At 38.1% G+C, this 135,965-nt stretch overlaps 10 protein-coding genes across 20 annotated transcripts; 4 read left to right on the top strand and 6 right to left on the bottom strand.

Annotated features, from left to right (window-relative positions):
• Window positions 1-31,026: 31,026 nt before the first annotated feature.
• Window positions 31,027-41,558, bottom strand: ptenb (phosphatase and tensin homolog B). Of its 2 annotated transcripts, XM_057358558.1 has the most exons (10): window positions 40,794-41,558; window positions 35,803-35,887; window positions 35,458-35,502; window positions 35,160-35,203; window positions 34,817-35,055; window positions 34,355-34,496; window positions 32,913-32,981; window positions 32,394-32,560; window positions 32,029-32,250; window positions 31,027-31,926 (listed from the first exon to the last, which is right to left on the bottom strand). In XM_057358558.1, exons 1-10 carry the CDS (start codon window positions 40,870-40,872, stop codon window positions 31,750-31,752), a joined length of 1,269 nt encoding a protein of 422 aa, XP_057214541.1. In that variant the 5' UTR covers window positions 40,873-41,558; the 3' UTR covers window positions 31,027-31,749. The 2 variants fall into 2 exon arrangements, with proteins under 2 accessions (XP_057214541.1, XP_057214542.1); XM_057358559.1 differs by lacking the exon at window positions 32,913-32,981.
• A 1,136-nt stretch (window positions 41,559-42,694) lies between these two features.
• On the top strand, window positions 42,695-47,365 carry atad1b (ATPase family AAA domain containing 1b). The gene is made up of 10 exons (XM_057358562.1): window positions 42,695-42,822; window positions 43,174-43,361; window positions 43,456-43,554; window positions 43,643-43,763; window positions 43,851-44,051; window positions 44,129-44,235; window positions 44,339-44,428; window positions 44,520-44,570; window positions 45,320-45,450; window positions 47,245-47,365. Exons 2-10 carry the CDS (start codon window positions 43,188-43,190, stop codon window positions 47,363-47,365), a joined length of 1,095 nt encoding a protein of 364 aa, XP_057214545.1. The 5' UTR covers window positions 42,695-42,822; window positions 43,174-43,187.
• Window positions 47,366-48,919: 1,554 nt separating this feature from the next.
• On the bottom strand, window positions 48,920-56,574 carry papss2b (3'-phosphoadenosine 5'-phosphosulfate synthase 2b). The gene is made up of 12 exons (XM_057358555.1): window positions 56,426-56,574; window positions 54,553-54,667; window positions 54,223-54,458; window positions 53,979-54,117; window positions 53,424-53,542; window positions 53,218-53,331; window positions 52,156-52,267; window positions 51,835-52,040; window positions 51,590-51,725; window positions 51,120-51,388; window positions 50,645-50,874; window positions 48,920-49,075 (listed from the first exon to the last, which is right to left on the bottom strand). Exons 1-12 carry the CDS (start codon window positions 56,450-56,452, stop codon window positions 48,934-48,936), a joined length of 1,845 nt encoding a protein of 614 aa, XP_057214538.1. The 5' UTR covers window positions 56,453-56,574; the 3' UTR covers window positions 48,920-48,933.
• A 647-nt stretch (window positions 56,575-57,221) lies between these two features.
• minpp1b (multiple inositol-polyphosphate phosphatase 1b) lies at window positions 57,222-62,307 on the bottom strand. 2 transcript variants are annotated; one of them, XM_057358556.1, is made up of 5 exons: window positions 61,597-62,307; window positions 60,841-61,035; window positions 60,652-60,749; window positions 58,263-58,393; window positions 57,222-57,962 (listed from the first exon to the last, which is right to left on the bottom strand). In XM_057358556.1, exons 1-5 carry the CDS (start codon window positions 62,174-62,176, stop codon window positions 57,584-57,586), a joined length of 1,383 nt encoding a protein of 460 aa, XP_057214539.1. In that variant the 5' UTR covers window positions 62,177-62,307; the 3' UTR covers window positions 57,222-57,583. The 2 variants fall into 2 exon arrangements, with proteins under 2 accessions (XP_057214539.1, XP_057214540.1); XM_057358557.1 differs by having other exon boundaries at window positions 60,841-60,962; window positions 61,656-62,307.
• A 1,081-nt stretch (window positions 62,308-63,388) lies between these two features.
• cyth3a (cytohesin 3a) lies at window positions 63,389-84,579 on the top strand. 3 transcript variants are annotated; one of them, XM_057358365.1, is made up of 13 exons: window positions 63,389-63,478; window positions 71,386-71,468; window positions 72,256-72,320; window positions 72,506-72,572; window positions 72,761-72,879; window positions 73,365-73,445; window positions 73,754-73,866; window positions 76,317-76,465; window positions 76,564-76,675; window positions 77,971-78,047; window positions 78,773-78,844; window positions 79,786-79,940; window positions 81,807-84,579. In XM_057358365.1, the coding sequence occupies exons 3-13, from the start codon at window positions 72,283-72,285 to the stop codon at window positions 81,877-81,879; spliced, it is 1,056 nt and encodes a 351-aa protein (XP_057214348.1). In that variant the 5' UTR covers window positions 63,389-63,478; window positions 71,386-71,468; window positions 72,256-72,282; the 3' UTR covers window positions 81,880-84,579. The 3 variants fall into 3 exon arrangements, with proteins under 3 accessions (XP_057214348.1, XP_057214346.1, XP_057214347.1); XM_057358363.1 differs by lacking the exon at window positions 63,389-63,478 and adding an exon at window positions 63,701-63,830; XM_057358364.1 differs by lacking the exon at window positions 63,389-63,478 and adding an exon at window positions 64,280-64,644.
• A 118-nt stretch (window positions 84,580-84,697) lies between these two features.
• usp42 (ubiquitin specific peptidase 42) lies at window positions 84,698-105,405 on the bottom strand. Of its 3 annotated transcripts, XM_057358350.1 has the most exons (19): window positions 105,299-105,405; window positions 102,674-102,924; window positions 98,231-98,440; window positions 98,031-98,141; window positions 97,645-97,744; window positions 97,432-97,499; window positions 97,099-97,169; window positions 96,890-96,972; window positions 96,538-96,649; window positions 96,094-96,234; window positions 95,839-95,939; window positions 95,584-95,737; window positions 94,827-95,498; window positions 94,641-94,720; window positions 93,533-94,519; window positions 91,148-91,404; window positions 90,547-90,713; window positions 85,837-85,887; window positions 84,698-85,743 (listed from the first exon to the last, which is right to left on the bottom strand). In XM_057358350.1, exons 2-17 carry the CDS (start codon window positions 102,912-102,914, stop codon window positions 90,547-90,549), a joined length of 3,555 nt encoding a protein of 1,184 aa, XP_057214333.1. In that variant the 5' UTR covers window positions 102,915-102,924; window positions 105,299-105,405; the 3' UTR covers window positions 84,698-85,743; window positions 85,837-85,887. The 3 variants fall into 3 exon arrangements, with proteins under 3 accessions (XP_057214333.1, XP_057214334.1, XP_057214335.1); XM_057358351.1 differs by lacking the exon at window positions 105,299-105,405 and having other exon boundaries at window positions 102,674-103,807; XM_057358352.1 differs by lacking the exons at window positions 102,674-102,924; window positions 105,299-105,405 and adding an exon at window positions 100,668-101,540.
• A 599-nt stretch (window positions 105,406-106,004) lies between these two features.
• On the bottom strand, window positions 106,005-111,618 carry eif2ak1 (eukaryotic translation initiation factor 2-alpha kinase 1). 2 transcript variants are annotated; one of them, XM_057358361.1, is made up of 15 exons: window positions 111,313-111,618; window positions 110,409-110,576; window positions 109,852-109,988; window positions 109,697-109,734; window positions 109,518-109,617; window positions 109,339-109,419; window positions 109,138-109,234; window positions 108,913-108,973; window positions 108,473-108,839; window positions 108,178-108,289; window positions 107,810-107,916; window positions 107,031-107,160; window positions 106,781-106,872; window positions 106,401-106,634; window positions 106,005-106,281 (listed from the first exon to the last, which is right to left on the bottom strand). In XM_057358361.1, exons 1-15 carry the CDS (start codon window positions 111,482-111,484, stop codon window positions 106,162-106,164), a joined length of 2,016 nt encoding a protein of 671 aa, XP_057214344.1. In that variant the 5' UTR covers window positions 111,485-111,618; the 3' UTR covers window positions 106,005-106,161. The 2 variants fall into 2 exon arrangements, with proteins under 2 accessions (XP_057214344.1, XP_057214345.1); XM_057358362.1 differs by having other exon boundaries at window positions 106,781-106,860.
• A 550-nt stretch (window positions 111,619-112,168) lies between these two features.
• Window positions 112,169-117,965, top strand: pms2 (PMS1 homolog 2, mismatch repair system component). Its single transcript, XM_057358355.1, has 15 exons — window positions 112,169-112,439; window positions 112,549-112,688; window positions 112,775-112,861; window positions 112,949-113,051; window positions 113,140-113,323; window positions 113,398-113,565; window positions 113,791-113,888; window positions 114,536-114,635; window positions 114,739-114,823; window positions 114,944-115,096; window positions 115,197-116,010; window positions 116,331-116,498; window positions 116,578-116,678; window positions 116,753-116,922; window positions 117,712-117,965. The coding sequence occupies exons 1-15, from the start codon at window positions 112,426-112,428 to the stop codon at window positions 117,853-117,855; spliced, it is 2,529 nt and encodes an 842-aa protein (XP_057214338.1). The 5' UTR covers window positions 112,169-112,425; the 3' UTR covers window positions 117,856-117,965.
• Window positions 117,966-118,100: 135 nt separating this feature from the next.
• On the top strand, window positions 118,101-123,928 carry rsph10b (radial spoke head 10 homolog B). 3 transcript variants are annotated; one of them, XM_057358357.1, is made up of 18 exons: window positions 118,101-118,419; window positions 118,498-118,573; window positions 118,654-118,722; window positions 119,513-119,686; window positions 119,768-119,853; window positions 119,973-120,093; window positions 120,168-120,344; window positions 120,420-120,543; window positions 121,078-121,205; window positions 121,289-121,478; window positions 121,561-121,663; window positions 121,741-121,820; window positions 121,968-122,104; window positions 122,702-122,809; window positions 122,887-122,994; window positions 123,184-123,265; window positions 123,504-123,684; window positions 123,757-123,928. In XM_057358357.1, exons 1-18 carry the CDS (start codon window positions 118,205-118,207, stop codon window positions 123,926-123,928), a joined length of 2,331 nt encoding a protein of 776 aa, XP_057214340.1. In that variant the 5' UTR covers window positions 118,101-118,204. The 3 variants fall into 3 exon arrangements, with proteins under 3 accessions (XP_057214340.1, XP_057214341.1, XP_057214342.1); XM_057358358.1 differs by having other exon boundaries at window positions 118,304-118,419; window positions 118,659-118,722; XM_057358359.1 differs by having other exon boundaries at window positions 118,304-118,573; window positions 118,659-118,722.
• A 227-nt stretch (window positions 123,929-124,155) lies between these two features.
• Window positions 124,156-133,435, bottom strand: dlgap5 (discs, large (Drosophila) homolog-associated protein 5). Of its 2 annotated transcripts, XM_057358353.1 has the most exons (20): window positions 132,938-133,434; window positions 132,118-132,338; window positions 131,862-132,028; window positions 131,697-131,756; window positions 131,491-131,524; window positions 130,921-131,001; window positions 130,712-130,786; window positions 130,223-130,300; window positions 130,096-130,136; window positions 129,832-130,007; window positions 129,121-129,354; window positions 128,593-128,681; window positions 128,341-128,501; window positions 127,700-127,798; window positions 127,104-127,350; window positions 125,619-126,291; window positions 125,487-125,535; window positions 125,202-125,376; window positions 125,052-125,089; window positions 124,156-124,267 (listed from the first exon to the last, which is right to left on the bottom strand). In XM_057358353.1, exons 2-20 carry the CDS (start codon window positions 132,335-132,337, stop codon window positions 124,163-124,165), a joined length of 2,802 nt encoding a protein of 933 aa, XP_057214336.1. In that variant the 5' UTR covers window position 132,338; window positions 132,938-133,434; the 3' UTR covers window positions 124,156-124,162. The 2 variants fall into 2 exon arrangements, with proteins under 2 accessions (XP_057214336.1, XP_057214337.1); XM_057358354.1 differs by lacking the exon at window positions 125,052-125,089 and having other exon boundaries at window positions 124,159-124,267; window positions 132,938-133,435.
• Between the last annotated feature and the right edge of the window lie 2,530 nt (window positions 133,436-135,965).

Below are 135,965 nucleotides of genomic sequence, written 5' to 3'. Positions count from 1 at the left end.
TATATTTTTATTTTATTTTAATCAGGTTGATTTAAAGAGATAAATGACCAGTCATAGAATATAAATAATTTTTAAATACATTTTATTTTATTTAGGTTGATTAAAAACGTTTATGGGTATGTTATAGTCCCCATTTACACTTGATATAATTACTGCACATGTGTTTTTGATTGCACAGCTCACAAGAGCTCAGAGATTATGTGTGCAAATCAGATCCATCTTGCATTTGGTTGTTTAGCGCAGGAGTGGGGGCGAAAGTTGGCCCAGCTCGGCTGCCACCCCCCACTGCTCCGGGTGTGCTATAATTCTGCTTAGAGGAGAGTGAGCAGCCATTGACCGAATTGTGCATTTTAGTGGCGCTGCATATGGGCCATAATCTGGGACAAAATGTTTGGCAGTCAGTCTGGAAGGAGAGTTTATGATAATCTAGTCATAATTATGGGCGGGTGGGCCTTGAGCACACTGTACAGCTGGGTCTGCCTCTCTGTCTGCCTTGACCTCACCCTTTCTCTCTTTATCAGTTACTTCATCTCCCCCACTTTAAACTCCCCTCCCCACTACTAATATTAGCCTGTGTGCCTTTACCAGGATTATATTACACTTTCAGTGGGATACACTGAACTACATCATCAATAAAGAGTCAAACATCTTGTGTATATGTTTGCAAGATGGATGGGCTCTCATACAGCCATTGAGCCATGAGGGTTTTTTTCAGCTATACAAACCAGACAATAATTGATAGCATTTATCCCTGTGCATTAAATCCAATAAACTATGTACACTACTTTATAAAAGTTTGATGTCATTTGACATGTTTCTCATGATCTTAAAAACCATTTGAGCTGAAGACAAAAGTCCAACACAATAGTAAAGCAATTCATATTTTACAAGGTGGCTAATCGGATCTTGTTTAGTTCTATGAATCCTATACGTTAAGTCAGATTTGTTTTCTGCTCCAGTGGTGGTTATGTTTTTTTATGTTTATGTTTTCCATTAAAAAACTGAAATTTTCTGGCAGCTGGGGCACCAGAAATAAACCGTAAAATAACAGTTTTTCCCCTGTAAAATTACAATTTTCCCCACTGTTTTTCTTGTAAAGTTTTTATTTTTCTGTAATTTTACGTTTTTTAATCGTATTTTACAAAATATGTGAAAAATCTGTAAAAAAAAAACAACTGTACCAAGTTTTTTTGACATTATACATGGATAAACTGTAAAAAAAAAAAACTTTTTTTCGATTAACATTTGTACGAAATCATATCAATTAGCCACCTTGTAATACTAATTTCCTTTTTTACAACAAAAAAAAATGTGCGTAGATTTGAATGAGCAGCCATTAAAAACCCATAGAAGGGAATCCTTCAATAATGTTTAAAAACATATCAGTGTATGACCTCAAGAAGCTGAATGATGAAATTCCAAAAGAACATTTTAATAGGTAATACGTGACTAATTTGAACATGCTAAAATGCAACATAGTTTTGATTTATTTTGGATGTTTTTAGTAGCAGCACAATTTAGTTGCAAGACCCCGGACGGTCGCGCCACTGCTGCAACCTCTCCCCAACAGACGGGCTGCCGCTCCCCATCCCCCGGACAAATGTTGTGTGAAAATAATATATTGAATTTTCTAACACTTTACTACAGCATGCACTCAAACTAGCGTAGACTCCACAAGTTTGTCCACATGTTGTCTTAGTAAGATTTGAGACCGTTCCAAAGAGTCTCATGTGTACGCGTCAATGGAAGCAAGGAAATTGACCTTTTGTGCAGAGAAGTTAACATGCTCAATGTCACAAATAATTGAATTTGTGTGATGTCAGACTTTTGGGCATCATCGTATAGGCAGCAGTATGCATATACATTCACACACATGCACACACTTGGACATCCATATTTTTGTATTCTTCGTATGTATGTATCTGGTTGTATGTATCTTCGTATGTATGTATAAAGGTTGACTTCTTGCTTCGGCAATTGTTCAATATAAAACAATCACCCATGTCTTCCATGTTAAACAGCCCGAGCAAGACTTCATCCACCACACTTTAAATATTTTGTTGCTCTGCATAGATTCTTTCCTAAAAACATCACGTTATAAATCCAAGTGATCGCAGCTTGTTTTGATTTTAAGGAACCAAAAAGCAAAGGTTAAACAGATAGTCATCCTGATATGTATCCATTACAATTGAGCTGTATCATTCAGAGTAAAAGCGTATGAACAAAAGGTTGCATGTGTCTTTCTCTGGCTGCGCAGAGACCGCTAAATCTGATCGCTAAAAAGAAGGAGCAAGGGTTTACTCTATTGGATACATTATTCATACGAGTCATCCTGCGAGGAATTGAGCTTAGCTGCCTGGGTTGCAGAAGCCTTGCCACAACGTTGCATCAGCCGCCTCGCTTTCATTAATACGCACATTACCGACTGGGGTCTTTGATCTTTTTTTAGCAGTCTATAAAAAAGAATGAGCCGTGGCTGAACGCTACATTGCTGGGTTGAAACGGTCTGTGATTTGATTTAGGTTGTTGATGGCCTGATGGATGGCCATCAGGGGATGTCTGTGAGCGCAGATGAGACGGTGAATATTGTATCTTAATTGTATGTTACATCCAGTGGGTCGAAGCCTTGCGCAAACCTGTGCCCCATCCCTGTGTGTGTTTGGTGGATGACAGTCAACCCGAGCCTTTGTTCTCCTGCCATGGCTCGTTTCAAATGTTCCCCTGACTCCTTATGCTTTTATCTTCTCTGTGTGAAATAATCTCGCTCTCTTTATTTTATCCTTTTTTGCTCATCCCTCGTGACGCTTCGCATGCACACGAGGGTCCCTCCAGACCGCCTCTCTTCGCCTCCCCCCCCCCAGATCGCTTGCCGCTACCCCGTTTTCTAAACGCACGCGCTGTAATAGAGTGTGTTGGGGATCGGATCTCCACTGACCTATTTTTCTGATGGAGTGCGGCTCCGGCTGCAGTGCATTCTGGGTATCTGATTTGCATTTTTGCAAAGTCACTGGCAGATGGCACCAGAGGTTGAGGAGATAGCGGTAGACTAATCCCGATAGACACATGCATACAATGCTTCTCAACATCATACACAATCCCCTCCCCCACTCAGTCGTATGTGGGGGGAGTACAACCGTGGGTAGAAATTGGACCCCCCCTCGCCCCTCAGAGTTGGATGAAGAGCCTTGGCATCATATCATAAGTGCTTAGGCCCGCTCACATTGAGAAGGCATTTGTAGCTGGATTCAAGGGCATCACTAATACGATTTTTTTTCTCCTTCATATTTTGTTAGAGGGAGAGATGTTTTCTAGGAGGAAATGAAAGGATATAGTGCCTGGGTTTGGGGATGTGTGTGTGAGAGAACGAGGCAGACAGGAGATTGGGATGTTTAGACTCTTCTCCCTCTCAGATCTCTGGGGAGCTTAGGCTTGTTTAATTAGAGGGGTGGTGCCATGGGTAATGGGCTCTGACGTCATTGGCCCTCTATCTTTCTCTCTCTTTTTCCTCTCACAGACTCTACGGCATGACATTCTCAGCTGTCAATATTCAAAAGCTCTATTGATCTGGGAGGGACGACTTTACCCACATGGCAGCAAACTATTGGTAGCACAACTTTAGCTGTAGGGCTCAACCTCTTATCCACAGTTACGGACAGCATCAATTCTTTTTCAGGGGCATCTGTGGTAATCCTTGCTCACTAACAATTAACAATTGTAGTCTTGTAATGTAGTTTTTAAGAGAACCAGGATTCAAAGTTGTCACATTTTTGTAAAACGTGGAAAACTGAAAAACCTGTCATCCTTGCTCTGTGTATATTTGCTTTAAAATTGACTCTTTGTTTTTAAATAGTAACATGAGAATGGGTAAATGGTGACAAAAATGGATTTTAAAGCCAATTAACTTCAAATGTTGACAGTCAGTCTCACTAGGGATACCACAATATCAGATTTTCACTTTTGTGGCCGAAAGAATTTACGGTATTACCACAATATTTAAGTGTTTTTTTATGTGAGGGATAATGTACAGGCAGCCGGTGGTTATAGCAAGAATAAACCCCGACAGTGTGATTAGGACTGACGCGAAGCATCAAATATTGATTTGAAATATTTGATTAGCTCATTTTTAACGAATGCAGACCTTCGGCAAGGAAAACCCATTTACTTTCGGTTTAAAGGTAAGATACGACGTTCAGATGCCACGAATATGCCATTTGGTTTAATCACTTGTAAATATGTCATGTATGTTATTAAAATAAATATTTATATTCAATTTATGTTTAGAAAGACCTTGGAATGTTGCGATGGGCCAATCAGAATCAAGTATTCTAGAGCGCCATAATAATAATGCTATCAGACAAATTGCACACTTAAAATTCGGGTGTTAAGATTATAGAGAGAGTTTGTAACCATTGTGGTTCTTAAGGCAATCGCTCTTAAATTTAGAGCGATTGAGAGTGTTTTTTGGAAATTGCACAAATACAATTAGCTCAAAAATGGGGGCACATGACGTAGTCTTTAAGGCCTTTTAAAGGTCATTATTACATTGTGCTCTGGAATACTTGATTCTGATTGGCTAGTCGCTACATTCCAATGTACGTTTTTCACAGAAAACTTGTCTTAAAACCAAAATAATTGTTTTTTCTTGTGGAAGGTCTGCATTTGTTACAAATGAGCTAATACATTTTTATATTGTTTTTCTGCTGTCCTTAAGAAACCTCATATCTCTATTTTTCGTGGGGTTTTTTGCCATAATTCATTATTATTAGTGACACTTTATGTTTGTCAATGGGTTATGCAAATATTTAACCAATAAAAGGTCATCAAAAAGTGCTTGTCAACTTTGCAGCTTACAGTGTAAAGTTTTTCCATTTCCTGAAAGCATGGACATCCGAGTTTTCTGAAGGTCAGCGACGATATCCAACAATTTACTCATTATAATACACATGATAATGTACAGCCAGCTAGTTATTGCAAAATAAACCCCATCAGTATGTACATTATCCCTTACATGAAGAAATTACAAATAAGTACCAGCCAATCTAGTTCCAGCAGATCCACATAAAACTGTCATTTCTGTCTTCTGTTCCAAACCCCAGAAAGCATCCAGACATCAAGGGGACTTGAGCACAAGCCGTCCAGCTAGTGCAAGCCTCCTGCCTGAGCTCTTCTCAGGGATTGTTTTGAGAGTGCAGAGAGTCATTAACGGGCCTTATGCTTTACGCAATGCCAGCAGGATCCATGCCATCTGTAGCTTGTGAAATGGTGCCACACCACAAAGTTGGCCCTGCCTGAGAAATATATGTCCCCATAGAAGAGAAAAATCACAAATGAGATCTCTAATCTCTCAATTGTTTGTTCTAGACAAGAATTAGATGAGAGATCAAATGAAGAAGTCTCTCACTTCTCGGCTGTTTCTACTGAGATCAAACCAGTATTCAGTGTTCTCTGGAGTTTGAGAATTAGATTTTGAAGTCTGCAATGAAACGTATCATAAAATCCTTTGGAAATCACATTTATTAAAGAGCTTTATTCTTGCTGTATGTCATTGACTGTTTTATAGGGATACATGTATGTTACCATATTTAATGCATATTTAACTTCATGTTGTTCAAAACATGTATGCCTTTCTTTGTTCTGTGAAACACAAATGAAGATATTTTGAGAAATGGTTTTGTGTCCATACCATTGAAGTCAGTGGGGGGGTGGATGTTGTTTGGTTAACAACATTCTTTAAAATATCTTCTTTTGTGTTCTGCAGAAGACAGAAAGTCATACAGGTTTGGAATGACATGAGCCTGAGCAATTGATCAAATAATTTTTGGGTGAATTTTTGAGCCAAAATGGAAAAAAATGAATTATAATGTTTTCATTATTTTGCCAAATATGATTTATTAACCTTTTTTTCTATTCACAATTTTTGTAAAAAGAAACAATGCAGAATGTTTCCTGACCTTTACGCAAGTCGTATCTGCACATACAGGAAGCGTTTGATGAAGGTTATTGCTACCCAAAGAGGGCCATTTGTGGCTTGTTCAAGCTGTGTTTACAATGAAAATGTATTGTTTGGATGTTATTTAAGCAGACTGTATTTGTCTACTGTGATCATATTTTAGACCAGTTAAAGTTCCATGAAAAACTGCTCTACAAAGCGTGTTTTGTAAATAGTTTATCTCCTTCAACAAAGAAGTGAATGTGACAACATCTTAGTTCTGTGCAGCCACCATAGTGTTTCGAAACGGAGGGGTGAAGTGAGCCATTGGTTGCAATTCGCAATCTCACCACTAGATGCCGCTAAAATATGGTTGTACACATTGCTCCATTAATGCAGAAAACCAGGTAAATCTAAAAGGTTTGCATACCTCAAAATCCCTTACTATTGTACTCATTTTTTTTTTTAAATTTTATTTTAGCATCAGATTTCATTTCTGTAGTACACGATTCTGGTTCTTACAGAGGCTGAGGATGTAAGTCCTGGAAACAGAACCACATCTTCTAGCATAGACGTTGAATCAGTGGTTCATATGAAACCTTTATCAAGTTAAAGATGGTTTGCAGTTACAATAAAGTGTATGTGCTGGATGTAGAGAGTATATGTGCATATAAATTGATCTCGGACGTTATATAAGAGCACATATGTGTCTGATATGAACCCAGAGACAGTTTAAGTGCATGATAAACGTCCGAATCTCTCGTGAGAGGAGAATTGAGATGGTTGGTTGTACATGCGCTATGGCAGTGGCACACCCTAACCCTTAACTTCTAGGGGAAGTGTGCACGCTCATTCTCTCAAGGGAGTGGAGACGCGCACACACACACACCTATTAATGTGTGTGTAAGCCTGTAACACCACATACCTCTCTCTCCGACTTCACCCAGACAGATTTACTCATTCAAGTTGCTTTACGCTTTCATTTCTAGGGTTTCTGAGCAGCCCCTGTGCAGAATACAGTCTTGACCCACTTCAACTCCTTAAAAGTTTAAAGAAGTTGGCCTGCCATGCTGTCTGATTGCTATCTGCTCATTTTATAGTCCTTCTCTCATTAATCAGCTTTATAAAGGGCTCGTGTATAAAAGGAAGAGTGCATTACTTGGACAGAACCACGAGCAGGACAATCTAACTCTGCCAAAGCCTTTTCAACTCAGATTAGACCAGCGCTCTGTATTATACACAATAGCCCTCCCCTAGTTGTAAATCTGTTACAGCTTTGGACTTTAGACTGCAGAAAAGAGGGCAGAAATCTGGTAGAGCTGGCGTGAGCACTTCTGTCTCATTTCGGGGCTGAGTGGGGGAAGGGAGCGAGCCGGAGAGGCACAGCCAATCAGATGTGAGGGCACGTCTGTTACTTTGTTTTGACTGGTTACATACATTTCCCATCATTTCCTTATTTTCACTACCACCAAACACTTCATATGCTCGGCCGGGTCTCATATGCTGTGTATTATTCATTTAGATGTTCAAAAGTATATTAGCTTCAATAAAACAGAGCATGTATATTGCATTTCAGACAGCCTTGAGTGTATTAAACAGTCAGACGGAGGCTTGGTGGAGAATTCAATCACCTCGGTTCATTCTTAGTCCGCTTGTAAAGTTGTCTGAGACAGCCTACGCTGACATAAAGCCCACTGGAGTCCCGATGTGTTTGTTCGGATGAGTTTTTGATGAGACCATTAACTTCAGTCTGAAAATGAAACGCATTCTTCAAGTACACATCTGATTATGGAGCTGTTCCCTTTAAAGGAAATTAATATATTCAAACTGGTTTAAAGCTTAAAGATTACGGAGTTTGTGTAATTAGTCTTCGAAAGTTACTACTATATATAAATGCCAAGCATTATATAACAAAAACCTGGATCGATCTCTCTTTTGTACAAGTAGTGCTTTTCCTTAAAGGTCCAATGTTTGAAATTTAGCGGCATTTAGTTGTGAGGTTGCGAATTGCAACCAGCGGCTCGTTCCACCCCCTCCCCATTCCTTTCGAAGCACTACGGTGGCTGATGTCATTTTTTGCCGAAGGAGATAACGTTTTTACGAAACACGTTCTGTCGAGCAGTTTGTCCGTTCAGGGCTACTGTAGAAACAACATGGCGAATTCAATGCAAGGGGACCCGTGGTGTATGTAGATAGAAATAGCTCATTCTGAGGTAATATAAACATAACGCTTCATTATGTAAGGTCTTCATACACCTTTGAACACATACTTATGTATGTTATATTGCATTTCTGTCACTAGATCCTCCAAAGAATTACACACTGCACCTTTAAGATGATGCTGTAATAGGAAATACAATGTGTCATATTGAAGGCTTGGCGTTAACCACAGAGTGTTTCTATGTGAGAGGGTAAAATAAGATTGTATATAAACATTAGAACAGAATCAAAACTGGCACATTTAGGCCACTGTATGTCGAGCTCAAAATATGCTTTTTTGCTCAAGCTTTGTTTACTGTTTGTTTGTTTTCTTACTCTTTTCAACAGTGAGGGTGTCATAGTCACCAAGGTTTGGACAACTCATCATGGGTTTTTGGTCATCAAGAACATTCCTTTAGCTTCTGTGGCTTTTTGAATTTGCAGGAATTGAACTGATGGGGATCTCACAGTGTACTGTACCAATTGTGTAGCCATTGCTTTTAAGTTAAATAACTTCAGAATCATACACTTGATCAAATACTTTGTTAAAACATGCATACTTGTCTCCAGCATACTGCACCATACTGTTCTTCCAGATGCTAATATCAGTACCAAGAGCATTGGATTTATTGCTTTCTTTACGCTGCTGAGTGACTGATTCTCATACACGGGTGACCAAAATACGACCCAAAACTTTCCTCAAACAATTACAACTTTTTTGCTGCCTTGCAAGCACTGGAATTTTCTTCAACAAACGCAAATGCTGTAGACGTCTGCCCTTTTTGGTCCATTTTGAGTTTTTGTTGCCATTAGCAAATTCACAGACGTATAATTGGAGAACATATTTCAAAAGTCAGGCTGTAAAGAAAGTTACATTATTGTCATGGAGATCAAGTAATTAGGACATGTGGGAGGATAAAGGAGGAAAGAATGTGACAGCATGAGCGAAAGAGACAGAGAGAGAGAGGCTGTATGATAGTTTACCCGCTGCAGTGGTAGGCTGTGGCCTGCAGACACTTGGGCTTTTATGGTTGTGGGAAAGGCCAGGGGTCACCCAAATTTCGTCAGACATTTTTTTTAGAGAAAGCAATTTCAGCATCATTTTTCCCTCCACATGCTGTGTTTACTTTCATCCACTTCCCACTGTGTGGCTCCAGTGCAGTCTGGGGAATATGTGTTCTCCGCTTGAACACCCCTTCCCTGCCTTTGCCTTTGGCTGGAGTGGGACACAATCCGATCAGCTTGGTCGGGAACGGCATGCATCTGTTTTGTTTGGAGGGGGCACCAGTCACCTAGTGTCCTAGGCCAGATAACACATAACCGAAGGAAGAAAAAACTTTAAGCATGAGACATGTTAGTTTAGTGGTGTAGCTCATGTTTAGTATGCAAGGAACGGGGTTCAAGTCCTGACTTGGTATATAATTATTTTTAAATAAAACAAGAGAAATCACCAGTGATCCGTGCCATGTATGTGGTCCGGAAGAAAGCATCTTTGACATTTGCTAATGAGACCATTGCATTTCTGTAGCTCGACTGTGGATCGTTGCACTAGCAACACCAAGGTCATGGGTTCAAGTCCCAGTAAATTCTTGACCTGATAAAATGTAAGCCGCTTTAGATAAAATGTGCGCCGAATGTATGTACAGAAAAATGTGCCACTTGGTAAAGCTTTCTCAATTTACCATGATGAGCATAATTATTGCCAGTAACCTATGCCTTTTCCACTTTTCAACCTAAATTAATTCTGTAAGTTAGTTATCAAAGTTACTTTTTTGTATCCAAAATCCACCTGGCTCCAAACTAAGGGTGCATATTTTCTTTTGAGTAGAAATTATGCCTTAAAGCACGCTACTACATAAATATATAGATACTGCCAAGTTCTATTATTCAATTTAATTCAATTCACTTGTTTTTTAAAATAATTATACACTACGTTAGGAATTAAACCCTGGTCCCCTTGCAAGCTAAACAAGAGCTAGAGAATATTCTCTTACACTGTTAAAAAATATTTTTTTGTCTAAATGGTTCCATAAAGAACATTTAACATCCGAAGAACCTTTCTTTTTTAACAAAAGGTTGTTTGTGGCGAAAAAAAGGTTCTTCAAATGATAAAAAGGTTTAATTTCAAAAATCTGTTTTTTTATTGTGCATACCAATTAATTTCAATCAAACTACAGTTTTTTTTATTTATTTAAGCCATAATAACTCAAAAAATACAGCTAACTAACACAATAAAACAAAATTAAAACATGATAGCATAATAAAAAACATGATTTTTGAACCAAACTCTTCATTTGTATAGGCCTAAAGTTTGTTTATTTACAAGTATACTTTTATGAAATTGACCAATTTAGTCCCAAGTAGTACTAAAACTACACTAACATAAGTGTATATTTATATTTGTGTACAACCCGATTCCAAAAAAGTTGGGACACTGTACAAATTGTGAATAAAAACAGAATGCAATGATGTGGAAGTTTCAAATTTCAATATTTTATTCAGAATACAACATAGATGACATATCAAATGTTTAAACTGAGAGAATGTATCATTTTAAGGGAAAAATAAGTTGATTTTAAATTTCATGGCATCAACACATCTCAAAAAAGTTGGGACAAGGCCATGTTTACCACTGTGTGGCATCCCCTCTTCTTTTTATAACAGTCTGCAAACGTCTGGGGACTGAGGAGACAAGTTGCTCAAGTTTAGGAATAGGAATGTTGTCCCATTCTTGTCTAATACAGGCTTCTAGTTGCTCGACTGTCTTAGGTCTTCTTTGTCGCATCTTCCTCTTTATGATGCGCCAAATGTTTTCTATGGGTGAAAGATCTGGACTGCAGGCTGGCCATTTCAGTACCCGGATCCTTCTTCTACGCAGCCATGATGTTGTAATTGATGCAGTATGTGGTCTGGCATTGTCATGTTGGAAAATGCAAGGTCTTCCCTGAAAGAGACGACGTCTGGATGGGAGCATATGTTGTTCTAGAACTTGGATATACCTTTCAGCATTGATGGTGCCTTTCCAGATGTGTAAGCTGCCCATGCCACACGCACTCATGCAACCCCATACCATCAGAGATGCAGGCTTCTGAACTGAGCGCTGATAACAACTTGGGTTGTCCTTGTCCTCTTTAGTCCGGATGACATGGCGTCCCAGTTTTCCAAAAAGAACTTCAAATTTTGATTCGTCTGACCACAGAACAGTTTTCCACTTTGCCACAGTCCATTTTAAATGAGCCTTGGCCCAGAGAAAACGCCTGCGCTTCTGGATCATGTTTAGATATGGCTTCTTTTTTGACCTATAGAGTTTTAGCCGGCAACGGCGAATGGCACGGTGGATTGTGTTCACCGACAATGTTTTCTGGAAGTATTCCTGAGCCCATGTTGTGATTTCCATTACAGTAGCATTCCTGTATGTGATGCAGTGCCGTCTAAGGGCCCGAAGATCACGGGCATCCAGTATGGTTTTCCGGCCTTGACCCTTACGCACAGAGATTGTTCCAGATTCTCTGAATCTTTGGATGATATTATGCACTGTAGATGATGATAACTTCAAACTCTTTGCAATTTTTCTCTGAGAAACTCCTTTCTGATATTGCTCCACTATTTTTCGCCGCAGCATTGGGGGAATTGGTGATCCTCTGCCCATCTTGACTTCTGAGAGACACTGCCACTCTGAGAGGCTCTTTTTATACCCAATCATGTTGCCAATTGACCTAATAAGTTGCAAATTGGTCCTCCAGCTGTTCCTTATATGTACATTTAACTTTTCCGGCCTCTTATTGCTACCTGTCCCAACTTTTTTGGAATGTGTAGCTCTCATGAAATCCAAAATGAGCCAATATTTGGCATGACATTTCAAAATGTCTCACTTTCAACATTTGATATGTTATCTATATTCTATTGTGAATAAAATATAAGTTTATGAGATTCGTAAATTATTGCATTCCTTTTTTATTCACAATTTGTACAGTGTCCCAACTTTTTTGGAATCGGGTTTGTACTTACTACATAAAGTGTGCCTAAAGGTTTACTTAAGTATAGCCTACTTAATAAAATTAATTTGAAGGATACTTATTTTTCGTGACGGTTACTATCCATGCGTCCCAATTTGCATACTCTCTATCCTAAAAAGTATTCGAGATTAAAATTGGTATGTCCCAAATAATAGTATGTTGAAATGAGTATTCAGAAGGAACACGAATGAGTTAAAGTCGAAGTGTGGATCTACATGATGCTTCATTAGATTTACAAATTTAATTATACAGTAAACATTACTGTACAAATAATGAATGAAGAAATGCAAAGAGCACTTTGAAGCATGTGCATACGGTGGGGGCAGACGCCGACGTTCTGACTGACAACCCGGAAGCGCAACTCTGTGTTTACAAGCAGACGCACGCTGTATGTAAGTTGATCTTCGCAAAATGTCTGATGATTTCGATATTGAGGAAGACTTGCACTTTTTTGCTCAACCGTACAATATAAAGTATTCTCGTCACTTCAAAAAATTTCAGTTGAGCCACTATGAGCGGATGGACCAATTTAACAATGTCTTTAGTACTTTTCTGGACCTTGACAACAACTGTAACCATGATGTCTATGAGGAGGCCTGGAAATCTCTTGGATGTCACCTAAATATCTCTATTTGTGTTCTGAAGATGCCGGGAGGTCTTAAAACATGTTGAATGTCATGTGGGTGAGTAAAAAACAACACAATTTTGATTTGAGATTAATTTTTCCTTTAAGAAACTAAATTTAATGTACTTTGGGTCAAACAATTTATGAAATGGATGAACACAACCATTGGGTTATAAATTAACCTTTCGGATAGTTTTAACCCATTGTTTTCTGGGTTTAATTTAACCCAGTGGTTGGCCTCATCCCTTTTTGACCCAGCTTTGGGTTGAAAATAACCATTTTTTTTGAGTTTATTAGTTGGTTGGAATTTTTTTTGTGACTTCAGCAAAAGATTTTAGAGATATCATTCTTACCCCATTCAAGCAGATGACTTGTTCTTGTATGACTGAAACAGCTGCCTGGAGGCATTGCGAATGGAGACTTTCCTTAAAGGGACCTTGACGGTACCGCCCGTTATACACCTGATGCCATGTGCTGCACATTCAGCAACAAAGGATTTCTGGTTAAAATCTCTCAACGCTGGCATGGGAGGATGGAATATAGACATAGCGCTTACAGAGTCCTCTATTTTGGGGGAAGCGAAGAAGAGGTCTTGAGTTTCATAAAATGGGACAAGAAAAACATGGCTTCAACTTGACTGGAAATCTCATTAGCAAACAACTCAGGAATAACAAAGTGGTCGCTGGACTGTAAAACTCAGGAGAGAATCAAAGAGATTCTTCTCACTCTGCAGGCCAGACCCTCTGATCATAGCGGCGTAGCAGAGTAATGTTTTTGATTCCTCGTCCCCCCGTGGACATTAATATTAAAACAACCTTCCTCTCTGAGAAGCGACATTAATGACTGGTGAAGTAATTATCCTTGCGACAAACTGCAATCGAAACTTTCTTGGTTCGTGTGAGGAAAGGGGAGTCGAAGAGGGACCATGCAACCCGGATTCTAGATAGGCTTAGACAGAACTGTGCGCTGCTTTGATCAGTATCTGCTTCTCATGGTGATGAATCTCTCATCTCTCGCTCTTGTCCTGCGTCAAGGCCTGGATGGAAGTCTTTAGGGGCGTAAGACAAACAGCGGTCCGAGTAGCAGTGGGGGGTGGTATAGAGGCCCTGGTTTAGCCTCGCTGTGCGCAGCCGCTTGGGAGTGAGTGAGAATCTCGGTGGCTATTCTGATCGCTTACACAGATGTTTGTCATCCCTAAAGAGTAAAGGCTAGTCTAAGGCCCAATCCCAATTCTACCCCTTTTCCCTACACTTTCTCTCAATTCTCTTTTGGTTGGAGGGGTAGGGGTAAGGGGAAGGGCCAGATAGCCCTTCAAACGAAGATTTTTCGGGACCTCACTTCAAACGAAGGGCTAAGAGAAATTTCCAACATGGCTGCTCACTCGAGCAAGCAGACCCAAATGTAAGTAGTTTTTGCCATTAATAAGGATTTTTATGACAATTTTTCATTTTATGTATGTTACATTCAATCTTGTGTTTGTATTTATGGTGATGTTCTTTTAATGTTTGCAAAAAAAATCGCTAAAGTTTGCTAGCGGACTGCACTGATTGCACGATATTAGAAAATATATTTTTATGTCATATACCCGGTGCATCGGCGCATGTCCTCTGACGTAACGTTAGGAGCTAGCAACGACGTATGATGACGTATACCAGTGTAGTAGTGGTGTACCATTTCTTAGCGGAAAATTTGTAACCCTTCCCCTTGCCACTTTGTTTCAAGGGGCAAGGGGAAGGGGCGAGGGGTAGGCGAAGGGGTAGAAAATAGAATTGGGATTGGGCCTAAATCTTTGCCATTGGGCTGTGGATGTAAACTATGTTCCAGTTAATCATTTTAGTATTTGTAACATTTTCTTTTTTAATATTGCTGCTTGTAATTAATAAAAGCAAAAATGCCAATCTGCAATGTGTTAGAGTGATTATATCGATGCTAAAGGATTTAATATAGTAAGTATACAATAATAAAGGTACTAGTCACTCTGAAAAATGCTGGGTTATTTTCAACCAAGCCTTGGGTCAAAAAGGGACAAATCCAGCGATGTGGTTGTAAATTAACCTATGCTTGATTGTTTTAACCCAAAATCATGGTTTATTGTAATATTTTTGAGGGTCAAATATGAACATTTTCTGGGTCAATTTAACCCAACGGCTGGGTTTGTCCCTTTTTGACCTGACACTGGGTTGAAAATAACCCAACATTTTCAATTTTTTGTTTAGTTTATAAAATGTACTTTTAAGTGTACTTTAACTGTGCCTGTACCAGTAGTGAACTTTTGATTACAACTATGTTTTGTTTGTACTGCAGAAGGAAAAATTACAATGGTGGTCAAAAGTGCACCAGAAGTGTTTGCTTTCCTACATTCTTCAAAATATCTTCTTGTGTCCAACAGAACAAGGAAATGTATAAAGCTATTTTTCTTACTGTGGTAGTCAATGGTGGCAAATAACTGTTATGTTACAAGCATTCTTCCAAATATCTTTCTCTGTATTCATCAAAACAAAGACATCTATATAGATTTGGAACAACTGAGGGTGAGTAAATGAAGACAGAATTTTCATTTTTGGGTGAAGTATTCTTTAACACATACTGTAAATACATAACTAGCTGAAGTTCAATACTTGTAGCACATTTTTTAAGTTTTTTTTTATTACACTTTGAAGTATACTTACAGTAAACTATTTTAGTAGGTCAAAAGTTTTAGAACACTTGAGCAAAATGTTTGTTATTATCTTATCTTAAAATTTGTTTAGTAGACAAAAATATTGTTGTGCAAATATGAACTCTTTTTCATAACAAACTAACATTATGTAATAAAAATGTTTTTGAAATGGACTGAACAATGGAAAAAAGCAGCTAGTAAGTTCAGAACAGATGGGAACTGCTATAATGTTGTTTAAAAAGCATCTCATGGTGAAAACTGCTTGATAAAATGACAAGAGAACATTTTTGCAAGTTATAGAAAAAAGGTGACTACATTGAAGATGCAAAATGTTTTCTTTTTGGTTAGATTTTGTATTGGCAACATAATTCTCATAGTTCTATTTGTGTCATTCCACAGTTTTAATGAACTTCCTATTTTTCAAAAATGTAGAAAAAAAATAAGCTAACCTAAAGTTTTCTAAAACTGTATAGGCCAAATTTAGACGTTTCTGTCAGAATACAGAAATCTATTACTATGTCAAGTTTTTTTTAAATATGAGAAGTACATAAAAAAGTCGACTCAAAGTATTATTCCGAACATGTTTTATCAGATAAAAACATCAGATGCAAAAATGGAAGCATTTTGAGATTAGGAAAACCGGAGACGTGATATAAAATGTTAATAAGATAATTCGACATCCTCTGGCTTAACCTAAGAATGTGTGTTCAGTGCATTCCTCCCTCTGTTCGTTTGCAGTGTTTGCTTTGGCCGGCTGTCACTGAAGGGAAAGGATCTTTTCTCCCCACATGGCTGGAGGAGGTCTGTATACTTGTGTGCTCCTCTGCTTAACCCAGTGAGATGTTGGCCAACACTGGCTCTCTTGTTCTCTGCCTATGTGTTACCAGAGGTCATGGGATGAGTCACATATCCGTAAAGGCAACACAGCAGACTTTAACAGCCTCTGCAGGTGGACAAATACGACAGGGAAGGGATGGTGAGGAGATGTGTGTGTTGTTTGTAGTGGTTTGCTTCATGTAGAGGGTTTAACCGTCACAGTGATGTACAGAAGCATGTGTTGTTTCAGTTAATTTTTCATGAAATAGAAAAATTCAAAAGCTGTAAATGACTCTTTCTAATGTGGAAACACAAAAGAAGATATTTTGAGAAATGTCCCTGTGGTTTTGTGTCTATACAATGGAAGTCAGTGGAGGCCTACACTGTAAATCTTTGCTGTAGTTTTGCAGCAGGTTTGCCAGTAACTTACTTTAGATTGAATCACTACTTAATACTCTCCTATTAGTACTGTTTTCAATTTGAGATAGACTTTACTTTAATCAAAATTAAAACACTTTGACTTTTGAGCTTCAAAACGAGTTAGAAGAGACTGGTCTCATTACTGGCGTTAGCACAGCAACACTGCAAAAAATGACATTCTTCCTAAGCATTTTTGTTTGTGTTCTAGTAAAAATATTTAAAGCTTCTTAAATTATGATACATTTACATAACAAGAAAAGTGACCTAAAATATTTAGTCTTGTTTTATGAATGAAAATATAAGAACTAGATAAGATTATGTTTAAAGGGGTCATATGGCACGAATACATGTTTATCTGTGTCTTTGGTGTGTTAGAAGTCGCCCATGCATGTATTAGACACGTAAAATTGCAAAAATTAAAGTGTCGGAACAAAAGATGCATTCTATCTACAAGCGAAAGCTCACCCAGACCTGCCTGAAAAGCCTCGTGTAACCACACCCCCACAAATCTACGTCAGTTCATGGCATGATTTGACTAAGACCGCCCAAATGTATACGCAAGTAAGGTGGGCGTACCTGTCAGTACAATTGCTATGGAGCCTGATGTTCCAAATATGGTAAGAGGCGTTACTTTTCCGTCACACGCTTGCAGTATTCGACCAATCACTACGCACTGGTTAACTGGCCAATCATAGCACACCTCGCTTTTCAGAGCGATGAGATTTGAAAAAAATCTGCGTGTTTCAGAGAGGCGGGGCAAAGAGGAGATACAAACATGCACGGTATGTGGAAAATACAGCATTTTTGAACCTTAAATCCTGTATACACAATACATTACATCTAAAACAAACGATAATATGTCATATGACCCCTTTAAAACAAAATTGTAAATTAAATCTACAGTAAGTTACCGGTAAACCTGCTGCAAAACTACAGCAAAGATTTACAGTGTATGTTGTTCTTCAAAATATCTTCTTTTGTGTTCTGCTGAAGAAAGAAAGTCAATACTGGTTTGTCATGATGACATGAGAGTGCATAAATGATGAAGAATTTTCATTTCATGGTGAACTAAGGGTTCTTGGAAAGATTTAGACTGTAAAATTATTTGTGTAGATACGTGCTACGTGGTGACTCTGTTTTTGCACACAGTATTATTTAATATGATATAAAATGAGCTAAACAACTCCTTCTTTTTCCTTTGTGTGTAAGAGAGAAATAAGAGTCTGACTCTGAGGCCAAGTGTGAGGTCATTGGGGGTACGGGGCATTGGTAGAGGTTAACGAGGATGTCAAAGGGGGTTGAACAAACATACGTCAGTGTGTGAAAGGGTTAAAGAGGGTTTAGCCAGAATGGAAAAGCCCAGATTAAATGGACACTGCAACAATACATCGGATTTAGTTCAGATAACCCACATTAACAACCAGCGAGATGGAACCTTTTAGCCCTGAAACCAAATAATAAGTATCTTTACAACCAGCCTATTAACTGCCATCTGTTGGGTGGGTGACCAGACCCTCTGGCTGCAGAGAGCGTGGCGTTTAGAATGAGAGGACGAGGGGGAAACCGAGATTGGGAAATAAAAAACAGTCAATCTGTTTTACAAAAGTGATTTATTAATGTAATTTATGAAAAACCGCTCAATATTAATTGTTAATGTAAGTATTTTGCAGCAAGCTGAAATCCTGTGGTGATCAAGGCTTCTAACTTAAATTACCTGTCTAGTCATTCTCATAGGGGCCATTTTAACAAAGAGTTTTTATATAAATTATATTTAACTATATACAGTTATTGATGCTTTCAGACTTGAAAATCTCACGCTCGTATATTGTATGGTTATAAATTATATTGTATTCATTTTCCCTTCAGAGATTTGACAGGTTGCAGCAACATATCTAATGCCCGAATCATCATATAATCATAATATTGTATTCCTTGAGAACAGACCTTTTCTATTTTCGAGACCGACAGGTCACAGCATCGAGAGAGCAGAAATACCATGATCTGGCTTGGATGTAATGGAATAGAACATCAAACAAACACCAACAAACTCCAACACCAACAAACAGCAACATTCTGAATTCTTACTGACATTGATCCAACAAACTCCAACGGAGGTTTCACTGTGTTTGTTTGTTTGTTTGTTAGAGTTTGTTGGGTCGGTGTGAAACAGCCTTTACATTTCCTGAAATGAAACCTAAACCTCAAAGTGATTCAAGTCATTCTTCTGCCTTTTATAAATTCTGTTGATGTTCAATTTAGATATCCACCCACGCTACAGGTTTCTTCATCCTTGATAACTTACATGACCAATGTTGTTACACCCCCCCCCTTCCCCCTGTTCTTGTTTAATTTCCACTTCCTGCTTTATTCTTGGCCTAATCCAAACGAAAGACAGCTGTGCGCCAGAGCGAGGGGGCGGGTTATTCGAGAGAGGGAGCAAGAGAGAAAGTGACCTCTTCAACTGTTTTAACAGATTGTGGGAACCAGCGAGCGCAATGGTGTGGAGCATTACCAACGCAAGGCAGCGGGGCATGGCCATGTTTCCAGCCTTCTGTGTATGATTTCTGGCCAGACTGAAAGCTCCAGACCACATTAACAAGTGTTTGCCTTTTTTGTGCGGCCTTCTTGTATCTTACCCTTTTGCATTTGCACAATTGGCAGATACTTTTATCCGAAAGCTTAAAGGAGCATTCAAGGTATATCAAACCAAAACCTTTGTATTAAAATGATCATTAAACCTTTTTAAGGCTTAATGATCATAAATGGGGGAAACGTTTTTCAAAACATAAAATCGGCACATCAGCGCAACTTATAAAGACATCTGACTCATTGAGTGCTCTGTGAACTACATATTTAACATATGAACCCTTTGTTTCTTTTTCTTGCACATACGGAGTTTTTGATGAAATCCTCGTCTAAGGTCATTCCTTGAAAAAAGAGTTTTGTTGTGTTGAGAGAGTGTAGTGTACTCTTGCAGAGAACTTAAAAGGATTTGGTAGGACTCCCCAGGGCAGCTTCGACTCCGTGTCTGGTCTCCTCTGGACTTGTTCTGGCTTCATAAGGGGAGGTGGGGAAAACACATCTGTACCGTGTCCCTTCTGCTCGGCAAGGTCACTGGGATCAAGGCACAGAGTAAGTCCTACACAGACTGGCCCAGACAGGACATCTCTCTCTCCACAGCAAGCCTCTGGAGACAACAGAGACCATCTCCCAGATGGGCTTCAGAAGAATCCACTCCCATAGCAGATGTTACAGTACTAAAGCTGTGGACATCAAGGATGTTGTGTTGTAAGATAACATAGAGTGAATGAAACTCACCACGTGTAATATTCTAAAAACATTTTTTTATGTAAAGCTGTCAAATTTACAAATTCAAATTTACCAAACGACGCTACCCATTGACTTGCGTTGGTTTGTGTCCATACAATAGGAGTGAATAGAAGACTATTACCAATGTTCTTCAAAATATCTTCTTTTGTGTTCGGCAGAAGGAAGAAAGTCTCACAGGTTTGAAATGACAAGAGGGTGAGCAAACGATGACAGAATTGTCATTTTAGGCTGAACTATCCCTTTAATGCCATTATATGACAGCAATTAAACAAATCTAATAAAATTAAATTGAAACTGTGTTGGTCAACTTTGGGACACCACACAGCCTTAGCCGTAAGCAAACGTTAATTTTCTTTTTTTGCCAATAGCACCAGACTAGCTGTTTATTTTATAGATCAAACCAAAACAATGCAGTCTGAATAGGATTTGATGGATTACAGATGGACACAATCATGTGTTTGGGGACACGTCACCCAGTCAAACCAAAATTCGAGACACAGAAGCGGACAAGATACAATGTGAATTGAAATAAACTATTTAGGCAACGGAATTCAGTCAGTGGAAATGTTAATGCAACACTAAACAGGACAAGAATGAACCTGTCCTATTCCACAATATATAAAAAGAATTAATGCAACTGTATTTAAAACATCATGTCTATACGTTCAATTCTCATTACTAACAGTTTACTATATTAATTATGTACTATAGTAAAATGTGTAATAAATAATCAAATAGATGTAGTACAATACTACTATGATTTATAAATACTTTACCATTTGAAAAAACATATGTAAATAACACATATAAATATATGTATTAAAACATATAATAGCTTTGCAGTAATGACATTTTTTTATTATAGTTATTAATAAGATTTGGGGATATGTTGAATGTGCATCTGCCTGAAAGCAGGGCTGTAGTCAAGTCCACCTTTGTCGAGTCAAAGACAAGTCCAAGACCAGGACTAGTTGAGACTGAGTCAAGACCGAGTCTAAAGAGGTTCAAGTCCAAAGAGGTTCGAGTCCAAATCAAGACCGAGTCCAAATGAGACAGAAAAAAAATCCTCTTCAAAAATCAAGACCACATATTTTATTTGTAATGATCAAAAAGCAGATCAAATTAGGTCATTTTATATACTTTAGGTATGGAAATTTCACCAAAGTCACATAAAGCCGAAGCGCAACTTCAGATTTTCTGTCTTTTTATTGTAGTGTAACAATCACATTCTGGGCTTCCAATGGAAAATGTTCCCATTCTCAGCTTGTTGACTTGTGTTAACTGCATTGAATCAACATCACTTTTGCCACCGCAATTAATGTTGAAAAAATGTAGAAGTTTCAACAAACATCATTATTGCGATCAGTATTTTCTTTAGTTGGGTTTTTGATTCCTGTGTTTTAACGCTTTCATTGTCTGTCATAACAGTGTGCTAAAATACAATTATTGAGGCACAGTATCACAGTAACAGTTTAATTTGGCACAGTATCTTAGCGTTGTGAACCAGAACACTCAAATCAGTTATTTAGTATCATTTCATTTAGTATTATTTATCATCTTTTTTACAGCTTGACACCCATCACAAAAAGTAATCTACTCCAAGAGGAAAGAGAATTAACTTAATGAAAGCCAAGAGTCCAACTAAAGCAAACATAAATGCTACGTCAGTGGTTTTGTTTGGAAGGAGAAAATATCATTGGACCAACTAGAACATTGGGCGAGTCCAATGACCGAGTCCGAGACAAGTCCGAGTGCAGATACCAACAAGTCCAAGACTACAGAAAAATGTCTCGAGTCTGGACTCAAGTACTACAGCACTGCCTGAAAGTAATGCCACAATATATGTTCATAACATAACCGAAAACAATATTCTCAAGGCAAAATATATAAACTTGCGTCTTTTTTTCTTTGAGCTGTTGTATATAACCAGCATGTGTTCTTGTCAGATTTCATGAGGGTAACGGAATAATTCCTCTTCTTTTGAGGCCACAATAAAAATTCATGGCATACGGAAGGAAAGAATATCTCATTCAACAATGATGCCAACGCTAAATAATTCCTCTCTGGTTCGCCTATGGTAACGCACGTCCAACTTAATCATTCCCATAGTGCAGGCATCTGTCATGAACAGCATGAGCAGAAGATGATTCTGCATATCCTACAGTGTACATGCCGCTGTGATCAATAATGCAATATCAGTGACATTGTGAACTTTGCAAATGTCACATGTCTTATTTCTGCTCGCATTTTCTATGCATGTGATTCGATGGGCTGCAATAATTATTCAGATTGACTGGCCTCGAGTGCTCTGGTGAATCACACTTGCCCTCTGCTTGAGATGAGTAAGTTCCTCATCCACCGCAGTCAGATGAGTTACATTCACAGGCATGCTGGGAGATGTCCCAGTCCTGCTGCTGTGAAGTGTTTTGACTTCAGGTTAAGTCTGGTATAGTTACCACTTATTACAATTGTGTAGTATAATAAAATATGTATGAAAATAATATGTAATAAATAAGTAAAATAATATGTTATATGAGCCTTTGCGTGCAGTGTAATGTATGAGTTTTCCTATTGGCTTTAATAGGAGTTTTTATTCAAGTGCCTTTTTCTTGTTATTTGTAGATTTGTAAAAAAGGAGAGGAAAACAGTTTTGAGAGAGGTGTAATCGTCAAAACATGACACAGGCCGATTCAAGCTCTTGAATGTCATGAAGATTAGCACAACCCACTATGCAAGATTTCATAACTTTAAATTTAGTGTTCGAATAACTGTCTTAAAACAAACTAAAGATAACCAAATTGTAAAAGATGTTGGCTGAACCTATGACAAGCTATCACACTTTAAGAAAAATATTTTTGCTTAAAGCAAAAAAAAAGTGATATATGCTGAGACCACAAACTTATATACTTGAATTTCAAGCATGCAATGCATCATGAGCAAAAATAGTTATTTTATGGCATTGCTGTTAAAGGGATAGTTCACCCAAAAAATGTCAATTCTGTCATAATTTACTTGCAGTCTTGTCATTTAAAACCTGAATGACTTTATTCCTACCACAGAACACAAAATAAGATATTTTGAAGAAAGTTGGTAACAGAACAGCGCCAGAACCCATTTATTTACTATTTACTATTGTGTGGACACAAAACCAATCCAAGTGAATGAATGCCGGTACAACATTCTTCAAAATATATTATTTTGTGTTGTGTGAAGAAAGTCTTACAGGTTTGAAATGACAAGAGGGTGAGTAAATGATTTTTATCACTTTAAGAACCTTCTGTGGCACCTTTAATTTTAAGAGTATACAGTCCATCTCACTGACAAATTTTAAGGCAGCACAGACATCTACTGTTTTCAATGAAACACGTTTTTTACCCGTACAGCTATTCACACTATCTACTGATGTTACAGATTACTGCTTGCATTACCCATAACCCTTTGTAATGTTAGAGGTGCCAGGCAGACTGAGAAGTCTCCATTTTCTGTCTCTATGAGCTTAGCCATGTTGGCAGTGGAACTGCTGATGACTACGCAAAGTCTTTTCTGCAGATGGAGAAGAACAAGGCCCACCTGTCTGTCTGTCAGCAGACCCTTGACTCCAGCCATCTATCCAGCCGAGACACACTCCATTACACTCGGCCCAGAGGTCTCTACCTATCCTCCCTTTCTCATCGCTGTATACAGAGGCCGGACGCTGCAAGGTTTATTGTAAACAAACGAACTTGAGGATGTGCTTTGTAAACACACATCCTTGTGTAACGTTTTTATTGACCTCTTTTTCCATTCCTCCACTTGAAATTATGTACAGTTTTACTGCGGTAGTCAGAATGGCTGGGGTGTGTGTTGGTATGTTACAGTTTATCGTGTATCTGAGACCAAACCACAGCTCCTGCTTATTAAGTATACACACAGCCTTATGATGAAGTAATGAGAGTTCATAAGAGACTGTCCAGGAGCACATGTCTAGCAATGAAATGCTTGAGATAGGCTGGAAACAGTAAAGTCTTTTTCATCCTGTGATAAGACTGTTCTTTGCTACATTCTTGTAAGTGTGACAGAAATGGCCTGTTATATGGTGGGTGGGAAAGGGGTCATGTGTTGCTGTCCCCACCACTCTTCTTATATGTCTAAGCTATGTGTCTGTGCTGGTCTATAATGTCTAAACTATATGTCTATGCTGGTTTGTATGTCTAAGCTAGTTGTATGTCTGTGTTGGTCAATATGTCTAAATTATATGTCTGTGCTGATATACAGTATATGTCTAAGGTATATGTCTGTGCTGGTCTATATGTCTAAGCTATATGTCCATTATGGTATTTATGTTTAATTTATGGTTAATTTACGTTTTTATACATGTCTGACTCTGTATGTTTTATGTCTAAATTATATGTCTGTGCTGGTCTATATGTCTAATCAATATGCCCATTATGGTATTTATGTTTAATTTATGGTTATTTATGTTTTTATACATGTCTGTACTCAATATATTATATGTCTAAATTATATGTCTCTGCTGATCTATATGTCTAAACTATATGTCTGTGCTGGTCTATATGTATAAGCTATATGTCCATTATGGTATTAACGTTTAATTTATGTGTATTTTTATTTCTGTATGTCTGAGCTATAGTGTATATCTGTGCCAGTCTATAATGTCTAAACTATATGTCTATGCTGGTTTATATGTCTAAGCTAGCTGTATGTCTGTGCTGGTCAATATGTATAAATTATACATCTGTGCTGATCTATATGTATAAGCTATATGTCCATTATGGTATTAACGTTTAATTTATGTGTATTTTTATTTCTGTATGTCTGAGCTATAGTGCATATCTGTGCCAGTCTATAATGTCTAAACTATATGTCTATGCTGATTTATACGTCTAAGCTAGCTGTATGTCTGTGCTGGTCAATATGTCTAAATTATACATCTGTGCTGATCTATATGTCTAAGCTATATGTCCATTATGGTATTTACGTTTAATTTATGTTTATTTATGTCTGTATTTCTGAGCTATAGTGTATATCTGTGCTAGTCTATAATGTCTAAACTGTATGTCTAAGCTATCTGTCTATTCTGGCCCGTATGTTTAAGATATATGTCTAAGCTGTCTGTATGTTTGAGCTATATGTCTGTGCTGTCCTATAATGTCTAAACAATATGTCTATGCTGACTATGTCTATGCTGATCTATATATTTAAGCTCTATGTCTGTGCTGGTCTATATGTCTAAGCTATATGTCCATTCTGCTATGTTTAAGCCATATTTCTAAGCTGTCTTTATGTCTAAACTGTATGTCAGTGCTGGTCTATAATGTCTATGCTTGTCTATATGTCTAACCAAGCTGTATGTCTGATCTATACGTCTAAGCTATATGCTGATGTGTATGTCCAAGCTGTTTGTCTATTTTGGTCTGTATGTCTAAGATGTATGTCTATTCTGGTCTATAAGTCTAAGCTATATACCTATTTTAATCTTAAACTGTATGTATACGCTTCTGTATGAGTTTATGCTAGTCTATACGTCTAAGCTATGTCTATGCTCACTTTGTCTATGATTTATGTCTATGCCAGGGGCGCAGCTAAGGTTTCTGGGACCCCTGTTTAAATTGTACTCTGGGCCACTCTGTCTTTTCGCAGTCGAGTGCGTGGGCCTTTAGTATCGCCCTAACCTTATGGCACCCCTGGTTTATGCTGGTCTATATGTCTAAACCATATTTATGTGTCTAAACTATATGTCTATTCTGGTCTATATGTCTACACTTATGTGTATTCTGGTCTATACGTTTAAGCTGTATGTCTATTCTGGTCTTTATGTCTACACTTATGTCTATGCTGGTCTGTACGTTTAAACTGTATGTCTATTCTGGTCTATGTCTAAATTATGTCTATGCTGGTCTATGTTTCTAGGATATTTGTCTATGCTGCTCCACATATCAAAGCTGTATGTCTATGCTAATATACAGGTCAACGTATAGTATACTGTATGTCTAGGATGGGTTTACATGTGAATTCACTCAATAGGTCATAGGGGTCTTTTCTCGTAGGGAAAAGGCAAGTGTTTTGCATTGGATTTTTCTCCTATAAACAGCCAGATTTTTCAGTTTGAGAGGAGGTAACCCACCCCTTTTGAGTAAACTGTTCTTAGCTCCCAAAAGAGCAGGATTTTTTCCCTCTGCTAAGAGTAGCAGCTGAGGGTTGAGGCAAGTGTATATTCAGAGTGTGGGAGGTGGTTATGTCATCTTTCTCTTGGGGAGTTACCATGCTGCTGAAGTGTTGTTAGGTAACTGCGGCATACAGCCCTTAGTGTCAGCCAACCTGAGTGAGACCAAACTTCAGATCCATCTGTTACATCAGATCAACAGGCGAGAAGCAGGACCTGCAGTGCAGGGATGAGCCCTGGCGTCAGATCTGCCTGTTTATCTCACTTACCACAAGCACCAGTCAGTCTGCTGTAGGCTAGCTGAACCCAAGAGAACCACAGAGCCAATACTTTAGCAAAGTCATTTCTCCTGCTTTATTTCGCAGCTTCATGAAGACCTTTAAGATTGTCCAGTGGACTGTCTCCAAGTCTACAGATGGAGATAGTTGAGAATTGCTGGCACAACGTGAAACAAAGAAATGAGAAATGTACTTGCTCCTGGCAAATCATCCGAAATGGAAGTCGATTGTGGCCTTCTCACACACGTGTCCGTGAAGTCAACGAGACCGCAGGGCATCCCATTGATCATTTTAAGTTCCAGATGGGTGCGCAGGAACCCTCTCTTTAGCTACCGCAAGGCTCCAGCGAGGCATCTTTTTGCTGAGGGCGCACTAATGCAGACTTCACAGCCAACTATTACCCACCAGTTCATATGACAAAGTGCCTTCCGAACACCTTACTGCAGCTTTGACGTGGTGTTCTAGTTGTAGCACATTGTCATCTTTTGCATTGTTTGAACTTTATTTCTTGTCATTACAACTCTCTGCCTCACAGTTGTCACTTTATTTCTCATATATGCGACGCGATTGGCTGTTTGAAAGAGGAAAATTTGGCAAAAGGGAGAAATAAAAGTGAAAGCGGCAGATGCTGATTCATCACGAGGTTGTGAGGTCAGGCCTGGTGAAGGCTGTACATCATGACATGATCACAATGGTGAATGTGGAAAGGGGGGAGGAGGGTGTTGAAACTTCTGCTTTTGATTTCTGTCCTGTTCTGAGCATGTCCTGGGTCAATTCAAACAGGGACGCATTATGCGCTTCTGAGAACATCAGTCACGCTATACACAAGCATGTTGGATTCTGTGTGTAGTTTTTGTGCATCTCAGATAAAACGACAGAGAAAATTATTCTTTTAATTGCATTAGCATGGATTGAAAGTTATGTCTGTGTAACAGCTTTGGGTTTCTCTATTAAATTAACGTATTTAACTTTGTACCATGCATGATTAAAAATACACAGTACTGGAGACAAATGTAGATTTTAACGTTAAATAAAAAGAAACTAAACTCAAATTACTCGGAAGGGTTTGCAACCTATTTCTAACTTTGGACATAATGATAACAGAGATCAGATAAGTTCATCAGTCTGCAGTAAACCAGTTTTCCTTGGAAATTAGTGGGATACATGCATGCAGATTATGTAAGCAAACTCTCTACGGCTCCTCTGGGTCCAACCAAGATGCCATTATTTATAGATAACAGAGACGGAGGGTAAATCGCAGGTCATTAACATGAACAGATCTCAGGTCAGCTTCTAGACACAAAGTGTGGTTTGGGGTTTTTACTCGGACCACTTTGAAACCTAATGGAGATATATTTAAAACGTAAAGATTATTTTCTGGGCACAAAGATGTATCCCATAAAGCAGTTTATTTACACAAGCATATAAATATTTCTTCGTTCTGCTGAAAAATCTAAATAGTCCCCAAGGGTAATTTTAGAGAAGTCGAGAGGCAAAAACAGAACTATATATTCATTTTGCAGAATTTATCCTCAGCTGACATGAAAAGCACCTTCTGCATGAGATCTCGAGTCATGAGTTCATTCAGTAGTAGAGCTGTAATAGGTATGAAGCAACAGAAAAGAAACGGTAATGCGTGCTTCAATAAAATAGACTTTATAAAGCATTGGAACAGAACCCAATATTGGAGCTGTATTGAAAATACAATATTGTATGTTTGAATTACTTTCCTATTTAATTGATGGAATATTGAATTATACTTTAAACAAAGGCTCCTTAAAGGGACAGTTCACCGAAAAATGTAAAGTCTTCCGCTTTACCCTCATGTCATTCCAAACCTATATGACTTGCTTCTGCAAAGCACAAAAGCAGATATTTTGAAGAATGTTGGTAACCAAACAACACTGGCTCCCATTGACTTCCATTGTATGGACACAACATCACAAAGATATTTCTTAAAATACCTTCCTTTGTGTTCCATAAAGGAGTCTCATATAGGTTTTGAATGACATGAGGCTGAATAAATGACAGACTTTTTATTTTTGGGTGAACTATCCCTTTAAGACAAAAAGACAGCTGCTTTTATGCAATGCAAATTGTACTGAATAGCCAAAAATGTTAGTGTGCAGGCAATCCTTTCTTACCATGGTTATTATCTATACATTGTGACACCCCCAATTCAGATTTACACACAAAACTACAAACTGACAAGAGAATGAGATTTTATTGGATTTATGTGGAGTTTATAACACTAAGATAAAGGGCAGTTTACACATACACTTACAAACAAACATGTGATGTGTATGAGCAACATGATTACCTGTACAATATTTCATATATGGTTGTTTCGTGTACTCAGTGCATAGGCAATCACACATAGAGCAACTGTTGCACAGCACAATAGTATCTGAACAGGCTTGAAACGGAGTAAGGCTGTTTTCTTAAAGACCCAAAATATACCGAGATTACACGATGAACGTAAAAACCCTCTGGGGGAGAGAATGGTTTCAAATGAAGCGTGACCGAAGTCCAAAGGGCCCCCTGCTGCAGGTCTAGCTGGACGATTTAGTGCACAGTACCACCCCATCCATCCGCATGCACGACGTTATGTTCTACAACAGTTTTTAAAGCAAGCACTTTTTTCTTCAGCTGTAAACAAGAGGCACTTTGTGGCAACCACAGGCATCATAACATATTGCATGAATCCGCTAAGAGTGACATGAAACATACACTGGCACCTTTAAAGACTTCTTGTTTTTCATTAAAGCTTTTAAGTTAATTTTCGATGCTGCCTGTGAGCTCCACGCGCCCGTGCCACGTAAGGGACGTCCGAGGTTTTGCACGTTAAGGTACTGCGGCTAAATTGTCTAAATGAAACGGGGGTTTGTGTGACAGAAAAGGACTGGATGTTATGTGATGTCATACATTAAAGCGCCAAACATCTGAAGTTTGCACACTTTAAGGACGACTGTAAAATAACGGAAAACCTGCAGAGGGTCTCCGTCAGAACGTGAATGAATACTTTCATAAATAATTGATTCTTTTTTCTCTTTTATGCTTTCTTAAAAAAACATTTCAGTCAATAACATTTGATTCTATGTTGATGCGCAGCGACAAAAATGCATGGACATTTGAATCCCTCCTCTGCTCTCGTATGTTTGATTGCTGCGAGCATTTCCATAGAAAAATAAAACTGACAAACTAACAAAAAATAATTAAAAAAAATACTGTGGACCGCTGACTGAAACCCTGCAAGAACCTGTAACAGTGCACATGTCTAGTACAATATGTTGCTCTCGTATAGTAGCTTTAAATAAAAGTCAGTGCTTGGGCAGAATGGTAGGTATTGAAGCAGTAGAAGAGTAAGCATTGTCAACTTCAAGTAAAGCAAAGAATACCTCCCGTGGGCCCCGCCTCCACAAAAAAAGATCAAGCTTAATTTTGGCATGTTTTCAGTGATCTGAAATGTAAACAAAAGAGAGAATCCTTAAAAGGTTAGTTTTCTTATCCTGGTTTGGTTGGTGTACAATCACATGAAGGAAGGCAGAGTTTCCTCCTCATGTCTGGGACGTGTATTCTTTAAGGAAGGCGAGATGTACAACGTGTGCGGTGGGCTGGTGACGAGTGTGAAGCCTGAATGTTAACAGTACAGGGAAAAGGCAGCTTACTCACTACCCTCAGTGAAGATTCTTGCCCAAGAGACTGAGAACGTTTTTGTCTTTTAGTTTGTTTTCCGACTTAATCAGCCAGATGTGCTAAAAAAAAGTTGGCATGCTTAAAAAGAATCATACATTAAAATATTCTCATATATAGGGCTTTATTATTTCTGAAGCAAGCACAGGACTGTGTAAAATCTGTAGCTGCACTAGCTGGACTAATAGTCCAAACTGGAACGAGGCCTGTTCAAGGAGAGGTAAAACTGAAACCATGTCAACTCTAAGCTAGGGACATCAGAACGGTGGAGACTATCGGACGGTTACGCACATCGAAAGTGCAGCTAACAGTTATGACGCACTGCAGCACGTTTGAATGCACCATGAGATTTGCTCCGAAATGACTATACATTGTGAGTCTGCAGTTTGTAAGCACCATTGCTGGATAAAAGGCTGATCCAGATTTCATTAGATCATGCACCATTAGGCTACAGACAGAGAGCCAGAGCTCTGATTTCTGACAGCCTGGAGAAAGTTTGTGAATGCTGTCGAACCAGAACTTGCATCCAAGGTTGATACATTCAGAAGGGCTTCTCATGCAATAAGCCGTAACTTTGCCCAAGTTGGCATGACTTACAGAAGAGCTAATGCATTCACTTCTAGCGGATTTGGAGATGTTTGCCGCTGTAGTGAACTGGGGACAGCGGAGCCCTAGCACAAGTTTGACTCAACATGTTTAAAGAACAGCCTAATGACTTTAAGCTCAGATCATAGACCGTTACGAACTGAAAACGAAACAAGTGCCAGTTGAAAATGGGGAACTTGCGAGTTATAGAATGAAGTACAGTTAAGAGACCGTTTACAGATTAAAATCTCATGGTGGGATGGAAAAGACTTCCTTTAAAATACAATCACGTTTTAAATGACTTTTAGAAACCTTTTAGAAAAACATTGTATAGCGTTTATTTGACAATATGGATTCCAATAACATGCACACCTTCTTGGATGAGCTATAGTGTTAACATTTTTGCAACACTGGTCTCCCTGTTGTTTGTGTAGATTTGCATTAAAAAGAAAGGAAAAGGATAATACACGGTGGTGCTATTTGCAGTGTTTTCTGCCAAAAATGTCATGTAGCTCTGAAAAACCATTACAACCACAGCTGTAGTAGTAATAATGATGAATCCAGAGCGAAAAATGGTTTCCACTGAACAACAGAACCTAAATGACACATGCCGGCGTTCCAACAGCATAAGAGCTTCACAGTAGGTAGGAAAGAAGAGTAAAATGATGAAGATTTAAGCACTGGCCTTATTTCAACAGGTGACGGAGCAGCACATTTAGATCTCCATTGGATTCTCCCACAAACCATCTCCCATCCTAAATGGGTTTCCTTTTTCCTTACGGCATGAAAATGTATTTACATAACATATACTGTCACATTTGTATCCACGGAACATCAGTGTTGATACTTCATGGAGAAGGGTAAACTTAAAAAAAAAAAAAAATTGGTCAGCATTTATGTCCCTAAAAACTGATGGCGTTTTAACGTGACGTGTCCTACTTCTGTTTGGAAAAAAATGTACTTGCTTTCAGTTCATATTCAAGTTTTCTCCTTTAAACAATTCTATTAGGTTTGTTTTTCTTCCCATAAAAATATTTCAAACTTTTGTAATCTGCTCATCGTCAAACTGTTCATTTTCTGGGTCAGAGTCCGTTGTGTCAGAATATCTATAATGGTCCGGTTCATTATCGCTAACATCCGGGGTTACAGATGTGTAAGTGCTGGACTCAGAGTTGGATGGCTCCTCCACTGGTTTCGTGAAGTAAAGTTTCACCTAGAGAAAAAGGAAGACCACACATTTATCACAGACTATGAATCTACAGATTCAACATTAAATGAGGCTATCCCGCTGATTTTGTAGCATCGCTTAACACACCTTGAAGTTTGGAGAGAAGTATCTGTTGGCTTTATCCTTATTGGCCTTATCCAAGTCATTCTTGGTTAAGGTCAGGATTTGATAATCCTTTTTATTCTCTCCTCGTTCTGTGGTCTGGATCCCATCCAGTTCCTTCACTAAACCTCCGTTTTCCACCTTCTCCGAGCTCTCCTCTGGTCCAGGGATGAAGAAGGTGTTCACCCAAAAGTGAAACATCTTGTCCTGATTGAGCAAACGTGAAAAAAAGTGAAATGGACGTACACAAAAACTGCATCTCCTAACCAGGCCAATGCAACTATTTCAGTGACAAGCAATTTTTGGGTCTGATGCAGCAAAAGACACCAATCCAAGAGAAATGATCGTACCTTTTTCAGCATCTTGTTCTGCTTGTGGAAGAACTCTACCTTGATATCTCCACACACAGGCAGCGGCTGTGGAAACTCAAAGAACATGTATTTCTCTTCTCTCTTGGTGTGTGTCGGGTTGGAAGTGTGGATCTTCACCTTCAGCTGGTACACCACAAACTGAGGATCTGTTAGAAAGAGCACTGTAACTGTCATTCCAGCTCTGCGTGTGAAGATTCTCAGTTACAGAGACAAAAAGGTGAGTCAATTCATATTAGAAATTTGAAAGAGAAGCATACAGGAAAGAGCACACAGCTGCTGACAGTAATTATACAAGAAAATACAAATTAAGAGTGGCATTTTAAGGGCCCTATTCTGCGAACATCTGACCAAGACCACGCTCCCATACGCCCCGTTCTGGGCTTTACAAAAGACCACCCGAGAGTGGCTTCTGAATAGCAAGAACATTTTACACAGTAACATGCCTAGGCTAACAAAACTGAAAAAAATGACAAACATTTTAGAAAAAGCTGATGTTACCCCAATGCCAATTGGTTTTTCTGAACCCATGTGGAATCTGCTCGCTCTTGCTTTTTACAGCAGTATCCCCTTGGAGAAAAAGAAGGAGATTAAAAACTGTCCGGCAGTCTGGTCAGAGCAAGAGAAAGGGCACTATGAAGGGGAAGAGAAATGTTTCAACAGAGCTCAACACACACACACACACACACACACACAGACAGACAAGCACGCACGCACGCACACACACGCACGCACACACACGCACGCACACACACACACGTTAAGTCTTAAGCGAGACTGAAATAGGTAAGCCTGTCAAAGACAGGAAAGTCACATATTACAAAGACATACAACTAATAAATAGAGGCTGAATGAATAAATGAATGATCCAGTTCTGTAGCTGTATCTTTTTAGTCCTTCTGTCTGGAGCTATTTGAGCAAGAGCCTTGAAACCTGAAGACCGTGTACAACAGGCTCAGTCAGTATCATCACCAATAACATGTTCAGAATAGGGCCAAGGGGAGGTATACAGGAGTCACAGACAAAGAAACATGGATGCAGTGCTACAGAATCAGCCTGGAAAATCTTTACACGTGTCCTGTCATACCTGCCACCTTTCAAGAACATTCTTTGAAAAGCCAAAGACTAAAGCACACAATAATCTGCTCATAGAGGTCTATTAGGACAAAGGCTAGACATTCACTTTAACATTAATTTGGATGGGAAAAGTGAAAATGAGAATTTGAAGGTCATAATTTGAAACGGGTGAAAAAGAAAAGGGTAGAGAGTTTCGGAGCAGTCATTTACACCTGGTATTACAAACTGTTTCGGGCAATCAGAGCAGAAGTGGATTACACTAATTGCAAGTGTGAACCGGATCCAAACTGGATTTGTTTGTTTTTTTGCTGTTTAAGTACTAACCCTGATGCAACCTGTCAAAAAAAGACTAAAAAGACTAAGTTCATTTAAGAGCTCAAAGGGCCAAAGAATAATTTACAGAAGATTAAAACTGAATTCTATTCAAGTAGCTGTGGTTTTTTAGATTTTGGAAAAAAAACAACATAGAGCTACACAGCGATGTAATTAGCAGTCTATACATTCACAAAACCAGACTCTGACCCCCCCCCGAAACCCCATAACAAACTGTCACAGGAGACGCACCTGAGACGCATGCTAATACCAGGTGTAAGCAGCAATCTGTCTCACCTGACCACTTGTGAACAGACCACCAGAGATGGATGGTAATACCAGGTGTAAACAGAACCCAGACCCAAACATTGAGAGAGAGAGAGAGAGAGAGAGAGAGAGAGAGAGAGAGAGAGAGAGAGAGAGAGAGAGAGAGAGAGAACGAGAGAAGAAAAGGTGAAGAAACTACGGAAGAAACTGACGCAGGTCTTCTACGTACGAGACGGCCGGAGATGATTAGGAGAGCAAGAAGAGAGAGAGAGAGAGAGAAAACTTACTGCAGGTTCCTCCACTGAACATAGGCACAGTCTCAAACACCATCTTGTGAAAGAGCAAGGCAACGGGTTTGTACTCCAACTTATTTCTCAGAAGGTAGCTGTAGTAGTACACATATCGCCTCTGACTGGGAATAGTCACTCCCTGTGAAACAGCAAACCCGGACCATTAAAATAAAGATCTCCTCTGGGGTTTGACAAACACGTTGTAGCAATTTAAACCCAAATTCATGTGACAGGACCCGTCAGTGTGTGAGTGGATTGACACACCAAGTTATAATAAAACATTCAAAATATTTAATACTATAATATTTGACCATGCCAATGCAACATTGGTTACACAGCATAAAAGTTGTTTGCAAGGCAGAATTTTATGATTGATTACAAAACAATTCAACACTATAACAAACAATATAAAAAACAGTTCTATCAGATTAAATTAACTAACAGAGAAATACCCAATACCTTCTTATCTCTAGTCCTAACTTCACCGTAGAAGTCCAGAGCTTCTTGTGCTTTTTTGAATTTGCCTCGGTGTAACAAGTACGCACAAATCATGACACCTGTACGTCCCTTTCCAGCTTTACAATGAATGGCAGCCACGTGATTGTCGTTTTCACCGAGCCACTTATCCAAATCTTCACAAAAAGGTTTGATGAGCTCTAGCTGGGGAGGATTGTGGTCCTCGAAAGGATACTGTGCAACTGCAGGGGACAAATCGACAGACCGCTGACACACCTTCAACATTACCAGACACAAACTGACATCATGTTTCGCAGATCTCATTTCTGCAATTCATGCATCTTACCTCTGCAATTAAATTTGGCAGCGTCATAATTTCTTTCCGCACATCTAAAAATAAAAAGATGGAAAATGAGTGCTTCAACACAATGTTTCAATGCTCAACGTAACGATTTTCTGCTGTAGAACTTTGCATAACTCCCATACTCAACAGAACAATGCAATCCATTCAAAATCATTTAGTTGATTATTTTTATAACTTGATTTGAACATGATTGCAGCGGTTGTGTTACGCAACAGCAAAAAAAATCTTTATAAAATGTCAGCACATACCAGAGAACTGAAGTCAATGAAAATAAACTTACAGATTATATATCTTGTAATGATTTTTATGCTTTGAATCGAGGAACCTGCAGAAAGAAAACAATGATATCAACAATGTCGACGTTGGTTAAATTGTACAAACAGCAGCACCCTACACTACTCTCTTTGTCTGGTTGTTCACAATCACTAATCTTTACAATTCCAGGGAATTACAGCATGAAGCCTTAGAGATAATGTCACTGGGCAACTGGGACAAGCTTAAGTCCAACATGTTGGCAAAGATCAAAGCAGTTGCGCCTTTTTGGACCACTAAAATATTGTTAAAATTTTAGACTTGGAAAGATTAAAGCTTTGCTGTCCATTACATATCAGAATGAAATACTTACCGCACTACATCGTCTATGTTGTTTCTGTAGACACCCTCGAGTCTCTCAGCAGGAAACCCCATAGCAATTATATTAGGATAAATATCTAAAAAACTCCGTCAAGGAAATCTAGAGATGTCTTTCTAGGAGAAATGATAAGGGTTTAAAAAGCAACAACAAAAATGTACAACTATCTGAACCCACATAAAAAAGATAAACAAAAAATAATCTTGTGTCATGATTTACAAACCCTTGTTCCAAAACCTGTACAATATAATTTGTCAAACACAATCGAAGTACACTTTAAATACTCTAGCAACTCTTTCCCATGTACCAAGAGTCATCATTTCATACAACTCAGGAGCCTTCCTAGACTTCTGAAACAGTGTTCACTAGAAATATTCTGCTGTAACTATCAAATGAAATAAAGGATCATCACTTTTATCATGACACATACAGGAACCAATAGGTTTTTTTTGTATGAAAAATGAATTCTGTAGTTCATTTGAGACTGAGAGCCTTGTTGATCATCACACAAAGCTATCAGAAGACTTTGAACTTAGTGCATGAGTATTATGGACCATTTTAGTAATCCTTTTATACGACTTTGCCATTTGAAATATGACAGTTCCAGTCCCCATTCATTTTCATCCACAAAAATGTTCCTTTGTGTTCCAGAGACCCTTAAAATAGGTTTACCATAAGAATGAGAAACTATTAAGACTCAATTTTAGACTACATATCTCAGGAACTCATTTTTATGAACCGATATGCATTGCAAAATATCAAGGTGAGGGTGGGACACAATGCAAAGCACTACGATAAAGCAACAAACAATGCCGGTTCAGTACCAAACTTCAGCATTTCCACTAAAGCAGCGTTTTACTCTTAGTTGTGCAATGAGAGCTCAGATAACAGGATACTGGGTAATATAGAACAGATGGTCCTCGCCGTAAGAGACCAATGCATAGACCTCTAACCCAGAGGGCCACACAGGGGCACTAAATAAATCACACTGTGCCTCAAACCAGCCTGGAATCACTTTCCTTCCTCACCTTTCTGAGAGTGCATCACTGAGCCTGACCTACACATGCCTATCTGTATTATCAAACACAATAAAAACAACCCAGCTATAGCAAACATACTCACTGACACGCATAAGATCAGAATTGATGGGCAGACACAGACAGAATTTGAACCTTTTTTTCCATTCTTCCTGCTCTGATGTGTGCAAATAAATAATTTTGTGGAATATATTTAAATATGGTCAAATGTATTCAATCACAGGTGATCCAATTCTGTGAAAATCTGTGCCGATCTGAATAAACAAACCTTTGAGTCATTCCCCTCTGTAACAAAACTTTTCTAGTAATAACTTGAAACTTCAAACGGACCTCAAACACACCATGCCTGGAACAAAGAAATGAAGTACCATTTTGCCTGGATGATGGTTATCAAGTGACATCTTCCTGTGCCTATGATTGGTGGACTGGTGTAGACAGAGGTTCACACGGCAAATCTGGTAAACTGTTCAAGGGATACTTCACCCAAAAATGAAAATTCTGTCATCATTTACTCACCTTCGAGTTGTTCCAAATCTGTATAAATGTCTTTGATCTGATGAACACAGAGAAAGATATTTGGAAGAATGCTTATAATCAAACAGATCGATGTTCTGTTGAACACGAAAGAAGACATTTTGAAGAATGTAGAACAGTAAACACTTCTGGGGCACTTTTGACTACCATTGTATTTTTTCCTACTATGGAATGGTTATAAGCATTCTTCCAAATATCTTTCTCTGTGTTCATCAGAACAAAGAAATTTATACACATTTGGAGCAACTCGAAGGTGAGTAAATGATGACAGAATTTTCATTGTTGGGTGAAGTATCCCTCTAACACTTCCGCCACTAAAAAAAAAAAACACTGACAGCTATTCTCATAAGCCATGCACAGGTCTTCCAAGTACAACATCTGATAAAGCTGTGATCCAAAAACAGTTCCACACTACCAACACGATGATGAGCAATACAATAAAATCCTGGATAAGTGAATGTTTCAAGACAATACGACAGTGGCCCCTCTTGTCATCTGTTCGAGTTGTTTACAGTTCAAACGCATGTTAACATATAAAACGTCTTTTGTTAAGAATCCAGATTTTTGATCTCAGCCAGAGTAGTTAAATTTCAGAGGTCATAAAGAATGCTTTGATCAAGTCTAGAAACGCTAAACAGAAAACCATATACTTTCAACACATCCTAGCAATTAATTTGGTAAATGCAATTCAGATCTTGTCATACAATAATAATCAATAAATAATGTGAAACTCATGCATAATGTTATCCAAATAACAGACATCTTTAGTTATAGTGACTAAAGCTGTAACGGATATGATAAATATCACTTAATGCAGTAAATAATCAGCTACAAAACAGATGCCAGTATACTAACTGGTCACTCTTTGTTATGTTGTGGCGTACTTTGCATAGAAATTGAAACTATAATCTGCAGTGACCATAACGCTATTGTTTTAACCTGCAAAAGAAAATGCTTCGTTCTAATCTTACCTGCATTTTTTACAAACATAACATATATAAACGGTAATGAAAAATCTGTCTCTTTGAGTCTAGTAAACATACTTATTAGGGCTGTGTATTGACAAGTGCCTTCCGATACGATGCATATCACGATAGATGGGTCACGATACTATATATTGCTATGTGTTTCGATATGATACACATTTGCAATTTATTGCAATACTTTAAATATAAAATGTAAAAAGTAGAGCTAGAAATACAACATGCACCACCAGGGGTTTTCTGTAAGGATAAGTGTAAAAACATCCCTTACCTCTGCAGAGTGGCCATGATGTGTGATGCATGGACCTTTAGATCAGAGGTTTGGGTTCTCAAACTGTGGATTGTGCCCCTCAAGCGGGTAACACAGGGGAATAAGGTGGCTCACGCAAGTCACTTGGCTGTTGTGGTGGATTACAGTTAAAACAATGAACATGGGCAGTATAAAACCCCTGCTTCATCTGTGCTGTAAATGTGCTGGTGTCACATCCGTGAAAGCACAATAAATGCCATTGTTACTTTTCTCTAATAAACTTAATAAAGTCTAATGCACTGCAGTAGCCAAGTGACTTGTGTCATGACTTGCGAAGCTTACAAACAGCATTATTTTATATAACTCATTACTCCATGACTTATTTTGAAAACCAGAGCACACCCACACATCAGCTCTGAGAGCTCCAAGCCTTCTTATATTTTTCGCCATGCTCGCTTCCACTTACTTTTGGCCATATGTATATGACATGATTTAAAAAAAATTATCGATAGTAGAGGTATCACTATTGATACACTATTGAAAAAAACAATATTGCGATATCGATACATGTAACTATTTTTGCACAGCCCTAATACTTATACCCATGTATGCTATCAAACAAGTTGCATTTTATCAATTAACAATTTCTGTCGCTAACCAACTCCTTAGTGTTTATCTGCATCGTAAGAAACAATGATGTCAGAAGAATGACATCATTATATTTAGGTATTTTATACATAGGTATAGTCTCTGTGCAAGGATTCCTGCACACCACTTTATCAACCAACAGCATGCATTTAAAATGCGATGAGGGCATAGCATGATACAATCACTTCCAATGTGTCAATTTATTGAGCCCACACACCATCTCAGCATGCAAGAGAAAATCAATGCCTGGCCGTGTGCAATCCATTCATTCATATGCAACTCCTATAATATGAGTCTTAAAACAAAAGTGCAAATACTTTAAAATGTACTGCTTTGACCTTGATGCTGATTTGTAAATTAAGATTTACTTGGCTTTTGTTATACTGCCATGTAGAGAAAGAACAGCACCTAGTCAGTGATTTTATCATGTCCTCTATCTGTCCTTTCAGCCTTGTTTCTTGTACATTTAAAATCCTGCTTATTTGAGGTTTGTTGTAAACCTGACTTAATGTATATTCTAAGGTTATGTTGAGTAACTATGGACAGCGCCAATGGTGTTTCTTTGACTATACTGAATCCTGTAATTTAAACAGCAAGCCGTCAGGGACGTTTAGATCATGATTTACGATTACTCTACAACGCACCTGACCAGTCGTCATCAAAAATATTTTGCCATTACAAATAACGTTGACATATGGCTCATATACTGAGCAAGGATAAATGACGCTTCTAAAATAAAACCCAAAGGCCACCTAAAGGATCCAACCGAGAGACCCTTTAACAGGACTGTATGGCTCCATTGCTTACCAAAAATACATTTATTACTGTTTTTCTTTTTGTTTGCAAGCTTGTCGGCAGACTTAATTTTGCTCCATACCAAATTAAGATCCATTTTCTGCACGCATCTGATGCAACGGCTCTTTGTGTGACACTGCCAGTGCATTTCATCTAATCCATCGCATATAGGCCAGTGATGGATCTTTTGTTTAAAACCCCCGAACTGCGTTTTTCGTGCGAGGAGCCTTGAAATGAATGTCTAGGATTACAGATTAGCCCTCAATCGATATATCAGATTACATAAGAATAGAAAAATGACATTTTTTCAATCTTGCTGACCCTGCTGGTTAGCACAGACTGATGGACGAAATGGATGGATGTTGAGTTGCAAACGAGCCTGGGACGGGACAAATCCAATGACTGCGCGTGCCCTGTGTTGATTTTCTGTCTGCTCGGTAACATGGTCAAATTGACAACTGACACATGAAATTAAACAGCGCAGACGTTGATTTGACCCGACTAACGTTACAGAAAGCAATCGATCTAGATTCTAGATCAAGTCAAGCTCCAGTCGGTGACTAAGTGCTAATGCCAATAGTTTCTGTAAAAACACAAATCTAACTTAAAATGAATAAACGCGGTTATACCGCAAAGATGCGTTGGTTCGGAACAAGACGCAAGCCATTACCTTCATTGCAGACACGGAATTCTACACAACAAATAAAACAGGAAGATTTGATTGATCAATAAGGATACAGGTCAAGTCCAAGTCGAAGCCATCTGCCTGGTATCTCCTTTTGTTGCGGCTGACAAATTCCTTTATGATCCCAGCCATGGTTGTGACAGGAGTCCTTAACGTATTTAGTGTGAGAGAGGGTACTGTTGCTTTTTGCGCGGTCGGTCGTCTGGTCTGCTCGTTTTGCAGTCCTTTGCTAGCTCACCTGATAACGTTAACTAAAATAGAGTCTCTTCTCTCATCAAGGGCCTCGCTCCAAACCACCACAGGCCCGGCTTCCAAAATGCCCTCCTCTGCTCAGACGAGCCCCGGGTGAAGAGACAAGTAACTCCACACGTCACGAAATGCGATATTTCTAATTCACGGCAAGTCTCTGGTCTCACCGTGGCCGCCGTGATGGAGAGAAAAGGCGGAGAGACAATCCTCTCCGGGCGCTTGCACTTCAAGAAGGGTTTGACAGAGCCCAGCTCGCGCTCAACTCGCGCTCCGTCTGTAAGGTTCTCCGACTAACGTTAGCCGCTAGCTCCCACGGCTAGCACGCTAGCTCGTCTACACGTCCTTAAAAAAATAAAAGCCATCGAAAATTTCAACCGTCAAGCGATGCTCGGTTTCCAACACATTAAATGAAAAGTGACAGCCTCCACCAAGAAAGGTAAAACTCGTTATTTAAATGTCACGTAGGAGCAATTCCGTACGCTCTTCAATCAGGTCCGCTTCCTCCGCTTCTCCTCTACCCTGTTAAACTCTCAAACTTCCATCATGGCTTCCCGTTGAAAAAAGGTGACGTTCGGGTAACATGTCCTTCCGCTGTTCCAAATAGTTCCACGAATGCGTTATTTTACGAACATGGTCTAGCATTTTGGAATTGGATTTCAGACCATAAAGAGAAAAAAATGCACATACTGTATTCTCATTACCTCGAACTAATAATTGTATGTACTATTTACGTTTTGTTTCGGCAAGCGGAGGAACATGGACAGAGCACACACGAACTACTTTTTGTTCCAGGGTCACGTGTCTACAGAAATGAAGGAAGTTTCTAATATTTTATATCAGGTTTCAAGCAATGTAGATATTACGTAATCCTCGGTTGCTTTCAGAGAGATTGTAGTTGGTTTTACCCAGCCTGACGAGAGAGTGATAACCGCTAATATATACTTTCTACTGCATTAAATGAATACGTAGAGAAAGCAAAGTAAACCCCTAACCAATGCGTCTCGACTATCTTGCAATAGAAGGCAGGAAACTACTAAAATGCTTACACAAGCAGAAAAGTTAGTGCATAAAGACACAAGTATATCATTTAACAATTATAATTGAACAAATAGGAAATATATGCGATATACGTTAACGATTAGCCAAATCACTCATTATTATGGCTGTAAGGAGGAACTGCTAACGACAAATTGTGTTCTTTATCATTTGCTCGTATGTGCATTTTGCCCCCAAGGGCAGAACGAAGGTAGAACGTTCTAGCCGCCTTTCAGACGGAACATCTTTATTGTACAGCGCCACCTGCCAGAATAATCGGGAATATACACACTAGATGCGAACAGCATCTTTGACACATTTCCCCGTAAATGTTTTCGCTGGATGTACGGTTTTTTATTTCAAACGAAAGTTTAATCAACCATAAATGTAGCTCAAAGCAACGACCTTTTATGCCCTTGCAGGCAGGCTTTTTCTACATGGAGTCACAATAAAAAAGTCGGTAAATAGGTACATTTCGCAGAAAAGTTATGTCATTTCATTTTTTACATATGTATATCATATGTTAAACGATTTTTATATTCTATTTATTGGCATATCGTTCCCTTCAGTGACAGTCTCAAGTGCAGTGAGTGGCCTCTCTTCAGTCTTTTCTGTTGTACTTCCGGTCCGGTGGAGGGCAGTAGTGTGCAGAATGCGACACTTCACTGGAGACGAGAAAGTAATTGCGGAGGTGAGTGTGTCATGCAAGTCTGATCGCTTGAAGTAAATGAGGCAACTGATTAAAATTAACTGCATTTTAAACATCACTTCCGAGTCTCTATAATAACGACACTTTTGGTAAGTACCCAGTTTGATATTGAGTCTCGCTTCTACTGTTTTGTTTGCGATAATGCATTTACACCAAGAAGGTCATAGCCAAGTAAGCAACCAACCTCCCAGTTTAGCAAAATCTGCGCTCTCCAGTGAAAATGAAAGCAAACTACGCCGGGTACTTTACCTGATTATTACATTAGGAAGCATTTCAGCGAGGTGGCCGAAAATTACAGCAAACAGCAGCGCTAAGCAGTAATGTTACCTGTAATGTTAATGTCTCTAGTATTTGATCTGAATAATTTCTTTGATTGTAAACCTGGTTTCTGTAAAGATCTGTTAACACCCATAGACTTATAGGCTTTTTTCTTTCTATAGGTGAATGTGAGAGGATGGTATTGAAAGAGATTCCAACTGACAATATCACCCGCCCTTTGGGCAGGAATGAGGTTATAGGTTTACTCTTCCGCCTTACTATATTTGGTGCCGTCACCTATTTTACAATAAAGTGGATGGTGGATGCTATTGATCCAACAAGAAAACAAAAGGTCGAGGCACAAAAACAGGTATGCCATATACATGTAGTTTAGAAAGGTAAGCATTAGGTTTTACGAAACATGGCATCAAATATAAAAACCATGTTTTGTTGCACTTTCACAGGCAGAGAAACTAATGCGACAGATAGGAGTGCAGAATGTCAAGCTTTCTGAATATGAGATGAGCATCGCAGCTCATCTTGTGGATCCATTGACTATGCATGTGAGTAATTTAGTCTCCATCTGGCAGCTTGATGTTATTTACCTGTAGCTATTTGCAAGTTATACAAATCATTCACATCCACCCACAGATTTCATGGCGTGATATCGCTGGCTTGGATGAAGTCATAACGGAACTGAAAGACACAGTTATACTTCCAGTCCAGAAGAGATATTTGTTTGAAGGATCCAGACTTCTTCAGCCACCTAAAGGTAGGAAGTGGAAATGATTCCATAAAGTGTCTACCATCTTCACTACATACAGTTCATTTTGAGGTGGGTTTCATCTCTTTTTTTCAGGAGTGTTGCTGTATGGGCCTCCAGGATGTGGGAAAACTCTAATCGCCAAAGCTACTGCCAAAGAGGCTGGATTCCGCTTCATTAATTTACAGCCTTCCACTCTCACTGACAAATGGTACGGAGAATCCCAGAAACTAGCTGCAGCCGTGTTCTCTCTGGCCATCAAACTACAGCCTTCTATTATCTTCATTGACGAGATTGGTAAAGGCATGCTTTGATTTTTATTCAGTATTCAGGGTTTTGGCAGTTAAGTGTAATGTCTAATGCACTTGTCTTAGATTCCTTTTTGAGGAGTCGTTCGAGTTCAGATCATGAGGCCACGGCCATGATGAAGGCTCAGTTCATGAGCTTATGGGATGGACTGGAAACTGACTTCAACTGCCAGGTAGAATGAAGCATTTGTTCTTCTTTGATTAGTTAGTGACAGTCCCATTTTCTATCTAGCTGGTAAAAAATAAGCAAGTATTGTGATTGTTTTCCTAACAAAGGTCATAATCATGGGAGCCACCAATCGGCCACAAGATCTTGATTCTGCTATACTGCGAAGAATGCCAACACGGTTCCACATCAATCAGCCAGTAAGATTTATGTGATATTACATAAATATTTGTAGTACTTATGTGAAACTGTGTAGAGCTTCTTATACATTGTCATTTGTTATTTATTTAGAGTCTCAATCAGAGAAGAGATATATTGAAACTGATCCTGGAAAATGAGAAAGTAAGTATGTTTTTAAAGCAGGTTCATTCCGTGTCAACTCAACCAAAGGTCCCCGGCTCGAATTTTTTATTTTTTGTCCTGTTTTTACAGAAGCAAGAGCAACATCAGTAGTGATGAAAGCCAAAATATTAAATGCCGCAGATGAATAGTTATTAAGTAATCAATTTGTAGAGGGAGGTAATAAAGACCATTTTCACCTGAAATTTGGAGCCATTTTAGAGGGGGTAAAAATGACACGAGAAATATGCCAGCATCATAATTTTATTTTTACACAGAGGTCGGTATATCTGTTGGTAAAATCTGTTAACTTTAGCAATCCTTGATGCATTTTATGCAAGTGGTGACCGCTCAAAAAGGAAGAAAGGGCATTTTTTGTGTTCTTTTTATAAAATTTGCATGCCTGTAACTCCAGAACCGTTAGAGATACCTTAATCTGTAATAAACATAACAAAATGTGAATAAAATGAAGGGGAGTAAATACTTTTGCAAGGCACTGTACCTCCCTCTACAAATTAATTGATTACTTAATGACTGTTCATCTATGGCATTTAATATGTTGGCTTTCATCATTACCGATGTTGCTCTTGCTTCTGTAAAAATAGAAAAAAAAATCAAAAATTCGCACCAGGGATATATTCAAAGTTTGGTTGATTTGACACGGAATGACCCAGTAGTGTACTGGCATCTCATAGACCTTCAGGTTGTTAAACGTTACAAGTGCCTAAAGAGTAATTTTTTTTAATATAAAGGTGGAGTCCGCTGTGGACCTCAGTGAAGTTGCAAAAGACACCGAAGGGTTTTCAGGAAGTGATCTCAAGGAGACGTGCAGAGATGCCGCACTGCTCTGTGTGCGTGATTTTGTACACAACAATGATGAAAGGTAATTTTTTTAAATTAGTTTATTGTTTTTTTTCTACTACATATGTCTCTTACACGAATACAGAACATGAAGCATAATGGTAGCAGGGATATTAATCTAAAAACATAAAATATTTTTTTCCATACATTTTGAGGCATTGAAGTAAAGCATACAGGTGCTGGTCATATAATTAGAATATCATCAAAAAGTTGATTTATTTCACTAATTCCATTCAAAAAGTGAAACTTGTATATTATATTCATTCATTACACACAGACTGATATATTTCAAATGTTAATTTCTTTTAATTTGATGATTATAACTGACAACTAATGAAAATCCCAAATTCAGTATCAGAAAATTACAATATTACTTAAGACCAATACAAAGAAAGGATTTTTAGAAATCTTGGCCAACTGAAAAGTATGAACATGAAAAGTATGAGCATGTACAGCACTCAATACTTAGTTGGGGCTCCTTTTGCCTGAATTACTGCAGCAATGCGGCGTGGCATGGAGTCGATCAGTCTGTGGCACTGCTCAGGTGTTATGAGAGCCCAGGTTGCTCTGATAGTGGCCTTCAGCTCTTCCGCATTGTTGGGTCTGGCATATCGCATCTTCCTCTTCACAATACCCCATAGATTTTCTATGGGGTTAAGGTCAGGCGAGTTTACTGGCCAATTAAGAACAGGGATACCATGGTCCTTAAACCAGGTACTGGTAGCTTTGGCACTGTGTGCAGGTGCCAAGTCCTGTTGGAAAATGAAATCTGCATCTCCATAAAGTTGGTCAGCAGCAGGAAGCATGAAGTGCTCTAAAACTTCCTGGTATACGGCTGCGTTGACCTTGGACCTCAGAAAACACAGTGGACCAACACCAGCAGATGACATGGCACCCTAAACCATCACTGACTGTGGAAACTTTACACTGGACCTCAAGCAACGTGGATTCTGTGCCTCTCCTCTCTTCCTCCAGACTCTGGGACCCTGATTTCCAAAGGAAATGCAAAATTTACTTTCATCAGAGAACATAACTTTGGACCACTCAGCAGCAGTCCAGTCCTTTTTGTCTTTAGCCCAGGCGAGACGCTTCTGATGCTTCCTGCTGCTGACCAACTTTATGGAGATGCAGATTTCATTTTCCAACAGGACTTGGCACCTGCACACAGTGCCAAAGCTACCAGTACCTGGTTTAAGGACCATGGTATCCCTGTTCTTAATTGGCCAGCAAACTCGCCTGACCTTAACCCCATAGAAAATCTATGGGGTATTGTGAAGAGGAAGATGCGATATGCCAGACCCAACAATGCAGAAGAGCTGAAGGCCACTATCAGAGCAACCTGGGCTCTCATAACACCTGAGCAGTGCCACAGACTGATCGACTCCATGCCACGCCGCATTGCTGCAGTAATTCAGGCAAAAGGAGCCCCAACTAAGTATTGAGTGCTGTACATGCTCATACTTTTCATGTTCATACTTTTCAGTTGGCCAAGATTTCTAAAAATCCTTTCTTTGTATTGGTCTTAAGTAATATTCTAATTTTCTGAGATACTGAATTTGTGATTTTCATTAGTGGTCAGTTATAATCATCAAATTAAAAGAAATAAACATTTGAAATATATCAGTCTGTGTGTAATGAATGAATATAATGTACAAGTTTCACTTTTTGAATGGAATTAGTGAAATAAATCAACTTTTTGATGATATTCTAATTATATGACCAGCACCTGTACATATTATCTTCTCATTTAAACTGGTATAACATTAGGCATTATTGCAGTTTTGCCTTGTTAATCTCCCTCTATCCCATATAACAGCGCAGAGGAAGATTGCATCCGTCCTATCAGGCAAGACGACTTGCAAAAGGCAATCCTCAAGATGAAGAAGTCCAGATCCGCAGGAGTGCATGAGGCATTTAAGCATGTACCACTGGACTGAATGTGTTGCTGCTGCTGTTTAAAAAAATACATGAACTTGGACCTAATTTGTTTTTTCTCATCTGTGACATAAGGATGTGTCATGTTTGCAAAAGAGGGAACTCAGGATCTGTAAATGGATTTTTTGCCATTTCTCTGATCATCTCTTCCTGCACTGTCATTTACTTGCTCTGTTGTTTTGCCACCCACCCAAATGAATCTCTGAATGTGGATTTCTTCATGCATTTTGTTGTGTGGTTTTGTTTGCTCCATGAAAAGTCATCCAATAATGTGGTTCATGAAGATGAGCAACAGTATAGTAAACTATTCCCAGTTACATAAACATTTAGAATCAAAAAGTGATTTTAGATCACTAAGTTTATGTAACACAAATATGACTGATTTGTGAGCACAGATGTGTTGAAATTCATTAACACAATTTTAACTTAAGCTAAACTCTTAAAAAAAAACAATTTCGGCCTAGGGAGTAAGTCATTTAAGATGTGTTTACAGGTAAATCTTAAACTTAGTCCAGAACAGAGGGGACATGACGGACATATTGTGTAAATATTTATTTGCAAAACTCAAAATATGGTTGCACTAAACTATTTGATTTGTATTGAATGCATAAGCCTTTGTTTCAGATATGGAGCCAGTGCCAAGCCACTGCTGTTACTCGTCAGTCTGGTATTATTCAGGAGGTTTGAGGGTGTGACTTATGTAAGTGAAAGAATGAATGCATTTCTAGTTTAAGTTTTTCTTTTTGGCGTCAAGTTTGCAAGGTCTGCAACTGGTTATTTCAGTTAAAATCAGATCAGAAGTCAGAATATAATACAACTTGTCAATGTTTTGTTTACCTTGTAAAATAACTGAATGGTCATGGGTTTGTCTTAATGGATTTTATTGTAAATACTGCTGAATGCACATTTCACCAAATATTGTATGAAAGTGTAAATCTCAAAAGTTTGTACAAAAGGTAGCATTAATTAAATACATTTGCTGTGAGATCATATCTTTAGGTTGGTCCCTTAAGAAAATGGTAAGGCAATAAATACTCTCTTGTTCCTTCATATTGGAATTGTCAAGCATTTACTGTTTATGCGCTCAGCACACATTCTTTTCACATTTACATATGAGATCGAACCGTAAATCGTTCATTTGGGAATGTTCAAAAATCTAACATCAGTGCCAAATTTACATTAATACATGAATGTACACTGTAAAAAAAGACTAGGGAATTCACAGCTGTGAATTGTATACTGTCAATATCAAGAAATACTTATGATCAAATACAGTTGAGGTATTTAGGTTTGCTTGACTGGGCACAAGTCTATAATAAAGGCAGAAATTCTAATGTGAATGGAATTTTGGATCCCAAGGGGATATTGGGAACAAAAGTACCATATGATACTACTAGGTCATTTCAAAAGATAAATATACATAAAATGTTGTACATGAGTAATAAAGATGTTATACAGTCTTTACACTGCAGGTTTGTAGTATATATGATGTATTGCTCTATAAACCTATTTCTATAACTAAATCCTACAGAAATAGATGATATAGATCTTGTGTAATTCACACTACTGTTCACTGGTCCTTTTTCAAAGAGCCATAATACTCAGCAAGGACTTTCCATGCTTTGAGAGCCATGAAACCATCTGGGGGGTTCTCATCGCTGCGGGCGAGGCTCCGCATCTTGGTTCCTGAGATGAACTCAAATTCATTGTGTCTAAAAAAAAAAAACACTCACCGAGTTGCTTTTTTCTCAAAGAACATTAAAATATTAGATATACAATAAATAAATATACAGTTAGGGCCATAAATATTTGGACAGAAGCACATTTTTTGTTGTTTTAACTGTGTATGAAAGTGTATTCGAGTTACAGTTTTATAATAGATATTGTCTTAAAGTGCACACTCTCAGCTTTATTTAGAGTGTATTCACATCCAGATTAACTGAAGGATTTAGGAATTACAGCTCTTTAATATGAAGCGCCCCCCTTCTTCAAGGGACCAAAAGTAATTGGACAGTTGAATAAAAAGCTGTTTTATTCACATGTATGGGCTTTTCCTTAAATAATTTCTTCATAAATGAAGCATGTTAAAGGTCTGGAGTTGATTCTACATGTGGTGTTTGCATTTGGAAGCTGTTGCTGTGAACCCACATCATGGGGTTCAGGGAGATCACCATGCAAGTGAAACAGACCATAGTTAGATTTTAAAAACACTACACATCCGTCAGAAAGATGCCAGGAACATTAAGAGCGGCCAAATCAACAATCTGGAACATTTTGGGGGAAAAAAACACACCACTGAGCTCAGTAACAAAACAATCCTAGGCGTCCATATGAGAAAGTGGTGGATGATGACATTATCCTCTCCATGATAAAGAAAAACATCTTCACAACTTCCAGACAAGTGAAGAATTAATACGGATGCGTCTGTCTTCTGTTACATCACCAAAAAAACACCAGTGACCCAGTGCCTGAGGACGTCATGCATGGAAATGGAATCACACTGCCTGAACACTATTTTACTGAAGATGTTGTATGCTCATATCATGAGATATTCCAAGCCTTCTCCATATCTTTTATTCTTTTTAGTCTTATGCAGGCTGAAATTAATTTGATCTCTCCAAAAAAATGCTTTCTAGAGCTTGTTCGGCTATTTCAGAAGTCTAATCTACCCATCCTATTCTTGAGGCTTTTGCACCTTGTTGTGAACCCTCTCTATTTTTTCCTTGTATTCTCTTTATTGTTTTGATTGACAAACATTGACATATTTACCTCTTGGAGAGTGTTCTTCACTTGTCTGGACGTTGTGAATGTGTTTTTCTTTATCATGGAGAGGATAATGTCATCATCCACCACTTTTATCTCATATGAACGCCCACAATTGTTTTGTTACTGAGCTCAGCGGTGTGTTGTTATTTTCTTAGAATGTACCAAATTGTTGATTTGGCCGCTATTAAATGCTTCATTTATGACAAAATTATTTAAGGAAAAGCCCATACCTGTGAATAAAACAGCTTTTTATTCAACTGTCCAATTACTTTTGGTCCCTTGAAAAAGGGGGAGCTTCATATTAAAGAGCTGTAATTCCTAAATCCTTCAGCTAATCTGGATGTGAATACACTCTAAATAAAGCTGAAAGTGTGCACTTTAAGACAATATCTATTATAAAACTGTAACTCGAAAACATATTCATACACAGCTAAAATAACAAAAAATGTGCCTCTGTCCAAATATTTATGGCCCTAACTGTATTTGAATTAGTGCCTACTAAAATATAGTCACACCTTTCCTTGTCGTAGAAGTCCATGGCCTTCTTAACTTTACTGTATACGGCAACTCTGAAGGGAATGATCTCCAGAGAAGTGAGGCCAGGTGCCATGGTCAGCACTTTTCCACCGTGTGTGGGCTCATACAAGTCCTGCTTTTTCTCTGGATGAGGCATACCTGCTGGGTCACGTCCTACGATGTAAAAGTTAGCCCCAGCAATCATACGAGCCCTGCAATGCCATTGTACCTGTAAAGACATGCAATACTTAATAAAAATCACAAAAGACAGAATATACGATCATCACAAAAGAAAATTGTTCGCAAAAAAAACACTCATGAATTATTCCTTTTTCACAAGATATAATGCATAGCCTTCGGGGGCCTCTGCTTAGTTGCAAAAGCAGAAGCACTTCCCCTTTAAGAACACATTTCCTTTACTACATGGTCCTTCATTTGTTTCGTTCAGTGTAACATGTTAAGAAAGAGTCTGACCTCTGTAGGCCCCGCGTACATCATAGGTGAGGGGAAAATGGCCACAATGGTGTTTGCTGAATCCAGAACCCCTTCCTCCAGCACAGCAGCGTGCTGCCTCATGCGCCAGTCCAGAGGTACATCATCCTCTTTGGTCCAGCCGCCCAGAGGATGTAGCAACAGCACGGGCTTCTTATACCCTCGTGCTAGCAGACGTCGCTTTGTGTCTTGCATCAGGAGCGCGTGGCCGTTGTGAACAGGATTGCGGAGCTGGAAGGCGAAGACTGCATCTGCAGGAAAGGGACATATATGTATTATGTCCGCTACAACTAAAAGGCTTAAACAAGAATTGTAAAATAACTTACAGTTAACCTAAACCTAAACATGTAAATGACAAAAAATAAGATAAAATGTTTCGAACTACTCTCATTATGACGTTATATTAGCTCTTCTCCATGTTTAAAGTTATAGCTCAATATTTTATTTTTTACCTGCTCTCATTTCTTTACATTTCTGTCGTAGCTCTCGCGGAGTGAGACGGTAATGGTCGAGACCATCATTCCACCTAATTCGCTCAAACACCTCCAAATCTCCACCGGCCAGCCAATCACCACTCTCCATTACCATCTACACAAATCAGATAAAATATCATGTAATAATAATCTAATTGAGTCTAGCATGTAAAACATAAAAAAGACGTGTATTAATAAAAGCACACAGAGAGATGCGCACTTACCTTAATGTAGGGATGTTTGGGGCATGTCGTCCCCCACTGCCTGGCGCATCTCTCTTCCTTGCGGTGCTCATAAAACTCAGGGTTGCGCATGATCGCGACTTTACGACCTTTGAACTCCAAGGCAAAAGCAGCAGAGCCGTCCAATCTCTCCTTGTCGTCCTTGGATACGGGCAGCACGATGGGCACGGACATATTTATGGTCCCACCTAAACACAGTTATTCCTTAAGCTGAAGCTACAACTTCTGAAATGGATAAATGTAAAGAGGACTTCATGCCGAGAAATTCTGTTATGGTGGCTGGTAGTTTGGAAGTGTCCTTACCATCAAGCAAAGTTCCAAAGTGTAAGACTTGAAGATATTCTCTCTCTCTCATGAAACCTCTCAGTGGAGTCGCCCATCCCTCAGATAGAACCTGCACCCACTGCAAATCCAGCTACAGGACCACAAACAGAGCTTGATGTTAATGGAATAATTCACCCCGAAAAACTAAAGATTCTCTCATAATTTATTCATCATCATGTCACCTCAGATGCTTCTTCAAAATGCTGTCATTTTATCTTCTTATACAGTACTGTACTTAACATGCTCCAAAGAGCACATACATCTATCACCAAAGTAATCCAAATGAATCTATTGAGTTCTTTATTTATTTACAGTGTGTATTCATTTATTACATACATTGAGGGAACTTAGGGCAATTTAAGCATCTCAAGTTCCATCCAGTGAATATGTTCTGAGGCGAAACAATAGGTGAGAGAAAACATTTATTATTTTGAAACCAAAACAAGAACCTTCGAGCACTACATTTAAATATGGTGACAAGGTTATAATTTCAAATTTCATTGGTGCTTGTGCGTCTCATCCCTAGCTTTCATAGGATACAGTATTTTGCGAAGAGACATTTACATTTAGTCATATAGCAGACGCTTTATCCAAAGCGACTTACAAATGAGGTAAACATGCAATGAGACATATGCAATGATATATCAAATTATCCACATTAGAATTTAGTGGTTATTTTGGTTTGGAGTTTGGATTACTTATGATTGATATATGTGCTTTTTGGAGGATTTTGAGTCCTGCTTGATAAGATGAAATGACAGCATTTTATGGTATATGGATAAGCAAATGTGAAAGAATATTCATTATTGCATAAACGGTTACTTTAATGATAAAAATATGACGGAAAAGAATAACTTGGATTTCAATAGTCTGAACAATTGTTATTGTTTTTTTAACATAACTGCAGGAATGTAAACTATGCAGTTGATTTCTGCCTCTTAAAATGAAGTAACCATGCAAAGCTTTCAGTTAACTGAACTGTGATGAAACGTTTGTGGTGTAACGTGCAGACGGTTGATTTCCACATCAGTACTGCATTACCTCTGTGATGGTTACAGTGGGGAGTATGTTGGCATCACTCAGTACCAAGTCCAGCTTGTTTTCAGGAACAAAGAGCTCATTCACCTCCTCATTCACACTGGTGGGCACAATACCCTGTAAGAAGAGAGTCATCTGGTCAGAACTGGTCATTTCACAAATTTGGAGTCTTTCTGGCACGATCGTATAGAAATGAAACACCGGCCCACCTGTTCCTTCAAGAGATCTACTAACTGCTGAATACAGTCATTAACAGTGATCTCTCCTGTTTTCAACACGAGCTCTGAAGATTCGGGTTTCTCATAGTCAGAGTCTATTCCTGTAAAACCTGTGTGATATAAAACACAGCAGTTAAAATGCTTCTAGAATTTTCTAGTTTTCATGATACTCACTTTAAATGATTATAGTTATAAATCATAAACTCTAACTGTCTACGTGTTTATGTAAATCACATTGCTGCAAATGATTATGACTGCACTGAATCTAACAATACTTACAGGGACAGTTCACCCCCCCCAAAAAATAATCATTTACGCACTCTCGTGTTATTCTAAACCTGTATGACTTTCTTCTGCAGAACACAAAAGAAGATATTTTGAAGAATGTTGGGAACCAAACAACACTGACCCCCATTGACTTCCATTGAATGGACATAAAACCACAGAGAAATGTTTTCAAAATATTTTCTTTTGTGTTTCATATACAGTCATACGCACTGCAAATCTTTGACAAATTAAGTCCCACTGGTCCCATATAAAAATTACCTTTAATTTCTCCAGCACGGGCCTTTTTATAAAGTCCTTTCACATCTCTGCTCTCACACACCTCCAGCGGGGCATTTATAAACACCTCAAAGAAAGGCAGACCTGCACTCTCATGGATCTTCCTGGCTTCGTTTCGATCCTATTGTAAGTACGAATGCACACGTAAAACCATCATCTCAGCACATCCGGTTTCAGATGACCTTGGAAAATTCAGAAATGTCTGACATCTACAATGTCCTCATACCTTAGTAAACGGCGAAATGAAACTAGTGATGCAAACCAAACCAGCATCCGCAAACAGTTTAGCCACCTCTGCGATACGTCTGACATTCTCTTCCCTGTCTGCTGCTGTGAAGCCCAAGTTCTTATTTAAGCCGTGACGAATGTTGTCGCCATCGAGCGAATAGCAAGGAATAGCATGAGAAACCAGATATTCCTCCAAAGCGAATCCAATAGTAGTCTTTCCTGCACCAGACAGTCCTGTAGGCCAGCAGCATCATTATAAACTACAATGAATTTACCAAATGTTTTTATGTCATTTGCTTATAAAAGACTGACTGCAAGAAATTCTCACCCGTAAGCCAAACAGTACAGCCACGGAAACCACCTCTGGTCCCGACCACTTGGCCACGCTTGCTTCTGCTAACATGGTGAGCCTGGTACACAACATTGGTCGCTCTCTGCAGGTCCTACAAACAAAGGAAAAATGTGTACAAACAAAAAATACGTGATAAGAAGAAAGCAAGCATGCGCAGAAGAACAAGTTGTGCAATCAGAGCCTATAGGTACGCCATATTCTTATCAGTCAAGGTTAAAATAACAAGAGATAAGGACATAATACATCAAATATCACATATAAGGGTCTTATGGGGACTTCAGGGGAATCACTTCAATGTTTTGACTGTGTAATGCAGTCCACAAGTAAAAACTGGAATTCATTGTTTTAAATAAAGCTTTAAAGTGTCAAACTCTATTTGATGAGTTGTGCTGTCTTCAGGGGTAGTTCACCCCAAAACAAAAAATCTGTCATCATTTAAATCTGTATGACCTTCTTTCTTCTGCAAAACAAAAAAGAAGATATTTTGAAGAATGTTGGTAACAAAAAATTGTTGGTCCCCATTGACTTCTATTGTATGGACACAAAACCAATGTAAGTCAATGGGGGGGGGCAATGGTTTTCATTTACCAACATTTTTCAATCTTCTTTTGTGTTCTGCAGAACAAAGAAAGTCAATGACAAGAGGGCGAGTACATTTTTGACAAAATATTCACTTTTATAATGTTGATAATTACATCAAATATTTTGTGTCAATTCAATCATTGTTGGTAGTTTTGTTTAACTAATGTCCCCAATTGAATCAAAATAAAAAATAATGTGAAAAAGCTAGTTGGAACAACTTACTTTTCCATTTCATTATGATTATATGTCATCAACAATATTGGTGCAAATAATTATTTTTGATGATAATGTTTTGTTGTTGTTGTGTCTCTACAACATTGTTAAAGTGTAAGTCTCTTTGGATAAAAGTGTCAGCTCAATGCTTAAAATGTAATTTCACGGGGACAATGAGTCTGACTCAGAATTTTATTTCATGAAAAAGCCTCTCAGAGCTGCATTCGAGAGATGACTCGAAAGGGATGTTACCAAATAACACACAAAACCTCCTTTTCTTTGGAATGGTTCGATTTGCACAATTCTCTTCTTGTGTATTATATTCCCGTGTATCTGGCCCTGTCATCAGTGTTGAGGAGGGATCAGCTTTTAAGTGAGGACTGCTGAAACAAACACAGCCATTCATAAAGGCCCATGGAGAGGTGGCCAGCTGAAGCTGGAACAGGGCCATTCAGCTCTCACACTGCTCCCTTCTCAGCAGCCCCAGACACACAGGAAATCCCAGCTTGGTTTACTTAACCTAGGGTTTTTTTGTCGAAATTAGAAAATGCTGCCTTCATAAGCAACTAAACTGCATATGGCAATCTTAAATTGCATTTATGTGTGCACAAATGATCAGAAAACAGATTCAAATAGTTAGCAACTGTTTTAAACACCAGCCATACATTGGACGTTGAGTCTAGACAAGGTGATGACAAGGGTAAACCTGAATCACACATCCTCCCATCACTTAAGCATCATTGTTTTAATTCAGTTAGCTTTCAAAAACATAAATCGAACCGCATAAACACTTTCTTATTTACGGTACAGTCGCTTCATATTTACTCTGCTAACTTTGATTTGTTGATTTACTGCACTGACTTCTTTAGCTACTGTTGAATGGAAAGCTTGCGCAAAATTTAAAGAGAAGTGCGTGATCTACATGCCCATTCTGACATTACTTCTAACAAACGATTGTTACAATTCGTTAAAGCCCAGTGACATTTCGTGGAAACATTTAAAAGTTAAGCGAGAAGAAAACCAAGCAAGATAATGTCGATCTGCGCAAACGTACCGTTTTCTGCTTTTTCAACTCCGCCATACTGCCTCACAGCAACTCTTTCCAACGATCCAATCCTTTGGAGATTTACACAGATTAAAAGTTAGTAAAGTTTGTGTTCGTTCCGTTAAACTGGACACGTAGCACTCAGCGCTCTTCCTGAAATCCTCCTCCTCCCCCAGAAATCACGTCACCAATCACGACACCCACCTCACTCTCTCGACTTTTGGTTCAAGTTGAATGTGATGGGTATAGTATTTCTTTCTAAAAAGGAGACATATACCATAATAAACAAAGTATACCTATTAGCATACAAGTCAGATATATGCAAATATGGGAAAAACAGTACGTTCGATGCTCTATTTTCGTTCCTACTTCAATGTATTAATATATATGATATAGTTACCTTGTCATTTGTGTGGACATTTTATGAGACATTTTTAATCCATAGCACAAAATATAATCTTTTTAAGCCGAGGAACCTCCCTCAGACTCCAGAGACCCAAAGATAAGACTGTTTTGTTGTTGGCACTGTATAAAATGCTAGGTTTTGTTGTATAATAACTTTTAATAATATCATTCATATTAATGACATAAAAGATAAATCAAATGTTCAATACGTTTCAATAACATTGACCCACTGACTCCCTGCAGTAATTTCTCGGACCCCGTTTACTGTCCATAGCACATTAATGAACCTCCATTGAAAATCCTCCGCATTCTGGTCTAGATCTGTCTAGATTGTAAACAACTTTGAAATATAATATAATAAATAATGATTTAATAAAAAACATAGAATACCTTTTGGTTGCAGAAAAAAAGTTTATTTGGATAATGCGCAGATGTATAGAAATAATGTTTTTATTAATAAAAATTAACATATTTGGTACCTTAAAACCCCATTTCTCTTTGGCAAATAAACATAACATAATAAAGTAACAAAACCTATAACAATTTTCAAAGCACAAATATTAAAAATATCCCATTCACCACAAAGACATTTGGTAACCTGTAAAATAAATTACATCTAGAATTTTAAATCACGGTGTGAAAAACAATATTTCTGAAGAAAAACAAAGTGACAATTTAAATATAAAGTCGTCCAAAAAACACCCCACATATTTTACATACTATATTGCAAGATCCCTTAAATTCACTATTTTATAACCTGACTTACAGTTCAGTGTTCCTGAGGTTTTTCTGAGGCATGTCACATTCTTTTTTAAAATCACAACCTTGAAGGAGCTTTGAGTAATGCTTTCTGACCATTTCAAACATTGGAGCAAACTGGTTCATGTTGGGAAATGGAACGGGCTTCTCATTATGAAATAACTGCACTCTGAGTCCATCGCTGCATTCATACAGGACAAAGACTAAGTTTGCTGCGTAAGGTACAATCTGACCGGTGCGAAATTTGCGGTTGTGCTGCTGTGAGAAGTTCTCTGCTGTCAATGGCTTTTCATCCTTGAAGAAGCCCATTAGAGAGAGAAGAGGAAGCAGAGTCTCGCCATGGCCGACCTGGATTGTGGCAGTTTTTACTACTTCCCCAAATCTGGCAGAATACAGAAGACATTACAAAAAATATGTGAATATAATTTAATCACGTTGCATGTATAGACCAAAACCAAAAGTAGAAAAGTAAAAAAAACGCCAATGTGTAATCTTTAATGCACTGAGGAAATATTTATGCATGCTGAATGGATACAAAATCACTGTCAGAGAAATTCAGAGTAAAAGCATACTGTATCATTAAATACTTAAGCACCTTTTGCATTTCTTTTTTAAGAAAGAAATACACATTGAAACGTATTTCTGTAAACAAAGGAATCCAACCACTTCTCAGTCTTCTAACCTGTAGTCATAAGCAGCTTTATTAAGACGCTTGAAAATATCATGAAACAGAGGGCAGCTGGATTTACGGTTGATGTCATGTCCATATCCCCTCTTCCAGTACTGTTTCAATTCGCTTTTATACTCCAGGACCTAAGAGAAAAAGTGTTACTCATTTTCACTGTTAAGTCCAATTATGAATCTCAGGAGAAACTCAATATTTACACCACGCTCAATATATAACACTATCATGCAGAAGTGTTAAACTCATTATAAACTAATCTCAAATTTTCTTTGTTCTCAACAATGCACTGGTTGTGTAATTGCTGCAATAGCAAAGAGGTAATGAATGCAGCATTGTATGTCAGTTATAGAGGACTAAACCTGCAAAAATTATAAATAAATAAATGTATAAATAAATAAATATATAAACGAATAAATGTAATAATATGAAAATAAATAAAGGAATGAATGGTTTGATAAAACAAAATAATTCGTTTTTAGCTATTATTGATCTTAGCTTTAACTTTTCTTTTCATTTTTTAAATTGATTTATTATTTTTTGTGTCCATTTTTAATTATTTTTAATTATTATTTTTTTTATTTTTAGATTATTTTATTTATCATTTCCTTTTATTTTTACATTTATTTATTTATACGTTTATTTATTTTTATATTTATTTATTATCGCATGTATTTATTTCCACTTTTATTTATTTATTCTTGAATTTATTCTTACTTTTCTGTGTCTTGTATGATAATTAGATGGGTTGGTCTTGACTACTATTGGTTCAGCGTAGATTGAAGCGTTTGATCGATTACTCTTGACTTGTTTTGGACTAACGTCACGTCACTCACTGATCGTTTGCTTCGTGTATAACGTTAAGTAACTATGGCGGGCGCACAATTAGCTAGAGAGTTACAGCATTTAGCCAATGAAGTCAATAACCATGCATCAAATGACTGTGTGTCATTTAGATTAGGTGCGCTTATTGATGTTTTATTACAGATTGACGGCGAGATAAATGACACATAGTCATTTGATGCATGGTTATCGACTTCATTGGCTAAATGCTGTAACTCTCTAGCTAATTGTGCGCCCGCCATAGTTACTTAACGTTATACACGAAGCAAACGATCAGTGAGTGACGTGACGTTAGTCCAAAACAAATCAAGAGTAATCGATCAAACGCTTCAATCTACGCTGAACCAATAGTAGGCAAGACCAACCCATCTAATTATCATACAAGACACAGAAAAGTAAGAATAAATTCAAGAATAAATAAATAAAAGTGGAAATAAATACATGCGATAATAAATAAATATAAAAATAAATAAACTTATAAATAAATAAATGTAAAAATAAAAGGAAATTATAAATAAAATAATCTAAAAATAAATAATAATTAAAAATAATTAAAAAATGGACACAAAAATAATAAATCAATTTAAAAAATGAAAAGAAAAGTTAAAGCTAAGATCAATAATAGCTAAAACGAATTATTTTGTTTTATCAAACCATTCATTCCTTTATTTATTTTCATATTATTACATTTATTCGTTTATATATTTATTTATTTATACATTAATTTATTTATAATTTTTGCAGGTTTAGTCCTCCATAGTTATATGCAATGGAACCAACTAGGGATGGGAATCGCAGGGTACCTCCCGATACGATTCAATACGCGATACAGGGCTCACGATACCGATAATATCACAATGCACCGATTCTGCGATAATCGATATATCTCTTGGCGATTCTATAAAAATACACCACGACATCTGTAAATGAAGGGAAAAAGGGATCTATTAGATGAGCATTTTTAGTGTGTTGCGACTCTCTGTCTTTAGGTTTGTTTATTCTAGCGTCACCCCTGCACGAGCACTGCTGGTGAGAGAGAAAGCGCCGGACTGGAGCAAATCACGAAACTACAGACTGAAAGAAGGTGAAAAGAGTATTCCCAACCTGCAGAGCGCAGAGTTAACCCACGTATACTTATTTACATTCACTACGAAATCCAAAGTGCGCCCAAACTTTTGATTTAAAACACTCTGGCGCATCTCTAATTTGTTGTTGGTCAGCGATTATGCTCGTATTTCTTCTCCACTGTGAATTACAATTTCCGTTCATCTGACCATCCGTAATCTGGGAGCGTCACCACAAGAAGTATGTGGGTACTGCCGTTCTGGTAAACACAGTATGAATTTAGATATTTTATATTTGAAAAAATACTTTGTGCCAGAGTATTGATAACGTCTCGCGGGCTGAAATGTCGCGATAAATCGCCATATCCATTTTTTCCCTCACCCCTAGAACCAACCTATTGAAATATCTTTTAAATTCCACATATAATGAATTGCTGGAATCCACTAAAACAAGCAATTGCCCATTTAAAACGAACACGTACTTGAGCATCTGACTCATCCAACAGATTACACCAGGGGGAGATCTCAGACTTGATGGCAAACTCATAGGAGCACAAAAAGTAAGCAGCCTCTGCCATATCTTGCAATTAAACAAAAACAAAATTAGAAAAAAGAATTGATATTTACTATTATGAACAGTCATTTTAAACTGTTAACTATAAAAAAATTACCAGGGGTGAACTGATTATATGGAATCTGAAGCCGGTTGGCAATCTTCCTCCGCACTGCATCCATCTCTCTTGAGGACTTAAAACGATGAACCTCATTCAAAGCTGTTTTGTTGTTCTCAACACTGTTAACAAATCGCTCACAATGATCAAAGAATCTCATGAGTGAGTCATCCACATAATGTTTGTAATCCATATCTAGAAAGACAGGAATTAAAGTGAGATTACAAGACATTTCCCAAAGGCTAATAAGGTTAAACCACTGAATTTCACAGAGTGGGTGTGGAGTAAGAAGTTATGGCAGATTTGCCAAAAGAGACACAAATAATTATATCACACCACAACTCTCATTTTATTGTATACTGATTGTCAGGGGAGAATAAAGAAAAGAGGGAACGGGATGTTACCCTGACTGATAAGGGAATCTTGTGTTTGGTGGCTTGAAGGCTCAACATGGGGGATTTGTTTAGGTTAATGTAGACCGAGCGATAAGGGACCTCAATGCAACTTAGGCAGGTAAGAAGTGATAATAGGGATGGATAGTTGGGAATCCAAAGATATTTAAACCAAAATAAAAAAAACTTAGCCTAATATGCTTGTAACTCAACACATCTGTGTTGCATCTGTAAGATCTCTTACTAAAAATGAGATTTTGTGAGGTATCCAAAAGTATTGACAAATTTTATACCCATGCCATGGGCAGTCTAACTAATAAATAATTATATCATGTATAAATAAAAATGACACTATTGTCCCTACCCTGCACATCCCAGAGTTTGTGCAGACCCTCCTGGAAAGCTTTGATACTGTCAACACACCGGTGTTTGGAGCTGGTGATAAAGTCAATGCGGTTGCCACTGAGACTTTCCTCTGAAATCAAAGTCGGGAATGACTTCGCCAATCGCATGGCCAAATGCCTGTGGTCATCCCGACCTTTCTCCACCAGCTTGCCGTCCATGTCTTCAGTGTACCACATCTTCCATTTGTTTTTAATGTCATTGAGCCACGGCGCTGACCCCGACGCCTCGGATACCACCAGATCAAACAGGCGCGCGAGCTTCTTCACGTTTTTGGTCGTCGGATAACGTGTTCCATGTCGTATCACGCACACCAGATGAATAGCATTACAGCTTGGAGACGGTGGGGCAACCATTGAGGTGTTTACAAACAAAATGTCATTTAAAAGATGTGGATTTACTTCCTCGTATCTGCCTTTTGTCCCGAAGTAATGTGCAATTGCCGGCATCGATGGTCGCGCGAGTATAGAGAAAGACAAACGAACCATAGTGATGCTTAGAAAAACGACAGTAAAGTTTACGAGAAAGCAATCGGATTTCATTTCGTTTAGCCCTTTGTTGGGCTGTGCAATACCCGTTTTATCGAAAATACCTGCGCTAAGTTGTTCAACTGCGTGCGTTGTTCAACATGATTTGCGTACAAGCACGCCTCAAAACAGAAAACCTTCCGGGTCAAAATATGACTGGCAGGCTGGTCCAGATACGTCACGAAATCTTATGCTATTCCGAATACATATGCTTATTGTTTAATTTAAGTAGCAAATGTGGTGAAGCACAATACAACATTCATCCGTAAAACTATAACCTAAAACTCAATGGCAAAATAATAATTTTCTTATTTAGCGCCTCAGTCCTCTAGATGGCAGTGGTGCGCATCATTTTACAGCAATTTACACGTATTCTCAAGTTTAAAGGGACAGTTCACCCAACAATAAAAACTGTTTTCATTTACTCACCCGCAAATTGTTCCAAATCTGTATAAACGTCTTTGTTCTGATGAACACAGAGAAAAATATTTGGAAGAATGCTTGTAACCAAACAGTCACCTTTGACTACCATAGTAGGAATTGCTTTGTTCGGTTGACACAAAAGAAGATATTTTGAAGAATGTAGGAAAGCAAACAATTCTGGGGCATTTTTGACTACCATTGTAATTGTTCAATGATGGCACATCTGTACTGGGTGTATGTAAATGTTTAAGAGGATTATATTGATTCTGTGATGTGAATTTGTAGCTCCAGCTGAAATGTGACACTAAGAGATGTCATTGTCATTCCCAGTCTTACACTTCTGTTCTTAAATAAAAGTTGAATGTGAGGCTATAGTAGGCTAAACATAAAAAATAAGAAGAAAAGAAAAGAAACCAAACATTTTTTTATATAAAACCAAAACATCTAAAAAATGGCAAAAATTGTTCATGACATATTTCTTTTCATTTACTTTCAAGTGTTTAATGTAGTTCATAGACAGGCAGACAGATAGATTAGCAATTATTATTAATCCCAAATAATTTTCATCTTCATTTGGTTTTAAAATGATGTTTCGAGGGCGGTTGGTGAGGATTTTTTTCTTCCTCGTCTTTTAAAAAAGGAAAAGTGGAAAGAACATTCTCTTCCTGAGCTTTAGCGGATATCTGTTTCCCACACAGGATGTCATTCCCACCCTGAAGCCCCTGTTTTCCCTGAACCTAATTCAAACTCTTCCACTCACGCACAGGGTTTGGCTATGTTATGTGGTCATCAGCATTATCTCATAGTTGTACCTTACATTTCCCCATGGACCATTTAATTAAGAGAGCACAACTTGTATAAGCATTGAAAGAATATGGATAAGTTGAAGTGAATGTGAGTATACGTTTTACCCATGTAAATTACAAAAGTACGAGCATTTAACTTAAGGCAACAGACTTTGCTGAGAAAAAGTCAAATTCAATTATTGAGTTATATGTTTGGGGGTAGTTGGGGGTGTGGCGTGATTTTTGTACAACTACACAAAGCTTTAGAACAGTATTCCTGACACAAAATGAAAATTTAGAGAGATGATGACATAAGCTTAGCTGGGAAATTGTGTGACTAATAATGGCTGTCCGGAAAGCCGGTCGGTTCCTAGTTATTGCAAGGATTTGGGTTTCTCCACCTCATGCTGACATCACTCTACATGTAAAGTTCAAGATGTTGCATACTACACCAATATTAGGTAGGTCTTTTTGAGCTCTCTTAAATTAAGTTAATCCTTTTAAAAGGCAAATATATGAAGAGTTTGGTTCCAAAATGAGATAACTCCGTTTTTAAATTCTTCAAAAATCATGTTTTTTATTATGTTACCATGTTTTGATTGTGTTTTATTGATATTAATTGGATTTTTTAAAAAGTTTTTTTAAGAGTTATCTCATTTTGCAACCAAACTCTTCATATACACTTCCATCGAAGAACATTCTGAATTTTACCTACATTAAAATCCAAGAGCTCTATCGCGAGTTTTCTCAGCCTTTGTTGCCTTTCAGGAAGAAATGTTGCATTTATTTTGATCTGCTCGTTTTTTAGCTTTGGTTTTTCACGACAAAGCTTGTGTTGTGTAGGCTATATAAAACACGAAATGGTAACCAAAATGACTACTTTTTAAAATCAGTCATACATTGATGGATTATAGTGGGCGGAGCCTCTGTTGGCTGGCTAAATGAAGCGACCTTTTCACACTCAGTCCTCTCTATGGACGAATGCGAGTACGAGCGGACGTGGAGCAAGCAGTCTCGAGCACCTTCTCAGCAGTCTGCATATTCATTTATTTACACCAGGATTTATGTCCATCTCTCCAGAAATATATGGATTATGCGAATGACGCTCAGAACAGCCCACAACATCTAAACCGGGTTACGATGATCTCAGTTTTTATCGTTATGTGATTGAATTTGCTTCACAAAACAGCGTTATATTTTCATTGGCGAATAACACAAACAAATTTATTTGCATCGCGACCCTTCAGAGCACGAACATGGATGAAGATAATCGAGGTAGGATTTTGCGCGTGTTTTTTTCGTAAGCATAAACAGCTGTCAATCTCTGTCTGTGCCTCAAAACGCAGTGTGCTGCCTAGATAGACAGCATTTTTAAATTTTGTTTGCGCGTGCAAACGACTCGTAAAATAAAGACTAAGTTCACAGGCAGCTCACTTGGTTTCGAGATACATGACAATCTTGTTTAATTCTTCTACACTATTGTAAATAACTGGATCTTTTTCTTCATTTACAAAAAAGTTGTTGCATGTTTATGGATATGTTTATTTTATTACATGCAGATTTGAGAGTGGAATGACATACAAGTCATATTATGGTACATATGACGTGCTGTCATTGTAGGATTTGTACTGCATTCATTCTCGTTTTGCAATGTAGGTCGTGAGTTTGTTTGATGTGGAGATGCTTTGAAGTAGCTCAAGATGTTTATTGGTACAGTGGTGGTGCCAGGAGGAATCATGAGGCATTTAATTACTCCAGAGCTCGTGCTATGGACCAATGTATAATTTAACAATTTGTTAATTAAAAATGCTATATTTTAGGTCCAAGAGCTTGAGTGTGCTCCATAATGATAAACAAACGTACCTATTGCTATTACAGTCAGTGTTTTTAATAGTAACTTGGTGAGTAGATCAGAAAGAGAGTAAATCAATAAGAGAGGAAGATGTCTAACAGGCTTTTTGAAGCAGAATACCAAAGCAGACACCAACATAATGTGTTCTGGTTTTCGAATAGTTGTAAATTGATTAGTAGTAAAAAATATTATATTTAAATTTGAAATAACATTTAAGTAAAAAGCTAAAGAATCTGTAGGCTTTTTTGTGTATGTTGTCTTAGATGCTGAATGTAACACACTTACTACACATGTGATTTACCCCCATTTTGGTGATCACAAGACTTAAATGGATAGTTCATCCAAAAAATTATTTATTCACCCTCATGTCATTCTAAACCTGTATAGGATTCTTTCTTCTGTGGAACACAAAAGAAGATATTTTGAGAAATGTCTTTGTGGTTACCATACAATGGAAATCAATGAGGGCCAATGTTGTTTGGTTACCGACGTTATTCAAAATATCTTCTTTTGTATTCTGCAGTATAAAAAAATCGTACAGGTTTAGAATGTCATGATGGTGAATAAATGACGAGAGAATTTTCATTTTTGGGTGAGCTATCCCTTGAAATGTATGACCATCAAAAGCCATCTGGGTCAATTGGATATTATAAGTGACCGTAGTAGGAAGATATCAAACTTGGTTTTGTGTATTAGATTTATTAAATGTACATGCACCAATGGGCGTCAAGATGATTTAAATGAGTTTGCACTGATTCTGTATCCAGTTACTTTGGGATCAATGGGATAGACAGTGGAGACAGTGATTTAGATATTTATTACTATGCGAGGGCTGTTTTGGAGCACCACCAGGGTTTAAAAAAAACAGACCCAGGAACCGGATCAAAAAACCCGACACTGGTTGATTTACAACCGTAATCACTTTATCTGACCGAGACTATTGTAAATGTCTACAAGGACAAGAGAGCAAGAAGATGTAGAGGTACCATTAAGCTCAATACGTCTTCCCGGTTCCTCTTGTATCGTGATCCAGACAACTTCAAAGCCTTGGACTCGGCGGCTAGTTAGTCTTATCTGACCATGGGAAAAACCAAATGGAAAACTACTTTCCCTCCTTTTTCTGTGCAGATGGTTGACTGAAAAGAAAGGCCCTTAGTATGTCAAGGACTTTGTGTCTTTATCAGAATGGCAAAAATGCCCGTTTTACAACTGCTTCGTCCTAAGCTACAGATCAACAAAGAGCAGGACCTTCTCGAACTGATTAAAGTGAGATAGTAGTGAGTCCTGGCACTCATACATGTGGTCTGTGTTTGATTCCACGGGTGTCTGGTCCAGGCCCTACGAGGTGCCGTCTGGCACCATGACACAGGCAGTGGTCAAAACCTCATCAGTGGTGTGACTTCCCCAGCTGAGATCTGAAGGACGCTGGGCCTGGAAAAACTGCCTAAGGTCTAGACGATATAAACTCATGTAGTTATTGCTCTAGATAAGGTACAATATGGTGCTAAAAACACCAAGATCATGGGTTTGATTACCAGGGAACATGCAACTGATAACACCGAATAGGCTGTAAGTCGCTGTAAGATAAGAATTCCTAAGAATTAGATGGCCATATGCCTATGAGGGCACTTGAGCTGAAGAGCCCCCAAAATAAAAATCATCTCTTTTTTCAGTGTAAGGGATGTAGGTATGAAGGAGTGTGTTTCGCATATATTGTACTTGAACCAACATACTGGTGACTTGACAATGAAAACATGGTGAATGTAGTATTTCCAGAAGCATGTATACTGCACCCACACATATACAGCCGCTGAAAAAATTCCAAATTGTTATTTATTCTGCATTTTTAGATGTTTCGTGTGGTCATTCCAGTCCAGTGTCTGTTGAATTTCAACACAATTAAACCTCAGAAGTGACATAAAGTCATCCAACAGCAATGTGAAAGACTGACAGCATGAAAGGACACATGAAAACTGTGAGATAATATCGAGGGTTATCACATAAAAAATACATGTACAAATATATGAACGTGTTTTCTTTGCTGTATTTGAGGTGTGAACAAATCCAGCGCATCTCTTCTGTTATTTTGACCTGTTTCTCCAGTTTTCATTTTCTGCAAATAAATGCAAATAGAAACAATATTTTTATTTGAAATTCGGGAGAAATATTGTTAGTAGTTCACAGAACGAAACAAAAAGGATCATTTGATCTAAACACATAAATAATCGAATCAGAAAAACGGAAAATAATTTTGAAACTGTGGATGATGCAGAACTGCCTATGTTGAAGCGTCCAGTCGTAGTTTCATGAGATGAGCGCATGAGAGAGAGCGTTCAGTGCGTTTGTTGTGGCGTAAGTGCCACATATGGAATTGATTTTTAGCAAAGTCTGGAATGGTTTCCAAGATGTTTAATTAGTCATGGCAACAGTTAAACCATTTGGAATGGAAAATTAATATTTTTAGTTTTGAATCGAAAAAGTTAAAGGGGAAAGTAAAAACCTAAATAGCTATTTGATGTTAAAACCTTTTGTCTCGGCATGAGATAAAAAGACAAATAGTACAAAGAATCCTTGTCCAATGTTCCACCCACCGAGTCAAGACTGTCCCTGAGCCCCGTCTCTTTTATGCCAGGAATGCAAGAGTCGACAGCCTTGCATACTTGGGCATTACTGCTTTATCCTTTACAGGTTTTCTAAATGCATGAAGGTAATTGAAGGAGATGTGGGTTTTTTACTGAAGACATCACACATACAGTAGTTTGAAAGATTGGGTCACAAATATATTACTTGAATCATGGCAATAATACCAATAATAACATACCATGGGGGAATTTTATTGTCTTTCAATAAGGTAATATCAAAAGGAAACAGTCTACTAGCAATATTAGCATATATTTCAATTCTTGTTTTAAAATAAAAAATAATTACGCCTTTTTTATAACGTTAATCTTTTAACAGAACATCAAATGCTGATATGATGCTGTATTATTAGACTAGTATCTTTTTGAATATACCATATAGCAATATACCTACTTGTCTATATTTGTTTAATTGCACATTAGTCTAATCATATCTTAAAGGGATAGTTCACCCAAAATGAAAATTCTGTCATCATTTATTCACCCTCTTGTCATTTCAAACCTGTATGACTTTCTTTCTTCTACAGAACATAGAAGAAGAGGTTTTGAAGAATGTTGGTAACCAAACAACAACGGTAACAGAACAACGGCGGTACCCATTCACTTGCATTGGTTTTGTGTCCATACAATAGAAGTGAATGGGTACCAACATTCTTCAAAATATCTTCTTTTGCGCTTTGTAGAATTTTCATTTTCGGGTAAACTATCACGTTTATATAGAGCAAAATGTTGTTTGATGTTCGGGTATATACACAGTTAGTTCTTTACCTCTTTTTGCTAATATTATTGTAAATGCCCGGCAACAAAACAAATCTGCGAGACTTTAAGAGGATAAAGAGAAACACACACTGAGAAGGAAGTAGAAACTCTTTTCCTTTTGGTCTGAGATAAGCTGTCAGTTTTTTCCATCTGCTCCACAGAAATGCAAATATCTTTCCTTTTTCTGTATTGAGTGTTATGTATGCATCATCTCTGAAGCTACTAAATCATTTAGATTTGACCCAATAGAAGTCCTTCAAGTATTGCATCATCTATATTACAGGACCATATTCATTACTATGATTGACAGATGCATTAAGATGCATGATAGACCCCACATAAAGTAAATGTGATCGAGACACATCCATGTGTACAGTAAATGTCCTGTACTGTAACTCCCCGTGCAGACAGCAATATGTGTTTGTGTGAATAATATCAGTGGGTAAGGGATGAGGATTTCGAGCAGCTGGCATCATGTGCTGCTATTGAGAATAGGGTGAGATACAGTTAGAGGGATTGAGGCCAGTGTGTAGATTAAAGAAGCTTGTTGCAAAACCCTTAATATCCAAATTCACGCCCCGGATCATCAGCGTGGGCTGAAATACAACGTTTTCTCCTCATCTGTGCTTTTCAGTACTGTCAGCAGTGCTTTCTGTTTCACGAGCATAATGATTTACTGGCATACTCATGGAACGAAGCCTTAAATTGACATTTTGCATATCTCAACGTTCCTGGTTTTTCCACAGCTCAAGATGCAAAGTGGTGAAATGAATCATCACAAGCTGCTGATTATTTAGTCTTGACATTCCTCTATTTACATATATCTTAGTTTTTAAGTAGCACTTTTTCAATGTTGACGTTTAGCACTTTTAAATAATCCTGTAAAAAGTAGGCACTTTCTTGCTGCTGGGGCGCCTGAAATATTTTTTTCTTCGCAAAATTAAGTTTTCCTGTTTTTCTTGTAAATTTCGATTTTTCTGTAATTGGACATATTTCAAAAATACAGGAACAATCTGTTAAGAAAACAGTAAAATTTCATAAAATTAGTTTTTGGACATTATACGTGAAAAATATGTGAAAAGGGTGTACCAAAGTCTGTTTTGTACATAGTCTGCCAATATTTTGGGGGTTTTAAAGACTAACAGATTTTTACTGTCAGCCTCAGGCCAATGTTTGCCTGCGGTCTAATACTGTGTCCTTATTTCTAACAATTTTCCACCCTCCCACAAAATTTCAAGATTTTTGCCAATTCCACAGGCGAGTTAGAGTTCATAATTTAAAAGCAATATTCTGTTTTTACCCCAACACTTTTACTTCCATAATAGTAATAGTAATAGTATGTGTGACCATACCTAGACCCTGTTGCGTAATGAACAAATGGTTCCTCATTAAGATTTAGTAGGGTCTTTATAAAATAATAAAACAATGAGAAATGCCATTGCGCTGAATTTAAAAGCTCTGGTGATGGCAGTGAATCAGCCCAAAAGTGTTTTTGTTAAGGTTGAACTCTGATTCATGCACTCATTCTCAACTTCCCCTCCATTGTCATGCGGCAAAACCAGACAACCGCAGGAAATTCCCCCCTGCCCCTCTTATAAACCCGTCTAATCCTGCTGTGCCTAAGGTACTATTATATAATGAACTCATACTGTCCAGATTTACAGGGAATGAGCCCGAAGCATTTAAAGTCCCCATCCAAAACTCTGCAGCAGTCTGTCCTACTTGTGAAAGTTTGTTGAAACTTCAGATGCAGGCAGTTCAGGAATTTACAGGAAAGAAGGTCCTGTGTGACTTCGTTAAATCTGAAGCAATTAAAAACCTCCAGAAATGAGCTAAGTAACGTACGCATATAGGATATAATGCTCAAAGGTTATAAATATTTTAATAGTGTTACCTAATCTAATCTTTTGTGTTTCAGTAGGCACTGTTCTGCCCCACTAGCATCTAAAGAAATGGCAAAAACTGTGATGGTTATCAAACAGTTTTCTCAAACCCTTCCCTGTCCTCCAAATGTCAGATCTTCACGTTATAGGCTGAGCCAAGAGATGCTCAAACACTGCAGTGTTTCGATAGCATAACAGAAAAAATGCTAATCACATGGCATACTTATAGATGCCTCATTTTAAGATGGAATAGGACAGCTACATTTTATATATTAAAAAATGAATTAAATTAAATTAGTTTAGTTTAAATGAATAAATTCAAAATAATGCCTTTTAAAATTTAGAACTGTATTTTCAGAGTCCTGATGGAGCTTTATTACTGCATTTATTTATTTCTTAGATATTATTTATTAGAATGATCTTGCTTGGTCTATAAGCACCATGCACTGTGCTGTGTTTTACCTTTCTGTGTTTTTCTGTTTTTCTTATTTGCTCCTGTAAAGCTGCTTTAGAACAATGCACATTCTGAAAAGCGCTATATAAATAAATTGAATTGAATTGAAAAGCAACACACTGTAAACACATAAATGGCTAATATTTGTCATTTTTCTCTGTTAAATCATTTAGAAAAGGTGCTATTCGTTTTTTTGTGTAAAATGTACTGAAAAGGAAATGAGAAGGGGATTTTTTTTCTTTGAATAAATATAAATGTCGAGTTCCACAGATCCAAACACCCTGTAAATCAACTGTAAATATAATAGTTTTAGAATCACCTGGGCTGATTTTAACAAGTGAAGCTTCTTTGAATTCTTTGTATCTCACTTAAATAAAATAAAAAAAACATTTATTATTATAAAGTAACGTCACATTTTTGCCCTCATAGTGCCTGATGATTTGTCACTTGAAGAAAGAGATGAGCTGTCAAACATCAGAAGAAGAAAAAAAGAGCTGCTAGATGACATTGAGGTATTGAGCATTTGTAAAGTCTCCTTAAAGGGGTCATATGGCGCGAATACTGTACGTGTTTATCTGTGTCTTTGGTGTGTTAGAAGTCGCCCATGCATGTATTAGACACGTAAAATTGCAAAAATTTAAGTGTCGGAAGAAAAGATGCATTCTATCTAAAAGCGAATGCTCACTCAGACCTGCCTGAAACGCCTCGTGTAACCACACCCCCACAAATCTACGTCAGTTCATGGTATGATTTGACAAAGTAAGTAAGGTGGCCGTACCAGTCAGCACAATTGCTTTGGAACCTGATGTTCCAAATATAGTAAGAGGCGTCACATTTCCGTCACACGCTTGCAGTATTCAACCAATCACTACACACCTGTTAACTGGCCAATCATAGCACACCTCGCTTTTCAGAGCGATGAGCTTTGTAAAAAATCTGCACGTTTCAGAGATGCGGTGAAAAGAGGAGATACAAACATGCACGGTATGTGGAAAATACTGCATTTTTAACCTTAAATCATGTATACACATTGCATTACATATAAAACAAACGAAAATATTCGTTTTTGCCGTGTCATATGACCCCTTTAAAACCACGACATCTCAGAGATTGACATTTAACATGTCCCCCCACCACAATATAATTATTTTTTCAGTAAATTGTGAGATGAATTAAAAAGTAATATTAATTAATTATATATTAATTAATTAATTACATATTAATAATGTCTATTATAAGTTTAATAGTGCCATGTTTTAAGTACAACATCAGTGCTTTAACCTTTCTTTATTCTTGCAGCGGTTAAAGTTTGAGATCTCTGAAGTCATGACAGAGATTGAGCATTTAACATGCGTCAGAGAAAAGTAAGCACTTTTAGTTCCTTATATCCTAGTTTCAGCCCTATAATGATTGTATCTGTTGATTTTACAGGTTATCAATTGTAGTATTTGTGTGTTTGTATCAAGGCTCGCCTGAAGATTATCTACATTTCGATCTATACCTATGTTATATCTATATTATATACATTTCATTTCATGTTACGTTTCAGCAAAAGTACTCAGAGGAACAAACAGATTGCAGTCGGACGAAAGAAATTTAATATGGATCCTAAAAAGGTGAGTTCTCCATATTACTTTACTATTAAACATGTTTTCCATGGTTTTATCCCCCCTAACAGTAACAAACAAATAGTACATATCACATATTTAAAGGCTGGGATTAGATTCATGTATTGTTTAGATTCATGTAGCATGCACAAACATTGTGAAGTGGAAACTGGTTAACATCTCAAACATCTTTGCAGGGAATCCAATTTCTTTTGGAGAACGATCTTCTGCAACACACACCTGAGGACATCTCGCAGTTTCTCTATAAAGGCGAAGGCCTAAACAAAACTGCCATAGGAGATTATTTAGGGGAAAGGTGAGTCACAAAGCTTACACAGCAAGACCTGTGTTTATAAGAAATATGTGTGTGATGTTAGATAAAGCTTGATATACTGTGCTATATCTGAAGATGTAAAAATAGCCATGTCCACGTAAGCAACCTGTCCAACTTGATAACAGTAGTAAGGCTGTTTTGCTGCGCACTAGCCTGCAGCTCATGTACAGTGTTTTCATTTATTGCACATGAACTATACACAGCAATCCCTGTTAACTGTATTAACGAGGAGAGCTGGAACATGTAATTATTGTAGACGTGATTAGAAGAACATGGAGGCCTCGTGTCAGCTTTTGTAAGACAGAGTATGTGCTGATAAATTGGTACCTTGTTTCAGTTACTGTCCTTTTAAGACCCTTGCATGTGTTCAAATGCTGCCAAACCTAAAGAAAGACTTCGGTGAATGTTTGGATTGTGATTGGATTTTGAAATGGTCTGAAATACACTGAATATTGTGTCATTTTTAGAGATGATTTCAACATTAAGGTTCTACAGGCTTTTGTGGAGCTTCATGAGTTTGCAGATCTTAACCTGGTTCAAGCTTTGAGGTAAGATGTGTATGTCCAAGCACTGCTGTCTGCTCTTAAGATGAACCAGTATGTTACTTATGTAATATTTTAAGATTTGCATTTTTAATATTAACTTAAAGGAGTAGTTCACTTCACTTCAAGGAGTAATTTTATTCCTACTATGGAAAGTCAGTGGGGGCAAATTTTGAAGTGAACTACTCCTTTAAAGATTAAATATTTATTTTCTTTAGATTTATTAAAACAGTAGCATTGTTATATATTTTCATTTTGTTATGTCTTTGTTTTTATGTCTTTATTTGAAGTAAGATTCCTCTTTCTCCTTGTAGGCAGTTTTTGTGGAGTTTCAGACTTCCGGGTGAAGCGCAGAAGATTGATCGAATGATGGAGGCTTTCGCTGCTCGATATTGCCAATGTAACCCAGGTGTCTTTCAGTCTACAGGTGAGGCACCCATGTTTGCCTCAAAACTTCCAAAATTCTGACATTTTATATGTGCAATTAAAATTTTTGTGTTTGCATGGTGGTGCATACAATCTGCATACTTATGCACTGTTCTACACCACTTTGTAGTGTGTACACTACTACTTTAGCAGCGATGCCATACAAGTATACGTTGCATTTTTGAAAAGTTTCATGTACACACGACACGTTATCAAAACGTTCTGCATTTACACACATCTGGGAAAACTAATAAAAATGCTTTATTATGCATGCCAGCACATTATCCATGCACTAAAAGCGCTTTTAATACATACATAAATAATCCTTGTTCTTAAAGTCCCCCTGTGGTGAAAATCAAGTTTTTAGTGTTGTTTATAGTATGTCTTTGTGGTGTTTTTGATATGCGTTGTTATGCTTTTGAAACTGCCTCTGTTTACGACATCATAACCCTGTAACCAATCACGTTAACAGACTTTAAGCCATAGAAAAGTAAGAATGGCACAAAGACTCAGCACTGAAACGACCATTGCTGTTTCAGATCTGCTTCTGCAACACGAGCATGCGCTGCTCACAAGTTGAATAAGGCATCTATGTACCTATAATCAACGGTCCAAGTTCATGCGATTTAATGGAGGCAGGGACTAATTTGCATATTCATGAATCTGTGTATACTAAACGAAGCAAGGGTGTAGAATTACATTCCAGTCATTTAAAGCCACAATATGGAATATTTGGACCGCTAGATGGCGCACTTTCGAAAGGCGAAGGAAAATGATGTTATGTAGGAGAGTGGAATTATGGAACATGTCGTTTTCACCATCCAGAGGTGTATGGAGATCGCCCATCATGTTCACGGACGAGGTAATGAATTAATTTTGTTTTATGTCATCGTAATGAATTAGCTTGCAAGAAACGTGGAATGTAATGCTACGTTAGCCCGCGACTGATATTGGACTTTGTTCATTGATTTGGTAGCGTAATGCTACACAGTTTTACCTGTTTAAAACAGTCATACAGTCGTCGTTTATAAAGTTAATTGGAACAACCCACAGCATTTACAAGTACAGTAACATTATTGGCTACATATTTTTGTGCGACATATGTTGTATTTCATAGGGTAACTGCATTCATAACTATTCAAATAATCTGTGCATGAATATTTCGTGTACAATAAAAAAATGTGCTTACCTGTCTATTAAAACACATGCGAGAGCGGAGTCTCTGTCAAGTCCAAGTTGGTCGCGAAGCTCTCTCCATTTAGAAAAAGCCACGCCGATATTAATCCTTGTTTTATTTCTTCATTTGTCCATAAGCCTGCTTGCCTCATTTGGCCTACGTTTACGCTTTTTTGGGTTTCCTTTACTCGCCAAAGAGTAATCGTGATCCATAATAACAGAACAACAGATGCTGCGTCCCAGATGCTGTATAACCACTTCCGCATTTGCGTGTTGCCATAGTTTCTACAACCGGAAACTTAGGGTAGTGCGGAGCACCGGATATTAGGTCACTGATATGCGACAAACACAAGGGAGACAAGGGCCATTATTTTAAATAGGAATTTCTCTGGACTTGCACATTCTTGGGAACATTTGGGATAATGTAAGTACACAACTGCATGAAATATATCACACTGTGAAAGTGATTTTTGGATATTTCATAACAAAATTCTTCCATATTGTGGCTTTAAAGGCATTAAGACATTATCACAGAAGTTTTTTTTTTTAAGTGATAAAATGGTCGAATGCAGTGGGACTTTAATGGGTTTGAAGTGTCGCGTCACGCCGCATCCAGTGTGCACACAATTTAAAGTTATAATAGGTTGTAATGGGCTCTATTGTCTTTTGTCGTGCCGCATCACGTCCTGTGCAGACAGCGTGTAGGAGTGTAGTATGAGTGTTCCATAGGCGATTGCATACCCTTGTAAAATTCATACACTTGACGCACAGTACAACATTTAATTGCATAGTGTGTAGTGTATAATGTACCATCTTTTGGAACACAACTTCAGTTTTTCTCTCTGTGCAAGGCAATGTTGAATTACACAACACTCTCTGTCTCTCTGGAGATTCTGGCCCACACAACAGAAAGCTTTATAACTGCCGGTCAAATAGTGCACATATTGGCACATCAGTTCTGAAAGACTGTATAAAATGCAACAGACTAGAAATGGACTGAAAACATTGCACTAAAACTAGTCGCAGGGGAGTTTTTATTTCCTGAAATATTAATATTTCCGACTGCATTATTTTCCTTTCAGCATGATTCCTTCTAAAGATCCAGAAACACTATCCGTCAGATTAAAAAGTGGCCTTTGTGTTGCATCATATTGAATGTTTTTATAATACGAGGCAATAGGAGGCAACTAAGGAACGATTAAACTGAGCAATTGCAAGGTTTTAATATCTTCAAATAAATGCTTTATTTACTCCAGTGATTTCTTCTCTCGCCAGACACGTGCTACGTTCTCTCATTTTCTGTCATCATGCTGAACACCAGCCTGCACAACCCCAATGTTAGAGACAAGCCCACTGTGGAGAGGTTCATCTTAATGAACCGGGGCATCAATGAGGGTGGAGATCTGCCCGAGGACCTGCTCCGAGTCAGTTTCTGCTTTCTGCTGTGGCGGAACAAGTTTCAAACGATACACTTATGTAACCACACAACACGCATTAACATAATGATCTTTTGTTCCCACAGAATTTATACGAGAGAATTAAAAATGAGCCTTTCAAAATTCCTGAAGATGATGGGAATGATCTAACCCACACATTCTTCAATCCGGACAGAGAGGGGTGGCTGTTAAAATTAGGTTTGTTTTATCTATACATATCTGTCATCCATCTGTTTTTTTTTTCTTGGATTTTAAACAGCAGATGTTTTACTCTGACGTCATTCAAAGCAATGAGGAGCTTTAAGCATTTTTTCTCATAGCATAAATCTCATAGTAATTCAGATCAGAATAGATAATTCTGATGTTACTGGCGGATTATTATAGCGTTTAAGATGCTTTTATGAGTAATGATGCTTTAATGTCCACTAATGTGCATTTAAGGGATAGTTCACCCAAAAATGAAAATTCTCTCATCATTTACTCACTCTCAAGCTGCGTTCCCACCAAACGCGAATGAAGCGTTAAGTGCGAGTGATTTACATGTTAAGTCAATGCAAAGACGCGATAGGACATCCTGCGGCACGATTCGCGCGAGTGAGGCGGCACGAATGACACGGCGTGAATTGAGCGTTTCGGGCGAATTGAAAGATCTGAACTTTGGCGAAAATTCGCGCCACGTTAACCAATCAGGAGCTTGCTCTAGTAGTGACGTTATTGTGACGTAGCGAGCGGAGGCAGAAATCCGAAACAACAATGGAGGACAAAATCATCTTTGCTGTATGTGGATACCCGGAGCTGTACGATAGATCTTACTTTTATCGAAACAGGAATAAAAAGGATCTTGCTTGGAAGAAAGTGAGTGAGGAGGTCGGACAATCTGGTAAATTGTAAAAAACGATCTTTACTCAATTTGAGCTATATATATACACGAGACTGGAGCCGCCTGTCAGAAACCCCTTCCATGACGTGAATTCGCGTCTGTTCTGAAGTGAATTTCATGCGCGAACGAAGCGAATTTCACGCGCGAATGAAGCGAGTAAACTCAAAATGTTCAAGTGTCCAACTACGTGCGAATAGCGCGATTCATTCGAGCAAGTCGCGTTTGGTGGGAACGCTCAGTCAGGCTGTTCCAAATCTGTATGAATTTCTTTGTTCTGCTGAGCACAAAGAAAGATATTTGGAAGAATGTCAGTAACCAAACAGATCTCATCCCCCATTTACTGTCATAGTAGGCAAAATAAATACTACGGGAGTCAATGGGGGATGAGATCTATTTTTCTTACTGACGTTCTTTCAGATATCTTCCTTGAGTTTAGCAGAACAAAGAAATGTATGCAGGTTTGGATCAATCTTAGGGTGAGTAAATGATGACAGAATTTTCATTTTTGGGTGAACTATCCCTTTAAGAAAATGTTAGTTGTAAAACAGAAACTACACCAGCTCCATGCAATGCAATTGTTTTAGATTATTCAGTGATCTGTTTTAACTTGCAGGTGGGCGAGTGAAGACCTGGAAGAGGAGATGGTTCATTTTGACAGACAATTGTCTGTATTACTTTGAATATACAACAGTAAGTTATATGCTCAAATCATTGCTAAAGAAAACACTAGAAACCCACTAAAAACCATTACAAAATTATTTTTTGTAGTGTTTTGAGCATTAGTCCAAAATGATTTCATGGGTCCCATCTGCCAGATAACAACCCACCAATAGACTCCATCAGATAAACACCATTATAGTTTCTATTAAAGCCAATAAATTTCCTATTATAACCATTAAATCCATTACATTATCTATCATGTTTTGGGCAGGGTTCTATATTGTTTTTTACAGCAGGGATATGTTCTATATTTTAATGTCACAGTAAGAAAATAAGAGACGTGAGATAACAAAATCAGAAAAACAAAATTCATAATCTTGTCATATACTAGTGCTCCGCTGTGCCTTACATTCTCAACTGAGACCAAACAAGCACATGATCTCTGGGTTGGAAGTGAACATGTGGCTGGTTTAATACCAGACCCCTGCACAGAACACAATCACAATCGCCTCCCGCTTTGCCGTCTCATCAGCAAAGTGGAAGGAAATAATGTTTATTTTTTTTGCGCCTGGCTGTGTTCCACATTTAGACTAAGAGACAGACAGTCAGTAGTTGCTTATGACATTTTTTCCAAAGCTCCCCATCCTCCACTTCACGTATTGAAACATATTAAAGATTAAGATGTAATTGCTTAAATAATAAAAAATAAACAGACCTTTAAAACGGGGATTAAAGAATGAAATGTGTGTTCACAGGACAAAGAGCCTCGAGGGATCATTCCACTGGAGAATCTCAGTATAAGAGAGGTCGAGGAACCAAGGAAACCTGTGAGTTCCTCTTGATACTTGAGATGTTAAGTGCATTATTTTTTAAATTGCGTAACTATAAAACAGCATGTAACAGTTCAAGTCCCTGTGAACCGGAAGTTGTGATCGTGTTTACTTCCGTATTCTGACGCCTTTCCGAATGAAACAGAATTTTTAATTAGAAAAAATTGTGGGCGTGGCTTGTTTTTTCCTGCGATTTAATGTATAAAAACAGCCGTTGCATTTTGAAATGGAACTGGGAGCAGACTGGGGAGGACTTAACAGATGCCCTGCCCAAGCCGTCTAACTTAAGTCATATAAGATGAATAGTCACTACAGGACAGAACTGCATTTTCAGATTTTAAGAGAAGATTATGAGGGCACATGAATTTTAAAAAGAGAAGGTAAGCTATTTACAATAAACGCTGCAATATTTCAAGAAAAAATTGGAATTGTTATTTTTAATTTCACTGGGACTTTAAATTCTATGTCAGTAACCTCAACATCTAAAGACAGACAGGCAACTGTATTTACAATTTGACAGATGCCTTTGTCCTGTAATCTATCCATTTGCTTATTGCTTTATGTCTTCCCTGGGAATTGAACCAATGCCGTTAGCGATGCTAGCGTTAACGCTTTGTCGGTTAAGCTACAGGACTGTTCTGCTTTGCTTCTTAACATTTTGCAAGTACATAGTTATAAATGAGTGAATCTGAATGAAAGCGATGTTGTCAGCACAAAGCCACAGATGAATGATTTGCTGTTAAAAGCGTCGCCATAGAAACTAATCAATTACGAGTCATAGGATGTGTGCATTGTACTGTAATTATAATCATTCCGACACAATGTGAAACTCACTCTCTGCTAAACTGTTTTTTTTATAATCCTATATTTGCTACGTAAAGTTTGTCAATGGTGAATTAAAGAAGTAAAAGTGACCACGTCATATTTTAACCTTTCAGAATTGCTTTGAGCTCTACAACCCCAGTCACAAGGGGCAGGTAATAAAAGCATGCAAGACGGAAGCCGACGGGAAGGTGGTGGAGGGGAATCACGTGGTGTACAGAATATCAGCGCCCACTCCCGAAGAGAAGGAAGAGTGGATTAAATCCATCAAGTAAGACTTTATCGTGGCAGGGCTTATCGTTTTCTTCCTGTCTGACCGAGGCGTGTCAGCTGTAGGTCATGTGCATACACACACATATGCAAACTAAGACTATCACAAATGATCACAGCTGTACAGTAGTTTCAGTGTTTTAGACGTGCGTACACATGAAGGGACTGGGGAAATGAGAATGGCTCTCTTGCATTGTAGTGCTGACAAGACTAATGGAGTCAGACTGACCCAAGTCCTCTCAAGGTTAAATGGGTTTCCTGAGGATAAATCAGCATTTATCGGCAGAGAAAAGGGAAGGCAAAGAGTGCTTAGTCTTTCATTGTTTAGCCATAAGTCTGGGACATTTTTTCTGGCGTGGCCTTAAACAGATTTCTTTGCTGCACAAATACCCCATTTCTCTGTGTTATTGAACCGATATATACCCAATATATCCTATGTAATTCAGCACTACAAAATACTGTGTGAACTTGTCTGCTATAGTGAAATACAGGGTCCAAAATTTTTTACATACCTGCCAGAAAATGTACTCAGTCAGTAACAGTAATAATAACGATATTTCACGTTTTATTACGGATGGATGGATGGATGGATGGATGGATGGATGGATGGATGGATGGATGGATGGATGGATGGATGGATGGATGGATGGATGGATGGATGGATGGATAGATAGATAGATAGATAGATGATAGATAGATAGATAGATAGATAGATAGATAGATAGATAGATAGATAGATAGATAGATAGATAGATAGATAGATAGATAGATAGATAGATAGATAGATAGATGATAGATAGATTTGGGGATTTTCCTCTTACTAAACGAATGCATAGTCTGTGATTCATTATTATTTTTATGAAAACACAACAATTAAACAAAGACAAACACACTTATGTTAAACGAAGATATTAAACTTTTCTGAACTAACATTTTCTTTAAAAAAATTTCACCCAAAAATTTAAATCCTGTCATCATTTACTCACCCTCAGATTATTCCAAACCTGTATAAATGCTCTGAACACAGAGAAAGATATTGGGAAGAATGTCAGCAACCAAACAGACCTCACCCCCCATGGACTGCCATAGTAGGGAAAATAAATACTATTTAATGAATACTAATAATGAAACAGAAACACCTGATTTTATAACTCTGCACTTTATGGAACAGATGCAGCTCAAACAGTAGTGTATGTTATCCAACAGAACTCAATTTATTTTATTACTCGTTGGCCAAGTAGTACTCGGTGACATGGCCCATTCCTAGTGAATGTCACTCACATGATATTAAAAATCATTCAAAATGAACACATGGTTTTTTTTGTGTGTTCATGAGAAATATTACACAAGGGTTGCTACATAGAGTTCTGGAAAAGAAAATCTTTTGGTGTCTTGGTTGGACATCTTTAACAAAAGTTGGAAAAATTCGAGGTTTTCTATATTGTATTTGAATTGAGGGTGGTGTTAATAAAATGTGTCATAATAAAACAATGATTACAAACTCTCTCTCTCCGCCTTCCTCTGTCGTATTTTGAGGTAATGTGGGTATTGTGTAGGGAACTATGTAGGTGTCTAGTTAACACATGTCCTGTGACTCATCTGGAGTAATGTCAGTCTGTGGTCAGTAAAGGCCGTGTTTATACTACAGAAGAAGCCTCAACACGTTCTGTGCAGCTACCAGGAAATATGGGTCACCCACACCAAAACAAAACAATTGCAACTCTTTATTTATTTACAGGTTTTACCCATAATTCCTCATTCACTGGTTCCATAAAATATGATAGTTTTATATACATTATGATTGTATATTGTAATAAATATGCTTCTGTGGGATTTTACAGATTATTTTGACCTGTTTTGTCTACAGGGCGAGCATCAGCAGAGACCCTTTCTATGACATGCTGGCCACCAGGAAGCGGAGAGTCGCCACTAAAAAGTGAAAGCTGTGTAAATGTTGAACCTTTAGCTTGGGCTCAACTGATCAACGGACTCTTCTGATCTTCCAGGTGACAGAAAAGAGCTGTCAGAGTTAAGGATGAAGTAGGACAATATTGTTAAAATTAAATTGTGAAGTTAAAAAGTGCTAATCTAAAGGATGTGGGTTTAGAAGATTCTCGCTCTGGTGAAAACACAATGGATTGGATGGAGAATGTTTGATGGTGCAGTTATATACTGTTTTTGTGTCTGTCAAAAACGAACTTTAAAGAGTGATAACCTATAAAACTGCTACAATATCTGCATCATTTCAAATGTGGGTCCAATGTACAGTGAGTGGCGCCCCCTGCTGCCTACAGCATGAATCACAAACGTTCAGGTTTGTTTTCTTAGATTCTGTAGAATTTTGAAGTGATTATGCAATTTCAATGTACATTGTTTTTTAAACATTTCAAGTTTTATTGTAGTGCTGTTAAATACTGTTCAATGTATTCATTGCATCGATCGTTTAAAATGTTCTCATAGCCATTTAAATCAGCAGGACTGGTTCTATTAATTCCAACACAAGTAATCAGACAACATTTGTACATTCTATTTATTTCTTTTGTTATAAGGTCTTTAATAGTATTTTGAAATATGCTGTAAAACTAACATTTTCTTATGTTCCCTCAATATGCTGGTAATACTTTGTGTTCTCAACAATAATACAAATTCTTCACCCATGTGAATGCTTTATTTTATTTAAACAGTTGCTGATGTTAAAACATTTGTTGTATTTATGAACATTTGTAAATGTGTTACTTTGATTCTTATACATATGCATCAAAAGGCAATGATTGATTATTTTTATAGCTAAAACAGGCTCTTAAATGTAGATTTTTTTGGTCTGTAAGATATGTTGTTGTTTAATGCAAATACAATAGAATAAATACAAATATACTAATCCAGCCCTGTTTACTGAATCATGATATAGATCAAATAAACTACAGGTAGTTAAAAATAAATTTGCTGTATTTTAAGCAAGGTCAAGTAACCATCTCTAGTGTCTATAATACTTATCATATTAAACTTTGAAAATACAGAAATTGAATTAATTTTTTACCTGTTTTGTGAAGGACCATGGTTCAGGAAAATAATAGATTGATGTTTTTGTCAGGTACCACTAGAAATGTGAATATGCTTGGAGGTCAGATCTCACTTTGGGAGGCGGCAGCGATGGTGCAGGTGGCAGAGCTAGGCTAAATTTTCTATACTCAATTCAAAACAGAGGTATAAATTTTATTGCAATGGATTCATGTGCTTTAGCTTCTGTTAAACACTTTGATGTCAAATGTAAATAGTATGTGTTATGAAATGGTGTTATGGATTTACAACATATTTGTTAAAAATGTTGCCAATACCATAATTTGATTTGCATGTTGCTAATTTTGTGTAGCGCTCATAATTCACTTATAATGTGAAATGTTTTGTTCAGAGATAATCTACACACAAAATAATGGGGTATATTGTTGCTTTCTGTATGTTTTTAGAAAGCCAGTAAATGGGCATAGTCACAAACAAGGACATGAACATAAAACATATGCTATGAACAACTTTTGAATTCTTGTCACTAAACATTCTGAACAATACTTTGCACAGAAGCTTTGGGAAAATACAAACTAAATAACAATGATCGTTTGCTAATCTACTTTATTAACCATGTTAACACTGTAAAATAATTCTGTAGAAATTACAGTTTTATTGGCAGGTTACCAGTAACTGTAGATTTCAATTTATGTAATTTAATGGTTTGTTCAAAGAAAAATTACCATTAAACATTAACTTTATATTTACAGAAAAAAACATAAAATAACAGCTTCATGCAAAGCATTCTGGGAACAAAATTCTGAAAAAGAAGGTTAATGATTCTGGTTCCCAGAATGCTTTGCATGAGGCTGTTATTTTATAGGGTTTTTTTCTGTAAAGACTTGTTAATGTTTAATGTTAATTTATCTCTGAACAAACTGTTGCCGGCAAATTACATGCATTTAAATTTACAGTAAGTTACTGGCAACCTGCTGCCAGTAATACTGTAATTATTAAAAACAGTGTTGAGTTTGTTTTTAAGGAAGCCCAGGATAAGACATTTAGTATTGTCAGTCAAGGACTTTGAAAGGCCTTTAGAAAATAAAAATGTCTTTAACTACCTTAAACTCTATGGGGCGGTTTCCCAGACAGGGACTATAGGCTTATGGCCTGTCCAGTAAACAGACCCTATAATGGACATTTCCATATTAGGTGTTATTAATAATTAATTATTTCAAAATGTTATCAGCATTAGAGACTGAGTGTACAAAGAGCATTTTAAATGCAATAAATGTAATTATTCTGTAATCTTATTCAAGGTAAAGGCAAAAAAAACCTTTTTACAAAAAGCAAAATAATCCTTGCTTGAAAACCTATTTCGATGTGATCTTCACTGTGATCATGGTACAATACAAAAGATCAAAAGTGAATCATTCTCTTATCCTGTAGACTTAAACATTCACCTAATCTCAAGGATTATCCTCACCGAAGTCACACAGAAATGTTTATCTTGTTTAGGTACATCCACTATCGCTGTCTGAATTATATCTTCCAAAATTCAACAAAACAATGCAGGCAATGGTTTGCAGCCAACTGCATTCGATTCAAAATCCCAGTTTTCCATATAATTTTTTTTGTACAGTCAAATTATATTTATTTTTTATTACCTGCTCACGGTGTTTAATCAGTGCATCCATCCTGCTGTAGTTTTGCAGCTGAAACATGCATTTTATAATGAAACTGAAGGCTAAACAAAGAAACATTTGTGAGATGTTTTATGTAAAAAGCAAACCCCACCCTTTACAAAACCAAACTCTTCCCATCATCACATACATATCCATTCACTCCAACAAAATGCTGTAAACACAGTGAGAGAAAATATTACAATTTCAGACATTAAGGCCGTTTCCTCTCACTCAACATATTATACACTGTATACATTTACTTTGACATGCTACAGTAAAATGAATGCGCTGAATAACCGTTTTTTTATGTCTCTTTTGCTGAGAAAACAAAACATTGACATATGTCCATAGAGTGGCATTACAGAAAGTGTCTCTATTGAATTCCTGATACAGGACCAAAAAACAAACAACTGATAGTACAGTTCAACTTAGATTCACAGTATTATATAGACTAAAAATAAAGTGGATACAATAAAACTAAACGTCGACAATTAAAAAAAAAAGATGCAATGAATTTGCATTCTTGACAGGTTTGATTTATGAATTTCAGAAAGGGAGAATATTACAGTGAGATGCTAAAAAGATGTACAAGAGACAGCGAAGCAAATATCTTACGTCCTCAAGTGTGTCCAGGTTAACTGTGATGTAAGTGCACGTGTAGCAATAGCAAAGTCAGCTCTTCTGAGACAGTTCTCTCAACCGATATGTGAAAGCGGTGACATCATAACTCCGAAAGACGAGCAGTCTTTCTCCGCCGATGCAGCATAAAAACGGTCTTTCCTTTCCCAGGTTTGAATCCTTAAAGGGAGAGCACGTCTCATCTTCACAAAGTGAGAAAATCCTGAGTCTATGTCTGAGCAGCAACTCTGATGTTAAGCTCCAGGCTTTTGTTTTTAATCGCATATATTAACTTTATATAGACTTTTTTCATGATCAAAGTTCATATCTGTACAGTGTACTAAAAATCATTAGGTTAAAAAATAAAGAAAAAGAAATAATGACATTTTAAAATTTCATTTACGGTAAAAATATAGTATGTTCTAAATGTTAAGCACCATGTCAGGAACTCGGTAACTTTAGATATTGTCTTTCACATGCTTTTATGGGTGGTTTCAGGTTCTTAAAAGAAACAGACAGGACAGAAGATGATTAGAGTTGAGATAACTTGGTAGAAAACAAAGGTTCTTACAAATTTCTGATGAGATTTCTTACCTTAGGTATGAGAGAAAAAACACTTTCTCTTCAATGAGAATTTGTGATTTCCTGTGAAAACAAGAGGTTGAAAACAGAATTGTTCAACATTTAACAAAACCGAGGTATCATTTTACAACTGTAAGGTTATACAGGCCAAAATAAAGGGCGACAGTTAGGTCAATAAATAAGCTTATAGACGGTTTCATTGAATGCACGCCAAACTTAACTTCCGGTCTGTTTGTGTTGATCCGTCCGGCTAGTAGCTAATAATATAAAGATTGATATTTTAATCAATTAATATTAACATTCATTTATATTAATATTTTATTATATAATAATTGTATTAAATCAAATTAATATACAATAAAATTCAACTAATTGCTTATTAAATAAAGAATTTGTTGAATGGCCCATGTAACGTTGTCCCATTTAAGTTTAGGCAAGTAACAGTTCTTCTACCCCAAAATAATACTGGCTAGACATACATTTCACTTGCTAGATTTAATTGTTATCTGCAGGAACTCTATTCTTTGCGCGTGTGTACTGGAAGTTACGTTTGGGCCACAAAAGCCTGCATGTGCAATAACGTTTGTTTATGATGTTGCTTTGAAACCGTCTATAGCTAAATTCGTGTTAACGTAGAAAGATTATGTTCCGAGTAAAACCATGGATGATTTTCATCCACATAAATTTTATCTAGTGACTTAAAGGGATAGCTCACCCAAAAATGAAGATTCTGTCATCATTTACTCAACATCAGATTGTTACAAACCTGTATAAACTACTTTCTGCTACACACAAAGGAAGATATTTGGAAGAATGTCAGTAACAAAACAGATCTCATCCTCTATTGACTCCCATAGTATTTATTTTCCCTAGTATGGCTGTAAATGGGGATGACTTCCTTTGTGTTCATCAGAGCAAAGAAATTTACACAGGTTTGGAACAATCTGAGAGATAGTAAATGATGACAGAATCTTCATTTTTGATAGAAGTAGAAACATAAGCAATCTGACAAACAAGAGCTTCAATATCAGTACCAGGGTTTTTCCTGCATATAGAAATTGGAGGCGGCCGCCTCCGTCAAATGTCGTGCCGCCTCAGGCTCTCGCCAAAATTAAGTCTTCACAAGAAATGCTGCGTGCATTTAACAGACTGCCATTTGTAACTGCAGTTGTGACATTACGCCACAGTGGAGGCGCTGTTTCGTTATCAGCACACTGAGGCGCTAAAAAGAGTTGCAGAACAAGAGCCAGCCTGTGTTTCACAGCTGTTTGTTTTGCATCCAACTACCTTTAATTACTTGAAATTTATTAAATTAACATGACGTACATCATTGTAATGTCTTTAGCTGTGCAGTTGGATCGTTGAATCAGCGTATACTAGGGCTGTGACGATGGCCGTGACAACCGCACCACCGCGGTGGTAAAGTGCCATGACGGTGGTAAAGTGCCACCGGCGGTAGTGCACGTCACTCTGACAAATATAGGTGTAATAAATATGAGAGTTGCGATAACGATTGCTAGTTGTAGCCTTTCAGTTGTGGGTGGTTTTATTTAAAAGATTTTACATTAACAGAAATTATTGGCATATGTTTCCGTTGGTGCGTTCGAACGCGGGCCTGCACGGCAAAACCCAGGTTATTCTGCGGGTTTTGCAATGGATCTTGTTGTGAAATGAACAGATACGTAAAATCAAAACTGGCTATGACCCGCTTGCTTAGTGTCGGAGTGCACGCAGGTTTTTATGGAGTTAATCTGAGGACTATATTAAAAAGGAATTGCAAACTGCATTTGCAAATACGTTTTCTATTTGTCGTGTCAAAATTGTGCCATAATTCAAACGCAAATGCAAACCGTTTTCATTTGCATTTACGCGAACGTACAATGTCTGCCAAATTTCAAAAGGAAAAGCAAAGTCTATTTGCAAATGAATTACCTCTGTCTTACGAGTTACGACCCTGCCATATTTAAATCGCAATAGCAATTCCCCATTGCTATTTCACTTACTCTGGCGTCGCGTATTAAGCCTGCCAAAACTCAAATGAAATCGCAAATCCCTTTGCATTTGCGTTTCCTCTGACTTGTACAGAAACCTGTCAATCAATGGCGGGGGTGGGCTTATTCAATGGGGCGTGATTGTATCGGGAAGTGACGTCATTCACCGTCGCAGTGGTGGCAGGCAGTCAGTCCAACACTAAGGCGACACCGTCAGGGCGACACCGGTTGTGGCTAAAAGGGATTCAGCTACAGCTAAAAGCCAAAATAACAATAATGGAACAAATGAGGATCAGATTCAAAGTTTCATATAGAGAAAATCTTTACAATGAATCACAATTGCGGTATTTAACAAGTATAATTTAAAGAAGTTCAACGGGCTCGATAAACAGATGAACACAAACAGTGGTCTGGTGATCTCAATGAGCTACCAATAAAAGTCATATTGAAGCAGTGTGGATTCATCATAATTACATGAATTTCTCAGGTTGGTGCATCAGCTGATGGGCTCATCAGCCTTTTCAACATGTTGTTGAAAAGGCTGTTCGGAAATTAAAGTAATCCAGTAATTTGTAGATGACAGCTACTTCTGTGTCCAGCAAACTCACTAAAACACTGGAGCACAAGTTTAAGTTTGTCTTTGTCTCACTATGTTATGATACACAAATAAAGAGATGTAGAATTCACATACTATTGTAATTTATTATTAACTTGTTATATGCATAATGAACAACAATGATAATGCAGGATGCCGTTTATTCATACAAAGTGAACATATTTTGATATGGTTTACAACACGTATTAATCATGATGCAAAATACGGTCACAGTGTTGTCAAGAAATGTTATGTCCTCGGAGTACTGTGAAAACGAATATCATAAACAAACATGTTTAGAGGAATGTTGCAGAAGATGATGATTATCCACCCTGCACCGAAGTTTCACATGCTAAGTGATGCCGCTCTGAGCCCAGAGTTCCAGCGCGAGTTATTTCCAAACAAACAAAACTGAAAACTGCACTGTTTTCAATGCCGATTGTGAGTGCAGTTGTAACTTCACTCCTAATGTGTTTAGCTGTATCACATGTATGTATCTACTTAAGTTCCAGTCGACGGTGAATGACGTCACTTCCCGATACAAACACACCCTGTTTAATAAGCCCACCCCCGCCATTGATTGACAGGTTTCTGTACAAGTCAGAGGAAACGCAAATGCAAAGGAATTTGCGATTTCATTTGAGTTTTGGCAGGCTTAATACGCGATGCCAGAGGAAGTGAAATAGCATATGGGGAATTGCTATTGCGATTTAAATTTGGCAGGGTCGTAACTCGTAAGACAGAGGTAATTCATTTGCAAATAGACTTTGCTTTTCCTTTTGAAATTTGGCAGACATCGTACGTTCGCGTAAATGCAAATGCAAACGGTTTGCAATTGCGTTTGAATTATATCACAATTTTGACACGAACAAATAGAAAACGCATTTTCAAATGCAGTTTGCAATTCCTTTTTAATATAGTCCGCAGAATCATTCCATAGGTTTTGCCGCGGTTGCGGGAGACATCTATTCATTTACGCTCCTGTGCACATCTTCTGAACGCGCATTTAGTGCAGCTGTACACATTTTAATCTGGACAATGTCAACAAGTAAGTTTCACATCAACGAGTCGGAAAAAGTAAAGTTTTTATGGCAATCTGGATAGATAAGCCAATGTAGGTTTAAACAGTTTGTTTCAAATGGAATTGTTAAGGACTGTAAGGGTTAATACGCCGCGGACTGAAGTTACTGCAACAAGAGCTTTTTTATTTAGTATTTAGCTTTCTTATATCATTTAAGTTTTCATTATTTACTGATGTTTATTTAAATGTTTTATATGCTGTAGTGTGCAGTTTCACTGATGGATTTGCGCGTTAAACATTGACGGATGTTTCATCCTCATTTATTTCAGATATCATATTTCAATTTCAAGTATTTAAATAAGGTCTATATTTCTCTTCCACTCGTCATGTGGTTGCTACACGCAAATATAATAATATAAATATTATTTATATAAATAATATATATTTCTCAACCACCGCACCACGGTCGATTTGTCTATTACCACCGCGGTGGTAAAAAACTGCCACCGTCACAGCCCTAGCGTATACTGTATGCAGCGAGTTCGCCAGTATGAACGCACATTGCGTTCAGAACGACTCGCACACGAATGACTCATTTGAACCGATTCATTTAAATTATTGAACTTTTCAGTCACTAGTGAATATAAGAGATCCTTGAATCATTTAAAGTGAACCACAGAGAATGCAAGATGTGAATGAGCTTTGCTCATTTAGAAAGAATTTAGGTTAATTCAGTTGTGGGCTGAAAAGTTAGTTGAAAATGATAAAAAAAGCTTTATTTGATTAAAAAAACATTTCTGTTTGGTTGAATAAAAGTAATGTTCTATATAACTTAATAATTGTCATTTTTATCTAATTTTATTAGAACTTTTAATATGTCAAACTCAAAGTCACTTTGGTTAAACCACTTAAAGATACGGTAGGCCTACGTGTGTGTGTGTGTACAAGATCAGGATGGCACCACCTCCGCCTCATTTTGAGCCAGGAAAAACCCTGAGTACTATCAGCTAGCTTTTTTGTACATGAATAATTTATTAGCCCTCAATTTAAGCTGTGCACCTTCATGAAATAACATTTGGCAAATGTAGATGATATTCTGAAGAAAGTGCACTCACTTAAACATCTGCAGGGATTCGGTGGAAGACACACTCAACATCTCCATTTCTATGCGAGTGTGTCTTTGTGCTGTTGACAGTGGTACCGTTTCTGTGTTTCACATCTTTCTCCAGTCCATTGTGACAGAGGTCAGGTTCACTTCCACTGGAACAGCTCAAACCATTTGCTGGACAACACAGAAGAAAATATTATCTTACCAACACACCCAAATAACATCAGTGTTTTAAATGGACACTTCACCCAAAAATGAAAATTCTGTCATCATTTGCTCAACATCAGATTGTTCCAAACCTGTATACATTTCTTTGTTATGCTAAACTCAAGGAAGATATCTGGAAGAATGTCAGTAACCAACAGAACTCATCCCCCATTGACTCCCATAGTATTTTTTTCCTACTATAGCAGAAAATGGGGTATGAGATCTGTTTGGTTACTGACATTCTTTGAAATATATTCCTTTGTGTTCAGCAGAACAAAGAAATGTATACAGGTTTGGAACAGCCTGAAGGCGAAGTAAATGATGACAGGATTTTCTTTTTTGGGTGAACTATCACTTTAAAGATTTTTGAATCTTATTTGTGGATGATATAAATGATACACCTTTATGTCCATTGAGCTGTTGCTGGTCCTCCATTTGATGATCTTGGCTGCTGCTGTGAGTAGATTCAGAGCTGAGATGACGACTTTCTCCACCGTTTCTCGATCTAGACTCGTGTTCGTCCCGCTTATGAGTGCTGTCTCTCCCGGTGTGAGGCTTCTCCTCGTCCCACCTCTTCTTCTTTTTCTTTTTCTTCTTCTTCTTATGTCTCTTAGAGCTGCTGTCCTCATTCATCTCTGAAGGGTCTTCCTCTGAGCGTCTACATGTGTAACAATGATCTGTTAGGCTACTGGCAACATTTTACTTGTTACACACATATTTTTGACACATGCATTTAAAAAAGCACAATTCACAACAGTCTGAACATCATACCATCAAGAACACACAACACATCTGAGCATGAGTTTAAGTTTTCAATACTTAGGCAACTGATACATGGTTTAAAGTTCAGTCCTGGCCCAGTCTAGGCTCACTGTAGTACTATTAAGTAGAGATGCACCGATGCTACACTTCTCCACCAATTGTCGATTATTTAGGGTGGTGATATCTGCCGATACGAAATAATATTTCTTAACTTTCTGAATGTTATTAATTCATATAATGACTATTAATATTGAACATTAAACTAGAGATGCACCGATTGCGATTTCTTTTCCGATTTCCGATTTTATTACAAGTGAAACCTGCCGATTCCGATTTTCTATCCACAAACTATAATTGACAGTATACTGTATATAAAACCATATTAACTTTTCTTCAATACATTTTTTTAATTTTAATTGAATAAATGATTGAACATTACAATTTCCCCAAATTTCCCTAAATGCAGTTCTCCAAGCTGCATTAAATTACAGAATCTTCTCTTTCCCAAACAACTCTTAAATTGAATAAATCTGTGACTGAAAAGAAGTACAAATAATAAAATATAACTAAACATGTCACTTAATTTACCTTTTTCATTTTTGCACTCATCTCACAAAAGTCTAAGATAACAATAAAATACTTCAACTTTATTCTCGTCTGTTTCCGTTTATGAAACTAACATTGCTTTATTTCATTTTTTCTGAAATGTAAAATAAATTGTCGTGGCCTAATGGTTAGAGAGTTGGACTAGTGACCAGAAGGTTGCCGGTTCGATCCTCAGTGCTGGCGGGTAACGACTGAGGTGCCCTTGAGCAAAGGCAACTTACCCCTACTTGCTCCCCGGGCGCTGCAGTGATAGCTGCCCACTGCTCCGGCTGTGCGTGTGTTCACTACTCTCTGGATGGGTTAAATGCAGAGGTCACATTTCGGGTATGGGTCACCATATCTGACTAATAGGTCACTTTCACTTTCATATTGGTTGATTTATTCATTTTTTTATATTTTGGATTTTTAAAAACAAGTAGAAGTCGTGTTGAATGTCATTTTACCTAGGTGAAATGACCACAGTTTTAACGTAAGACAAGGAATCAGGTTGAATGGAATTTACGTTTGTTTTACACAGAGTGAACAACTTCAACATGAGTTTAGCATGTGTCAGAGTTTAGCATGATGCTAATAGCATCACTGTTAGCATACATACCCCATGAAGACGGAGCAGCGAGAGATGAACTACAGTGCACCTTTTTGTCTGTACAGTACATGATGCGTGTGCACGTGCGTGCAGTCAGCGGATATGAGAGATGCGTGTCAGTCAGCAGAGACTCGCGGTCCGGTGGACCCACATGCGAGTATAAACGAGCCGTGAAAGACAGGCTGTGCACGCGCACGTTTACATGTTTACTTGGGGCTTTGAGTGTACTGACGGCTGTGACATTCTTGCCCGCATCACGGGAAACAGAAGATCAGCTTGGAATCGGCGATTCACCGGTCACCGGTCGGGCCGATCATATGAAAAACCGGCCAATTCCGATCTCTTGCCGGTCAATCGGTGCACCTCTACATTAAACTGGTGATGTTTATTAACAGTTTTTATATACAGACCACAGATTCATTCCATGTTCCTGTCCTGTTCCTTTTATTGACAGTATATATCGGCCCTGATCATCAACTGTTTTTAAACGTTCGGCCGATTTCTTTTATCGATCGATACCTATTATTGGCCGATATATCTGTGCATCTCTACTATTAAGTGTAGAACTTTAATGTAAAGGCAATGTACCATAGTAATGCAAGTAACAAATTGTTAGTTCTATAGTATTTGCAAAGCAGTTTCAAAAACATCAGCAACTCGTAAAGAAAATCCTACTTGTAAACATAACTTGGTAGACCACACTTATTTTCATGTTAAATTAAACTCGCTTTGAATAAAAGCATTTGCTAAATGAATAAATGTAACGAATGAATGAATAAATTTGGTGCTATAGATTAAATGTTGCAAATTTTCAATATAAATAAAACCTGACCTGTATTTGTCTTTGTTCCTATTCTTTTTTTTGGCTTTCTTCACCCGGCACTCATCTGAGCTTTCGCTTGAATCCGTTGACAAGCTGCGTTTCCTCTTGTGATGCCCAGGCGGTGGGCTGACAGAACGTGGAGATCTGGCTCTTGAGCTGTTTTCGCTGACCGTATGGACTTCCCTTCCTCTGCCACCATCTGCCCCATGATGCCCATTGCTGGAAACCCCATCCCTGCTGTGATGCCCATTGCTGGAAACCCCATCCCTGCTGTGATGCCTGTTGCTGGAAACCCCATCCCTGCTGTGATGTCCTGAAGAACGATAAGCGTCATGTCCAATCCTATCGTTTCTCCTCTCTCTACTGCGATCCCGTTCCTCCCTGGGTCTTCTTTGATAATGATAGTGCTCACGATGGTGGTGTGTGTACCTGTCCCAGTGTCGTTCCTCATTGCGATCTCTATAATAGCGCTCCCTGCTGGTAGAACGTTCCCTGTTGGGACGATGCTCTCGATGGCTGTGCCCGTAGCGGTTCCTGTTCCTGTCATCATAGTCCCTATGTTGTCTGTATCTATCCCTGTCTTTCATGGAGGATGAAAAGTGTGGACGCTCTACAAGCCTATTGTGGTCTTCACCTGATCTTCTTCCATCACCAGATCCTAACTTGCATGGGTGTGGTGGTTTTGACTCTTTAGTTTCACCTTCCGAGCAACTGCGTGTCTCTTTTAACTTGTGTGGGCTCGTGTGACCATCACCCGGATGGAGGCGGTTGACGGTATGGTTGACCCGAAGGTCTGACATGCCAGGTGCTGTATGGGTGGCATGGTTCTGAATCGACTCAACCTTTAAGACTGCTTGGTCATTGTCCGTCGTCGAGACCGAGGAGTCATTTGATGGATGTGCAGAAGAAGACTGAGAACAAGAGTCTGATGGAAGTTCATTCCTTTTGCTTGGAGGTGAGGAACATTGTTGAAGGTCTGTACTTGGTGGATTGGAGCTGTTGAATGAATGGAAGAAACAAAAGAATATTTATTCGGTCATCCATGCATATTCAAAATCCTGACATTGTTTTTTAGTAAAAAAATAAATAGCAAAACTGTGGTTTTTGAGCATCTTACCTTGACTGCGAACCCAACTGCGAGTTCAGACTATCAGATGGATTAGTTTTATGAGACGAGACATATGAAGTACCTGTAACCTATAGATACAAAAAAAGTACTTTGACAAAAGATATAGGGACACACCAGTTTAACTAACCATACAAGTAATTTATATGACAAGAAATGTCTCTTTACATGTTGTACCTTATCAGTGTGATTAAAACCATTGGCTTTGGGAAGGCCATTCTGAGATTTATGGGCAGATCCTGAGCCATTTCCGTGCCCGTGCGCCTCCGACAAGCCGTTGGATCCGTTTGTCTTCGAGGTAAGCTGAGGCAGTGAGCTAGAATTGTGGGCTTGGACTCCATCCTTTACCCCATTCCCATTGGTTATCTTGGGAGGTTCAGCTGTTCCGTTCTTCAAGGCTCCATTCTCCTGGTCAGATTCCTCTGAAGACTCCTGACCATAAGGGACCAGAAAAGCAGCTCCAGTGTGAGTTCCGTTGACCTGCTTGGCCTGTGGGACATCTGAGGTAGTTATTGAGGCGCTGGAGGATGTGGGAGTGTGAGAGGATGTGTGAGAGATTGAAGACACGGAGCAATTAGGATTTGACTGGGTCTGGGCGGGTCTCACAGGCTTGCCCTGACCTATGAGAAACGTCAACTTCGGCCTCTTAGACGAGTCGGGAATGCCCATGGGTCGAACGATGGGGTTGGATAGAGATGTGGAAGAGGAAGAAGACGATGCGGAGGAGGATGAAAGAGACAGACCAGAAGTCATTTTGGTCCCACCACAAAAGCTTCTCTTGGGTTTTGAGCTACTATGGTAGTCCTGGTAGTCCTTTGAGGAACCGTTTCCGTTGACATATGACAAATTCTGCAAAGTAGAGAAAGTGTGAGCAAATCAGAAGAAACTTCTAGATCCCTACAATGCCTTTTGTCATTTGTTTCTCTTGCAGTACCTTCGTCATATGTGGTGGCAACTGAGGGCCGATGAAGGATGTGGAGGTGTACTGAGGTCCATTCATCTTGAGTGGAATGGATGGTCGTGGAGATGACTGACCCGGTGTATGGTTCACCTGGCCAAAGTCACTTCTGTTTTTCAAATCAGGTGACCTAAAATCCAATCGACACATGCGGATGACACTTCAAAGCACAAGCTCAACTCACATCGAGTTTTCATTTGAGACTGCTGCTAAGTAAATAAAGACATGTACCTGACGTAAAACAGCAAGTATGCCTGCTGGTTAAGCACTGCTCTAATATCACTGAGAGATACGGATGAGTCGTTCATCTGATACCACTGCCCATTGCTAGCCTAAAACAGAGGATGGACTCATGTCATACAAATTTACATTCACGCATTTGGCAGACACTTTAATCCAAAGTGACTAACAGTGCATTATACAAAAGTATACCAGTATACGTGGAGATTCAGTGATTTTAAACTTTACTTTAAAACAGGCCTTTACCTTTATGTAGCAGTAGTAATGTCCAGCATGGCAACTGAAACCAGAATGAACCAGCACAGCATACAGAGCATAGACCTGCGGCTCCCCATGAGACTGAGACATGAATGGACGCAAGTCTAGATGCTCGGTGTATCTCACATCCTGCAAAAAAAGTACAAACCTAAAAAAATGTATACATAGATTTTTGTGTTCTTTGCTCAAGATTAACTAAATCTGTTCAAACTGATTGATCATGGTTAAGTTTTTTAAAATCTTTTAAAGTCCAAAAGTATGATAAGATTACAGTCAGATCAACTGACAGCCTCAGCCCTAATAAATATTCTTCATAGAATATTCTGCATGACGTGTTATCTTAACGCGATGGATCTGATCATACCAGTTCGTCCGCATTCACTGCAAGCGGTTACAGAACAACTGCTACATCTTTGTGTTATGACACGGTACCTTTGTGATTTTTCCTCCATTAAAGTTGGCAAACCGCTTCAGTGAGATGGTAAGAACATTAGAACTGCGGTGAATGGTGAATCTCTTTGAGGCGGTGACCATTTTCTTACATCTGCCGAGATAAGAAGAGTACTATTAGCTTGCATGAAAGTGAATCAGAGGGCAAAACAAACCATTCTGAGAAATTCTTTGGTCTCTAAATCTGATCTCTCTTCGCCACAAACATTATTTATATAAAAGCATATGCAGGAATTTTAAAAACATTACAAACCATTTTATAAAATAATTACACTAATTCTTCACTTCTTGGCTAATATAATGAATGATGTGGCGTTAAAATGCAAATACGCACTTGGAGCATTTGTAAGCGTTATCCCCATCCAGTTGCTCAGGCTTAACAAACTGTTCAAATGCCTTCGTAAGTGTCTGAGCGGTCTGTAAATCATAAAATAAAATGTTTAGTATTCAATAAGAGAGTCATTACATTATTGAATGATTATCTGATTCAGACTTGCACTTTGCCTTGTAAGTAAATTTTCTTTTAATTTAATGTGCACTCACCTTTATCTCCAGTGAAATATCCAGATAAGGGTCAAATGTGTCAGAGACTGCTTTGCAATTCAAACATTTGACTGTAATAAAAGATGTGTGTATTAACAACTGAACCAACAGGAGAAATCTGGACTGCACAGATTAAATATTAAATCATCTTCCGTCAATCATGTCACAAATTATTATCAGATAAATTATAAAATCATCATTAGACATCAATTTTATTATTTCAAAACTTTCGGAACATGCAGCATTCGGAAAGGATTCAACTTAAAGGTAATACAATCTATATTTAAGAAACCTAAAGGCTACATTCTAACTGATGAGAGACTGCCGACCTACCTCTGGATCTCAGATAACCCCCAAATATTTGATGTACAAAAGTGGTAGCCTGTGTTTGCCTGTCCAGTCTGACAAAATAAAAGAATTGACACATAAAACAGGATGCAATAACATTTTCATAATACAGTAATACAATAACAGTACTTCAGGATTTTAAATAAGTGGAAATAAGACAAATCTGTTTCAATGTTATGGTTACAAACTAAAGCTTACTTGTTCCCAGGGAGGCAGGACTTTTGCATAGCATCCACTGTATACCTCAAAAACTCATGGGCGTCTTCTTGACTTCCAAATCGGAAATGCTTTCCAATCCCTGTTGAACAGAAAAAAAATCAACGGATCGTGTTATAAATAACCGTCATCCCAGATTATTCCTTATCACCTAACTCCAGCAAAAGCACAGTGGCTGTTTTTGTTTTCAAAGGGACATCATGATCTAACTGCAATTATCTGACCTTCACCTTCAACTCTTATTGGAAATTGTGTTTTTACTAGCACTTGAGGGTTGCCTTAGCACATAAGCACTCCTTTAGGTCAGTCTGGCAGGAAAGCATCTGGCGATAATATAAAATGTAAAGATCTATTCCGAAAACACTTACGTTTCAGTTCATTAAGCACCCCGATAGGCTTGATGACGTTTCCGGAGTTGGCAAACACCTGGATGATGTGATTTTGCATTGTACACATCATGCAAAACCCAGGCTCATGACCTAAATAGGAACAAGACGTCCATCAGAACAAAGTCATACCAAACCTAACATACAACCTTGTGACAGTGGCATGTGAACAGAGCGCTTACATGTTTTGGAATGCTCTCTGGTCAGCATGTAGTTAGCAAGGGGAGCAGTGTATGTTAAACACTGGAGGGTTGAATTTAGGAAACAAGTGTTTCCCAGGTTCTGGAGACCCGATCCAATGCGATGGCTCTGGTTCCATTTCAAGCAAAGCCGCTCTGGGGGAAAGAGGACCTTCTGAGGAGGAGCAATGCCATCCCCACTGGCCATCACAACTGCATTGTAAAAAGATGAATGGCAGACATTATTAATCTCTAAAATTATCTAAGAGAGAAAACATTAAGAAACTATAGGTTACTTGTGTAAACCCGATTCTCTGATAGCATTAAGTGAGGTGTCTCACTATGGGATACGCCCCTTCCGCTTATTCCTCAGAAGCCCCATTACATTAAGCCAGCCCCTATTGGCTGGCAGACATGACGCTTGTGCCTGAGGAGTGGCTACCTACGTAGTATAAGTAGCGCAACACGGCGTCAATTCCTCATTCAAAACTACCTCACAGCGAGGAGGGTGATCTGGTGAGACAACTCACTTAATGCTATCAGAGAACCAGGGTTACGCTAGTAACCTATAGTTGTCTTTCAAGCATACATTTCGGTATCTCACTATGGGATATCATAACTCCCGTATTGCCAGATTCGAACTTGCCTGCCAACCAAGATACAGTCGGGGCTGAATGAGTGAGGACTCAAGATCCCACACTCAGCACAGCATGCGCAAATGTCTGTGCTGTAACATCCAGTTAATAAAACCTAGCGAAAGTATGCGGTGAAGACCAGCTCTCCGCTTCACAAATCTCCTGTATAGTGACTCCTTTAAAGAGAGCCCACGAAGTTGACATCCCCCAAGTCGAGTGCACACGTAAGCCCGATGGGGTAGCAAGACCACTCTCTCCTCTGACAGCCGCGCTCTGAACGCCACTGAATCCAGTGATAGACCCAGATACGTTATTGATTGTGTGGGAATTAAAACACTCTTTTCTGTGTTTAATTGTAATTAATTGCAAGTTTCTTCAGATGTTACAGCAGCATCACTGTATGCGCTCTCGCTTTTTGCTCTGACTGAGCTATCACCAGCCAGTAGTCTATGTATGTACGAGACAGATGCCTCTCTCTCTGAGTGGCGTCAGAGCTGCTTCTGTACATTTGACAAACACTCTCGGACTGAGGGACAGACCGAAAGGGAGAACTAAATACTTGTATGCCACCCCCTGGAATGCAAACCTCAGGTATTTTCTGTGGGGTGGATAAATCTTTAAGTGAAAATATGCGTCCTTCAGTTCGATGGACGTGAACCAACCGGCCAGGCGCAACAAATTTAGGATTGTAGCATGAGTGAGCATTCTGAACTTGTATTTCCTTAAGAAGTTGTTCAGTGCGCGTAAATCTAATACTGGGCGGAGCGCGCGCGTCCTTTTCTACACTTTTAAATTCTCCCCGCCAGTACAGTGTTGGGCACGTTACTTTTAAAAAGTAATTAGATATAGTTAGTAGTTACTTCTCACAAATAGTAACTGAGTTACATAATTATAAAAGTAACAAATTACCAGAGAATGTAACTATTGCGTTACCTTTTAAAAAATGTTCAAATATGTCAAATAACTTGGATGCCCCTAATATTAAATATGTTAAATGAATAAAATAGAAACTAAATAGTATAAATTATTTGTATAAAACATTGTACACTTATCTACACTATTTAATGTTTAATGTTGAGAGACACCTATTAAATTCAATATTTTATATATCAATATATTATTATTGTAAATATCATCATCATCATTACTATACTGGAACAATAAAACACACGAGAATAGTTCAGAACTTTTACTGTTTATTGCACAGACCACAACTGGTCAACAACTAATTCTAAAAATAAATGATTCTTCGAAAGACATGTACTACTACCAACGTCACAACTGCTAGATATACTGTGCTGTACTACTAATTTTTCGTAGTTTCTTGCAAAAGAAAACAGTTTAATAACAAGAAGTGCTCTTAATGTTTTGACAGCTTTCCAGTATGATAGTGGAATGTTAGTTCGTGCATACTTTAGATTGCATTTTAGGAGACGGAATATTTAATTACTCGCAGTTATTGTTTCACAGCGGAGCGCAAAGATAGTTTCACTTTTGCTTTGGGAATGTTATAGTTTTGTGTTACCCGCAGCAGCATCACTGCCTCATTCCATCCATTTAAAAAAGTATCTGTGCTTTGCTTCACATTGCCGTGACAAAGGCAGAATGTAAACAAACGCCCACACAGGCGGTAGCGTCATATGTTTTACTCCGCAGCATGGATGTATACGTTTTCAGCACGTTTCAGTGTGGATAGGCAGCATTTGGAAAACACTTGAAAACTAGCTAGTGTGGTCGAAGACCATTTTAAAATGAAATCTTCGTTTTCAAAGGGAAACGTATGGTCAAGGTCTCAGCAAACTTACTAATTTTGTTGCGGCATGTGACGATGTGAGGTGCTTCATAGAATTACTTGTCACCGACGTGGAGCCTCTTTCTTCCTGGGAATAAGTTGCACGTTACATACACAGTCCTTGTATTTCACCATAACGAGGGGAAAGTAGTGCTTATATGTCCAGTTTGCGAAAGCTACATTTGAACTTGTTGCTCTTGCCATCGCTCTCTGACTCCTAGGCGTCGGTGTACTCTGTGCGACTGGGTTGGTATATGAAAACCCACCCTGCTCTGCCTCTGGTTGGCAAAAGCTGAAATGAAAGGATGAAAACTGCTTCAGTCAGCTCAATTATAGTAACGCTGCATTTTATTGTCAGTAACGGTAACGGCATTGTAACTGGGAAACAGTAATTAGTTTGACTACTCGTTACTGAAAAAACTAACGCCATTTATTTATAACGCCGTTATTCCCATCACTGCTCCCCGCACCTGAGAAAGAATTATTCCCTTGAATAGCGGGAGGCCATGAGGCAAACTGCAGTCTGTAGCCGAGCTGTATTGTTCTCAATACCCAACGGGACTGTATGTATTCTCGCCAATGGCATATTTGCAGTGTACTGGTGCCCTCTTGTGACTGAATCGGGAAAGAGCATGTAGTCTGTGCTCTGATAGCGTTGAGGGCCCGGACTGAGAGAGCGACGGCCTTGTAAGCACGGTCTGTCATGCTTGACTGGACGCTTTTGACGGCAATGTGGGGTTCGCAGCCGCCACGCGCTTCGGGTGTAAGTGCGCGGCGACTAACGGCTCCATTGGAGACATACGGAGAAGACCCTCCTTCACTATTACCTCAAAGTTGAGAGCAGATCCCCCCTGTATGGGCACTTTTCCCGTGCAAGGTTTGTCCTTCCAGGTGACCGCCACTTCTTTTAAAAGCTCTGGAAAAATCGGAAGGAGCTGTCTCGCTGCACGCTTCGTTCTCGGCAATCTTTTCCCTTCATAGCGTGACTTTGCAGTCTCTGCTACCACAGTCAGCCACAGAACATTAAGTTTCTCTGCAGCGCGTTTGCACACGTCCTGCAGATCAACACTAAGAACAGGAGAGGATGGTGCCTCGCCAGCTCCTTCCATGGATCTCGCCGCGGCAATGGATTGCGATGGTTGAGCAGGGGGGAGGAAGAGGAAATCTTCGTAATCCTCCTCGTCAAGAGAGAAGAAAGTCAGATTGTCCCTCATCCTCAAAGTCGAGCAAATCCTCCTCTACGTCTGTACTAGGCACGTTAGGGAGGGGATAGCAAGCATCGCGCTGTTCACCCCAGGATAGAGTCGCCTTGGTGGGCAGCTTCACAGGAATTGATACCTGCGGGGTGACAGCCAGAGCAGGGCTAGCTGACATGAAGGGATCCTGGCCTGATAGGCCAGCTTGGCGTGCTAGCCTCCGGCGGAGGCTCTTCAGAGTGAAGCTTGCACAGTGCTCGCAGGAGCATCGATCGCTGTCTGGGCATGTTTCAGCCCAAGACATGCAGAGCAGACCTGGTGTGTGTCCTACCCTGAAATCTTGTTCCCGCATATGCACAGCCGCGGAAGTTGCCCCTCTCTAGCCAGAGCAGTCTCCATTGCTGCAGCCACCGTTGGGTGCTTAGAAATCCTGCAATAAGCTAGAGTACGAAGTGGAGGATTTAAATGAAAAGCGGAGTGGTGACCAGCAGATCGTAGACCCGTCAAACCAGCAACAGGCGTGGAGGCCTTTAATGGTTATCTGAAAATAAAAGGCTTCTGGTGTGAAGCGAGAAGAGATTTTTAAGTGACGAAATGACACTGTGTTGCGCTACTTATACTACATGGGTAGCCACTTCTCAGGCACAAGCATCATGTCTGCCACCAATAGGGGCTGGCGTAATGTAATAGGGCTTCTGAGGAATATGCGGAAGGGGTGTATCCCATAGTGAGACACCAAAACATATGCTTGAAAGATAAACTTCTATATAAAAATGGCGCAAAGGCAACTTTATCAAATAAAACAATCATAAGAAGCACTTACCTTGTTCCCGGGGCCTGTCAACTTGGAGAGACGTGTTGTTACTTCCATTCACAGTCGCTCCAATGTTTGGGGCCATGCAAACAGTTTTGGCCCTCGAAATGTCTGTAGCAGAGGGACCAACACTCCAGCTCGAACTACTGCTCTCCATGTCTCTGCAGGAGAAAGGTGTGAGGGAGCTGGAGTGCTTGAACCGCACTGACTCCAGGTCAGGTTTCTCTGGAGGTTTGTCAACTATGGTCATTATTCATTTTCTGGGAAAAAACACAATATTTACATGTATTCATTTAGCAGAAGCTTTTATCCAAAGTGACTTACAGATGAGGAATACAAGTGAATTATCTTAAGAAGACAACAGTCATGATAAGTGCTAGTATTTATTTCTAAGATACAGTTAAGTACTCGCAGAAGAAATGAGTTTTAGTTGTTTTTTGAATAGTGCGATTGATTCGGCTGTCCGGATGGAATTGGGAAGATCAAAGGTGAACAAAAATGTCGAGGGAATGATGTGACCCTTTGTGATGGAACCACAAGGCACTGTTCAACACAGCAATCACCCGTTCAAAACACCTTATAATTTGTTGTAAAAACCCTTTAAGGGATTGTTCACCAAAAAATGAAATTTATGTCATAATTTCACATTTCGAATCTCAACGTTGAATTCCACAGGTTCTGAGAAACGCAAGAGCCAATAAGATTCAACATTGAGACACATGGAGCCAGCATGTTGATTGTAGTCCTCTATATACGCGATTCAATACTGAAGTGATCCATTTTGCTAAATAAGCTAAAAATATATCAAAATTGTACCCACAATAGTATTGCATGTCACAGATGATGGGTGCATCCTGAGACATTAATTAAGATGTATGGATTACTTTTGTGATGATATATGCCCTTTTTGGAGTTTTAAAAACAGTCACTTTTCAATGACATTACAAAGCTAGGAACGGACAGCATTTTACTCATTACTCCAATTGTGTTCAGCTGAAGAAAGGAAAACATGTACATCTAGGTGACATGAGGGTGAGTAAATTATGGGATAAATTTCATTTTTGGATTAACTATTACAGGGGTTTTACATAGTGTTGTGTACATACTATGATTTTTACCTTATAGCAAAATCCAAATATTTGTTATATACATGCATATATGTAAATTTGTCTTAAAATTAATAAACATTTATATATAATTTTAATTGCTGGTAAATAAAAAATACATGTAAATAATTCCTAAATATGTAGGCCTACACATGTATGTGTTTAATATACAAAATGAATATGCACATGTGTAAACAAACTTTTATTCTGGATGTGATTAATCGTTTGACAGCCCTATTAATTATATTTTTACGTATTATGTGATAAAATATTAATTATAGTTTATTCCTTAGCAAAGTTTTGAACAACTTATTTATGAAAACAGAACCTGGTAAAAAAACCGTCTTCTTGAGGGTGAGTGTTTGTCCCATACATTCAAGCTATTTTTACACAAAACAAAAAAAATGTAAACAAAAGATTAAATCCAACGTCAAAACTCTCAAATGAAAGAAGCATTAACGTTTCCACGTAGTAGCAGTCAGAAAATGCAATCCAAAAACCTAAAACCACTAAAATGACTAACTTTACAAGAGGAGAGACATCGCGCCAAACTGAAAGTGCCCATGTGTACTCGAACATTGAACTGAACTCTGCTCGCATATGAATCGACCCGTGCGTTACGTAGAACACAAACGGTGGTGTTGATATGACAGAAAGACATTTTACCAGCCAGCAAATAATTAATGGAGGCAGCTAAATGTTTGTTTGTACGTAGCGGCTGGTCTGTTGATGCAAGTTATTAAGCTGGGAGTCAGCACGGGCCCGTGGCCTTGGCTTCCTTAAAGCTAACATTACAGTAAATTTATATCAACACTTAATAAAATGTATATAGCTGAATAGACTATGTGATTAAAAATAGAGTTGAAATACTACGGTGTCGCTTCGTGTGTGCTTTTCTATCAGAAAATTGTCCTGTAGTACTCGCACTCCTCGCACGTCCGCCAACTGTTACCTGGCATGCTAGGCAAAAGGCTTCGCGATCGAGATAGGCCTCTGCCTCGTATTATGTATAAAATATCGCATGTATTTGACGCTGTGTTCAAATTGTGTCAAATAAATGTTAGATACATTTTACTGGTTGACTGGTTTTCGTGTTGGCGCTAAAAACGTTTGACCAAATTAAAGCTCGCGCGGCGGTAAAGCCAGAAACGCCATGGTAACGGCGAAACGTAACAATACAGACGGAACACGGCGGTGAACATGGTCACGCACTTCCACAAGCCCGTATTACGACCAGGATAACGTTTATACATGTGGGATGTATCCTCATAAACAACACAATAGCACTAAATTAAATAGCCGAAATTGTATTTAATCGAAAACAGGTAGAAAGGAGGGGCACGGCATTTAAAATCTACCGGCCCCGTGGCGGAGAAGGCAACGCGCTGTAAGATCCTCCGGTAGACTCATTGCGAAACCCGGTGTTTTCAATTTCGTGCCACGCAACTAAAACAACCACACAACGCACGGTGGCCAAAAATAACATACAGCATTCACAAATTATATTTGAATCAAACAACGCACATACCTGTACATTTATGATTAATTTAAATGTGTTCATCCATTCTAAAAATCCAAAGCGCGTCCGGCGGTGAACAATGACGTAGTTTCCCCACGGGTGCATCCGGGCACTCTCGTAATGTCAGCCAACCCAGAGTCGCGTGGATGTGGCCTTAAAGCACCATCAAAGAAGCGGAGTTTCTTTGTTGCTGTTAATTCGTCGCAAAAGAAAGCAATACAGCCTTTTTAACAAATCTTATTTAAACAGTTGTCGAATTTCACGGGCAATTTATGTGCTGTAACGTTTTGTATACATTGCTGAGCCATCTTGATGTCTAATATGTGGATCGTGCGGTAGGTCGTCGCCTTTATCTCAACAAAGATTTCTTCTCAAAAAATCTAATCGTATTAATTATGAGCTAAATGTATATCATTTATATACCATTAGATATATAACTTTTTTTAAACAAATGTTATATTTTATTATGAAATGTATTTTATGGATTATCATAAAAATGTTAACGTTACGATAGACACATCTATTAGTTTAGTTATGTTTACAATAAAATTCAGAGCTTTAAATGTTTTACAATTGTTGTTTTGCATTACTATTACGATACAATTACTCTGGCTGTCTCATTCATGACCTCAGCATAGTAGTGTGAGTATTCATGATTATTATAACAATATATTTGCCATTCAGTTCACTTTTAGTCAAATAAAGACACTTCAAAATGCTTCATTGGTATGGATCTTTACTTTACAGTTGATTCAAGTTAAATAAAGCACTTATGTTTATACACACTAGCAGAGCTGCATTCACTCATACAACCATTTTTAAAGAACAATTCACATAATGTACAAGTATTAAGCACCAGAGTACAAAAGTTTTTATGTATTTTCCGGACCATGCATTGCATTTTGAGAGATCTGCAGCTCACTGATCTGTCTCCTGAGCTGGACAATTTCTTCTTCTTGCTCATCAATTGTACGCTTTAAACAATGTACAACCTACAATATAATACAAAATTAAACAGGTGATGTTTTAACAATGTGCAAGTTCAAGCATGTTTTATAACTTAAAATGAGAATCATTTTATTCCCCAAAAATGGTGGATAGAGCCACGTACCATGTCATTAGCGCTGAAGAGGTCACTATGTAGTAACTGAGATGCACTTGGTCGCATGGAAGGATCAGAGCTGGTCAGCAGTTTGATATACTTGGCCAATAGTGGCCAGTTTTTGGATAGTGTCTCAGGGACTTTGCCCTGCCTCAGTTCTCCCAGTGTGTGAACACGCTCCATTTCAGTCCCAAATGGCTGGAATAACTCGAATGCAATAACTCCTGTACTGTACATATCCGACTGTAAAAAATGGAATATATCAGAATCACTGAGCGTCATGTTCTTCTACACAAATAGTTATTACATGTATAAGAGTAAACAGGCGCACACTGAAATCAGCATTAATAACAATGTCCTTTAAGTGTTTAATGATCTGGTGTGTTTACCTTTGAATCATAATTAGAGCCCTCAAGTTGTTCTGGTGCAGCATAAACAAATGTTCCCACACCACTGGTGTGAGCAGAATCTGAAAAATGGACTGTGATACCTTATTTACAGAACAGCTGTATTTAATTATTGGCGCCATCTACTGTTACCTTCACTTAAATTAGCAGTAAACATTTTTGGTATTACAGTAATAATACAATAATTTTATTTGCCTAATGTAAATATAGAATAAGTTGCACATCCTCTTACCTGTGTTTACACCCGTTTGAGAGTTGGAGGGTAGCTGCTCAAGTTCCTCCATTACAAAGTTTTGGCACGCCAGTCCAAAGTCTCCTATCTTCACATGACAGTCAGGTCCATGGAGGAAAATGTTTCTAGGCTGTACATCAATATACACAATTGCAACAAACAAATGAAGCAATGAATTTTTGATACTGACCCAAAATTAGATTTGTGCATTAAGTGTTTTTTTTAACGGATAGGACATGGAGAACAGACAGGAATTCATTGGATAGAGACAGGGGAGCGGGACCGGCTAAGGACGTTTGAGATGGGAACCGAACTCGGGTCGGGCCGCAAGTGCGCACTGGCACTAACCACAAGGCCATTGGCGCCGACATAAGTGCTTTTTAATCATCTTAAGAAGTTTATTTGTTTTAGAAAGTACATTTTCAAAGATCCAAGGGGCAATACCCAGCACTATTACACATCCTTGCTTAGACAAACAAATAAAGAAACTAATAGATAAAGAAAATTATTTGTTATTTCATTTGTTAATTTTGCTATATCTGTTTAATGTAAGAAACACTGATGACCATGATATAGTTTTATACTAAATTAAGGCTTTAATAAGAAAAGAGAACTACCTGTAGCTTTTAGTGGAACTTAAGTGCAACCATGAAAGCACCAATTTGGTTGGCAAATTGTTGTATCTTACAGCCTTGAAAATGAACAAACTTACTACTAACTAATATCTATGAGACATACTGTAAGTATAATGGACAACCAACAAAAATAAGTACACATACCTTTAGGTCCCTATGCATTATTCCACGGGAATGAATGTATTCCACTCCTTCAAGTATTTTCTTTAAAATATTTAGTCCTTGTTCACAGTCAACTGACTCACAGGCATCTGTTAATAGTTTAAAAGCCTTTAATAATCCAGCCATATACTGTCATTGTATGCTTAAAACATTTGGCTCTGCAAAAGCTTTTCTTTTTTAAGTATCAGCCAATTTATAAACAAATTATACATGCTATTTGTTGTATAAAGGATGTGAGCAATTCATGAGACAAGAATTCTATTACCAATCCTAATAAATGACATTTTAAAAAAAGGTGTGTAAATACTTGGGTAATTTCTAGCAATGCTCATTTCAGACAGTGATCTCACCTTTGGAAACTGGTAGTTGCTCCATGGTTCTTAAGTTTCGGTCTTGTATCCAGTCTTTTAAAGATCGCTCGCATAGCTGCATTTGTATGTAAAGCATTAAGTGGAACTGAACCTGCACACATCAGACAAAACCATTTTGAGAGTTTTGTAAATGTAAATTATGCTGTGTAATTCCTTATGAGTTCGCTAAAGAAAATAATTTCTTATTTTAATGTAATTTAGCAACATAAGTAATTTTGCAAGCCAAATGCATACATGTAAATTAGTTACAATCTAACGTTATTGAACCTCATACCTCATTTGTCTGCTTTTCTGACAATTCAGGACTTTCTACATCAATGTACGAGTTATTGTTTAACTCCAGTCTGTTTTGACTAAGGCCATCTTCTGAGATCGCCGAGTTGTCCCACGTAGCTGCAGGACATTTGTTCACTGTAGTGCGAGGTTTTCCCAGGAACACACATGGAACAAAGTTCTGTGGGTTTCGTATGTTTTTTGGACACACAGCACGATCCACCTCTTGAAGTTGTCCGATGTCTTTTGATGTTGAGGGCTTGACTGAGAAGCTCTCTAATGTAACTTGATTTTCTTTGGCTTCTGGTTGGCCAGAATGTTCAAAAACAATGGACGATCCACTGCTGTCAGTGCCTTCCTGTGTGTTCCTAAAAGCAAAATTTAGGTTCATTTCACTACTGTAAAAGTGTTCAGCTTCAAAATGCGTACTAAATATCTTACCCATCTTTGTGTGAGGGTTCCTCCAAGGCTGGAAATGCTCGTGAAATAAGGGATTTGGGATCTAGAGGTGAATAGAAATTGTACCAGTTTGTACCTTTTTTGCATGCCTTTTTCATATCACCAACAAAAACAAAATAAAAGCAAAGATTTAAATGATTAAATAGGAGTCTACTTAACAAAAGCCAATTTATGTTTATTTGAGAATGGATCATTAAATCCACTAACTTTCCACAGCAGGCTGAACATGCTCCATCCAGGCAGTGTGATATCCAACAATATTAGGATGCTGGAGGCTGGAGAGGACTTTAACCTCTCTAAGAACCTGCAAGAACAAAATGCCATTTATCCTCAGAATTTCTTTCCAAAGGATTTCAGAGACAAATGAATGGCAACACTTACACAAAAATAACCTGAGACATACTTTACCTTCATGCAGTCATCTCTTGTTACTTTTTTAATGAGAATTTTTTTCACAGCATAGTCCTGACCATCCAGCTTGTTCTCAACCTACAACAGTAGAAAAGCTTTTAAGAAACACTTTAAGATTACATGCATCTTTTAAATCCAATTCAACAAACAGAAAGGAGTACATTGCATCACTGTACCTTAAACACTTTGCCATAGGATCCTTTACCTAGAGCTGCGATTTCATCAAATTCGCTAAGGTAACGGGATGTTTGTGCTTGGAAAAGAGCATCTTTGGTTCTAGGATAGATAAACATATTTCAATTCGTTCATTTTGTCATTGAATATAACAAAACAGTGTAAGTGCTGTAAGTTTCACCTTAGACTTTGGCCTTCTGCGCGCAAGTATCTATGATCCTGCAGAAAGCCACAGGTTAAGGAGGCGAATAGCAAACGGGAATACGTTTTCTTTGGGTTTGTTGATAAAATATTAGTTTAAAACAATCATAAACTGAATGAAATAAGCGGAATTACCTGGGCAAAGAGCGATGAACTTGTTGCATGCAGGAGCTCCGTGAATGCACGGTTATGCTGCAGTCGTACTGTGCTGAACTCATCGCTGATAGCCAATGGAGAAAGAAGGTTCATGGCTGCCAAATGCTGGCCAATCACTGAAACCAAAGAGGTATTTATGAAATATCTTTAGATTTTTAGATTTAGATTCAATTTATTGTCATTGCACATGTACAAGTACAAGGCAACGAAATGTGACCTCTGCATTTAACCCATCCAGAGAGTAGTGAACACACGTACCCCCGGAGCAGTGGGCAGCTATCACTACAGCGCCCGGGGAGCAAGTAGGGGTAAGGTGCCTTGCTCAAGGGCACCTCAGTTGTTACCCGCCGGCCCTGGGAATCGAACCGGCAACCTTCTGGTCATGAGTCCGACTCTCTAACCATTAGGCCACAACTGCCCTATTAGATTTTTTTTTATTTTTTAGATATTTTTTAAATATCTGCTCTTATATTATAAATTTGGACAAATAAACAAAACAACGTGACATAGTTCACTAGTATTTTCTAGAAGCTCACCCTTGAACAACATGCGTGATCGTGTGGGGTCACTCTCGTAAATAAAGCACAAGTGTTCCAACAGAGATCCCAACAGCAGGTGGTTGGGAATGGCAGACGCGAATTCCTGGATAGAAGGGTACTGTCTCCCAGCCAGCAACACTTCATGGTTATTGTCAGAGTCCGAGGCTGCATTTAAACAACAAAAACATTGGGAGGAGAGAGAGCAGTTTGTTTATATAAGGGAATATCACATCCTCAAAAGGAATAAATACCTTCTGGAGTAAAGTGTTTATGCATCAATCAAGTGTCATTATCTTGACAGTTCTCTTTTGGTAGAAAATTTTGTAAAAATGTTCATTCAACACAGCGTATAACCACATTAAATGTCTTACCTTCAGCAATAACCTTGGCAATTAAGGTCATGATATCGTTTTTCTCTGAATCCATTAGGACATTACATTTAATAAACAGTTACAGTACCTTGTTAACATAGCAAAGAAACATCTTGGCTGTGCAGTTGGGGGTGGGTAAGGTCGAACTAACTTATCAGCTTTAACCATTTTCAAATTACCCCCACACCCTTAAGAAGGACAAAAGATTAAATATTAAGTAGGAGGGACGTTTATATTGCATTAATGCATTTTTTGGCCATTGTAATATTTTGCAGCCAATAGTTTACGATCTCTAACATCCAAAAAGAGTGGTCAACTTTTGAAGACATTGTAGGCTACTGTTTTTTAATGTCTTATATGTAATTAAATGTTCTAATATAAAACTGCCCATCTTGCACACTTTGCTTCAACTGTGCACGAAAAAAGCAAAATCTAAGCACTGTTTTACTATTAATACAACTACATCCACAACAAGGGCAAGTAGTCATTGATTCAATAGTACTATGGCAGTCACACTTTAAAAGACTTACTGTCAAACTGGACATCATCCTCTGTATCTGCCAGACTGAACATTCCTCTTCTAGGGCCCCTATCTAGGGTGGTAAGGCCCCTTCGGAACTGAAGGCTGTAACTGTTCATATTAGCAACTACACTGCTACTCGAACTTTCCTCTGCCATGACAGTCTTCGTTGTATAAAACATCAGCAGGTTGGGATAAAAGACACTTGGGTATATCCCATCTATTGGTTATATTACGAAGGACACAACGTATAAGAAAACCAGTCCTTTGGCAAACCCCACTGACAACTTTTAAGATCGGCCGACCAGATCTGACATGTTTGGACACGAGTAAGAGAGCGTCTTAAAAACGTGTGCCTTATGTTAATATGAAAACATAATATAATGCATAAAAAGGTAAATAAATGTCAGTGTTGTATGTTTTTATGATTATTGAATACGTTTATTACCACAGACAAACATTTTAGAAGAACAAAACTCAGATAGTTGTGAATTTCGCCCTAACATTGGACCTGCACTTTGTACACAATCCCTATTCGAGGAACCACGCACAGGATGATGAAACGTATTTCAAAATAAAATAGCACAATGTAATTTCGTTAGCATGCTTTTATTACGAAGCATTATTAATATTATAATACATTTATAATCTAACTTACGAGAATGTAAAGTATATATTTTTATAAAATGTATTTCATTGCATAAAAAAGTCGTGATGTTTAAAAAGTTTTAACAAAGTAAAAAAAGGGGGTAAAAAGCAGTACAGTTTATACAAAACATGCAAAAACAATAACCGTTGATCACATGCTATCCATAACATGTGGTGACGTTTACGTCACATCGCGGGATATGTCTTCAGAGCAGCAGAGGGCGATGCAGTGAAACGCGTGCACTGCACTGGTAGTCAAATATGAAGCAGTCCACCCCACCCGTGTATTTGTAGTTTATCAGTATTGTGTCGTTGCTTTTTTTCTTTTAACAATGAAGCATTGAACTTACGCTGCTGGCCTGATAAACGCAAGGACAAAATGCTGTTAAAATAGCTAACGTTACAATGCAATGCAACGGTTTGTTACGCTTCGTTGATTGATTTTGCCATCACATGTAATACAGTTAAAGCAAGGATGTCAGATACGTGGTAAGTTTTTAACGCTTTGCATATACCTTCTCCAATACGTAACTTTATGTTTATGTGACAATGCAAACACTTTCTAGCCCCATTTTCTTGGTTTCATTATGTGTAAAAGCCCGGGGTCTGCAGGAGCCATAAAAGCAATAGACAAGCAGTCTGTACATCAGATCTGTTCAGGGCAGGTGGTGCTGAGTCTGGCCACAGCTGTGAAGGAACTGGTGGAGAACAGTATTGATGCTGGTGCCACTAATGTCGGTGAGCTTAAGAAATGACCGATCAGAGGGAACATTTGATGTCATGCTGCACATGGTCAGTTTTTTGTCTCATGTTTATTCATATAGATGTCAAGCTAAAAGACAGCGGAACAGAGCTGGTGGAGGTATCTGACAATGGCAAAGGTGTTGAGGAGCAATATTTTGAGGGACTTAGTAAGTTACCTTCTGAACTTGGATGACCAGTGATAATATAAATCTGGCATGCTTATTTATTTACTCATATCTTCTCCAAATCTGCAGCTTTGAAACATCACACCTCCAAACTAAGAGACTTTTCTGACTTGATTCATGTGGAAACATTCGGATTCCGTGGAGAAGCCCTCAGCTCGCTCTGTGCTCTTAGGTAATAATTTGAATGTGTTGACTATATGTTATTTGTTTTGTTTAGTTTGGTTATTAATGTGTACGATAAGACATGTTTTATATTGTAGTGATCTTAGTGTTGTGACCTGCCACGAGAGTGCTCAGATCGGAGCTCGAATGGTGTTTGATCAAGATGGTCGTCTCACTCAGAACGTGCCCCATCCACGTCAGCACGGCACGACTGTTACTCTTCAGAAACTCTTTTCCACGCTACCCGTTCGACACAAGGAGTTCCAGCGCAACATCAAGAAGGTCTGCATGAACATGGTTTTCATGGTTGTTTTGCTTATTTGGAAGAGAAGTAACTGGATTGTGTTGTTCAACAGGAATATGCCAAGATGGTTTTTGTCTTGCAGTCCTACTGCATCATTTCCACTGGTGTGCGCATTACATGCACCAACCAGATTGGACAGGGCAAGCGCACCACGATCCTGTGCACCAGTGGCAGTAACAGCGTGCGAGACAACATTGGAGCTGTTTTTGGCCCAAAGCAGGTAAGAACACCGACAACCTGAACTTTTTTGTAATGCTCATGTAGCTTAACTGGAGGACCGTTGAGGTTTGATCCATGGCGGACTGTTTACCTTGGCTTATGAGGCACTGTTGCTTTGGATTTAAACATCTGACAAATGTCCAAAAGTAGTGGAAAAATTAGAGTGAGGTGTTTTTGACAAGTGTAACATTACAATGAATAAACTCAAATTCTTGTTTGTCCGCAGCTTCAGAGTTTGATTCCCTTCGTACAAATATCTCCTTCTGACGCAATTAAGGAAGACTACGGTCTCAGTGGGGTCGATGTCCCAGAAAACCTTTTCACGTTAGTCTTTGTAAACCCGTTTCCTCAAAACAATTGTAATGACACTAAATTCATTTTTAATGTAAAGCTCTACCAATTTAAATGTTTGTGTCTGATACACTTTAAAAATTAACCTAACAATTACACCGTGTCAACACCGAACGCGACCGGTTCTAGTGGGATTGTTGAGTCGCGCAGCATCCAGTGTGGACAAAATGTAAAATTTAATGGGTTCTTATCGTGATGCATCGCTCCGTGTCCGGTGTAGACAAGGTGTTAGCACACATAAATTAACGGGATTGTTCACCAAAAAAACAATTCTGTCATTATTTACTCACTCTCCAAGCCTGTAAAAAATTGTTGTTTTGCTGAACACAGAAAAAAATATATTTGGAAGAATGTTTATAACCAAACAGTTTTGGGGCACTATTAACTACAATAATAGGAAAATAATCTACTATGGTAGTCAGTGGTGCCTCAAAACTGTTTAGCTTCCCACATTCTTTAAAATATCTTTTGTGTTATACATAACAAAGAAATATATACAACTTGAGGATGAGTAAATGATGACAGAATTTTCAATTTTGGGTGAACTATCCCATTAAAGCATTTCAGTGTCAAATGATGATTATTGTTGTTGTTGAATTGTTGTTGTTGTTGAATTTTAGCATTGAAGGGTTTGTGTCACAAAGCGATCATGGTGTTGGTCGAAGTGCTACAGACAGACAGTTCTTTTTTATTAATAAACGCCCCTGTGATCCTGTAAAGGTATTCAATTAAATAAATACAAATATTTAGGTTTTTAATTGCAATAGTTTGTGTTTATGGTTCTGTTTTTTTCATGCATGTGTTTTGTTTGGATATAATACAGGTCTCCAAACTCGTGAATGAAGTTTATCACATGTACAATCGCCACCAGTACCCATTTGTTGCTCTAAACATTTCTGTTGCTTCAGGTAATACTTGCATAGACGAATGCGGGAATAAAAATAAACGCTAGTTCTTCAACGTTCTGTTTACTGTATATATTTTATCCAAAATTGTCACTTTCCGTGACTTTTGGTTTGATTTTTTAGACTGTGTTGATGTGAATGTCACTCCAGACAAACGTCAGATCCTTCTACAAGAGGAAAACCTCTTACTGGCCACTCTGAAATGTTCACTCATTGCTATGTATGAGACTGGGATCAATAAAATCAGTTTCAATCACATACCCACACCAATTACCAGTAAGTTTAAATGAGTCGAAACAAGTATTTTAACCAGTCAAGAAAAGTTTGTTGTATGGTGTCGTGGTGTCACATTTTTAGATGTTCTTCTTTCTTTTAGGTCTGTGCAGAACGCCAAAAACTAGTGCCATTTCAGAAGATCAAGACACAGATTCTGTCGCTGAAGCAATTCAAGATGATGTCTCCGAGTCATCTACCGGCAGCCGAAAGACCTCCATCAATTTAGCTGGACTAAAAGAAGCATTTTCAAACCATCAGGCTCCCGGAGTAAGGTCAATGCAGTCTAGTCATAAAGCTGCTTGTGGTGGTCCATCTCAGAAGATGATGTATTCCTTTGTCAGCTGCTCCAAAACAACGCCTGACGTTATAAGAAAGCCTTTGACATCGTTTACAACTTCTGTATCATCTGTGAAAAGTTATACAGTTTGTCTAGATAGATTTAAAAGCACCTTTAATAGTGATACTGATTCTGGAGTCGCACACCAAAATTCTACCAAAGAAGATCCAGAACATGGACAAGACTATGTTTTACCAGACTCTGTTGTGGATGAGAATGGTGTTAAAACAGAGACGGTGGATGAAGCTGTAGACACAGAGTTCAGGAGTTATGATGGTTTGGTGCCAGAGACAAAGTCAGAACATGAGGACAGAATCTTTAGTCCAGAAACAAAAAGAGCAAGACGTGACTCCCAAATCAAAACGGATTCTCTGGAATTGTTGGATTCACCTGTTAGCATACAGAAGAAAACAGTGCATTTACAGTTTTCTCTTCAGGAACTTTCTAAAAGGATACAGAGGTTACAGGCACAGCAGAGAGAGGACAGCGATAAAGAGCCGAAATACAGACGGTTCAGGGCAACGATCAGCCCTGGGGAAAACCATAGCGCTGAGGATGAGCTTAAGAAAGAAATAAGGTTGTGTGACGATTCCGTTTAATCTTCTAAAGAACCAACATCACGCTTCATGGGGGAGTTTCCCAGACAGGGATTAGACTAGTCCTAGACTAAAATAAATGTAAGAGCTGTCCAAACGGAAAACAACTTGCACGGACATATCTTAAAATACATCATTGCCTTTGTGTTGTCTCAAAATGCACACAAGTAATGTTTTTAGTAAGGCATGTTTGTTAAAATCACTTAAATTTCTAGGCCTAGTCCTGGTTTAAGATAATCCCTGTACGGGAAACCACCCCCATAAATGTATACATCATTTACAAAGTTTGCTTTTTTTACAGCAAAGATATGTTCAAGGAGATGGAAGTCATAGGGCAGTTCAACCTGGGGTTTATTATCACCAAGCTCAAATCAGACCTTTTCATAATCGACCAGCACGCCACGGATGAAAAGTACAAATTTGAGATGCTGCAACAGAATACCGTCTTAAAGGGACAGCGTCTTATAGTGTAAGTCACATGTAAAACACCACTCAGATAAGGAGGTATTCAGGAAAGACTTTCATTTGAAATATTTTTCCATCTGCAGTCCGCAAAATCTTCATCTCCCTGCCATCAGTGAAACGGTGCTCATAGAAAACCTTGAAATCTTCAGAAAGAATGGGTTTGATTTCCTCATTGATGAGGAGGGTAAGTTAACAAGTAGTGTTTTGTCATCTTGTTAATTTTTTCTCCAAATTCATGTTAGATGCTGTGTTTTTCAGCTCAGGTTATGGAGCGGGTGAAGCTGGTGTCTTTACCAACGAGTAAGAATTGGACTTTTGGCCCAAGTGACATTGAGGAACTCATCTTCATGCTTAGCGACTGTCCCGGAGTCATGTGTCGTCCTTCACGCGTACGGCAGATGTTCGCGTCCAGGTCATGTCGCAAATCAGTGAGTGCAGCCTGTTTTTCTTTTTTTCTCTTGTATAAGATGCATAAACTTTATACATCATTTGTGTAGGGTGCAGTTATCATTTCTGATTTTGAAGAGTTACCTTCCTGTCTGAATATGTCCTGCTTGTTAAAGCAAAAGTGAGCAAATAAGCTGTAATTGCATGTGTATTTTGTTGTCAAGTGTGACCCTGGACCACAAAACCAGTCATAAGTAGCACAAACGTTTTTTGGCAATAGCCAAAAAAAATTGTATGGGTCAAAATTATCTATATTTCTTTTATGCCAATAGGATATTAAGTAAAGATCATGTTTCCCCTGTTGAAAAAAACAGCATATGATGGTTTGGTATGTTTTGATGCTGGTTTGTGCTGGTTTAAACTGGTCATGGTTTAAGCTGGTCGTGTGCTGGTCATCTGCTGGTTTAAGATGGTCAAACCAGCATCAAAACATACCTAACCCAGCATATGCTGGTTTTTTCAACAGGGTCATGAAGATATTTTGTAAATTTCCTACTGTAAATATATCAAAACCTTATTTTTGTGAGTAATATGCTATGAGGACTTCATTTGGACATCTTTAAAGGCGATTTTCTCAGTATTTTTGCCCCCCTCAGATTCCAGAGTTTTAAGTAGTAATAAATCAATGGGAAGATTATTTATTTAGCTTTCAGATATTGTATCAATCTCAGTTTGGAGAAAAATTGACCCCAACTGGTTTTGTTGTCCAGGGTCACAAATATATATTTTTTGTGTACACTCACATTTAAAATGATGTCTGTTTACCCAAGGTAATGGTCGGCACTGCCCTAAACACCACTGAAATGAAGAAACTTGTGGTTCACATGGGGGAAATTGAACAGCCTTGGAATTGTCCTCATGGAAGACCCACATTGAGACACCTTGCTAATCTGGATATGATTTCTGTGGATTGAAACACTGTTGCTGTTTGTTTGTTTGTGATTTTAGTGACTCTCAGACTCGTTTTAATAAAGGATTATATTGATTTTTTCTTTTAATAAAGAAACTTTGTAATAAATATTGTTATTTCCTAGTTGTACTGTTATGCACAAATTATGTTTTATATCTCATAAAACAATTATAACAATAAAGAACCGAAGAAATTAAGATTATTAATCAAATTTCTGCTAAATCGATATTTAAATGAATTTGCTTTGGCTAAATTAGCCTTACTGTAACATTCCTTAGCAACCGATGTCTTGTTGCTATGTACGCTCCGCCGTTACTCCCGCATGTTACCCGACCAGCTAAATTTGATTCGCTATGGATAAAGCTGACCGAAAGAAAAGATCTGACAGATCTACACCAGAAGCATCGTTTAATAAAGACTTGAAACAGTCATACGAGTCAAGTTCAGAGTCGGTGGAAGAGCACGAGGATGGAGAAACGACACCGGAGACCTGCTCTGCTGCGTCAATGCCACCCAATGAAGATCACATCCGCGAACTTTCCATTCTTCATCATATAATCGTTGAAAGGTCAGACACACATTCATGCAAATGGTCAAAACATGTAAACAATTAGTAATTATTGTTCGCGGTAATTTTTTCCTTCAGATATGAAGGTGATAAGAGTGGAGATGTGTTTCACGGGCAAGGTGTCGCTTACTTTCAAGGTGGCCACGAATACAAGGTGATTATAAACCCGACTGTTGTTTGTTAAATAGCAGAATTTAGTTATTGAATAGCTTTCTAACATTTTGCATTTCTTAGGGTAGTTTTTCACACGGGTTATTGCACGGGCATGGTGAATATATCTGGTCTGACGGTTTGAAGTATCAGGTATGTAGAGAGTTCGCAGGGGCCATTCATCTGTTGTTTAAAAATGAACAGGTTGATTTTAGTCAGGATTACATCAGTCACACAATACCTCAGTGTTTTATTTTAGGTCAATTTTTACGCATGCATTACTGGAATTTACAAGGAATTAAGTGAATTGTTATTCATTCCCAGCTGAAAAAACCGTCACAGATGGTTAAATATTATAACAGGAATTGCATTGGTTTTAATGGAAAGTATGCGTTGCATTATTGGTGGACGTTAAAGGCATAGTTCAGTCAAAAATGAAAATTCTGTCATGAATTACTCACTCTCTAGTTCTTCCAAAACTGTATAAATGTTTGGTTGAACACAGAAAGATATTTGGATGAATGCTTTTACTGTAACCAAACAATTCTTGGACCCCATTGACCAGTAGGAGAAATGACAATGGTAGTGAAAAGCTCCCCAGAACTGTTTGCTTTCCTACATTCTTCAAAATGTCTTCTTTTGTGTTCAACAGAACTAAAAAATATATAAAGTATGTTTCCCTACTATGGAAGTCAATGGGGTCCAAGAACTTCTATAAGCATTCTTCCAAATATCTTTCTCTTTGTTCATCAGAACAAAGACATTTATTACAGATTTGTAACAACTGAAAGGTGAGTAAATGATGACAGAATTTTTATTTTTGGGTAAACAATCCCTTTAACTGGTTGAAATCAAAAGAACCCTATACTGGAAAAAGACCCAAAACACACATCATAATAATGTTTTAATGGTAAAAATGGTACTGAACTGTTGCATTTGGCAGGGTGATTTCAAATCAAATGTTCTCATGGGGTGTGGGACTTACTCCTGGCCAGATGGCAGCACCTATGAGGGTGAGGTACACAATGGTATCCGCCATGGCGTCGGGACCTACAAATGTGCCAAAACCAATACTGTGTACACGGGCCAGTGGTGTCTGGGGAAAAGACAAGGAAATGTATGTCCACACACACGTATCTATTGTCTTAACATCTTTCTCGCACAATAAATCTTGACTGGCGTGTTGTGGTTGTCACAGGGAATAATGTACTATAACCAAGCATCAACGTCGTGGTACGAAGGAGACTGGATAAACAACAGCAGAGAAGGCTGGGGAGTGCGTCAGTATGTGAAGTCATAGCACACGTATTCAATAATAAATCAATAATGCAATTTTTAAGATCTGGCACATTTTTTTCTAAAATCAACATTCTAATAGCAAACGCAAATATGTTTTACTTAAGTTACCCATCTGGAAATGTATATGAGGGTCAGTGGAGTAACAATGTTCAACACGGAGAAGGAAAAATGAAATGGATTCAGTTGAATCAGCAATACAGTGGACAGTGGGTGAACGGTATCCAGGTCTGTGAATATTTCAAAGACAGTTCCTGGTCTGTTTTTTATAGAAACATGATATCTTTAGTATTTTATTATAGGTTGGAAACGGGACGTACACATGGTTCCGTAAAAGAGTTCCTTGCTCACTGTACCCTTGTATGAACGAGTACAGTGGGGAATTTGTTCAGAGAATGCGCCACGGTCAAGGAAAGTTCTCATATGCCAGTGGGGCTGTTTATAGCGGAGAGTGGAGACATGATAAAAAACACAGACGGGTAAGTCAACGTTCCAACTGCTCATGAGATTATTGTGTTATTTTATGATAACACTGCAGATGTTTTTTTTTGCAGGGGAAATACACTTTTGAGGATGGACGCATATATGAAGGGGAGTTTGTTAAGGACTGCATTGTGGATTTTCCAGCTTTCACTCCTGGCATGAGTACTCCGAGCACTCCTTACCTCCCAGATGATAGTAAATAATAGTTTTATTTTTTATATATAAATATATATATATTCTCATTGTTTTAAGGTCCAATGTGTGAAATTTAGCGGCATCTAGTGGTGAGGCTGCAAATTGCGACCGACGGCTCACTCCACCCCTCCCTTTCGAAGCACTATGGGGGCTGACACAGAACTAAGATATCGGCACGTTTTCGCTTCTTTGCTGAAGGAGATAACGTATTTACAAAATGCGCTCTGTCAAGCAGTTTGTCCGTTTAGGGCTTCTGTAGAAACAACGTGGTGATTTACATGCAAGGGGATCCGTGGTGTATGTAGGTAGAAATAGCTCATTCTAAGGAAATAAAGACGTAACGCTTCATTATGGAAGGTCTTTATACAGCTCTGAACACATAGTTACATGTATATTATATTGCATTTCTGTCAATAGATCCTCCAAAAAATGACACATTGGACCTTTAATTTACGACCAGAAGCTTTATAAATGTAAGTGCAAATATTATTCCTTACATCTTTCTTAAACCATCAGTCTTTATATCTGCCTTAGGTGACTTACCCAAGAGACTTCTACAGTCAAGCACTAGTTCTTCACTGCTTGGACCTGACATGGCTTTGAACATCCAGACCCTGTTAAACAGACTCCCTGAGACTCACAGGGATCAAGAGCTCAGACAGGTATCTGAGATGAATCTCCATCAGATGTACAGTCAAATTTGTGCTGCCATCTAACTGAATGGATTTGCAATGTCTGTGTATAGGTGGAATTTGCTGTGTTAAGACACATTGGTTTGCTGAGGGAAATATACAGCTTTTACAGCAGCCTTGGACATGAGCAGACTCCAGATAAAACATTCCCGCTCACCCACCTGCAGTTCTTACACTTCCTCAAGGACTGTAAAGGTCACCAACATGGGATGACTCTTGCGCAAATAGACCGTCTCATCAAGGGTAACATCTTTGCATTTAGGAAAATTTGGGATAATGTTTTATGACAATAAAACAAAGCTTCTTTTGTTTTTTATGGACGCAGAAGAACCGGATGGAGTTTGTTCTCCTTTTACCACCATTCTTCCAAGAGAGTGCATCAGCTATATTATCATCACAGCATATCATATCTATTGCAAAGATATTGAGTATGAACTTTCTGTCATTTTTGTTTAAGATTCCAGAGAGTTGCTTTCTGGTCACAGTACACATCGTCATATTTCAGGTCCTCTAATAATCTACTGGCAGTATGTTTTTCAAAGCTCACGAGGCAGAACATCATTCCCAATGCAAAGAATGTGAAAGGTATATACAGACCATCATGATAGATGAGATTGTCCGACTGTTTATGTTGAACATGATACAGACACAGCTTGTCTGAAATGATGTAATGTATTTTTGCACACTTATTGTTGACCTACGAAAGGCCCAATTCTTTTATTCTTTTTGCAGGGCCTCTATTTAGACATCCGGTCCATTCTGTAGTTGCTTGTAACTACACAGAAAGATGCTGGAACATTTACCAGGCCTTATGTAAGGCAAAATCAGCCCAAACCTTGACTGTAAGGCAGTTTATTTTGATGCTCAAGGTAACATCCCTCTTATTCTAATTTATGGTCAGGTTACTAAACAAATAATAACAAATTGTTTTTAAAGGGAAAGTTCACCTAAAAATGAAAACTCTAGGCATTATTTACTCACTCTCTTGTCATTTCAAACCTGAATGACTTTCATCTGCAGAACACAAAATAAGATATTTTGAAGAATGTTGGTAACAAAACAACTTCAGTACTTTGTGTCCATAAAATAGAAGGGTTACCGCGGTTGTTCAGTTACCAACATTCTTCCAAATATCTTCTTTTGTGCTCTGCAGATGAAAGAAAGACAAAAGTTTGAGATGACAAGGGGGAATAAATGATGACAGAATTTACATTTTTGGGTGAACTGTCTCTTTGAGAATGATAGTGCAATTGAAAATTGTTACTATTTCTAAGTGACTAAACCATTTTTTAGATTGTCAAGAACTAAAGGTAAGATGGCAAAAACTGCAATGTTATGTTGTTGATTCATCTTTTTCAGTACAAATTATTTTAGCAGTATAATTTGAGGAAACATATTTTACATAAATATAAATTACTAGTTACTTTTTAAATCCAACTATAATACGGACTTCTTTGTGTTTACAGGATCTCTGCATATATGACGATGAGCTGACTGTATCTAAAGTACTAGAAATAGTCTCTGTTGAAGATCTTGCCGTCTATGATGGAACCCACAGCAACTTAGAACTAGAGGTCAACAGCTTAGCACACAAGATATTTTTTCCAGTATGATGTACGTTATGATTTTCTGATGTTCGTTTTGGTTACAGATGACTTTTCTGGAGTTCTTTGAGGCTCTGCTAGGCTGTGCTGAGGTTAAAGGCGAGAAAATTCAAACTGCTGAGAACCAATCGGACACGGATCATCAGGACCAAACTGTACAGAATATTACAGCCTTTTTCAACACACATTATTCCAAATAAATCATAGTTAAATAGGTTGTGTAAATGAGTGCTTTTACTCTTGTGTTGCCAGTACGTTTCCCGAGTTAGACATTTCTAAATATCAAATTTGAGTCGATGATTATCTGAGCTGGGGTGAAAGCTAACCAGATTGTCTCCATTAAGGTGGCCCCATCACATGAAATGGCTCGGTTATCCAGATGTGAGAGGACGGAGCAAAGACTACATCCAGCACTTGCCTCCAAAGGTTTTTCACAAATGTGAAAATTAATTCTTTTGTTAAATGTAAAGGAGCATGTGGTTTACGTTACATTACATTCCACTGAGACTAGTCAATCTAATATTAGTAGTCTTATAATGCTGACATCACTTTAGTAGCTATGACACAGTTAGGTACTCCAATCATATTTGAGAACTAGAGGTAATTTTCCATACAATACACTTTCAACCTCTGCCTTATTCTAATAATGCTCTTATATACTCAGAGGCTGCTGAAGGCACTGTAAGTGAGGTAGATCTGCAGGGCCAGATACAGAAAACCCAACAGTTCCTGTCTCAGACATTCATCCCTGCATACGAGCACAGCGTGAAGGTGAAGGAGCTGGTGAAAGAGGAGAGACTCAAGCTGAAAGAAAAAAACAGAATTTCTCTTGCAGAGTCAGCAAGGTAAAAAATGACCCGAGTAACAGTTTAACCAATGCATTAACCTGCATTTACTAGTGACTTGATGTATTTCAGACAAAAGGAGCAGTGTGAGGCTGAGGGGGGACAAAAAGATGAAGATGGAGACAAAGGTCCAGACCATTATCACTCGCCGCCATTGCCTCCGCCTCCCATGAACCATGTGAACTCCACAAAGTCTGTTGTTTCCAAAGAGTCGCCCATCAGCCAGAGGAAGAAAAAGCAGTAAACTCACAGGATACAATTCAATTGTATGATTTAATTGGTTTTAAACAAACAAACTGTTCACTTATTTAAAAGCCTTTAAAAGGGCCAGAACTGCATAGAAATATAGCTTGATCCGAATGGCACTATAAAGTACAAAATATATGAGTAGCAAAACACTTTAGTATCACATGAATCTAATTTAATAACAAAAAAATAAAATAATCGGACAACTTGGACAGTGACTATGGATGTGCTGTTATTTATTTGTGGGAGGTGTGAATGTCATCAGGTCGTGTTCACACACTGACTGTCTCTCTCTCTCTCTCTTCTCTGGGGTGAACAGCAACAGATTGTCTGACATCTACAAATAAAAACACACAAACTGTTAGGAAAAGAAACTTGGATTATCAAAATCTTTCAAGTTTTAACATATTAGTGATTTTAACAATAAATTTTACACTTCTGATGTTCATGCCTGAAATGATCTAATTAAACATCAATAAATGAATCATTAAAAATATATGAATTAATAAATATAATGTTTATACCAAGTATATGGGTGTTTCTCATAAAATCATGGTTTCCAAGCGTGATTGTTTTAAAATATTTGCATCTACAAATTTTCTTTTAGGCATTAAACAATTTAAACATTAAAAAGGAGGCCTGACATGCTTAAAAACATCTATTTCAAAACTTTAACACGCTTTTGAACATTTTTTCAAAACAAATAAAATATTACTATAACAGTCTAAAATGCCAATACCATAGCATGTTTTGCTAAAATAATGGTAATGAGATTTTCAGCAGAAAATGCAAAACACTAAAATCCTTCCTATGTTAAAAACACAATTTGTGCAAGAAATACAATTATCTTTATCATAATCATTTTTGTGTTAATGAAGTTGTTATATATTTAAAATCATTACTGCCACGATGTTTCAACAGCTTCGTAAGAATAACCCATATTATTACTGAATTATATTCAGTGATAATAAATATTAAATATATCATGTCAACTAGAAATTACACTTTTAGAGTCTTTGTGATTCTTAAAATCCCTATCTAGTAATCATGAACGAATGGAAGTCATGGGAACCCTGTTGAAAACCAGAGAAGGACAGTTCAAAAAGAAAAATGACATCCACCTGATCAGTCCGGGGTGTGAAAAGCATCCTGGGAAGGGCTGAGAAAGGAGTGTGAGAGAGAATATGTGAGTGCCCATGTGCCCCCAAACAAACTGTGACCACATGTGAGCATTATGACTAATAAAAACACTATGATGAAGCACAAGTTACCTGTAGGGGTTTCCAAAACATCCACAGTGTGCTCTTCTACCTGAGACGCTGGGCTCTCCATCTCAGCATCCACTGCTCCGAGAGAGAACCTCTCTTCTGTAAGCCTCTGTACTGGAGACATGCTGTATCTTACTGAAGGCTGCAGGTAATGCTCAATGTCCAAACCAGCATCCCCCTTAGAAACGAGACCAAAAAAAAAAGAAAAAAATAATAATCAGGCTTATCATCACTCTCTATAAATGATACATTTATAATAAATCAAGGTTTGATTTGGTATGTAATCACCTCACAATCTTGATTTCCAGTCATTTCAACATCTGTACTGCTTGGAGAGCTGTATGGACAGTACAGACTGTATGAGCTTGTGATTCAGGATGGCATATTCTTATAACAATGGCCTGATATAACAAAGCTTACCTATCACAAGCAGAAATGACAACCTCATTATTGAGAGCTGTAGAAACTTCAAGATCTTTGGCTGGTGTGGATGGTGTCAGGGTTGTAGAGGCGGGGCCACAAACGCTGGGATCTGTCTTCACTTCTTTAGTACCAGAACAGGCTTCTGCTCCAGTTGGGATCTCCTCATCAGAAATCAGATTTTCTTCTGTATTCTCTTGGGAGGAAGGGCTACACACCACAGACTCTGCAATGTGTTCTGCAAGCTCAGGACAGGGTTCTGAAGAATCAACAGGAAGCTCTGTTTCTGACTGGCTGGGTGCATCAAGTGACTGGTCGGCTAGACCGTTTTCTTGTGCGCTGCTGCTATCTGATTGAATGTGTGAGGTACAGGTCTTAGGGCTTAAATCAAACTGAGGTAGGTTGTTGGAACAGGACTCAGTGTCTGGTGAAACGTGTACACTTTGGTTGTGTTCAGGGCTGATCTGAGGGGCTTTGGGTGTCTGTGGCAGGGGCTCAGCAGGATGTTGAGGAGTAGAAATGGGTAATACGTCAGAGAGGTTTCGAGAAGGTGTGCAGGGGAGAGGAGAGGCATGAGAAGCTGCGTTTGGTCTGCCCTGCCTGCTTGGAGTGGTAAACTTGGAGCACTGTGGTGTAGAGACAGCACTGATTCGAGACGATCGTCCAACCAAACCTGAAAATAGGATTCAACTCCATCAGACATGAATGAATGGACAAAGATCTTTTTTTTCAAACATACATTTTAGTATCAATATTTTTTAAATGTACATTTAAAAAGGAAATTTGTTGTTCTAATGTTATCCTGTTTATTTAATCCATTTTTATATAATTATTTATTATATCACATTATTATAAAAATATAGTAATAGTTACCATAGTAAATAGTCATTTCCGTATAATTGACAATTATTCACTCAATTTCAAACCTACTGAATATTATAAAGACAAGCAATGTGTAAAACATTTCTATGACATAAGATTTCATTATTCCTTTCAATGACTTTTAACTTTTTAATTGCCAAATAAAAATTAAAGACAGACAGACAGATTTTGCCCCCCATTGACTACCATAGTAGGAAAACATACTTTATCATTTTTTTGTTCTGTTGAACACAAACGACGATATTTTTAAGAATGTAGGACAGCAAACAGTTCTTGGGACACTTCTGACTACCATTGTATTTTTCCTACTATGGTAGTCAATGGGGGGCAAAATCTGTCTGGTTATAAGCATTCTTCCAAATATCTTTCTCTGTGTTCATCAGAACATTCAATTTATATAGATTTGGAACAACTCGAAGGTGAGTAAATGATGACAGAATTTTCATTTTTGGGTGAAGTATCCCTTTAACATTTTGACATCGGTTATAAAAGTTCTGTTCTTGTTAAAACAAAGAAACAGGAAGTTCTTCTGAACCAGCACTGTTTACATCGTCTGAAGTGGTCTATATTTTCCTGGTACTCAGTAATACACAACATTCTTACCTGATGGCTTGACTGGGCTTTCCACCTGAAAAAAGCCTCCATGAAACACCACAGTCTGTACAGGCAGTGTGTCGGCAGAGGTCGCAGGGGCCGAACTCGAGGCATCCTGGTTGTTGTCCGAGGTCTCAGCAGCTTTCCGTTCTGCATGCTTGGCTCTCATAGCCGCCTTTACAGCAGCCAGTCGACTCTTAGCTGCAGCACTGGCACCTCCACCAGCTGTAGTCTTCGCTCCAGCGACAGGAGGCTTCTGCAAAAACACCAGCACATAAACAGACGTGTCAGCTGAACAGTGCATCTTTACCAAGAGAAGCATCAGAATGATTTCTGTAGTACTTCCCTGATACTAATGGCAAAAATAAAGATAACAAATAAAGTAAAGGTTACTTAAACACTCCCTCATATTTTGGACAAACAGTTCAAAATTCACACTACTGGTTAATCCAGAAGTTGACCAATCAAACTCAATACACACATACTACTATTATGTTTAGAAATTAAGCTGGTGTGGTATTATAAAACTAAGTATTTTAACATTACACATTTTTATTTAACTTTACAAATATAACAATATTAATGTACGATGCTGATAATCTTACTTTGACAACTCTTTTTCTGGCCGCAGGTCTAACTTCCTCCTTCCAGTCTCTTGCTTCTGCCTCCTTCAAGGCAATTAATTTCTTATTAACATCTTCCACCTAAAAAAAAAAAAAAAACTTAGAAAAAAAAACAAATAAATTAACCAGACATCTTTCATAGGGATGTAACGATTCACCGTGAGCCGGTTGAAAATCGGTTATAATGAGTGACGATTCAATTCGGTTGAGGCTTGAACTGAATCGCAATACATTCTTTGAACAGCAGGGGCCGCTATTTTCACTGCAAACCTAAACGTGGATGCTGATATTTCTTAAATGCAAAAAAATCCAAGAAAAGCACAGACAGTATTAGTTTGTTTATATTAAAGAGACTTTTTCTATTATTAATTTGTTATAAAATCGCAGTTTACTTTTGTTATTTGAAATAAAACATTATTTTATTATGCAAAGAAACGTAAAGCATTTAAGAAATAATGCAAGGGAAGTTGTTCATTTCTAATTTGTTTCAACTCATTTTTTAAAAATAAATCGTGAGTAAATCGTGAATAAATCGCATCGTGAGATCAGAATCGTGCATCGCATCGTGAGCTGAGTGAATCGTTACATCCCTAATCTTTCACAATGCTTAAAATGAACTTCACCTGAAAGTAAACCATGTCCCAGAAGCCCTGCAGGTCAGTGCAGGTGGTTATTTTCTCTCCGCGGCCCAAGTCACAGTCATCCACCAGCCCGCTAAACTGACCGAATCGTTCTTTCATCAGCAGTCTGGCCTGACCCACAGCAGTGCGCATCAGGTCTCTTGCTACGGGAACATGGAGAAACACACTTTAGTGTATGAACTGGGTGCTGATTCACGCCATTATAGATGAGTTAGTTAGTTGAAGAACACGTACTCTCTTCTGGGATAGAAGTATCATCGAAACGTGACTTCCACAATTCAGACAGCCCAGTCAAACGTTCGGTCTCGCTGGCCATCACGGCCCTATTTATTATAGAAAACACATGTTATGTTATATACAACCCAGAAAAGTATCAAAGGAGAAAATCTTGACTGTTTTCTCTACGCTGTCATGACCTCATGCATTTACATCTTCTTGTTGCTTAAACAATATACTTAAACACAATTACATAGTACAAATATATACATATTTACCAGACAGGGCTTAAGCCTAGTCCCAGGCTAACTTATATGTTAGATGTGTCTTGATCTTAAAATATATTATTATGATTGTTTTGTCTCAGGATGCACACAGCATTGGTTTTTTGTAAAGTATGTTTTTAAAAGTGACTTAAATGTCCTAATTGAACTAAGGCCTAGTCCTGTTTTAAGGTCACCTCTGTGACATTAAAAATATATGCACTATTAAAACTAGTCACTACAAAAATAGATATACAAGAGTAACTTATCAAACCCGTCCTACCTGAAATAAGCAACATCATGCTGAGGCTCCAGAGGAACTGATGGAGGTGATGCTGCAGCTGGGGTTGATGACTGAGGGGACGATGGGACAGGAGGAGAGGATGCTGGGAGAGGGTTGGAAAGATGATCTGGTGGAGGTGTAGATAAAGAAGGTGGGGGGGAAGAGACAGAAGGAGCTGGGAGAAGAGCTTTTGGAGAGGGGAAGGTGGCCTCCATGTTGGCTTCAAAAACAAAGCTATAGAAGAGAAAGACAATTGGATTATTTCACAGATCACAGCAAAAATAAGAGACACATTAAACCTGGTAAAACAGATACTGATGTGCAGCTTTTAATGCAATATTTTACATTTCAGTAAAACATTGTACATAAGACCTGAAATATTTTGAGAATGGTTAGTTTTATTTGTTGTATTGCTTGACATGCTTTTTAAACTTGTTTTACTAATGAATGTTACTTAAATAATGAAAAACTTTACCGATTTCGGTTACATGCCAGTTCAACTGGTTAATATATCTAACATTATAATACAACACTTTACAACATCATTTTTGGATGTGGTTTTGAAATTCATTCTTCCACTGGAACTGACTTAATTTTGGGATTATAACAACCCTCACCACACTGTAAACAATGTGTGACTAAAGACCCATAAATAAATAAATCTGTCATCAACAGGACAAGTAACAACCGTTACGTTTTTAGAATTTATACCTCGGTGAGGGGAAGGAAATGGCTGAACGTGGAGAGAGAGGTTCAGGCTGGAAGGAAGTCAGCCCATCAGGAGGCTGGAACACAAAGCCCTGCGGGGCAAATGAGGAAGGAGTAGCTTTGGGTTCCTCATCTCTCTTTGCACTGACAGAATCAACTGAGGTCTCCTTTTCAGCAGGCTAAACATATCAAAACACAAAATCTTATTTCCCGTTCCCAATTACAACCGATTCTCAAAATGAACAAGACAAAAGACAGATCCCTCACCTTATTTTCAACCTTATTTCCAGCATTTGGTTTTGTGTCGCCTGTGTAAAATAATAAGATTCACATTTACATACACCACATTCCAGCGTTACATAAAATGTGCCAGAATAAAACACTGTAATGTTACCTTGTAAAGCTTTCTCTTCGCATGTAGAGGGCGCTGCAGGACATTTAACAGTCGATCTTGTTTTGGGGGCTCTAGAATCTAGATAACAAAGATGGTGACTTATAGTAAGGTCGCAGTAGAGGCCAGAGCCATTGAGAGAGAGAGTTCTGCCAACAGAAGTCCAAAACGCTGGAGCGTCACGTGATTCATGGAGCCTTTAGATAGTTCCAGTTATGTTTTCTCTTTAAATGCTTTATTTCTTTCATTTTTTTATTCATTAAATGGCTTTCGTCTTTAAATGGGTTAAAAGTTTACCTAAGTTGGTCTGTTTAGTCGCAGCTCCATGCGTAACTAGTAACTTCCGGGAACTATTGAAACCGTGAAAAAACCGTTCCATTGGAGTCAACGGAGAAGACGCTACTCTCTCTCTCTCAATGGCTCTGGTAGAGGCAAAGCTTTCTCTCTCATGTAAAGACAACGTTTTAAAATGTTACAATGAAGAAAACTCACCAGCAACCGGTTTAGCCACAGGTGCCGGTTTCACTTTTGCAGATGATCGTGTGGTTGGAGCTCTCACAGGTTCATCTGTAAAATAAGAGACAACAATAAATAAAGCTATCCTTAGAAGGACTTCCATAAAAATATACAAATATCTATATAGCAGAACATTCATAAATTCCAGATGCACTTTTATAGATCAGTTTGACTGAGACGGACACCTGTAGCTATTCTGCCTTTGGTAGAGGCCAAAGGTTTTGAGTTCTTCTTGGTCTGAGCTCTGCTGGGTGGTGCCATCTCCACTGTATACATACAACAGCATTAAAGCATACAGATTACTATTACTTGAAATAATGAATATTTTCAAACTGATTAGTTATTATGTTTGGTTATGTGACAACTAGGGATGTAACAATATGATCGATATCGTGTTATCGCAATAGCAAAATTGTCTCAATATAATCGTGGTCACATGACTGTATGAAACGATAGGTCTTCCGGGCCTAACAAAGAAAGTTCGAAACATCTGGTGCAATTATTTTATTTTATAAAAGGGATTTTTAGGTCATATGACCCATCTCATACTATAACTCATCCCTCTAAGCAACAGTTATGATTAGACGATAAAGAAAAGAAGGATGCTTATGGCACCTTTCCAAGTCATCATTTGGCATTTTAAATATTGCAACAAATACCGTACCGTGGACTTTATGCAGAGGTATTATCGCACAGTGAGATTTTGATATTGTTACATCCCTAGTGACAACTATGTGTGAACATTCAGGACTAACCTTTCTTGGGAGCAGCTTGCCTTACAACTGCTGGCTGTAATAAAAAACAAGAACAGTACACAATAAACAATGACAAAAACTGACACATTGCGACTAGAAATGTACAGTAACAAACACACAATAATGTCCGTTTACAGATTTATTTACATGTAGAACTATAAAGATTTGGATTTGACTTTTAGAAGATGAAACTTTAGAAAAGGTACCTTTTGATTCTGCATCATAGATCGGGTCACTCTTGTGGACTGGTTAGGCTCTGTGATCATCTGGTATGATGGAAATTGAGAATGTTCGATCAGAATTACAGTCTGAGAATTAAGACAGACGCAAACACATAATCATCTTTAAATATTACACTCATATTCACTCACCTTTCCTCTACCTGTTCCAGCAGAGTTTGAAGGCAGATATCCGAGCGGCTGTGGTTTATACAGGCCGACCTTAAAAACACCTTTCTTTTCTTTCTCCCTCTTTTCTTTGTCTTTCTGCAACATCTTGTTCTCCTTGTAGCGTGCGAGCATCTTCTTCCTCTCCTCAGCTGCAGCATTCATATTTGTTGAGTGAAACTGTAACTTATTATGAAGATAAACAGTGCCAAGCCAAACACAAACAAAAAGGAGTATGAACCTTTAAAAGCCTTTGTTTTGGATGCATCGCCTTGTGTATGAATGATGCTGGATGCATCCATTGACAGCTCGATCTCCGGTAGCTGGTCCATGTGTCTGCGCAGGTTCTGCATCTTCTCCCGGTTCTCTTTCTGAGACTGAGACCTGCGTCTGGACATCTTCAGTCTGATCATGGACACACTGCTGTCCCGCTTGTACAGGTGAGCAAAGCGAGAGTCCATCCTACAAAAGTTATCACAGCAGACTGTTATATCCAAACAACTATTTATTTGTAAAGTAATACGTTTATAAAAAAAAGACTTAGCTCTGTATACGGTGGTAGGCTATATGAGACCAGTTTTATGTCTAACTTATGCTTTTTGTTGTTCCAATTGCTTTCATGGTTTCCCTCATTTGTAAGTGGTTGTGGATAAAAGCGTCTGCTAAATGACTAAATTTGATAGAAATGAGGTTGAGGTGTTGTTGTATGTATTTTCTTGGTTTGTACACTTTGTGTACTCACTTTTACATCTGGTTTTATTTCCTATATCTGTTATATGTAAATGCTAGCACTAACGTAATCTCTTTTAGCACAGCAACATGTTTATTCTCCTTACCAGAAACCAGACGATTTAACTTAGTTGCCAAGGTGAACTTTTTAACATTTTTTTCTTTATTATTTTGCTGTTATTTAAAAATGTATAGAAAGTTATATTATCTTTGAACTGCTCGTGTAGAGCGGTCGTGATCTAATATTAGTATTACTCAATGACACTTTATAGTAAGCGAATTAAGCCACGTTTGACAAAGATTGATCGATATAGATTGACGGATTTTCTTACCTTAATATTCGTGAGGTCCCTGAAATCACAAAACTCTGTATCCAAATATGAAACAATCCCGTCGTAACAACACTCAGTAAACAAACGGTTACCTTCCCAGAGTACACAACACGCAAGATGGCGGGCAGGTTTTGAAAAATCTAGACGGCTCATCTGATAGGCTGCCATGCTACACAGAACTCTTCGTTGAATGGTTACGTTTGGGTGACGACATGCGTCGCTCGCTTGACGTATTTCTGCTGAGTGGGAAGTCGTATATAGAAGGCCAGAAGGGCCAAAACGTGTGAAACTATGGAAGGCCGCTTTATCAAAAATGTCTCTAGACGTAACGTGTACAGACGATATAACGCGTGTTCGCGTTTTTGCGCCTAAAGACGTAATTTCGTCTACAGACGTATTGGTTTTAGCCAATGGAAAGTCACAAAACGGAAAGATTTGCATAAAATTGATTAAACATATAGTCGTGACGTCATCATTAGCGTAACCACGTGTCATTCATGAATTATACATATAAACGTGATGTTCCCTCATGCGTGGCATTGCATATGGTCCTAGTTCCGAATACGTCAGCGTATACGTGATTTTACGACAGGGGAGAAGAGAGCATTTCAAAATACAAGCGGTATAGACAGACCATCGAAAGCATGGCTTTGCGATATTTTCTTAACAAATGCCGACGCGTTTTTCAAGAATGTGTGCATTTGTAAAATTATATGTATTATGCCGTCAACCCAATGGGCAACATGGCTGCAGCCGAGAGTCCCGAACACTAAGGGATCCCGAGAGAGTTCTCATTTGCATTTTAACATTACACATAACACATTTTTGTCCAGTATTATGTATATCCAAATCACGACGAACAGTACATGTAGATTAACATCAAGTTTAAACACGAAAAATGTCAGAAAACCAGTAAACAAGGAAGCTGCGTTTTTTATTTTTTGTATGAAGCATAATAACGTTTACATTTCTCAACCAATTTCAATGGGTTACAGTATTGTAGACCCACATTAAAATATGTAAAGGAAAAACTGCTGCTACTGGAGCTTTTAACTTGTTCAATTAAAGTCTATATAGTGCTTTTTTTTGTAATGTTCCAAGTGTTTCAATGCCGCTTTACTGGAAAAAAACACAGGAGGAAAATAAGTGTAATTTAAGAAAAGGCACACTGATGCGCACGGGCTTCTGCAATCTTGAACATAATTACTAGGCTATAGGGATTGGCAGATTTTTTCATATTATTTTCGAAGATTTAAACTCATGAAACTATTCCTATATTCGTTTATGTAAATGTAGTTTATAAGGACACACAATTTGAAATATTATGGTTTTATCGCGCTCGCTTTTGCTTTTCCTGGGCAGCAACATATCCGGGGATGCATTTCTGGATTTAGTGTAAATAAGATAACGGACTTGGACGTTATTAACATGAAAAATTACAAAAAAACGTTTTTGTTTTACTATGGGACCTCAAGCATGATTTCTAACCACCTGTCATGGCTCTGCTTCCTTAGTCATGTTTTTCTTGGTCCTGTAGCAGAGCCATGGCAAAGCCTTAGGTTTTATGTGAGAAGACCATCAGATGTTTGTTTTTTGACATCTCATGTGTTTTCTCAGGTCTTGTCATTGGCCCCGCCCCTCTCGTTTCCTGTATTGTCTCCCTCTTGTGTCTTATGTTCTACACCTGCCCTTGCTCGTTATCCCTAATTTGTCTTCCCTATTTATACCCTCATGTTCCTTTGTCCTGTGCTCGTGTATTCTGTGTGTTCCTGCCCGTGTGTCGAGTTGTGGATTTCGTGTTTAGATTACCCTTATTCCTATTGTGAGTTTTGTGGTCTACCCTGTCATGTCGTGTTTGATTTAAGACGTTTGGTCGTGTCCTTTAGTTTAGTTTTACTGTTCTTGTTTTCATTTTGCCCCCTCGTGGGAAGTCTTTTGTTTTATATATATTTTTCTTAGTTCTGTTTTCCCCCATTGTGGGTGTTTTAGGTTCTGTTTTTGTTGTTTAATAAATAAGTCTCTGTTAACCCCTTACTGCCTGCCTGCATCTGGGTTCTCTCCACGCAACATCGTGACACCACCGTAGCTACACCACATATAAATCCACTGATGTCGTTTTCTATGTCATCTCCATGTCTGTTTGGTTTTGATCTGTAGCCTATTATATAAATAAAAACTAGTAGCAGAAAAGTGCGTTGTGTTGAACAAATAAATGGAAAACTCTTTAGACTTTAACACCACCAGAACAAGAAGCAAAACCTGTAGCGCAGAAAATGTTTTTCATTTATGATGCGCTTTGGAAAAAAGAACAGAAAATAATTATTCATGAATATTGAATAGGCTACCTATTGTTCGGATTTAATGCTGAACTGTTTCTGATTTGTAAGATTAATCATTATATCATTATAATTAAGGATTAATTTTAGGCCATTTAGGGGATGCATTATGTATTTCTCATTATTTTTAATTTGATAAACAGGAAATTTGACACCTGTTGTTTTGGAGAGTTACACGATATTGCAACAGCACGTGTTATTTATACGCATTTCATTCATGAGAATGGGCTCGTTTTACAGTGGTTGATTAAGCATTTAATTAAGTTAATTGAATATAACGGGCACACTAGGAATCTAAGAATGCGTTATCCCAGGTCTGAAAAAGCCAAATGCGGGACTGGTTATAACCCAGACATCCCTCCCTGCAAACTAATTTCAGGGATGTAGTAGCCCCTAACCCCACCCGTGACGGCTGCATCCAGTGTCATGCAGCGCAGATCAAGCGCACGGTCATCTCTTTATTTATTATAAATGCCATAAACATGAATGCACATCAGAAGTTATGTTTAAATTGCACGGTTTACTGAAATATAATCCGTATGTCAATCAGGTACAAAACACTAGAGAGCAGCATTAGCTAAAAAATGTTTATTGTATTAGGCTACATAAAGTATATTTCAAACAATTTCATTCCAGAAACCACCTAAACAGGTTTATTTCTAGAGCCACCAAAATACTTATAAATTGAATAT

This window comes from Triplophysa rosa, linkage group LG18 (genome assembly GCF_024868665.1).
Source record: "Triplophysa rosa linkage group LG18, Trosa_1v2, whole genome shotgun sequence".
In the NCBI taxonomy this organism is placed as follows: Eukaryota; Metazoa; Chordata; class Actinopteri; order Cypriniformes; family Nemacheilidae; genus Triplophysa; species Triplophysa rosa.
This window is presented reverse-complemented; position numbering and strand designations above follow the sequence as displayed.

Bases quoted from the DNA above. Each gene is read 5' to 3' on its own strand.
- usp42 (XM_057358350.1), bottom strand. From the start codon at position 102,914: ATGACCATAGTTGACAAACCTCCAGAGAAACCTGACCTGGAGTCAGTG. The intron at 95,499-95,583 runs GTACTGCAAGAG...TCTACTTTGCAG, and splicing joins TGCCACCACATATGACGAAG to AATTTGTCATATGTCAACGG. The intron at 90,714-91,147 runs GTGTATCATTTA...TGTGTTGTCCAG, and splicing joins ACAGCTCAATGGACATAAAG to CAAATGGTTTGAGCTGTTCC.
- papss2b (XM_057358555.1), bottom strand. From the start codon at position 56,452: ATGGCGGAGTTGAAAAAGCAGAAAACG. The intron at 54,118-54,222 runs GTATGAGGACAT...TACTTACAATAG, and splicing joins TCATTTCGCCGTTTACTAAG to GATCGAAACGAAGCCAGGAA. The intron at 49,076-50,644 runs GTGTGACTATAT...TTTTTTTTTTAG, and splicing joins GACTTCTACGACAAGGAAAG to ACACAATGAATTTGAGTTCA.
- minpp1b (XM_057358556.1), bottom strand. From the start codon at position 62,176: ATGAAATCCGATTGCTTTCTCGTAAACTTTACTGTCGTTTTTCTAAGC. The intron at 61,036-61,596 runs GTAGGGACAATA...CTGTCTTTCTAG, and splicing joins CAAACTCTGGGATGTGCAGG to ATATGGATTACAAACATTAT. The intron at 58,394-60,651 runs GTACGTGTTCGT...TTTTTCTCTTAG, and splicing joins TGGATGAGTCAGATGCTCAA to GTCCTGGAGTATAAAAGCGA.
- pms2 (XM_057358355.1), top strand. The intron at 113,889-114,535 runs GTTAGTCTTTGT...GTTGAATTTTAG, and splicing joins GTCCCAGAAAACCTTTTCAC to CATTGAAGGGTTTGTGTCAC. The intron at 116,011-116,330 runs GTTGTGTGACGA...CTTTTTTTACAG, and splicing joins GAGCTTAAGAAAGAAATAAG to CAAAGATATGTTCAAGGAGA.
- eif2ak1 (XM_057358361.1), bottom strand. From the start codon at position 111,484: ATGTTTTATACAACGAAGACTGTCATGGCAGAGGAAAGTTCGAGTAGC. The intron at 107,161-107,809 runs GTATGTGTACTT...ATTGATGTACAG, and splicing joins TAATGCATAGGGACCTAAAG to CCTAGAAACATTTTCCTCCA. The intron at 106,282-106,400 runs GTACGTGGCTCT...ATTATATTGTAG, and splicing joins TCTTCAGCGCTAATGACATG to GTTGTACATTGTTTAAAGCG.
- cyth3a (XM_057358363.1), top strand. From the start codon at position 63,713: ATGGCTGTCCGGAAAGCCGGTCGGTTCCTAGTTATTGCAAGGATTTGG. The intron at 71,469-72,255 runs GTATTGAGCATT...TTATTCTTGCAG, and splicing joins AGCTGCTAGATGACATTGAG to CGGTTAAAGTTTGAGATCTC. The intron at 78,845-79,785 runs GTGAGTTCCTCT...TTAACCTTTCAG, and splicing joins TCGAGGAACCAAGGAAACCT to AATTGCTTTGAGCTCTACAA.
- rsph10b (XM_057358357.1), top strand. From the start codon at position 118,205: ATGGATAAAGCTGACCGAAAGAAAAGATCTGACAGATCTACACCAGAA. The intron at 121,664-121,740 runs GTATGAACTTTC...GTCATATTTCAG, and splicing joins ATCTATTGCAAAGATATTGA to GTCCTCTAATAATCTACTGG. The intron at 122,810-122,886 runs GTCAACAGCTTA...TTTTGGTTACAG, and splicing joins ACAGCAACTTAGAACTAGAG to ATGACTTTTCTGGAGTTCTT.
- dlgap5 (XM_057358353.1), bottom strand. From the start codon at position 132,337: ATGGACTCTCGCTTTGCTCACCTGTACAAGCGGGACAGCAGTGTGTCC. The intron at 127,351-127,699 runs GTAAGATTATCA...GTGTTTTTGCAG, and splicing joins CCAGAAAAAGAGTTGTCAAA to AAGCCTCCTGTCGCTGGAGC. The intron at 125,377-125,486 runs GTGATTACATAC...CTCGTTTCTAAG, and splicing joins CTGGAAATCAAGATTGTGAG to GGGGATGCTGGTTTGGACAT.
- ptenb (XM_057358558.1), bottom strand. From the start codon at position 40,872: ATGGCTGGGATCATAAAGGAATTTGTCAGCCGCAACAAAAGGAGATAC. The intron at 32,982-34,354 runs GTAAGTTTTCTC...TTTTTCTCCAAG, and splicing joins GTTCAGTGGAGGAACCTGCA to GGGATACTGCTGTAAAAAGC. The intron at 32,251-32,393 runs GTACGATCATTT...TTGCTCAATCAG, and splicing joins AGAACAAGATGCTGAAAAAG to GACAAGATGTTTCACTTTTG.
- atad1b (XM_057358562.1), top strand. From the start codon at position 43,188: ATGGTATTGAAAGAGATTCCAACTGACAATATCACCCGCCCTTTGGGC. The intron at 44,052-44,128 runs GTAAAGGCATGC...CACTTGTCTTAG, and splicing joins TATCTTCATTGACGAGATTG to ATTCCTTTTTGAGGAGTCGT. The intron at 44,236-44,338 runs GTAGAATGAAGC...TTCCTAACAAAG, and splicing joins AAACTGACTTCAACTGCCAG to GTCATAATCATGGGAGCCAC.